At 43.0% G+C, this 144179-nt stretch overlaps 4 protein-coding genes and 1 pseudogene across 7 annotated transcripts; 3 read left to right on the top strand and 2 right to left on the bottom strand.

Moving 5' to 3' along the window:
* Positions 1 to 24246: 24246 nt before the first annotated feature.
* Positions 24247 to 25390, top strand: LOC121464514 (annotated as a pseudogene).
* An 11163-nt stretch (positions 25391 to 36553) lies between these two features.
* On the top strand, positions 36554 to 43349 carry Ccr9 (C-C motif chemokine receptor 9). Its single transcript, XM_041677545.1, has 2 exons — positions 36554 to 36565; positions 42237 to 43349. The coding sequence occupies exons 1-2, from the start codon at positions 36554 to 36556 to the stop codon at positions 43347 to 43349; spliced, it is 1125 nt and encodes a 374-aa protein (XP_041533479.1).
* Positions 43350 to 50380: 7031 nt separating this feature from the next.
* On the bottom strand, positions 50381 to 121164 carry Fyco1 (FYVE and coiled-coil domain autophagy adaptor 1). Of its 4 annotated transcripts, none has more exons than XM_041676973.1 (19): positions 121038 to 121131; positions 111957 to 112097; positions 107048 to 107163; positions 104403 to 104509; positions 102597 to 102722; positions 94526 to 94632; positions 93137 to 93280; positions 90858 to 90948; positions 87459 to 89822; positions 86369 to 86461; positions 85902 to 86020; positions 82500 to 82667; positions 80005 to 80154; positions 79159 to 79370; positions 75562 to 75706; positions 59758 to 59853; positions 57172 to 57382; positions 54402 to 54511; positions 50381 to 52607 (listed from the first exon to the last, which is right to left on the bottom strand). In XM_041676973.1, the coding sequence occupies exons 3-19, from the start codon at positions 107100 to 107102 to the stop codon at positions 52532 to 52534; spliced, it is 4374 nt and encodes a 1457-aa protein (XP_041532907.1). In that variant the 5' UTR covers positions 107103 to 107163; positions 111957 to 112097; positions 121038 to 121131; the 3' UTR covers positions 50381 to 52531. The 4 variants fall into 4 exon arrangements, with proteins under 4 accessions (XP_041532907.1, XP_041532908.1, XP_041532909.1 ...); XM_041676974.1 differs by lacking the exon at positions 121038 to 121131 and adding an exon at positions 120601 to 120674; XM_041676975.1 differs by lacking the exon at positions 111957 to 112097 and having other exon boundaries at positions 121038 to 121164.
* Cxcr6 (C-X-C motif chemokine receptor 6) lies at positions 64631 to 68820 on the top strand. The gene is made up of 2 exons (XM_041676978.1): positions 64631 to 64785; positions 67781 to 68820. The coding sequence occupies exon 2, from the start codon at positions 67801 to 67803 to the stop codon at positions 68818 to 68820; it is 1020 nt and encodes a 339-aa protein (XP_041532912.1). The 5' UTR covers positions 64631 to 64785; positions 67781 to 67800.
* A 4351-nt stretch (positions 121165 to 125515) lies between the features above and the next one.
* Xcr1 (X-C motif chemokine receptor 1) lies at positions 125516 to 126553 on the bottom strand. Its single transcript, XM_041676785.1, has one exon. It carries the CDS (start codon positions 126551 to 126553, stop codon positions 125516 to 125518), a length of 1038 nt encoding a protein of 345 aa, XP_041532719.1.
* Positions 126554 to 144179: the final 17626 nt, after the last annotated feature.

The following is a 144179-nucleotide window of genomic DNA, read 5'->3' as shown; positions in this document are numbered from 1 at the left end:
GATATGATACTTTGGAAAAGAGATTCTTCTTTTGTTTTCACAGAGGATGAGACGCTGTTCATTTCTTCTATTCCGATTTGGTATGATGGACCACGCCCTCCTGAAGGGTTGGTGTGAACGCCTTCAAAAAATTGCTTCGCTCAACTGCCAACTGAGATGAAGCTAACACACAGGTTATACCATGAAAGACCTAATTAACGACGCCCCCATTCAGCAGGAAGCAGTTTGGAGAGAAAAAACTGCGCCCATGTTCCCAAATATGGTTTATAAATGTTCCTTTACATTTAAAGGGGGATATGATATAGGTATGAATAATTTGCATTAGTATAGATTTTGCTTTATTGTTAGAGATTTAAGGTCAGTTTTGTTATATGTATAAGTGTTTCTGATTTTGATTAAGGTATTGTGATTGTGTAGTTCATTTAAATATGTACTATATAATTAAGAAATATAGGTTGTTAATGGATAATCATCGATAATAGTAAAACTTGTAGTCATGTTAGTTAGATTTTCTAGATATATAGAGATATATTTTAGATAGACATTCTTCATGTCTTTCAAAGATTACAGAATAGGACATTTAATGTTTTAATAACTTAGGACTTTTCATGACAATGAGACACTCTGCTCCTGGAGGCACCAATCTACTTCAAGAGGAAGATGGGCATCGAAGAGGCTCGTTATGGAGTTTGATAGCCATTTGGGCAAGAAACTGCTCTTGCCTGGACTATTGCATAAACTGGACACAGAGAACCCGCAGAGAGAGGACTACTGAACTTGCCTAAGGTGAGATGATCTTTCGGGGTTCCTGATTCATGAAAGAGTCTGCGAGACATTCTGCAGGACACAACAGATAGTGACTGAACTGACTTTGAATTTTCCTGCTTTATGGAAATGTCTGCTGGATACCATGGGCCTGAAGGCTGAAGATGGATGCCCCAACGGTACAGAGGAACTTTGGGTGACTGTCCAGGCAGCAAGATGTCTCTGTCATTTCTAGAGTTTTAAAAGTTGCTTTTTTTCTTGTTTGCTTAGGTAGTATTGTATCTTTCTGGAGTCTTTGATGGAGTTAAGAATAGTTAGTTATAGTTATAGTTTTCCTTAGTTATGATAAAGATTATTGTAACTTTTACTTGATAACTGTTTTGTTATATGTAATTTTGCTATGTTAAAGTTAAAGCCTTTTTTTTGTTTAAACCGAAAAAGGGGAAATGATGGAGGAAGGTCATTGGCTAATAAAGGAACTGCCCTGGCCCATTTTATTGGTTAGAGGATAGGTGGGAGGAGTAAACAGAACAAAATGCTGGGAGGAAGAGGAAGTGAGCTCAGAGACTTCACAGCTCTCCTCTAGGGAGCAGATGCCTGAGAGAGACGCCATGCCCCGCTCCCGGCATGAAGCTCCGACCCAGGATGGACTAGGCTAGAATCTTTCCGGTAAGACCGGTTCTCACAGATTATTAGAGATGGGTTGATCGGGATGTGAAAATTAGCCTGTAAGTGCTAGAGCTAAAGGGCCAAGCAGTGCTTAAAAGAATACAGTGTCTGTGTAATTATTTTTGGGCATAAGCTAGCCGGGCGGGCGGCCTGGGGTGCTGAGAACGCAGCCCTGCCGCCCTTATTACTACAGTGATTCATGTTAACAATGTTTAATTTCCATGTGTTTGTGGGTTTTCTGGAATTAGTATTGCTGTTGAATTCTAGTTTTAAGCCATAGTGATCTGATAAGATACATAGGGTTATTCCAATACTTTTTGTATTTGTTGAGGTGTGTTTTGTTACCGAGTATGTGATCAGTTTTTTAGAAGGTTCCATGAGGTGCTGAGAAGAAGGTATATTCTTTTACGTTTAGATGGAATATTCCATAGATGTCTGTTAAGTCCATTTGAGTAATAACATCTGTTAGTTCCCTTATTTCTCTGTTAATTTTTAGGCTGACAGACATGTCCAGTGGTGAGAGTGGAGTGTTGAAGTCTCTCACTATTAGTGTGTGGGGTTTAATGTATGATTTAAGCTTTAGAAGTGTTTCTTTTACATATGAGGGTGCTCTTTTATTTGGAGCATAGATGTTCAGTATTGAGATTTCCTCTTGATGGATTTTACTGTCACTAATATGAAATGCCCTTCTTTGTCTCTTTTGTTTGGTTTTAGTTTGAAGTCTATTTTGTTAAATATTAGGATAGCTACACCAGTTTGTTTCTTAGGTCCATTTGATTGGAATTTTTTCCCCAACCCTTTACTCTGAGGTGATGTCTGTCTTTGAGGTTGAGGTGTGTTTCTTGTATGCAGAAGAAGGATGGATTCTGTTTTCGTATTTAATCTACTAGCCTGTGTTTTTTTTTTGTTTGTTTGCTTTTTGGTTTTTTTTTTTGTTTTTTTTTTTAGATTTATTTATTGTGTATACAGTGTTCTGCCTACTTGCATGCCTGCAGGCCAGAAGAGGGCACCAGATCTCATTACAGATGGTTGTAAGCCACCATGTGGTTGCTGGGAATTGAACTCAGGACCTTTAGACAAGCAGGCAGTGCTCTTAACTACTGAGCCATCTCTCCAGCCCAAGCCTGTGTTTTTTTTATAGGTGAGTTGAGTCCGTTCATATTAAGGGATATTAATGACCAGTGATTGCTATCTCCTGTTAATTTAGTTTTCATTGTTGGTGATGTTAATTTGTGCATTTCCCCCTTCTTTGGGATTTGCTGCTAGGAGACCATCAATTGTCTGTGTTTTTGTTGATGTAGCCAGCTTCCTTGGGACTTTAAAGCTAAGCTGCAGGTTCTTGATTCCTCTGGATATAACGCTACAGTGATATACGTGAGCTGTTGTAGAAACCAATCCCTTCCCACTTGGCTGTTGATGCTCTGCAGAGATTATGTATTGTGTCCTAGTCAGCATAAAAATCTAGTAAAATAAATTCTAATCTATTCATGCCGACCAAAAGTGGCATCCTGCTTTCCCTAGGCCTCTCATTTATGGCAATAGTATTGTTTCAGATCTGGCTGAAGGTATCCCGGGAGGGTGAGCAGAACAGAGACAGCTAACTACTTCCATGAGGACACTGGTTCACTGTCTCTCAAGCCCCATCCAGTGAGACGGCAGGTTATTATGAGACTGATTCTACCTTGTTACTACAACTTTGGTCAGTCAGAACTCTTGGCTCCCCCTAAAACACTGCAAGAGCCATGGACTTTCTTTGAAAACACGGTAAGTCACTTTTCTTTTTCCTTAATAAACTCAAATCTTACCTTTGTTCCTTGGGTATAACAGGAGACACTTAGCCTGTAGTACGCCCCAGCTTTAATCCTTTTGTTGTTGTTTTTGCCAAATCAGTCCTCTTTGCCTTGGGTGTTGCCTCTGAATTTTTGTTTACTTTGATAAAATCAATGGACTAGTTTTCTCATCGACAACTGATGAAAAACAGTGAATGAATATGGATCTTACACAGGGAACATTACACAGAGTACATAAAATCTTGTAAAGAGCTGAACTAAGACTCGGTCTTGAAAAAGAATTTCAGAAATTGGAAATAGAATGACACTTATTATAAAATAACCATAAAATATGACTCTGGTATGCTCTAATAATCACGATATCATGAAGAATTTTATTTTTGCTGGGTAAGGTTAGAAACTAAATTCAGGGCTTTGTGTATGCTAAGCACACGCTCCACTTCTGAATTACACTGTTATTCTAACAGAGAGAAAATAAAGATGTATTGTAGAGTCTAAAATTTGTAATTGATAGTAAAAATTTTTATGAGAAATTATGGCAAGGGTATGACTAAAGAATATATATCTGTATATATAGTGTGTTTACATACACACCTATGTATGTATATATGTATGTAATGGAAAATACATATATAGCTCTCCTAATGTATGGACTACCCACTCTCAAATCAAGCATATTTGAAAAATTTTGTCTATAATGAACTGATACAGACTTTTCTCCCTATTATTATCCCTTAAGCAATGCTGTTTCCATAGCATTTATGTTGCCTTAGGTACTGCATAAATGCTATGGAAAAAGTTATGTATTGTGGGTATTATAAGTAACCTGGAGATGATTTAAAATGTTCAAGGGACAATGTGATTGCTACTGCTACATCATTTTATATAAGGGATTTGAGAACCTGCTGATCAGACTGGAGGGATGGCTTAGTGGTTAAGAGCACTGGTTACACTTCCAGAGGACCTGGGTTCAATTCTCAGCACCCATATGATGGCTCATAACTGTTGTTAATCCCAAAGATGGGAAGGGAAAGACGGCTGACCTACATCATCATGGCCAAACTAGTTAAAGCAAACAATAATAAAAAAAACATAAACACAAAATGAGAACCTGCTGATCTGGATATCCAAGAGAGAGATTCTGGAACCAGTTCCCAAAGATGTAAAAGGAAAACAATATATGTATGTGTGTAAGTATCTGTGGGTATGAATGTGAGCATGTGAGAGTGTGTGAGGACATGAGTGCCTGTGTGTAAGAGCATGTGTTAGTAGCAAGAGCTTAGTGAAGAACCTTGGACCCGTGTGATAATTCAGTCCACCTCAGTGTTTTCTGTGTGTAAGAGCATGTGTTAGTAGCAAGAGCTAAGTGAAGAACCTTGGACCCGTGTGATAATTCAGTCCACCTCAGTGTTTTTTTTTTTTTTGTTGTTGTTGTTTTTGCTTTTGAGACAGGGTTTCTCTGTGTATCCCTGGCTTCCCTGTACATATCTTTGTAGACCAATTTGGCCTCAGAGATTCACCTGCCTCTGCTTCCCACATGCTGGGATTAAAGGTGTGCAGTACCACTGCCCGGCTGTTTTTGTTTATTTGCTTGTTTGTTTTGTTTTTTGATTGTATATTGGTCACATAAAATGAAGGGTTTCATAGTGACATGCAGTACGCTTATTTGATCATATATACCCATTATTGTCTTGTGGCCCCCCTTTCTCTTTTCCTATTGTCTTTCTCTTCCTTTAACACTTTCTACTTCAATGTCCATTTTAAAGTCTGTTCTGTTTATGAGAGAAAATGCAATGTAGGTTTCTGTAAGTCTGCCGCATTTTGATGCTCTCCAGTTCCACCCATTTTCCTACAAACGACATACATGATTTTGTTCTTTTTTCTTTGGGGTAGAGGTTGACACAAACTCTTGTTATGAGGTCTACATTGCTGTGTGGATGAAGTAGATGCAGTAAAGAAACCCAAATAGCACTCCTTGGCTAAATGGGAAAAGTTTATTCCAAACCACCAAAGCTTTTGTTCAGGAAAGCAGAGAGTCAGCAAAACAGAGAGAAGCCAGGGTGTGGGGTGTGGGTGTGGGGTGTGGGTGTTGGGGTGTGGGGCATGGGTGTGGGCTGTGGGCGTGGGGGTTTCAGGGCTTACTGGGAACAGGTACCTTGGAGGAGAGGAATCTGTAAGGTAGGAGGGAGGATTTTGAAGTGTGTATCTTGGATAGAGACTGAAGGAGCCTAGAAGCTAGCATAGAGCTTGAAATGCTCATAGGCACCACAGGCTTTTAAGTAAAGAGCCAGAGGTCCTTTTTGCCAGAGATGAGGAGAATTCTTTCTTTTAGCAGACAGGGACTATTTTTCCCATGCTGCTGAGTTGGGTACTGGCTTTTGTCTGAATGCCAGACTTTGGGAAAAGAGATTTCTTGGGACCAGACACCGTGGAGTTCACTATGTAGCATGCTGCCCTTGAATTTTCAGAAATTCTTCTGCCTCAGCCTTTCTAGTGCCAAGATCACAAAGTTGTGCCTCCAAACCTGACTTTGTTGTTTATGGATGAGTATAACACCACTGTGGGTGCACATTCTGTTTATCCAATTATCTTTGATGGAATAAATGCTCTTTCGTAGGTAATGGAAATAATGCCATCAAGAAGTGTGAAAAACCTACTTTTCTCTGAAGAGGGTTGTGATATTTTCTTCAGAAGGCATTTTCTCTCTCTCTTTTATTGCCTTATATTTTGTCCTAACAATTAGGCCAAAATCAGACATTTTGGTGAAAAACCCCAATATTATTTTCAGAGCATATGAAATACAGTCTTTTGAGATTGGGTCACATGTCCTGCTGGGTTGTGTTTGGCTTGTAGGGAATGCTGCCCTTATCAGGTCTCCTGCAATGGCATAGCAAGGAGACTCAGTTCTCAGGGTCTTCACAATAAACACACGATAGCTGAATTTCTCACTTCATAGGAACCAGTGACACTTTTCTCTCCTTAGTCTTGAAAAATTACTTTTCTTTATTCCTATTGTTGGAGAGATTTTCAGGTTACACGTCTCCCGCCAGCATGTTTCCACTCGACTCTCTCTAAACATGTTTGTTTTTTTTTTCTGTGCTTTTACTGGAGATTATTTTTAGAGACAAGATATGAAAGAAAGTGACAAATCTGAGCAGAGTCCAGCACATAGCAGGGTGTGAAGTGTTCTCAGTGTGGAGGCAGGGGCAGCTTCCAGGAAATTAGAGCAGACCTGGGGAGTGGGGCTTACCCCTGCTCTAATGTCAGCACCGAGACTGCTTGCGGGTACTGTAGTTATTGTGAAAGAAACAAAATGAAAGGACAAAGCCTATCAGAGACAAACCTTCAGAGGGCAAAAGTTTAAAAAGGGGTTTATTTTTAATGTTAAGCGAGAGGGTGGATGATGAGTAAAACTGAGAACCATGGTTCCGATATAAACCTCCAGGAAGCCCCAAAGTACTCTTTGTTTTGCTTGCACCTTTGTATTTTCTGGGTCAGAAGCCAAGGGAACCTGGCTGATTCCTAAAAGGTGTTCTCGTAGCCCGAGGGGAAGATCAATTAATGTGTGCAGAGAAAAGGTGAAGGGTAGATTAAAACAGTTAAGTCTGATGAGCAACCTGGCTTTGACGGAGTTTATACGAGTGTACTGTACATACAGGGATATGTTTATGCATGTGTTTCTACAGTGATGCCAGGAGCAAAATCACAGTTCAGTAGACACGTTGCTGATAACAAGACGCTCACCTTGGTTTTTAATACAGACAACTAGTTCGAGGTTCATGATTTTCTAAGGCGTTGCGAATTTCATCTTTCTGTATAACCTGAAAGAATGTATTCCTCCTGGATCTTGGAAGTAGACAAGATCGCTGGGCAAAAGTTGGGAGCATGGGGGAGGGTATTGGGTGGGGGGAAGGGGAGACGGGGAGAGAGAAGGGAGAAGGGGAGGATTGGGGAGAGCTTGGGGGAATGGGATGGTTGAGATGAAGGAAGGGTGGATATGGGAGCAGAGAAGAAGATATTTTAATTAAGGGAGCCATTTTAGGGTTGGCTAAAGTCTTGGCTCTAGAAGGGTTCCCAGGTGTTCACGGAGATGTCCCCAGCTAGGTCCTTGGGCAGCAGAGGAGAGGGTGCCTGAACTGGCCTTATCCCGTAGCCACACTGATGAATATCTTGCATATCGCCATAGAACCTTCATCCGGCGATGGATGGAGATAGAGATTGAGACCCACATTGGAGCACTGAACTAAGATCCCAAGGTGCAAATGAAGAGCAGAAGGAGGGAGAACATGAGCAAGAAAGTCAGGACCCGAGGGGTGCGTCCACCCACGGGAGACAGTGGGACTGATCTAATGGGAGCTCACCAAGGCCAGCTGGACTGGGACTGAACGAGCATGTGATGTGATCAGACTGGACTTTCTGAATGTGGCTGACAATGGGGCTGACTGAGAATCCAATGATAATGGCACTGTGTTTTGATTCTACTGCATGTACTGGCCTTTTGGGAGCCTAGTCTGTTTGGATGCTCACCTTTCTAGACATGGATGAAGGGAAAAGGACCTTGGACTTCCCACAGGGCAGGGCACCCTGACTTCTCTTAGGACTGGAAAGGGAGGGGGAGGGGGAGTGGAGGAAATGGGAGGGAAATGGGAGGAGGGGAGGAGGTGGAAATTTTTAATAAATAAATAAATTTAAAAAAAAGAATGTACTCATCTCTTACCCAAAAGGAAACCTACTCACAGAAGATGAAAGCTGTGCGGTGCCATTGTCAAATACCTTAATTTATTTTTATTGTATGCACATGAGTGTTTGCCTACATGTATGTATTTGTATTACATGACTGCCTGGTACCCTCAGAGGCCAGAAGAGAACATGGATACCCTGGAATTGGGGTGACATATGGTGCATATTGCTATTTGAGTTCTGTTAACCAAATCTGGGTCCTCTGCAAGAGCAGAAAATGTTCTTAACTGCTGATTCATCTTGCCAGCCCCTGCCAAAATATTTTATTTCCCACCTGGTGGTTATTACCTTTATTACAGAGCTCACTTTTTGACTGGAGGAAAAAAAAAAAACCAGAGGGCTGGTTAAGGAGTTTAGGTGAACAACTTTGTTAGTTTGTGCAAATGCACGCTGTGTACCTGATATACATGCCAAGCACCACCTGAGGATTGGTGTCACAGTGGTGAGACAGATGGGTGCTGAGTTATAAATCTAAGCACACTGATTCTACACTTTGCTTTTCCTTTGAAGAAACTCGAAAATTTGTTTTGGCCTCCAAATCCCCAGCTCTAATACCAGAAACATGGAACCATGCGCCAGAGAATGCTTCGCCCTTGTTTCAGGATGATAGAAGAACAGACCTTAGTTACGTACGAGGCTAGGTGCTGTGGTGCTGTGGCCTGTCTTTGGCAACCTCCTTAGGGAAGGGAGCAGAGGTGACTGACACAAGGCAGTCAAACTGAAACCCATTAGGGCATGCAGGGTGTGCAAGAGACAGGATTCTGGTGTTTTAACGACAATGTTGGGTCTCTGCAGTGTTTTTCCCTCAAGCCACAGTGAGGAAATGATGTCTTACTAGAGGAACCATCTAGAAGGGATGCTGTTTCTCTGGTGCTACTGTTTGTTATGTGGGAAAGAAGAAGGGCAAGACAGGGTCAAACTGCAACTTTGAAAAAATTGGTTTCTGTGGCTTGGAAACTTCTTATAGTATGGGCCAGCCAAGTGGCTTTGAACTTGGGCTTGAGTTTCCCTACTCTCTGTCTGAACAGTCATGGTGGTTAGGGAAGATCCAGCCTTGTTTGCAGCCTTCCTTAAGATGGGGAAGTCCTTTGTAGCTTGATGCAGGCAGAAAGTTATGATATTCCTCAGGGATGTTCAACTTTTGACTTTTCTGGTCCACATTGGAGTAGGAAGAATTTTATTAAGGCACACATGAAATACACAAACACTATGGAAATGTTGATAAATATATACACATATATAAAGTGTTTATGATTTCTGTGACCAGAGATGATAAAACTTTCTCACAAAATAAGGGTTGGATACTCTGCTAGATGATTTGACTATAGGCCTCTGAGAAAGGCATGCTTCCTCTTTCTAGAATGCCTCCTGTTATACTTGGGACATTTCTTGTTGTGAAACTTGGTTTTACATTAACTTAATGTTGTCTGCACTGGCTTTTGGTGAGGAAAGTATCATCTTGAGATCCAAGAAGAACTCAGTAAGTTCATTGAGAGTGTAATTCAAAGTCTGCGATGATACGTAAAAGAAAAAAAAACTCATTTGAGGCAGCTCATATCAACTCTGACCGCATGTAATGTACATGAAAAGTGTATTTGATGCCTTTTGAGTGGAAACTACATTTCAAGGTAATCTAAAGCCCTGGTGGGACAAGATCAAGCTCTGTTCTTCCAGAACGCCACCTAAAAAAGGAGAGCTGACTTCGTGCCTCAGGACGTTGTACTGGCCAATAGGAAGGCAGACCCAGGCAAGGACTAACAAATTGCTGGGACCTGGACATATAGTGCCAAAGTAACACAACATGATATGAAACAGAATCATACAACAGGTGGACCAGGCTGCACTCTCCCTAATGCAATCATGGAGCAGTACAATCTGTGCTGAGTATCACCTGTGATTCCGTTTCATTAAAGATGCGTGACTAGGGGATAATTTACCTGTAGGTGAAACACCTAGGAAATATAGGAAGAGAGAAACATACTAAAGTACACCACCCGTCAGCAAAGCAGGGCCTCCGTAGCTACTGGCCTAGTGACTGCAGTAACGGTATAGATACTGGAGTCTGGACTAAAGAATGAGAAGGAGGGCCTGGGAACATTTCAGTAGTAGAGAGTTTGCTCAGTATTTACAAAGCCCTGGGCTCAATCTCCACTGCTGAAGAAAAGAAAATGGAGTGGGTGAAGGAAGAAAGGAAAGAGAAGATAAAGAACAGACAAAACAGCCAGATGCAATGGTTTGGGGAATGGTTCCTAGTTTGGATAAAGAAGCTAGAAAGGACATTTGGAAGATATCTGGAGATTTAAATGATATGTTGACTATCAGATGATGATTAAATATAATTATTAATTTACATGTGAAAGTTGTTTTGCTAAATAATAAAGAGACACACACAATGTCTCTAGGGTAATTTTTGCATACATCACATGGCTAGACATTACATGTGAAATGAACTGTGGCATCCAAGCCACCTTGGGAATGAGCTGTGTACAGATGTTGTCAGGTATTAGCTGACAATATGAGTTTAAGTACTGAGCACAAAGTCTGTATGTGTTCTGAAGGTTGAAGTCTGAGGGTGAGTGCAAAACGAAAATGGCATAAAGTATTGAGTTCAAAATATCAACAAAGATGTTATTGCAGGAAGATAAGCTAAAGGGGGTCACAGTGTGTGACTGCATTGTAATGCTGCCATCAGAACCCTATTTCCACCTATTACCAGTGTGGGTGTATGGAAATGATTTTTCCGCTAGTGTTACTCCAAATCTTAATTGACTAGTATAAATGTGTCACCAAGAGGAAATGGTAAAACAAATCATATATCTATGTGAAGTACTGTAAGCCATTGGCAGTTAAAATTGGGGTTGAAGTTGTCTTTCGAGTTGCTATTCCATAATGCAAAACCAAGTTCATGATAAAATGTTTAATGCGGGGCATACAACTCTGTCGTATCAAAGTCCCGATTTTATGTAAGGCAGGTATTTAACCTTGGGACTTGTTGAGGGTTGTTTACTGTAGCCCTAGGAGCATTGTTAGTTTTTAAAAATTAGAAAATACGAGTGTGGGGAGACAGAAAACAAGGTGTTGGGCTGACGAGTGGGGTGACATTGTTGTCAGTTTAACACGAAGCAGTAGGTTCTCTCACCACATTGGCACATGTGGTGAATTTTCTGACTCAATGGTAAGGACTTTTAAGTTTACTCATCTTCAAAGCTGAGAGTTGAAGAGTTGAAGCCCTTTTGCCCTTTTCAGAATGACTAATCCCCTGAGAGCCTCCTTTTCTTTCTTTCTTTTTTTTTTTTTTACCAAGTAAAGGACTTACAGTTAGCTTGAAAAGGTGACTTTATTCTCACTGGTGGGACTTGCAGAATGAAAGCCAGTCCTCAGGCAGAGTGTCTGACTGTTTTCTGTGGCTTACCCAGCAGAGGCTTCTGTTTACATGCATACACACACACACACACACACACACTCACACACTCACACAATCACACATACAATCTTCTCACACAATCTCTCTCACACACAATCTCACACACATACAATCTCTCATATATATAAATACACAGTCACACAACACTCACGCACAATCACACACAATCTCACACACACAATCTCACACACATACAATTTCTCATACATATTCATACAGTCATGAAGTAATAAGAGTGGCGGGGCTGCGTTCCCAGCACCCCGGCCGCCTGCTTGGCTAGCTTATGCCCCGAAATAACAACACACAAACTGTATTCATTTAATCACTGCTTGGCCCTTTAGCCCTAGCCCTTACTGGCTAATTCTCACATCCCGATCAACCCATCTCTAATAATCTGTGAGAACCGGTCTTACCGGGAAGATTCTAGCATAGTCCATCCTGGGTCGGAGCTTCATGCCGGGAGCAGGGCATGGCGTCTCTCTCAGGTGTCTGCTCCTGAGAGGAAAGCTGTCGAGACTGAGCTCACTTCCTCTTCCTCCCAGCGTCCTGTTCTGCCTACTCCTCCCACCTATCCTCTAACCAATAAAATGGGCCAGGGCAGTGCCTTTATTAGCCAATGACCTTCCTCCATCATATCCCCTTTTTCGGTTTAAACAAAAAAAAAAAAGGCTTTAACTTTAACATAGCAAAATTACATATAACAAAACAGTTATCAAGTAAAAGTTACAATAATCTTTATCATAACTAAGGAAAACTATAACTATAACTAACTATTCTTAACTCCATCAAAGACTCCAGAAAGATATAATATTACCTAAGTAAACAAGAACTAAGAAACTTCAAACTCTAGAAATGACAAAGACATCTCGCTGCCTGGACAGTCACCCAAAGTTCTTTTGTACCGTTGGGGCATCCATCTTCAGCCTTCAGGCCCATGGTATCCAGCAGACATTTCCATAAAGCAGGAAAATTCAAAGTCAGTTCAGTCACTATCTGTTGTGTCCTGCAGAATGTCTCGCAGACTCTTTCAAAATGAATCAGGAACCCCGAAAGATCATCTCACCTTAGGCAAGTTCAGTAGTCCTCTCTCTGCGGGTTCTCTGTGTCCAGTTTATGCTATAGTCCAGGCAAGAGCAGTTTCTTGCCCAAATGGCTATCAAAACTCCATAATGAGCCTCTTCGATGCCCATCTTCCTCTTGAAGTAGATTGGTGCTGCCAGGAGCAGAGTGTCTCATTGTCATGAAAAGTCCTCAGTTATTAAAACATTAAATGTCCTATTCTGTAATCTTTGAAAGACATGAAGAATGTCTATCTAAAATATATCTCTATATATCTAGAAAACCTAATTAACATGACTACAAGCTTTACTATTATCAATGATTATCCATTAACAACCTATATTTCTTAATTATACAGTACATATTTAAATGAACTACACAATCACAATACCTTAATCAAAATCAGAAACACTTATACATATAACAAAATAGACCTTAAATCTCTATCAATAAAGCAAAATCTATACTAATGCAAATTATTCATATCTATATCATATCCCCCTTTAAATGTAAAAGAACGTTTATAAACCATATTTGGGAACATGGGCGCAGTTTTTTCTCTCCAAACTGCTTCCTGCTGAATGGGGGCGTCGTTAATTAGGTCTTTCATGGTATAACCTGTGTGCTAGTTTCATCTCAGTTGGCAGTTGAGCGAAGCAATTTTCTGAAGGTGTTCACACCAACCCTTCAGGAGGGCGTGGTCCATCATACCAAATCGGAGTAAAAGAAATGAACAGCGTCTCATCCTCTGTGAAAACAAAATAAGAAACTCCTTTCCAAAGTATCATGTCCTTAGATCCAAATTTCAAATTTAAGGCATTTTCAAAGTATCTATGTTGGATTAGTTCAGCAGCATTTATAAACAAATATCTTTTAGCAGTTGTTTGTCCTTCCTCAGCATTCAAACAATTCAAAGAGAGCATAATAGCATACAGTATCAAAATTCTCTGTGTATTTTCCATCTTTGTGCAGCTGTGTTTTAACCTCTATTTTGTTTATTTTTACTTTTAACTCTTTGCTTTTTGAGGCAGGTTCTCTGTATCTTTGACCTGAAGTAACTCTGTAGACCAGGCTGTCTTTGAACTCTCAGAGATCTGCCTGTCTCTGCCTCCCAGGCATTTGGGATTAAAGGTGTATACTACTACACCTTGAACTCACAGAGATCTCTTTGTCTCTGCCTTCTAGGCACTGGGATTAAAGGCGTGTGCTACCACACACAACAACTCTCTTCCTTTTTTTATGTTTTTTACTTTAAGAACTTCAACTTTTAGTCTGCATATATTTTTAACACACAGTAAACCATTTAGAAATTTTCTTTGTCTTTGAATCTCTCTTTACTGTATATCTCTCTTTTTCTGACCACACGAGTCTTTAATTTACCAAGCAATATGGGTAGGATTAAAGGCGTGGCTTTGCCGGCTGGATCCAGCCCATTCCTTAGCTTTCCAGCCTCCTGGCTGAGGTACTGGCTGTAGCCATGTTTACTGTGACAACTCTATGGCATTTCAAGGTTCCTGCCAGCAAGCGAGCTTTAGCAGCCTTTGCTTGCAAACCGCACGAACCGCCTGCGTAAAAGAGTCAAAGTTTGCCCTGGCAGGACAGCCCAGAAAGCTGGCATTTTTAAATGGCGCAGCTTTTTTCCTGCTATGGCTGAAAACCAAAAAGCATGCGTTCAGCTTTTCGTCAACACCATTTAAGTGTTTCGTGGCAGGACCTCTTAATGAGCTGCAGGCTTTGCAGCTAAAGCTGAGTCAGGAAGCTTCTCTTAGATGAGGCGCTTGCTTGCCTCGAGCAAGCAGAGTAGAACCGAAAAATTGCTGCTACTAAGAAACCAGGCACAATGCTTTCATTTTATGAATAATTTGCATTACAGTCACATACACATTCACTCACAAACACACAATCACACACAACACTCACACACACTCACAATCACACTTACACACACAATCACACACAGTCATATACAATCACAGACACAATCTATCTCACACACACAACTTCACAAACATACAATCTCTCATACACACACACACACACACACACACACACAGTGACCATTGCTTATAAAGAAAAGACACACACACACCAAACTAGAGAATATGAGAAACTAGAAGGGAGATGGGATAAAAGGGACTTTTCTTACTCTGTATATTCTTGTATTCGGGGATTCTTTTTACAATAATATGTATTCATTTAGTCCCTATGTAAAAAAAAAAGAAAAGCAGAAAGAAATCCATCCACTACTGGTAGAAATATAAAAATGATCGTTATCTGAAAACAGCAGTTTTTCAAAAAGTTAAAAAAGGTCATTGTAGGTCCCAGTTTCTCCACTGCTTTTTTACCAAGAAAGAAACACATGTCCACACAAAGACCTGAACAGAATGCCAAATATATAGTGAGACCTGTCTCAAAAACAAAACATAAATGGTAAAAAATGAATACATAAAAAGAAGTCAGACAACAAAAGAATAAACACTATATATATCAATTAATAGAAACTGAGCTATGATAGAAAGAAATCAATGATTGAACAGACACAGAAGTCCAGAGAGGTTGGAGCACAGCGAGAATGATACATATTTAATATAGAAAAATTTGAATAATATGAGGACGGATGAAAATAAAAGACTACTTACTTCCTTGAAAAGGCAGTTGCTAACAGTCCCTGTAAATCTCCCTATTCAGAATTTCCCCTGGGAACCTGTTGTGTTAGTCTGTCTATCTGCTGTTCCTGAAGAATCACCCCGAGGGACAGGAATTAAATGAGATTTGAAGGTTAGTATTGCTCGAATGGCTTTAGGAGACGTTGCTGAAGAAAGTGCCAACCCTTAAGAGTGGCGCTATCCACGTGCCCTGGAGATCTGTGGCGATGAGGCTCAGGAGGAGCAGTTTTTTCTCAAGTGGATTTTCCCCAGCTTTCTGTTGAAGTTCAGGGCTGCACAAGTGAAACTTGCTGGAAACCACTATCTTCACAGCGTGGTGGTGGCAAACCATAAATCATTCTGGCTCTCGAGAAGGTGGGACAGTCTTAGAAGCATCTGAATTAGCAGCCAAGTTCCGACTCTCACACTTACCAGAAATGTTTTATCACACACACACACACACACACAGAGAGAGAGAGAGAGAGAGAGAGAGAGAGAGAGAGAGAGAGAGAGAGAAAGAGAGAGAGAGAGAGAGAGAGAGAGAGAGAGATGGAGGCAGAGACAAAGACAGAGACAGAGGGACAGAGGTGGGGAGAATGTTTGTTCATTAATAAGGAGAAAGATGAATAAGAATATATAACTATATCCATAGATTCAGAAAAGTTCCAAATACAGCTTTACTTAAATGGTAGCATTCCCTTTTATAGCTAAACAAAGGAGCAACTTGCCCAAACCCCTAACCCCTCTCTGTTTAGGAGGGCTACCTTTAGGGAGACCTCATTCCCACACGTCCGGCTGTCTTGCTGATCAGCATGGTTGTGGTCCAGCATCATGGGCATTGTCTGGAAGCTTATGGGAAGGGAGACTCAGATTCCACCCAACACTGGTCAACTCAGAACACGGTGTTTTGTTTTGTTTGTTTGTTTTTTCAAGACAGGGTTTTGTTGTGTAGCCCTGGTAGTTTTGGAACTCACTCTGTAGACCAGGCTGACCTCGAACTTAGAGAGATCCACCTACCTCTGCCTCTCAACTGCTGGGCTTAAGGGCATGTGCTACCTACCATGCCTGGCTAGAATTTGTATTTTAATAAGATCCTCCTATTAAAGTCTGATCAGGAGACCAGAGCAAAGAGACACAGCCACTGAGAAAAGACAAAGGGCTCAGGCTAGCAGGTCATGTGTCAGAGAGCTAAATAAAGTGTAGGAAGAGGGATAAGCAGGAAGTGGGGACTGGACACAGAGGCCACTGTTGGTGGGCAATGCTGACACTCCTTAGAATGGAGGATATTGGCCAAACCGTCCTGCGGTTCACCAGGCCTCCAGGTGTCTCTTACAGCACATTTGCCCTGGGAAGCTCTCGCTCAATAATGTGACATGCATATTGTCATTATCTGTCTTGTTGGGGATTCTTCACCTGTCTTAAGAATAGGCTATGGAGGAAGCAGTGTCTGCCATACTAGAGCCAAAGGGTCCTTGGTCCTTGTTTTTAACTCTTTTGTTCCTCTTAGAAAATGCCGCCAGTGTCTCAGTGAAGTAAGTAGTTGTATGCTATCTTGGGCTTCCAAGTTTTGCCTGGGCTATGACCCAGCTCCCACTGGACATTTAATAGAAATGTCGCTTGTGTTGAGTTGGAAATTGCCTAATCTTTGATAAACACTTCTTTTGGGGGAAGGTACCAGGAATCAGTGTGAGTAAAGTCTGGGGAAAGCATGGCAGAGAATATAAAGTTTCTCTCACTTGGGATCCTCAAAGTTTCCATCTTACTGAAATAAAAGTCTATTCCTGAGGTCAGGGAGAACTCGAGGTGACATTTATGTCATCACATAACCAGTGGTTGAGGCCATTTGGTTCTTCTCAACTCATTGAGCGTATGGCTATCTATGGTTATGCCAACAATTCTCCAGTCCTCCCGTCTTTGTGCTTTCCTCCAAATCTTCCTGTCTTTGTGTCAAGCAGCAGTGAGGTGCATGAATTAGGAAGCTAGAAAAACATATACTCACAAGGCCACATGGAAGGTGTGTGGTTTGGGGTCAGGAAGCCAAGTTCCTGGCTGTCAGGTGATACCCACAGTCCAGGCCCCACCATCAAGTCAGGTGTCTCTGCGTTTCATCAGCTCTAAAATTATGAGTTGACAGTCAGGTGGCACGGAAGTTTGGAAAGTAAGCTATCAGCAAATCATCCAGGCCTGCTTGGATGTGGTTTAGACATCCTGAAAGGCAGCATGTGGAAATCACAAGACCAGGATGAGTTATGGTCTCTGTCATGTGCATGTTTGTGTGTGTGTGTGTGTGTGTGGCTATGGTTGGGTGCAGAGAACTGATCTTTGTTCTTAAGTATCAGGACAGATTAACATAAAAACAGATTAACAAATGGGATGGTTTTTTATAACAACTTTCTAAAGAACAACGTCTACTTAGTATTTAAAACAAATTTCAGATTTTGTGATGCTGCCGAACAGATAGAAAACTTATTGGAATCTTAAAATGCTCAGTGTCATTGTGTTGAACATCCCATACTGCACACACAGTTTTGCCACTTATTTCTCACAGTAAAATATCAATGATTGCAAAGTCAAACTCTTCCTTACTGCCTCTCACCACCACCCTGACTTCTTCCTAGAGGTAAGCATTGTAGTCATTTGGTTTGAAGCCTTCTCAAAGCATTTTGTGTACCATTATAAACAAATAAATTACTGTGGTTTGTATTAATGTGACCTTGACAAAGTCTAGAATCACCTGGGAGATGGCTCTCCAAACACACCTGTATGTTGCTAATTGATGTGGGAAGACCTGTCTGAATGGCGGGTGGGATCGTTCCCTGGACTGTATAAATGGGAAAAGTGACCTGCTCATTAGCACAACATGTTCATTCATTCATTGCTGTCTCCTGGTCATAGTGAATTTGATGTGACCAGGTGTTTCAAGTTTTTGCCACCTTTATATTCCCATCATGATGGACTTCATCTTTAACTGTGAGCCAGAAAAAGTACTTTCTCTTTAAGTGGACTTTGTCAGGGTATTTGATTATAGCAAGAAGAAAAGAAACCCCAACAAATATATTCCCGGACAGGTTGATTTTGCTATTGAGAATGCCAGTATATTGAGCATATGATAGACAAGTTGTTTTGATCATTCAAAACCATAGGGATCTTTCCATGCTTGTATAAGTTGAAAAACATCATCCTGATCCTGCTGCATGGCATTTCATGGAACTAATGTACTATGATTTATGTAATCCTCTCCTGGTGATTATCCATTATCAGCAACATGTAGGTTGCTGTCATACATGTGACGTTGTTGGAATTCTGTGAGCCAAGGAGAGACAACTGTACATTTTAGCAGATGTTGTCATAGTCCTTTCTAATATGGCAGGGCTAATTTTCACATTCTTAGGGGTTGGTGAGCATACTTGATTTCTTACCACCAATATTTACTGTTAAACTCAAAACAAGTTACCTACGTGAAAGATGAAAATACTATCCTTGTTGAACACATATTTCTGCCTTCATGATTACTACTTCTGTGTGTGTGGGGGATGAACATGGATGTGTGTGTGTGTGTGTGTGTGTGTGTGCGCGCGCGTGCACATGCGTGCATGCACACAGTTGAGCACATATATGTGTTTGTGTGGATATGGAAGCCAGAAATTGACCTTAATCACCCTTCACTTTATATATTGTGGCAGGGTCCCTCATTTGAACACAGAACTTACTGATTCAGCTAGCCAGCTAGCCAGCTTGCCCTGGGATCCCCTGTCTCTGACTCCTGAGTGCTGAGTTTATAGGAGAGCCACCACACCTCTGTCATTTATATGGGTGCTAAGGGTTTGCTCTCAGGTTCACATGCATATAAAGTGGTTTACTCACTAATCCATCCCCCAGACCCACAATTACTACTTTTCAGATATTTTTCTTTTCTTGTTCAAAAACTTTTCATATTTTTTTCACATTTTAAAATTTAGATATTCTTCTGTTTTTGGTTGGTGGGAACTGAGTTTCTTTTCTCATAGACATTGCAAAAAGCAGGCAGGGGCCTACAGAACTAGAAAGTCACAAAAACGTCGCTCACATAGAAGGATAAAAAGAAGCTGTGGTGTGTGTTTGTGCATAATTTATTCCCACAGCGTGACTTTAACACCCACACACCTTTTAGCAAGTGGAATGAAGCCCCCAAGACTGTAAGGGCAAAGATGAAAGAGGGAAGTCAGTAAGTCTACCACATGCTTGTACCAGGGCCAGGCTCCTGACTCTGATAGCCACCCTCCTGTCCTTCTCACAGCTTCATTTCTGTCTAACAGCCACACTCCCATAGGAATCTTTCCGTATCTAGAGCTTGGAAATTAGGCTAGTGTTTGTTTGTTTCCCATCTAAGGAAATGATGTAAGCCCATGACCCCCGTCTGGAGTTATCTGAGGGGTTCATCACGCTCCGGTACAGAGCAGAAAAGCAGCCAGGTGGTAGCGGGGGGCCCAGGGCCAGGATGAACCATGCTAAACCACAGCACAACTTATCTGAGCATCACATCTCTCAGGGAGAAGATGAAGGCTGGGGGCTTGAGAGAACTGTGGCATGGTGCTGAGGGGCCAAGGAGGAAGGATAACTCTGACAGATGAGTCACTATTTTGGTGGTAGTTCTGATATTTCAGCAGGGCCCTGGAGCTGAGAGGGATATAAGATGGATAAAAACAGATCTATGTGTGACATAGCCAATAAAATTCTGTTTTATATGGTTTCCGGGACTGGCTGAAGCAGGCTCCAGCTAGTCTAGGAAAGAGCTCTTGCTTAGGTGATAGCTGCACCTTCATGGAAGCAGCTAGCAGGCACAGCCTATCCCTGAGGAGAGCCAGGGATGGGATGTGTACCATACCCACTTGGTGATACCACAGGACAGATATGCAGGCATCACTTTTCTGCAGGGTTTGCAAAAGCCTCAGCCACCAGTGTCTGACTGGGGTGGTCTGAGGCATCACAGTTCTGGCGAGTTTCTGGGTGATGTTTCTTTGGTCGCTGCTTTCCCAGGGAACAGGCTTTGAGGACTGTTGGGTGGGTGATAACTTGCCTGAGAAACGTTTAATTTGGGAGGAAAAAAAAAGATGGTGGGATCTTGTGAAGGCAACTGTGGCCATGGTCTCTTCTCTTCTGCTGTTGAGAGAGGGGAAACAGATTCAGAACAAACCCTTTGGCATCTACATTTGCAGATGAGATGGGGAGCTGAGTCTGTACTGCTCTAAAAGCAAGGAAGGCTGACATAAAGCTGGGATGCCCTTGAAAGTCCACCCTCACCGGAAAAGCAGGCAGTGTGAAGCGTCTCTGGGCCATGCTTTATATTCTTTACATCAGAAAGCTTTGGGTCATTCTTAGATAATTTTGAGATGGAATCACATTCTATTTCCCAGGCTTACCCTGAACTCCAGGACTTGGGTGATCCTTCCTTTCTCCCCCCTTGGTTTGTTTGTTTGTTTGTTTGTTTGTTTGTTTGAGACAGGATTTCTTTGTGTAACAGTCCTGGCTGTCCTGGAACTCACTTTGTAGACCAGGCTGGCCTCGAACTCACAGAGATCCACCTGCCTTTGCCTCCTGAGTGCTGGGATTAAAGGCGTGCGCCACCACCATCTGCCGTAATCCTTGTACTTCAGCCTCCCAAGGACATGGCTCAGTTTTAGACAGTTTCCAGTTACTTAACAAAAGAGGAGCTCATTCCTATTCCAGCCCCACTTCTCATCTTTACAATGCAGCTTTATTTTTATCAATACTAATAGACAGTTTACAGTGACTGTAAAGTCCTTTAATGCACAGCCATGTAGTAGGTAATTACAACAATTCATTACTTTACAGCCTTTTGTTTTTCCTGGTGTTTCTAATTGTTTTTTTTTTCTTCTGTAATGTCTTATTTACTAAAGTATCATTTCTGGGGCTCAGAAAGACGAGTCAGCCCTTAAGAACGCTGGTTGCTCTTCCAGAGCTCCAGGGTTCAATTCCCATCACCCAAATGGCAGCTCACAATCATCTGTAACTCTAGTTCTAGGGAATAGATGTCTCTCTGGTCTCTGTGGGCAGCAGGCACTCAGGTGGTGTGTGGATACACATGTACACAAAACACTCATGCACATGAAATAAAACCAGATAATTCTTTCTTCATTTATTTTTAAAATCTTCTTCTAAAAATACTATTTCTCAGGCAGGAGAGATGGCTCAGCAATTAAGAGCACTGACAGCTCTTCCAGAGGTCCTGAGTTCAATTCCAGCAACCACATGGTGGCTCACAAGCACCTATAATGGGATCTAATGGCCTGTTCTGTAATGCAAGCATGCATACAGACAGAGCACTCATACATAAAAAAATCATTTCTAAAAAAATAATAAAACTACCATTTCTCCCTATCCCTCTAAAGCTCACTGTAACAGGCATCTATGAGATCCTCTTTCCTTTGGAAGGATTTCCGCCTGAATTTCATTTACATTGTCCCCTAAATTTGCCAATCAATCAAAACATATAAGCAAACAAAAAGTCCTTACATCTATATCTCTCTTTTTAAAAATTTATTTTCATTTTTTAAATTATTTTTGCTGCATGCGTGTATACGTACCACATGTGTGCTTGTTGGATTTCCTGTAACTGGGGTCATGGATGGTTGTGAGCCAACATAGTGCTGGGAATCAAACTTCAGTCCTCTGCAAGAGCTCTTAACCACAGAGCCATCTCTCCAGTCATTCCTTATCCCCTACATTCCTGTTTTAGAAGTCATACTTTTTGAAGGATTTAAAACCCTTTGGAGTTATCGGGGGTGAAAGACTGAACAGTTTAAAAGCTTACACTGTTATCCTGTGTGACTTCCAACCAGTCCTTTCCTGGATATATGCTGATCCTACAGTTGGGTGTGCAGGAGCTTTTTATTACGAAAATGTGTCTTTTATAACAACTTAATCCTAGGAGATGCCCTTTCCTGGCCTTTCTTGTCATGGTGCTTCCTTCTCATACTTCAATTCTGAGAATAAGTGTCACCTCCTGAGAGAGGCTGTCCCCGTTCTTCATCTGAAGCACCTCTATTCCATTTCCTTCCCACCACTCCTCCACCTAATATTCTACACTAACGTCATTAACGACTCCAACTGGCAGCCTCCTTATTGTTAGAATATAACTTGAACAAACTCTGCCAGACCTTGACTAGGGCCCTATATTGAAATTCCAGCCCCTTACCCATCTCTGCCAAACATAGTCACCCAAAGTGACCCATGTTCTGATAGCTGGGACAAAGCCGTTTCTAAAGACAAAATAGCCTTTTCTGGACAAAACAACTCCAGGAGGGAGAAACTGCAGACTTGCATGTATCCCCAGCAGGTGCATTCCTCAAACCACCTCTATAAACCCTGAGTATCCTCTTCCTCTCCAGCAGACACCCCTACCTCTGCTGTGTCTGCTTCTCCCTGTTTGAAATAAACAGACCCTTCTGCTGAAGTCATTCCCTTCTGCTTTCTGTCTCTGTAAGCAGACTCAGACAGCTAACATCATGTTGCCACACAGATCTAACGCTTATATTCAAACTCTTTACAGTTTTCCTCTTGAGATGTTGTCATTTCCATACCCTTGAGTCTGGACTAATCTTGTGACTTGAAGTTTGTATTTCTACCCCCTCCAGAACCTACGTATCACTATGTGTACAAGCCAGGCTAGCAAGCTGGCGGATAAGAGACAGGCTAACCCAGAGTGAAGGCTGTCTTGAACAGCTGCCATTAGTCAGCTTTGTAGCTGACCATAAACACCTGGGATAGCAAGACAAACGAGCCACCCTGCTTAGGTTTCAGTCATGTATAGGATTGTGAATGAAATAAGTATCATTTTAAATGAGTTGTTTTGTTTTTGGAGTAGTTTGTTATGCAGCAAGAACTGACTGATATACCCTGCTTCCTTCTTTTCAAGCCCCTATCACCAGGCTATATTGCTTATTATCCCCTTTTTCCATCACCCCTTTGAATGTGAGCTGTATTAGGATACGCTCTTGTCTCTTTAGCTCCTATATGCTCAGAATTTACAATATAGACTAGGCATAACAATTTCTCAACGAGTTTTGGGTAAATTAACTTACCTCTTCTGGTGTGTGTGTGTGTGTGTGTGTGTGTGTGTGTGTGGTGAGAGCAGTTAAAATACTCTCAGTAATTCTGAGGCATTGTCATCAGCTATGGCCACCAGGCAGTGTGAGGAGTGAAAGATTGGGGTCTGAGATTCTGCATGTTGTCACCTGCCAGGAAGAAGCTTTTGGTACTGTGGGCTTAGCAGCCGTGGGACCGAGAGAGCATGTCCCAGCAGAAGCCGCCGGGCCTGCAGTCCCCCACCAAGAAGCTCCACTTTGGTTTTCTTTGCAGGCCCGGAGGTCTTTATGTGGCTACTTTGATGTGGCCATTTTGAAACTGAGGACATTTTGACAAAGCTGTTTTGATGCTATGGAAACTTTCTGACTTAAAAAACACTAACCATTGAACTTTTACCTTTTGAACAAACGATCACGCATCACACAGCACAAGGTTGGGCAGAGCTACAGATGCTGGTTCAGAGGGCATGAGGTCCTTGTGCTCACGGACAACACTCGGGAAACCAAACAAAGAGGCTTGTCTGTTCATAGGAAGGAGATGTTTACCTGTTCTCCACCAGGAAAGATGGGAATGGATATAGTTTTTAACCTCTTGATCTTTGTGATCTGCAGGGCCAGGTCCCACCCCAATTCCCCTGACTATTATGGTTGTTTATCCCAGACTCTTCCTCCATAGATTTTGAGCTTTGATTCTCAGGCAATAAAATGCAACCTTGTGGGAGATGTCACTTGTACTTTATAAAAGCCTAGGTAATTTCTGTGTTATCTGTAGGGCCTGTCTCCCACAGGCTGTTGTGCTTACTCAGTCTTTCTCCCTAGACTCTGACTTTGAGCATTGTTTCTGAGTCAACAGAACCCTTATGGAAGAGGCCATATGTACTTTGTAAAGAGTTTCAATGCAAACATGTTCTGTATACATGGGATTAAATCAATTACATGAGGAAACTCCCCCCACCTAATTGTACTGTGCTTATATATGGCTAAAATTAACTGCTCAGGGTCAGAGTCTAGAAGTTTGAATCAACACCAGCAAATTAAGTCACATTGAACTGTATTTCCTTCATGCCTCAATGCAGCCTGATGTCAAAGCTTCCTACAGGTTGGTATTCTAATGGTGTTATTTTCATTTCAAAAAGCTCATGAATTTTAAAAACTTGGATTTTTTTTTTTTTTTTTGGTTTTTCGAGACAGGGTTTCTCTGTGGCTTTGGAGCCTGTCCTGGAACTAGCTCTGTAGACCAGGCTGGTCTCGAACTCACAGAGATCCGCCTGCCTCTGCCTCCCAAGTGCTGGGATTAAAGGCGTGTGCCACCATCGCCCGGCTTGGAAAATATTTTTTAAAGTAAATTTTAAGTAATCAGGGCAGTATGATGTTGGGAAAGGGACAGAAATGTAGATCAAGGGAATAGAAACAGAACCCAGTTAGACCAACAGAGATAGAGCCCACTGGTCTCTGACAAGGACCAAAGGTGATACAGAGAAAATATGGTCTTTCAGTATTTTGTGCTTATTAAGTGGATATCCACACTTATACTGAGTTCAGACATGGAACTCGGACTCTTCTCAAAAGTTAAAATGGACCGTAAATATACGTGTAAAATGGAAACCTACACAACTCCTTTGACACACAGGAGAAATCCTCATGGCCTTATGATCAAAACAACTTTTGTAGACAGAACACCAAAGGTGCTGTGTATGATAGAAATCACTGAGAAATTGGATCTAATTAAAATAAAAACAAGCAAGCAAACAAACAAACAAACAAAAAACCTGGGCATCACTGGGAAACTCAGCAGTTGTGTGAACCTCCCAAAGTTTGACAGTGGCCAAGAACAAATTAAAATGTCAGAAGTCCAGGAATGTATTTCACATAACTAGCCACAAAAACTCCAAGGCTAAAAACAAGGCAAAACCAGGTATTACTCATCTTAAGATGATAAATGTTATGAAGGATGAAAAAGTTAACAGAATGAACAGGACTTTTGTAAATATACAGAAGGAACTTGTAAACTTCTCAAAAAGTCTTTCTCTTAAGTCTAAGCAGAAGGAGCCACGGCCTCATGAAAGAGAACCAGCTAATGTTGGTAAAGCAGCAAAACGATTGTAACAAATACACTTTTTGCATTGCAGGGCAGCGTTTCGTGGGAGGACGATGCCTACCACGGGGAAAGACATACCAGGGCGTTCTGAGTCTTTGACAAACTTAGGCTACTAACTGAAAGTTTCTCTATAAATAAGACTATCACCATCCCCAGATTTCACCGCACAATTAGCTTCCTTATTGTGAATGAATGTTCCCAGCTTCCCTTGCACAGGGATTCAAGCCCCTGAATCTATTGTGCCTCCCTACAGGTTCAGTGAAGAGACAGCTTGGGCTGCCCTGGCCTTCTGAGGTGGTCTTGCCCTTAGGTAGCCACAAAGAGCTAGAATTCGCCTTCTTTCTTCTAGTGTCTGCAGTGAAACCTGGGGGGTTGCTTTTTTTTTTTTTTCTGTTGCTCCAGATGCAGCTGCCTGTGATCTACTGAAAATGGAACTCAGTGCTGGGTGTGGTGGCCCACACCAGTAATCCCTGGGGAGAAGAAAGGAGAACAGTGAGTTTAAGACCATTTGGACTGTATTGTAAGAGCCTGTCTCAAAAACTGAAAAAAAAGGAAGGAAAGAAGGAAGGAAAGGAAGAAAGGAAAGAAAGTAGAAGAAAGGAAGGAAGAAAAAAGAAAGGAAGAAAGAAAAGAAGAAAGAAGAGGGAAGAAAAGAAATATGATGATATTCGTTACATAAATCCTTCATTGCCTTTCCATGTAACTGGCTTTGAACAAAATCATATGCCAAGGTAGCTAACCTTATATCCCAAAGTAGTCATCCCCTCCTGTTTCTCTGGCTGCTCTTTCCCCTCTCTGCAGCCCACAGTGATCTTTCTTATCCTCCTGTTTTCTGGGTGCTCTTTCCCCTCTCTGCAGCCCACACTGGTCTTTCTTATCCAGCACTTGCCAAGTTTGTCCTTCCTTTGGCAGTGGTTGTCTCACTTTTCACACTCATGTAATAGAGGCACTAAATGTCGCCGCTTTAGTACTGGGTTTACCATCCTCAGAGGCGGCACTAGTCTCAAGATTCACCTACTTCAAGCACACCCCCGCAGTAGGCTAGGCTGTCAGCCTAGATCTTTCCCCTTATCAATAGTTGGTGCTCTGCAGTGGCGGCAGCATCCTCTCAGTTGAACTCTTCACCTCTCTCTGTCTGATGATGACTTATTAAACACTTCCAACACCCCCGGAGCCTCCAACACCTCAGCCAGGCCACATCCAATGCAGAACAAACACACCACTGTCTGCTAACCAACTTCCCCTCATGCTCATGTGTGTGTATGCTCACACTCATGCACCTCTACTAAAGGTACCTACACCTCTCTGCAGCCTCCCAGAAATACGACTGTCTCTGTGGAGCGCTTGCCATCTCCTGGGTCTCTTAACCATGTGTTTCCAGTCCCTTCAGGTCCCACAGGTCCCACTGTTGATGTCCACGTGGTTACTGCCTTTATCTCTGCTTCCACTCTGGCTTCCTAACCAGAGGCTAGGCAGAGTTTTTTGCTTTTGTTTTCTTTTCCTGTTAACCACAAAACACGAGGAATTTGGAGAGTCCAGGTATTCTAGGAATGTTAACTGGTAGTGAGAGCCAGCTCTGAGGAAAGGGGTACTCCCTTTAATGTCTCCGTTCCCAGAGAGAGGAGTCCTGGCTGGCTGACACCCTAACCCTTTTGAGGCTGTTGCTAAGGTGATCACATTAGTGTCTGCAAACAGGTCAGTTAGACCTAGATGATCTACCTGAGTGATCACGAGCCACATTTAAATTTAAACCAACTGCAACTAAATACTTTTTAAGTTAATCAATTAATTAATTTATATTTTTTTCAAGACAGTGTAGCCTTGGTTGTCTGGGCTATTCCCTCTGTAGATAGGTTGACCTTGAACTCAGAGATCTGTTTGTCTCAGACTCTGGAGTGCTGGGATTAAAGGCGTGCACCACCAGGCCTGGCTTAAAAACAGTTTTTAAAAGATCAGTTTCTCAGTCCCTCTAGTTTCAGAGTTGTTTCTTACAACTCTCTGTGGCCGCATGCTGGACAGTGTGGCTTTCAGGCATCTCCACTACTGTGAAGCATTGGTATCTCTCCTCAGTTCTTAGGACTTGCACCTGGCTCCTTCTGTTTCCCCTGATTTATACAGAAAATACTTAATAATCTCCTGCCATGTATTTCTGGGCCACAACTACGGCCAAAGGTCCTCCTGATCCCTGTCCACTTGGATCAGTAGAGACAGAAGGGTCCCTTCACACTCCTAAAAACTTGAACTTGGGACTCATTGTCACACAAAGCACAACTTTACCACCAAACTGCTCTTTGCTGACGTTACCTTGTCTTTTTCAGGTCAGGTAAAAGCCTTAATCAGTGAAAAGGAGACAGACAACATTGTCCTTCCAAAGACCCCTCTGTGCTTCTGTACTGTGACTTTCCTAATATGTATAAATATTGAAGGAGAGAGTCAGACTCCTGAGGCGCCTGGAGAGCAAAGAACTGAGACAGAGTTTTCTTTTCTGCCAGAGACAATTCTAGAACACGGTTCATGAGAAGGAGAAAAGGGGGATAAGATGGGTTCATTCACTTCAGCAGCAAGGCCAACTTGAATTTCTGTTAGAGAGACTAGAACTTGAAGACTGCAATTCAGGATTCCCTAGAGACCATCAGTTACCGGTACAACAGCTGGACTTGGGTGTCTGAGGGCACAGTGTCCTACCCTAGATTCCACCTTAAGCAGAGTGAAAAATACAGAGACCCTTTGAAAAGGGGATCACCAACCTCTTACTGTTATCCAGTTCTGAATTCTGACAGCCAATACAGAAGTCCAGCAAAGATGACAAAAGGATGGGGCTTTCCTTGCAAGGCATGACCCAAACTAGACAACTAAAAAGGGACTTCAATTTCCCCGGGCTCCTTTGAGAATCCAGAAGCTTTCTCTGGGACGTTGTAGCCTTTGCCTGACTCCCTAGCCTCCTCCACATGCCCCAGGAGAGGATACTGTGAGAGCAGTACCTCTTCCAGACTTGATTCCTCCTGCACCGTGAGGTCCGTGTGGAGGAGGGAATCTGATTGCAGGGATGTTGTTTAGGGTTCACTGCTTCCACCACTCTTCTTTGAATTAGCTCTTCTGACTTTCTGATGCACAAACACTGACCCCTTGGGATCCTCTTACCTGGTGAAGAGACAGGTGCCAGAGAAGGAAGTCCAATAGTTCTAGTCTTCTTCCTCCAGGAGGCTTTCCAGGCACAAGACAAATACAGCAAGTTTATTGCTATTTTTGCTTAGAGATGGCCGGAGCATCAGGGCCTGAAGCATCCTCTTCCTGCTGCTTCCTCCTTTCCTGTCAGTGTTGGGCACTGTCAGAGCCTGGTAGCACCATTGTAAACACTATTTATGCTCATGAATGTGGGACAAAGGAAGGGAATTTCTTAGCTCATTCACGCTCTGGTTCCCTGAAGGCTGATGAATCAGCTGCATCTTTCATTCTTACTGCTCATGTTTCTCTCCCTTTCACATGTTTACTGGCCTTTTCCCGCTGAGATATAAATTAGGACAAATAATGAAACCCTTTGTTCTGTACAAGATGGTTGAGATTGCTGGGCTGTGTGGCTGTAACACTGCGCTCAGTCCACAGGATGCTAAACATACCAAGAGGGAATTAGTCTTCTCGAATGAGCTGTGATTTGTATATTTTAAATATTTTTAAAAATAATGACAACAGGAATCTTCACTATAACTGTGGCCCTTTGAGAAGATATTATCTGTGAACCTTAATTTAAAAAAAAAAGTAAGCTGGGCAGTGGTAGTGCATGCCTTTAATCCCAGCTCTCAGGAGGCAGAGACAGGCAGATCTCTGCGAGTTCGAGGCCAACCTGGTCTACAAGAGCTAGTTCTAGGACAAGCCCCCAAACTACAGAGAAACCCTGTCAAAAAAAAAAAAACTGGAAAAAAATGTAACATTTCATGCTGAGACTTTTCAAAACTTCCTCAAGACACCTGTGATTCATAAAGACACAACTGTCAATGTTAGTGTACAGAAAGTATAAAACCCTGCATTTAATCTGTCCCCGGGATGTCATATTCCATTCCCAGCTACCCATCACATACACAGATTTCTAAGGTAATGCCATCTGCAGGCTGTTCCGCCACGTCAGAAACATTAGGTATCCGCACTGTCCCCTGTGGCAGCTACTTATGTATGTGTGGAGTGTCATTGTAGTTTCCATTTCAGTGGGAACATTTGGCCGGTAGCTTTAGTATTGGGCAACACAGTTCCTCAAGACCTCAAAGGACACATCTTGATGGACAGCACTGAGGCAGCACCTCACATAAGCCTGTTCAGGCAGCTTCACCTAAAGAAATCTTATAAATGTGTGCCTCTGGCCAGGATTTCTCATGTCTCCTGCCCCTGTATCAGGAACCCAGAAAGACAATCTGCTTGGACTCTGTATACACATTGTACACACTGAAGATAGTTTTCCTTGATCCCAGTGATTCTCAGCTTTGCATTTCTGGCTACAAGTGATTGATGTGTGTTGCTGGAAGTTGCAGTAGGTAGCTCCCCACCCTTCTGGGTTACTCCACCAGTGACAACACAGGCAGAGTTGGCCTGGCTTCCTTTTTGGTGTTTTGTAGCGGATAGCTGCCTGCTCAGAACCCACAGAAGCCTTCTCCTCATCCCAGACAGCTGCAGCGGTCCTCTCTCCACAAACCCAGACCCAGGCTCTGCACTTCCCCTCTTGGTGAGTAGCACCCTTCCCCTCCTCGATTCCCTGGCTGTCATCTGTGTACTTGCTATGTGCTGCCCCATGTGCATTTATGTGTCCAGATGTCATATGCACCATGCCCTTTTCTATAACTTTCCCGTACGGTTCAGGCTTCTTGTAGGATGAGTGATAAGACTCCCTCCTGACACACAGTGAAGGTCAAGCTCAAGGCCATTGTTGGTGATTTGTACCTCAACGTGAGGAGAAACAGTGTTGGGACAGGTAGCAAGAGGGTTTCCAGGAGACAGAGAGGGTGACACCTTGGGTCTGAGAGATTGCCCATGGAAAGAATGTATATTGCAGAGAAAACCTGGGAACAAAAAACTTGACACCAAGAAGTGAGTAGAGCAGTGGACTACTGCTCATCGGACGATGAAGCTCAGTTGTTTAACCCCATGTCATAACTCTATGTTCAGGGCGTGAAGAGTGGTCCAGGAAAGACTGACTAAAAATATATGTGTAAAATTATGTGCAGGGTGTGTGTGGTGTTAAAGAGAAAGTGAGAAGATACGCCTCAGAAATTTAACATTAGCTAAAACTACAATGTATACTTGATTTTTAAATTTTTAATCATTTATATATAAGGCATGTGTGTGCGCGCTTGCGTGCACACATGTGTGTGTGTGTATTTGTGGTTTTGGATCTTTTTGTGTACTGTGAAAATATTCTTTTATGATCAGAAAGGAAGCCAAGTTATTTTAAATGATTATAGGTGTGTCCTTTCTTTTTCAGTATTTCCACCTTCTTCAGTTCTAAAAAAACTTAAAGATTTTTTTACTTCTAATTATGTGTGTGCACATGTGAGGAGGACAGGTGTTTGAAGCATTGGCGGTTGGTTGTGAGCCATCTGACGTGGCTGGAATCCATACTCAGATCTCTGCAAGAGCGCTATCTGCTCTTAACTACTGAGCAATCTCTCCATGACCCCCTACTCCCCTCTTCTTCAGTTCTTAATTAACCTGCTCTATAGTCAGCCAGCAGGTCAAGGAAGTTGTTGCTGAGCTATTCTGGACCTGGAGGTAACCACCGTAGAGGGAATCTGTCCCTTTATTCTCTTTGCCAAACAATCCAAAGTAATAGCCATTCCAGCACCTGGAACTTCAGAGTCCTCTTCTTCCAGTTTCTGTCTACTCTAACCTATATACGCTAGGCTTGATCTTACAGGTCCCAAGGAAGAGAGCTCCTGATGCGCATGCACACACACAATGTAAGAGATGATTCAACTCATGAGTAGCAAATAGGACAAAGGTCAAAGTATAGACTGGGGCCGTAACTCAGTTCACAGTAATTACTGGATGTGGGATGTGATGAGGCACCTCCATCTGATTTTTCTGTCAGTTCCTTAAGGCAAGCAGAATAGGAAAATAATGTCTGAGTAAGCATGATTTCAGTCTGGCCTACCTCATAGGCATTTCCCACATCTGTAGAACGATCAGCTTTCCTCCGAACATTATGCTTTCATGTTTTATGTCTTAGTTGATGTATTTTTTTTTCTGCCACAGAGCAGTGCTCCCTCACCTTATCCCTGACTCTACGCCCTTCAAACCTCCAGGGTCAGCAAGAGTCACCTCCTCAGTGAAGACCTCCTGGATATTCCCTGGTGCTGAAACCAGAATTCTCTTTTCCTCATTCCTACAACCTCTCAGGATATTACTATTGTGTCATTTTGAGTCTTGACTTACCCACTGATCTTGAGAGTGGGCTTCTTGAGGGTATGAATTATCACACTGCTTGTGCCCAGCTGGTGTCCATCGCACCTGGCCTTTGACTGTGAGATGAAAGTGATCTCAGCTCTCACAAACTTATGTTCCGACCAGAGTGTTTGCATATCCTTCTACTTGATTGTCCACCAAGCCCTGGAATCAGATAGGACTGTTATTGCTCCCGTTTCCCAGATGAGGAATCCAGGCTCTGTGAGAGTGTGTCCCTTGTCGCCAAGCCCTAACGGCAGAAAGGATAAATCAAAGGCAGAGTAACTATGATTTCTGGTCCAGTGCTCTCCCTGTTGTTCAGTTCTCCATGTAGACTCAGCTGCTAGGGTGTCCACAAGAAGGCCATAGGGAGACTGAAGGACAGGTCAATGGTGAGTTGAAGCCTTCTAACTCCCAGGAGACAGCCGAGTTCCTTACCTCTCTGTGTGTTTTTGTCATATGTGGGCTTTCCTCCTCCTCCTTCCTCTTCTTTCGCCTCCTCTTTTTCTCCCTCCTTCTCAGCACAAGAAGAAAACGAAAGCAAGCTCTACGACTGGCTGTATAGTAATGCACTTGACAAGTATCTGGACAAAGATTAAAGAGAAATCAATTTAAAACTCCAAGACTGCCTGTGGTATTCGCTCACTACTTTAGGGAGCTCTGTGTTTGTTTTCTCCTTTGGTTCCCTCCAAATTTCTCCTGTGCCAGAAGCAGATTTATAATGGAAAAAAGATCAACTTTCGTAAGAAGCTGGTGCAGGATTTCAGTCCCAAATAGTGCCACCTGGGTGTGGACTGGCAGGCCCGGCTCCTGCAGAGCCACTGAAGCGGCGGCTCGGCTCGTAAGCAGGTGTGCTGACTGCTACTTCTGTTCCTTTCTTTCTCTCTCTCCTTTAAAAAAAAAAAAAAGCTGATAAAAACAGGTGGTGGCGGCGGCTCATGCCTTTAATCCCAGCACTTGGGAGGTAAAGGCAGGCAGATCTTTGTGAGTTTGAGGCTAGCTTGGTCTACAGAGCAAGTTCCAGGACAGGTTCCAAAGCTACACAGAGAAATCCTGTCTCAAAAAGAAAAAAAATCTGACAAGCAATAGTCCTTACAACTTCACACACTTGGTAAATATTCTAATACATTGCTGCATTGCAAAACTTAAAAGAAAAAAAATCAAGTATCCTTTTTCACCAGTGAGCATGGGTTGGGCTTATGCAGGAGAGCTTCTGTTCCAACCAGCAGCAAAGGGTATGAGCTCTTGTATATATATTTTACATTTTAATCTAATAATTTCAGTGGCCTCTTTTTTATTAGCTTGAAGCACCTGTTTTTCTCTTTAATTGCCTATGTGTGGTTTTGGAGTAGGAGTATCACAACGTGACCAACTGCTGTATATGTTTGCTTCCCGACTTTTGTTCTGCAAGAAAATACTCCAGCATTGAGAGAACAGGGCAGGATCATAGGAGAACATTTGCTGAGCAGAGATGTCCCTCCCTATAAACTTTGATACTGTGTACCCTCCTAAAGGCCAATACAAACCCATTCCCATAGCTATGCCCCCTGTACTATGAAGATCTCTTCATACTTGTGCCGGGATCATCACCCTAAAACTTGCTGTAACCAAAGACACATTCCTTTTCCAGCTTCTTTCTTTTGAACCTTTTCTCAGATGTCATGTGATCACCATTCAAACTCTTCTTACTAAGGAAAGTCAGGTGACATAAGCTACTAGTATATATGGGATGATTTCTGACTCATGTCTCCAGGTCTGTCTCTGCTTCCCAGAGTCATTTGCTTAGTTGGGGGTGCTTTTCATTTAGTGGAAAAGTAATTTTCATCCCCCAGAGTCTGCTTTTTTGTCTTTGTAGCTTAAAATTTTCCATCTTAACATGGACTTAGTGATGTCCCAATGACACCCGGAATGTGACTGAACTGAAACCCATTGACCCTGAAGAGCCACTGATCCCGGAAAAGCAATCTAGGGAGAATTTGTGATCCTCAAATTTAGGAAGAAAAGAGAAGAGTATAATTTTTCTGAAGAAAAAAATGCATGTCCCATTTCTATTCATCCAGAAGTATGTCAAGGCAATCATAAACAAAAATGTCTACAGACTCCCAGAGTGAGTGTTTAAGTAATATATGGGCCACCCCCTGTTCGGAGGCTGGAGAAGAATACTTAGTGATTGATAAAATGCCATAATTGGTTTGATGGAAAGAAAAAGAGAAAAAATAGAAGTACATACATGCACAGAGGCAAGGCTGGGAAGGAAAATAAGTTGATATCAGTTATTTGGAGATGTAAATGTTTGGGTATTTTGATTTTTCTCTCAACTTTTTTATATTTGTCAAATATTTAAAAATTTTAAAAGATTTATTTTTTGGTATGGTTGTGTCTGTGTGGGAGCGTGTGCATGTGCAGGTTCCTATGGAAGCCAGAGGTATTGGCTCCTGCTGGAGCTGCAGTTATTAATGGTGATGGGGTTATTAGTGTGAGCTCCCTGATGTGGGTGCTGGGAACTGACTTGGGTCCTCTGTAAGAGCATTATACACTATTAACCACTGAAATATTTCTCTAACTCTGTAAAAAGGTTTTTTATTTTTATTTATTTATTTTTTAATATTTATTTATTTATTTATTTATTTATTATGTATACAATATTCTGTCTGTGTGTATGCCTGATGGCCAGAAGAGGGCACCAGACCCCATTACGGATGGTTGTGGGCCACCATGTGGTTGCTGGGAATTGAACTCAGGACCTTGGGAAGAGCGGGCAATGCTCTTAACCTCTGAGCCATCTCTCCAGCCCCCTAAAAAGGTTTTTTAAAGTTAAAAAAAAAACCAGTATGTCTAAAGACAATATAAGGATTTCCCCAGCTACTACCAGGTACAGCGAAATTCAGTGAGGCGGTGGCCAAGGCCACACTGTCTCAGATTTAGCCCCACTCCAGGCTCCCTTCTTTCTGTCTTGGGGGCCGATGTCTAAGTTATTCTTTTTTCTACATTTTTGGGTAACTTTTCCAGAGCTAATTTCAAACATGTGGAAGACACAGAGGTCGTGCGTATTTATTTGTTCATCTTCAGTATATCTATTCATTTACCTATGTAATAGAATTTTACTTTTTAGACAAGGTTTTGCTAGTAGGCAGAATTCTGTTTTTTTTCCCCCAAGTGCTGGGATTACAGTCTCGCATCACCACCTCTACCCTATGCTCTAATACTTTAAAACTCTGAGTCTGTGTGGCTCCCTCATTTCCAAAGCACAGCACAAGACACTAAGGTGCTTGGAAGAGCTGCTGTGGGAAGGGCAAGAAAGGGAACTTTCTGATAATGAGGGCTTGCTGATAACGGAGATGACTGATTACTGAAAGAAAAAACTCACTTTATTTTCTTCTTTATCTTGAAACTTCGCTGAGTCTTAGTAACAATAGCCACAAACATTTGAAGTAAGAACGAGTCCTTGTGTCCCCGTGAAACTATCACAATCATAGGTCTTCCTCCTCTCAAACTTCCTCACTCAGCTTTGCATCCTGTCTGCCCCTTGCTCTCCTCCACCTCCTCTTCCAGGAAATCTCTGATCTGCATTTGCCACCGAAGGCTAGGACACGTTATCTGGAGTTTCATATAAGTGAAAACAAACAGTATATACAATTGAATTCACCTTCATTACTCAGCATAAAATTATTTTGAGACAGTTTGAGCTCCTGTGTGGGAGGCAGACCATTCCTTGCCCTGCTGTGTGGACATTTCAGCAGCTTTCCCATTCACCACTACATCAACAGTTTGGTGGTCCCTTTAGCTGCCACCAACAAAACTCGTTTGGGGGTTCATGTGCAAGCTTCTGTGGGGACACAGCTTGGGTTGTTTTCTTAGGAAATTATTTAGGCGTAGCATGGTTAGATGTAAGGCAAGCATTTGTTTGGCTTTTTACGAAGCTGCCAAACTGTTCTCCAGTGGCTGGGAGAGGGCTCTTGTTAAAGTCCTCGCTGTGCAAGCACGAGGACACATTTGGATCTTCAGCACCCACAGAAGCCAAGTGTGGTGGTGATGTCTAGAACCCCAGCTCTGAGGAGGCATCCCGTAAAGCTGAAGCAGTGAGCTCCAGGTTCAGTGAGAGATCCTACCATAACAAACAAAACAAAAAACCAAAAACCAATCAACCGGTAAACAAGCAAAGAGTAAAGAAAAAGATAAGCGCTGGAGAGATGGTTCAGCAGTTAAGAGAATTGGTGGCTGCTCTTCCAGAGGATCTGGGCTTGATCTCCAGAACTCACAGGATGGCTTACAAACGTTCTTAACTCCAGTTCCAGGGGATCTGATGCCCTCTTCTGGCCTCATCTGGTATTAGGCCCGCATCAGGTGCGCAGTCATACAAGCAGGCAAAACACCCATATGCATTTAAAAAATAAATAAAAAAGAAAGGTAGAGAGTGAAGGCCCTTGATGACCTTTGGCCTTCTCAGGCACAGGTATCCACACACTTATGTGTATACCCATATACAACACACACACACACACACACACACACACACACACACACACACAGTCTTTCAGAATGGTTGCACCTCATTTTATGTAGTGAAATCCATAGGCAGAGTGGAAAGGAAAGCCACAGGAAAGGAGGCAGCAGAACACACTGGATCCAGCACCAAGATGTGTGGTACTGACAGAGGGTTGGGTGCAGGTTCTGTCCAGGCACAGACCCCTCCACAAAGGAGTCCATCTCTGGTTGCACAGCCCTGGGTTTCTCTCTCCAGCTGAGTGCCGAAACACCCTTCTTTACGGATCCGTGACCAAGCCTAGGCAGCATAACAAGGCAGGAGTGGGGGGAGCCTTTCCCAGACCTTACACAAGTTGAGACAAGAGGAAATGAACTACCAGGTAAGGATGCGCTGGAGACTACCTAAGAGCCCCTGTGGTTCCTCATCCACAGATGCAAGTTTTGCTGGTTATCTAAGTTAAAAGAAGTTAAACATTAAACCCTGGGTCTATTAAAGAAGTAAGCTGTAACTCCAAAACTGTTACTTTCATTCTGTACTTTCAATAATATTCTGATAAGCAACTGTAGTCTGAAAAGGGACATAGATTCTAATGTTTTGTTTTGTTTTTTTTTTTTTTGTGTGTGACTTTTTCACAAATACGAACAAGTGTAATGTTGAATTTCCACCTTTGGTGTTTGGTTCTAGAGTGCATCTATAAGTCTGTTTTCTTTCTGATGTTTGCCCCTTCTTTCTAGAAGCTGGCTGGCATCTGACTCACCATGATGTCCACAGAACTCACGGTGAGTATAGTCGTGCCTCAGGAATACTCTTACTCTCTGGTCTTCCCTGCATGGGGATGTGGGATGAAATCTCCTACGGGGACTGATTTCCTGTGTGATCCTCTAGGGAAAGATCTCTGTCAGCAGTGCCCATCACTATGTGGGGATGTGGGGTATTTCTGGTGACATCTATTCTCTCTGTGAACACAGAGTTGGCATAGGGAGGGGCATGTTGTGAAGATAATACATTTAAATTTTAGATTTTATTAATAGCTGAGGGGTTTTGTGCTCTTATACTAGGATGGGCTTTGTCACATGTGTGTTTTGAAGCTCACAGAGAAGAAAGCAAGGGAGAATCCATTTAATTTTTTAAAAAAGACTTATTATGTATACAGTGCTCTGCCTGCATCCATGCCTGAACACCAGAAGAGGGCGCCAGATCTCCACAGAGAAAATCAAGGTTGCCTCCTCACCTTCCTGGGATCAAATTTAGCAGTGTGTGCAACCATACCTGCAAATATTCCCAGACAATGCTAAGGACGTATTGGTGTGTTATGAATAAATGTGTTGACGACCTAATTGAGCCTCCCCATTCTGTAAGTCCTGGAAACCTACAAGGTATTTTGAAGGAAAATTTGTTAGCCCCACCGGGGAGGCTTGGTTTCAATTATGTACATGTAAAGCTTTTATCTTCCCTTTTACAAAAGAAAAATGAAAGCTTACACTGTTGTAAGGTGTGAGCTTCACAATTCGACATCAGACTCCTATTATCTACTGCTTTTTATCAGCTGATTTAGTGTGTCCTGGAAGCTAATAAGAACCTCACATACATGTATGCATATGCATGCATGCACACATACACAGGGATATTACTCCATATTCAAATAAGTCAACGAAGCATTGCTAAGGAAAAATTTAAAGGACATCTCAAAAGCCTGTTATTGTGCCAATATGCAATTAAAATGCAGAAAAGCTCTGTAGGACTTTTTCAGAGATTAATCCACTTGGGGTAATTGTGACTTTCAAAGGCAAAAATGCAATATGGAGATTGTCCAATATTTAACAACTGCATAGCTTAGGAAAGGCTGGTTGACCATCAGAAGCATATGTGATTTATGCAGACAAAGAAAGCATAGCCAACAGAAAGTAGAGGAATTTTATTATTCAATATGAATATTTAAGTACATAAACTAACTAATTGTAGTTACACATTTACTAATATTAACTACCCCCATAGAGTTTATGTCTAGTTCAATACCGACAGATGACTTGAAAAATTATTGTATTTTCTCAAGGAAAAGAAAGGCTGTGAGATTGTTTTCTCATAAAGGAAATGCAGAGAATGTCCCTCAGGGCAAGTCACTGGTGACTAAGAGTCTCTGGGAAATTACAGGCCTTCTGGGAGCTCCAAAGCAGGGCTAGAAGGAGGTGAGATCATGTGGGTATGAGGTGGAGGCTTCAGCAATGCAACAGTTACCATGCTTTGGACCGGGTACTCTCCTAAGCCCTCTATCTGCCCACCAGATTCTATTCATCCCTTTCCCCTCTAGCAGGGTACCCACAGGATGAACAGTGACACATGTGAGCATGTGTGTCTAGATACGTTTATGCAAGTGTACTTGTGTGTATGAGTGTGTAGATGTGCATGTGAGCGGGAGTGTGAGCCTATTTATGCCTATGAATGTGAGCAAGTGCATGTGTGCCCTGTGTGTGCCTGTCAGAACCAGAGACTTGGGTATATGACCCTTGTGGTCACACAGGGGTCACGTGTTTAAGAATATTCATATTTGGGGTTGTAGAGATGGCTCAGAGGTTAAGAGAACTGACTGCTTGCTCTTCCAGAGGTTCTGAGTTCAATTCCCAGCAACGATATGGTGGGTCTTTATAATGAAATCTGGTGCCCTCTTAAGGCATGCAGGTGGAACACTGTATACATAATAAATAAATAAATATAAACAAAAGTATTTTCATACTTAATGCTCACTATCTTGAAATTTTTAATAATTTTCTAGCAAGGGTTCTTGGAAATATTACAGCACTCATATTTTTGTGTGTAGTTGAGAGTGTCATGATGTGCATGTGCAAATGTGTGTGCAGATAAGTGTTGTGCATGTGCAGATGTGTGTGTGCAGGTAAGTGATGTGCATGTGCAAATGTGTGTGTGCAGGTAAGTGATGTGCATGTGCAAATGTGTGTGCAGATAAGTGTGCATGTGCAAATGTGTGTGTGCAGGTAAGTGTTGTGCATGTGCAAATGTGTGTGTGCAGGTAAGTGTTGTGCATGTGCAAATGTGTGTGTGCAGGTAAGTGTTGTGCATGTGCAAATGTGTGTGTGCAGGTAAGTGTTGTGCATGTGCAAATGTGTGTGTGCAGGTAAGTGTTGTGCATGTGCAAATGTGTGTGTGCAGGTAAGTGTTGTGCATGTGCAAATGTGTGTGTGCAGGTAAGTGTTGTGCTGCATGTTTACTTTTGGGGCTCTCAGGAAACTCAGAGGTGCCATGACTCCAGTAGGTTTAAGAGCTTCTGGTGACTTTTAATATTTGCAGATGTTGAACAGTTGGGGAAAAGAACTGTCATGTGTCTCAGGCACTCACACAATTCAAGTAAAGTGCCCTATTGTAGTATCTTTTTGCTCTTTTAGGGGGCCTGCAACCCAGCTCCCAAATAAATCACAAGGAACTTATTATAAACATTTGGCCTTAGCAAGGCTTGTTTCTTTTCTTTTCTTTTTTTTTTTTTTTTGATTTTTTGAGACAGGGTTTCTCTGTAGTTTTTTGGTTCCTGTCCTGGAACTAGCTCTTCTAGACCAGGCTGGCCTCAGACTCACAGAGATCCACCCGCCTCTGCCTCCCGAGTGCTGGGATTAAAGGCGTGCGCCACCACCGCCCGGCGCGTGGTTTGTTTCTTACCAGTTTTCCTTAACTTACATTATCCCATCTACCTTTTGCCTCTGGACTCTCCCCCATTCTCTCTTCTTACTCCATGGATTGCTGTGTAGCTGTATGGCTGGCCCTTGATGTCCTGCTCCTTCTCTGGCCACCTCCCTCTCCCAGATTTCCCCTTCTAATTATCCTCTCTGCCTGCCAGCCCCGCCTATTCCTCTCTCCTGTCTTGCTACTGGGCACTCAACGCTTTATAAGACCATCAGGTGTTTTAGACAGGCACAGTAAGACAGCTTTACAGAATTAAACAAACGCAACATAAACAAAAGTAACACACCTTAACATAATATTCCCAACAGTGCCCATTTGTGATCCCAAAGTTCTCTTTCCCGTCAAACCAGAACACTTGTCATCCACACAACAAGTGTTCATTTGCTTCTCTGTATGCTTCATGAATAAATTAAGTTCTATGAAAGTAGAAATCAGACTAGTTTACCTTTAACAGCATAGTAACCACCTTACAGAGGGGTAGTAGACATTTATTAAATAAACATTTCTTTCATGGGTCAATTTCTATTGATTTATCTATTGTTTTACTATTATTACTATTATCATTTTGGTTTTTCCTTTATTTCTCTCTCTCTCTCTCTTCTTTCTTTCTTTCTTTCTTTCTTGTTTTTTTCTAGACAGGGTTTCCCTGTAGCTTTGGAGCCTGTCCTGAAACTAGCTCTTGTAGACCAGGCTGGACTCAAACTCATAGAGATCTGCCTGCCTCTGCCTCCTGAGTGCTGGGATTAAGGGCGTGCGTCACCACTGCCCAGCCATTTTGTTTTTTTGAGACAGGGTTTCTCTGTGTAACAACCCTAGCTGTCCTGGAACTAGATCTGTAGACCAGACTGGCCTCAAACTCACAGAGATCTGCCTGCCTCTGTCTCCCAAATGTTGGGATTAAGGGTGTGAGCCACCACCACCCTTCCTGTGCCATCACTGCCTGGCTAATTTCTATCGTTTTAACAAAACACCTTACATTGGGTTATGTATAAAGAAACTTTTCTACAGTTTACAGTTTGGGAGGCTGAAGGTTTCCCCAGATTGCATAGCCTCGTCTGGTCAACCTCTGGTGCAGGTCTCCTGGTTATATCACAACATGGTAGAAAAGCAACATAAAAGAAGAAATACACAGTCCTATGTCAAGACAGGAAATCAGAGAGATTGAAGGGCAAGGATCCACCTCTTTCATGACAACCTGCTGTTGCAGGAACTTGGGTCCAAAGAGAACTCATTAATGTCTGATGTGGGATTCTCATCTGTATGCTGCGAATATGTTTTATTACAATTGGTTAATAAAAAAAGCTGCCTTGGCCTATGGCAGGGCAGAATATAGCAAGTCAAGAAATCTAAGCAGAAATAGAGGAGGAAAGAAGGAGAAATCAGGCAGATGCCATGTAGTCGCCCAAGAAGCAAGAGGTAACAAACCACGAGCCTCATGGTAAAACACAAAAATAATAGAAATGGGTTAAGATGTTAGAGTTAGCTAATAAGAATCTTGAGCTAATAGGCCAAAGAGGATGTAATTAATATTAAGACAGAATGGTTATTTCATAAGTGGCTGCAGGAGCTAGTGAGTGGGACCTGGTGGGTGGAGAAAAACCGGTCCAGGGGAACCAGCGCAATGGGGAATATTTGTAGCTACAAATGTCTTCCATGGTAGTGCCCCATTACATAACCAACAAACAGTAGGCTCCACCTCAAACCAAGACAGTTAGTGACCAGTATTCCATAACCCTTACACACTCAAACCAAGACAGTTAGTGACCAGTATTCCATAACCCTTACACACTCAAACCAAGACCGTTAGTGACCAGTATTCCATAACCCTTACACACTCAAACCAAGACAGTTAGTGACCAGTATTCCATAACCCTTACACACTCAAACCAAGACAGTTAGTGACCAATATTCCATAACCCTTACACACTCAAACCAAGACAGTTAGTGACCAGTATTCCATAACCCTACACACTCAAACCAAGACAGTTAGTGACCAGTATTCCATAACCCTTACACACTCAAACCAAGACAGTTAGTGACCAGTATTCCATAACCCTTACACACTCAAACCAAGACAGTTAGTGACCAGTATTCCATAACCCTACACACTCAAACCAAGACAGTTAGTGACCAGTATTCCATAACCCTACACACTCAAACCAAGACAGTTAGTGACCAGTATTCCATAACCCTACACACTCAAACCAAATGAAATCATAACACAGTCTTTCTTCTAACACATAGGCTCATTTTGCTTTACGACAGAGCTTGGGTAATTGGCATTGGATCTTGTTACTCTATCATCAGACTAGACCACTCAAAAGTTATCCTTGATTGAATGCATTCTATATTCTTTACAGAACCCTATTTCTGGCATATTCGGTGACTACAGCTATGACTCCACTACTTCCATAGAAGACTCCACTACTTCCATAGACGACTTAATGAATTTCACTGCTGCCGGTGACCTCTTCTGTAAGAAAAACAATGTCAGGAAGTTTGCAAGCCATTTCCTTCCACCTCTGTACTGGCTTGTGTTCATTGTGGGCACCCTGGGCAATAGCCTGGTCATCCTTGTCTACTGGTATTGCACAAGGGTGAAGACCATGACCGACATGTTCCTTTTGAACTTGGCAATTGCTGATCTCCTCTTTCTTGCCACTCTTCCCTTTTGGGCAATTGCTGCTACTGGCCAGTGGACATTCCAGACCTTCCTGTGCAAGGTTGTAAACAGCATGTACAAGATGAACTTCTATAGCTGTGTGCTACTCATCATGTGTATCAGTGTGGACAGATACATTGCCATTGTACAGGCCATGAAGGCTCAGATCTGGAGGCAGAAAAGGCTTCTGTACAGCAAGATAGTCTGCATTACCATCTGGGTAATGGCAGCTGTGCTCTGTATCCCAGAAATTCTGTACAGCCAAATCAGTAGGGAATCTGGCATTGACATATGTACCATGGTCTACCCTAAGGATAAGAATGCCAAGCTGAAATCAGTTGTTTTGATCCTGAAGGTCACCTTGGGGTTTCTCCTCCCCTTCATGGTCATGGCCTTCTGCTACACTATCATCATCCACACCCTGGTACAGGCCAAAAAGTCATCCAAGCACAAAGCCCTAAAGGTGACCATCACTGTCCTCACTGTGTTCATTATGTCTCAGTTCCCCTACAACTGCATTCTCGTAGTGCAGGCTGTTGATGCCTATGCCATGTTCATCTCCAGCTGTGATACTTCCACCAACATTGATATCCTCTTCCAAGTCACTCAGACCATCGCTTTCCTCCACAGTTGCCTAAACCCAGTTCTGTATGTTTTTGTGGGTGAGAGATTCCGCAGGGATCTCATGAAGACCCTAAAAAACTTGGGATGCATTAGCCAGGCCCAGTGGGTTTCATTCACAAGGAGAGAGGGTAGCTTGAAGCTTTCTTCCATGCTATTGGAGACAACCTCAGGGGCTCTCTCCCTCTGAAAGAAGTTCTCAATGAGATAGATGGTCCTTTTGGGAATGATGAGATATAGAGACACAAACAACATAGTCGCCCGACTGATGAGACTACAGAGAAAACAAATCATAAGAAAATGAGAAAAAGCAAAGCAAAGTAAAGCAAACTAGGATGAGCCTAAACAGCTTTATCATGCTCAGTCAGGGTACGCCAAAGTCTTCAAACCTGACCACACCAGCAGGGCACCAGCTGTGTTTTGGTTGTAACTGCAGTTCTGAGGAGGATGCTTGATCGGCAGTGAAGACACCTCAGCTGTGCACATGCCATCAGTGCAGCTCTGTTCTGGAGGTGTTGCGTTTCTTCAATGCTCCCCATTTCTGTTACTCCAGATTTGATGCTACTACTCTCCAGAGGTGACAGAGCACTGGCTGCTGCTGTAGTCCACAAAAGCAAGGCTCAGTGACGTTTTCCACCTTGGGATCTTTTCTCGTTAGTGGGAAGACTGTGTTTGTACATCTCATTCATTACTTACAGATTTTTAGATCTAGAATACACCCAAACGATCTGAGGTTGAATGCCTTTCTGATCTCCTTAGTCTCTTGTGAGTCAAGGAGAACCATTTTTTTTTCCTATTTTGGAGCTACTTGTAAGACAAATGGTTGGTCAGTCCAGGTACAGATGACCACATCATAACATCAATTAGTCTGTTGCTCTTACTCTACTTCTGTGTCTGGCTGGAGGTGCCATGTCCAAACCTACCTGTAGGCTCTGTCTAGGAAGGGATCTAGCCTGTTCCCTGAGGTGGCAAAACGGCTCTCACAAACCACGCCTGAGAATACACTTGGGTGGTGGAGACCTATCATTGGTTCTGTTGGAACTTTTTCAGGGTAGAAGCATTTGCTGCAGGTTCTCCCATATCCTGTCAGTGACATAGCCTTTCCTTCTGAGGCTTCCAGAAGGGTGTCTGCCTCCCTACTGCCTCCCCTTTCCATACTCTGTAGTGCCAACAGTTTACGAAAAATTTAACTTTAGAGAGATTAAGAAAAAACATGTATTATATTTCACTTTCCACCTATGTTTTTAACTACTTACCAAATTTCTCACATTGGAAAAAAAATCATTGCATATCCTGGAAAAGTGCTTTTTAATGTATATTTAAAAATGTTCATCACTTGCTATTTGTTTTATGCTTTCTCATTATTATAATTGTGAGCAATTAAATATCAAATAGAAATACAATAATTGTAAAGTGTGAGATGGTGGTAAACCTTTATTTGTTTTGGATTGCCCATGTAACCAACTTTTACAACATAATGCAGAGCTATAATCTCAAGTTATGTATTCTATGCCCCTCACCCGAGGAATGCATGTATGTTTGCATGTTTGTAATAATAATCATTTGCTGAAAACAACAAAAATAGAGGTTGAAAGCAATCTTATAAAATGAATATCCACCATAAATTCTGAACACAATATATGAACTGTTAACAATGATGTTTGCTGTATACTGTTTGTTATCTGGGTCAGTTGAAGTCTATAACTTAATCCCTCATAAAACTCTGTTAAAAATTTCTGTAAAGTATTACTTTAAAGTATTACTTCTCCAGATGATGCTTTCTGTTCAATAAATGCAAAGCAAAATCCTTTATTGGGGACAGAGAGAGACACAACACTCACCTACCCACACACAAGAGAGAGGGGGAGAGAGAGAGAGAGAGAGAGAGAGAGAGAGAGAGAGAGAGAGAGAGATTTTCAAAAGATAGTCTTCAGGCAGGCACAGATTCAGACTCATATAGCAGAGACAGGAGACAAAGGGAGAACAAAGTAGAGAATTGAAATTTGAGCCTGCTCTTGGTTAAATGACACCAAGGGGAAGTGCTTTGATTTCTTTCCTTAATGCACCCAAACATTGATGACTTGGAATGTATTATTAATACAATCAAAACAACTGCACTGATGCATAATCAAAGAAGATTGTGGTTGGTTGAGGTGCATATAAACAAGACATGAGGCTGTGGAAAGAACATGCAGAAAAATCTATGCCAGAAGTCTCAATTATTGTTGCATTAAATTTAGTAGCATAAACAACAGCCTTTCCATTTGCTTAGTAAAGTTTTGTAGGTAAGGAATTTGGAAAGGATGCACTTGCATGGATCTAGCTTGGGGTCTCTCATGCAGCTATAGTCAAAGGCTGGAGGTCTGGTCACCTGAGGCTTGAATGGGAGGGTCAGCCTAAAGTCAAAGGGAAGAACCTCTTAAGGAAAGTGTGTCAAGCAATGTTATGGCCATGTTTCTTAATTTTTTTTAAATTAATTATTTGGGAATTTCATATAACATACTTTGAGCACACCATATCCACTCCTCCACCTCCTCCCAGATCCACTGCAACCTCTAAACCCACCCCAGTTTCATATTGTCTTTTTTTTTTTAAAAATAAACCACTGAGTCCAATTTGTGCTGCCCATTTATTCCTAGGCATGCAGTCACCCACTTGACATTACCGACAAACTAGGAGCCACATCCTTAAAGAAAGATTCTCCCTCCCCCAGAAGTCACCAATTGCCCAGCTTCTTAGATGGGGTGGGGTCCTAAGTCATGAATCCTTTCCCACCCTATGCTAGAGTGTTGCTCGGTTGATCTGTGCAGTCTTGTACAGGCAATCACGGTTGCCAAGAGTTCATGAACACAGGGGTTCTGTCATGTCCTGAAGACACTGTTTTGTTTTGGTCCTCTGCCATCTCTGACTCTTACAGTCTTTCCTCTACCTCTTCGGAGATGATCCCTGAGCCTTGGGGGAAGGGGATGATATAGATACCCGTTTATGGCAGAGCACTCCACTGATACTCTGTATTTTGACCAGTTGTTTATGCATTAACCACTATCCACTCCATAAAGAAAATTTTTCTGATAGGTCTGAGAGCTGTACCAGTCCGTGGGTAGAGAGATAGGAATTTAGAGGCCAGTTTGAAACTGTCAGCTTAGCAGAATAATAGTAATAGGCTCACCTCTGAGGCCAAAATATGGGTCCTTGGCTAGACTTATAGGACCAGACATATGCCTCTTTTGTGGAGTGGGCCTTCAATCTAATCAGAAAGTAGTTGGTTATCCCCATAGTGTTTGTGCCACTACTGCATTTATAGAAACATCTTGTCATTATTGCAGTTCACTAGGTTCACAGGTGGATAAGACTTGGCAACTCCCTGCCTCTGGTCCCCCCCGCCCCCGCTCCCCATAACCTCCAAAGAACCTCCCAATACTATGAGAACTAATGGACATATTTTAAAATTACCACATGCTAACTTACTAACTTCAATACTTGTGTTCCCCAACTGTTCATCTGCTAATGCCAAGAAAGAGGCAGAAGCAAGGAATGAGGGCTGGTAGGTGCTGTTTTTTTTTTTTTTTTTTAAAAAAAAACTAAAGTAATAATAGCTCTCACATTTCATGACATTATGGCTAGATCACTTATCCCAAGACACAGTGAATACCAGAAGTTCAATTTATGCCTTTGTGATACTTGACCTTGTAGAAGTGCTATTGCACTTTCTCCACCCTGGGAATTCAAGTTTAGCTCTTGTGGTCATTTACAGTTTACCATCAATGGGGTGAAGCTCTCTTATCATACAAACCTGAGTCAGAAGAACAGGATGGCCCCATGTGAACCATTCCAGAAGCAAAAGAGCAGGAACCCTAGCTAGACTATGGCTTCTTCCAAAGCTCTCCCTGGGTTGCTTCATGCTGTCAAACTTACTGAGTAGGTGACCCCCCCTTGGGAATGCATGGAGACATTAATAGCTGGGTCTTTAATTAAAGTCCTTATTTCATCTCAAACTGATTTTGTGTATGGTGAGAGATGTTTCTTGCCAGTGGTCATGTGAGAGGAGTAGCAGGTGGCAACTGAGGTTTGAGGTGTCAGCCTATCAGGAAATACCTGATGAGTGACCCTTTGATAGGCAAGGCCCCAAGATCACTCCAGAATGCCTTTTGCTTCTGCTGTGCCTTGACATCTTTCTCTGGCATCTGGCATGGTATAAATGGATGTGGGGAGATTCCCTACTGTGTGTAATGTAGTGTGTTTATCTAATAGAAATATCCCGTTCTACTGGGTATTTTTACCTGTGGATTATTATGAAAATGATTTCCTCCTAAGATGTAATGTTTAACTGAAACAAAGATTTTATACAATAATAATGTTAGTTTAAATAGGATTTTGATGGTTGAGGGTTTTTAATGAATATACTGGGGATTATGATAGAGGTTAGTTTAGTGGAAAAGTTAACAAAGGTAAAGGTAGGGTAAAATGTCCCATCTCTGATAAAGCAGAGGCTGCAGAGGATAAAATATAGAACAATGAAGTGTCACACAGCAAGAACACGTGAGTTTCTATTGAGAAGCTGTATAGACTGTGACTTAGGTTAATGATGAAGGAAACCAACTGAGTTCCAGTAGCCCAGCTAACTTAGATTGTTTAAATCTTAATGCTGGGAGGTATACTCACAGGTTTTGGAATGTTCCATAGCTGAAACAGAGTTTTGAAAATAAAGTTAGACTAAGATGCTTTTGTGAAACAGTTGTAAGGTGAAAAACCCAAGAAGATAATCTAAATTTTTAGGAAGGCACATAGTTGAATGAGGAACTCGTCAGGGAACAAGAACAATCTAGTCCAATTATCATTAGCGGACATACCTTTCTTGCTAGGATTGGCTGATGACCAAAGATGATGATTAATTTATACCATTTCTATCCTCACTCTCCTGATATAAAAAAAAACTATTGATGAGTGGGTATGCACCCTTAAGATTTAAAGTAGAGCTGACTGATCATTTTTCATGTATAAAAATTTAGGTTTATGATTCCTTTATGTAAGAAGGAAAACATCAAAAGATAGATGTGGACATAAGTTTCTGTTCCACCTGGTCCCGCAGTCATTTAGTCCCAAGGAAACACACAGAGGCTTATATTTATTACAAACTCTTATTCTTTAAAAAAATATCCCTTGGGGTCCCCCTGCCCCGCAGCAAACTCCGGCGGGTGCGCAAGCGACTACAGTCGGCGGCGGTGGCGGAGGGTCAGACATATAAACACAGGAAATAGCCATAAATGTTTATTAAAAAGGGGAAGGGAGAGAGAGAGAGAAAGAGAGAGAGAAGGAGAGAGGGAGAGAGAGAGAGAGAGGAGAAGAGAGAGAGAAAAGAAGGGAGAGAGAGGAGAGAGAGAGGCAAAAGCCCCGTGTGAGAGGAAAAGCAGGAAGAGAGCGGGCAAGGCGGAGGTCAGGAGTTAAAAGGAGTGGGCGTGGCTAGGGCAGGGACCAAAAGAACAACACAAACTATTTGGCATATTAGCTCAGGATTATTAACTAGCTCTTCCAACTTAAATTAACCCATAATTCTTGTTTGTTTAGCCACATGGCTTGGCACTCAGTGAGGCATTCTCATCTTGCTCAGTGTCTAGCTGGTGACTGTGTTTCTCCATTTCCTCTTCCCAGAATTTTATTAGTCTGGTTGCCCTACCTATACTTCTTGCCTGGCTACTGGCCAGTCAGTGTTTTATTAAACTAATATGAGTGACAAATCTTTACAGTATGTAAAAGCATCATTCCACAGCAGATAAAGTTAGAAGAAAAAAAAATCTAGAACAAGAGAAGGAAATCACCAGGAAAGCAATAGAGAATGCAAAAGAAGAATAAAGAAAAGGTCTGGGGGAAACGAGAGAGAGAGAGAGAGAGAGAGAGAGAGAGAGAGAGAGAACACGTCTTTTCCCCTTACTCCTCAGATTAAAGAGTTGTAGTACGCCAACTCCGTGATTCCCTTTGAGCCGTGCATTCCTGGAGGATGGTCTGCTAGGCAGTGGACATTTCCCTTCTTCTACAGGTCACTATCCAGGTTTTCTGGAACTTTTTATTGAAGACATTGTCCTTTCCTCAATTTGAATACACAGTTTACAGTTCAGAACAAATTTTGTTGAGAACCATTTGGGTTTATTTCTAGGTCCTCTACTCTGTGCCATTGTATCTATCTATGCTTTTTACGTTAGTATCATGCTGTTTGGTTACTCTTTGTAGGTACTTTTGTTTGTGTTTTGGTTATACAGTGAGACCCTATCCTCTCTCTCTCTCTCTCTCTCTCTCTCTCTCTCTCTCTCTCTCACACACACACACACACACACACACACACACACTAAGTGACAGTGCTCATTTTCCCCACAACTCTGTCCACAGCCCCACAGCCTGTCTTCAAGAGTTGTCTTTAGCAAAGCTGGTTGGCCAGTGTGATCGTTAAAAACCATTTTGCTAACCTAAGGCATTGGGACTGACTAGGATCTTCATTGGTGCAGGACTTTTTTTAGTCTCCTTTTTTGGGAGCTTATTGCTTCATATGATGGGGGATGATAAAAATGAATGTGACAGAGTTCTTTGCCCTCAAGGGAAAAACCAGAGTTATAGAAAATGTGAATGATTCAAGTAGCAACCATGAGGAAATCTAGGGTAGGGGAAGACTGGAGGGATGGGCTGGGACAGGTGCCTGGGGTGTTCTTTGAGGCATGGGACACTCAAGAGACAGGGGCTCTGGTCATCTCAAGAATCCAGGTACTGAGCACCAGTTCAGGACAGTGCAGGTTGGCCTGTTGACAGCCCCCTAGCGGCTGAGCAAAGTCGGCGCACACGCTGGTGGAGTGCTGTTCTTGCCCTGCAAGACATCAGCGCTGCGCCACACGGTTACTGATAATGAGCTGAAAGCGATCAGTGGCCTTTTTTACTTCATTATTTTGGCAGGTTAAAAAGTTTGTTCCTTGAGCACTCTGAAACCATTAGAGAGGAGGGGGAGCCGTGTGAATGGCAGAGGAGGGTAGGTGGAAGGTGATGCAGGCTTAGGCAAATCTCAATACCACCCCCCGCCCCCGCCCCGGAGAGGACCAGGGAGTATGGAATGCCAGAACAGGTCCGCTACTTACACTCTCTTCCGCAGGGCTCCTGAAAGATGTTCTGCTTCCTGCAGGGTAGTTCTGTCACTCATCTAATGACTTATTCTTGTCAGAGGAATGAAAGACAATGTTTCTCCAAATGCCACAGTGTTTGCTTTATTTGAAACCTGAGGTTAAAAAACATTTCCAAATGGCACAGCAGACACTGTTAAAGGAGACTATTCAGTGATACCAAAGTTTCATCCCCTGTGGAGATCAAGTGCTGGTGTTTGATGTGCTTCTGAGTAACTCTTTGGCAGATAAGAATGAAATGGGTTCCCTGACCCATTATCTCATAAGGCCACACAAAATGAGGATTAATGAATTAAAGTGCATTCCAATCGTCACGCCTTCCCACAGAGACTCAGTGGCACCGCAGCCACCAAAAGCAGGGCATCTAGATTAAACATACGTCAAAAGGGTCTAAAAATACCCCTTGATCAGAGAGATCTCCTGAAATTTAAAAGGTGTTTGAGAGGGAAAAGGAAATTTTGAATTAACTTTCTTGTTTCGTTGGAAGAAATTAGGTGAGATGAGGAAATTGTGCTAAGTTTCTACCAAGTAGTGTTCGTTTCTGTGAATGTGAGCAGCACTCAATGGTCTTCATATTGCATTCCCTGGTTCTGAGCACCAAAGATGGCTCCTCTCTGCCTCCTTTTCCAAAACCTCTGAGCCAAGAATGTTCTCTGAGTATAAAGGATTCTCACAGGTAGAACCACGGAGTCTGAGTTTAAAAACAAAACTCCATGAATATCAAACTAGGGCAAGATTTCTTTTTTGGCCAGGAGTGGCTTGATACTTGGCGGACAACTGAACCTGTTCAGAAATAACATCTTTATTTATATATGGCTCTTCGTTTCCACTTCCCAAACCGTATGGAGATTTTCAGTTCCAGATTTCTGCTTGAGAATTCCTTTGCCTTCTTTGCCAGGGCTAGCTGGAATCTAAGGTATGTAGTCAGCAATGCTCTCCGAGTCTACTGAGACACGGAGGGCCCCATCTCTGCCTCAGACATACTTCCCTGTGTCTCGGTAGCTGGTTTATTTCTTGGGTGAAGTCAAGTAGTGGCTTCAGTGTCACTGGTAAACAGGCAGCTGGCAACACTACTAACATGGCTGTTATGATTCCTCATAACATAGCTGAGTCATTACAGGAGGAGCTGTCCTTAGAAAAAGAATGACCCAGGATCTCAAGGATGTTTCTCTAAGCTATCTGTCCTAGAAAAGGAAACAGTAGGCTGTCTGCAGTATCAGATATGAGCTGATGAGCAAGAGGGGTGGCGGGCAGATGGAGGCCCAAAGGAAGTTATGCCCTGCTCTTCTGCTACATTGCTTCTTCGTCACCAAAGACATTTTAGAAAGGTTCCAGGTATTGAAAGTGGTTCTCAACTGACTCTACTCATGAGTAAACAACCGTCTGCAAATGAGACAGAAGCTCTGGTGTTTACAAAGACGGGCTATGGGCTGACACATGAGCTCTGAGGCCAACCTGAGTCCACTGTATTTCTACTCCTGCCATCCATATGCAGAGCTGAAGCCTTCAGGTAGTGGCTGCTCTTTCCTAGACCTCTGGTTGGTTCTTGTGTGTGTGTGTGTGTGTGTGTGTGTGTGTGAGTGTGCATGTGCGTGTGCATGTGATATGTGTGATTTAGAGTTGCTGAGTGGCCAGGCTGAGCAAAGGCCCTGAATAGACAAGGGCTCTGAAGGACAGCACAGTTCAGCACCCGCCCCCAAATTGCTGAGAATGAGAAAGCAGCCCCTTCTTATGGATAAATTAAGAGATAGGTTCATCTCCCACGTGATGGCCCTGTGGTCTCCTTCTCCTGGGACTACACAAGGATTCACAAAGGGAATCCTTTGCCTGAAAAATACCACAGCAGACTGTTACCAACTATGATCCCAGGTGAGGCCAATGGTGTTTCTAGAGTACAAACATTTGGCAAAGTGTCCCTTTGGGTGAGAAGATAACTGAGTCTCACATCTGGTCCTTAGGAGCCCTGGGAACTGACAGTTACAGCCTCACGTAACCAAGCACATTGTGAATCTTGGCAGAGTAGTTTCTAAGGTGCAGTTCAAGGCTCTGCCCGAGCTGCAGAGCTGGTGAGCTGGGGTACAGCTGATTGCATTTCCTTTGTTTCTAATTTTTAAAATTTTGTGAGTGAGTGTGGGTATATATGTTTAAAGAGATGGGTGAGGAGGAGTAGTGTTTCCTATGGATGATAAAGAGCTTTAAAGTTCAGGTACTGATGCTATGGGAAATCGCTTCCATCGTAGATCACAGGCCGGTCAACAGTCAGATGGTAAAATACTTTTTTGGAGATAAATCTGAAGAAATAAAAAAAATGGAAAATGTAGGTGTTACTTTTAGTGAAGACTGAGGCCTCATGTCACTGACTGGGCTTTGCTAGGTGTAGAACTAAAGTCTCCAGAGAAACAGCTTCTGGGAATTGGGCAACTCACGGACCATTTTAGTGTTCCTTGGCTCCCTATCCCCATCTTCTGCCTGTCTAGTCTAGTAAAGTTCTCTCCCCTCAGAAGGTCCAAGGACTGTCCATCATGGGCTTCCTAGGGCCTCAGTGAAGGGTGGGGCTGTAAATCTCTGTCCTCACTAGCTACTCTGAGGTGCCAGTGGTCAGGACTGCATGGGAGGACGGACTAGGTGCCATAGGAGGTCATGGCAGAAGCCAGAATATATGTTACACACACTGGACATTTGTGTCAGTTCTGATCTCCATGTACCATAGACAGAGATCATTTTCCAGAGCACTGCACCACCCTAGGTTTTCCAGGAGCCTGAGGCTGCATGCGGCCCTTGTCACACTCTTTCTGGACCCACAGCCAGGCTCAGGGAGGCACGGATACTTCTAGGATCATTACAGAAAAAGAAATGGTTAACTAGAGTTGCAGCAGGAAGAACAGAGCTTGGCTACATAGACACTGATCCTCTCCTAACCCTGCTCCCTACTGTTATTGCTGCTCACCTAGATGGGGACCACAGTCAGCTCCCTGGGAAGGCTGAGCACACTCCAAAGTCCTACAGATTTAGGCAGAGTTCTATTATTCAGGGCAACACAGGACAAGTGGGAAGGTCTCTTGCATGGTAAACAACCCTGTCCACAGGCCTGAGAACTCAGGACCTGAGGACCTGGGGTAGGGTATGGGAACACCTTTGCCTAGAGTATCCTAACAAGTTACTCTACTAAAAGCCAAACACTTGTGATGAAGGGAGACAGCCACAGCCAAGACAGGTCTATTTTAAGAAAGAACCCCAGTGAAGAGGCTCCTTGGAAACCAGAAGCCTTCTCTAGGGACAGAGGTCTCAATTTGTGCATGTGATAGATGCTGTCTGTCTGTTCTGCCTGTTCCCTTTTCTAGCCACCTGCTTACCATCCTTTTTATATTCTCATGATGATTACTCCTGAGATCAGACCCCCTAGAGCCTTTAGCTGACCCTCAGTACTGCCAGAAGTAAATGGAGAAGTCAAGATGGCAAAGACTGCTCCTGTGACATACAATATGGCTGTTGTGGAATATTAGTTTAATACTTGAGTGGTTAGTATACGGTAAGACACGGTAAGTGTTGGTCCACCGCTGCAGCTTGAATAACCCATGTGCCCCATAGGCTCACTTATGTGATCACTTGGTCTCTGGTTGGTGATGCTGCGTAGGGAGGATGTAGCATTTTCAGGAGGAAAAACTTTGCTGACAGAAGTATGCCACTGGGGGTGAGCTGTGAGGATTTGTAGCCTCCCCTACTTCCTGTTTGCCCTCGTTGCTTCCTGCATGTGAATAAAGATGTGACCTGTCAACTCCTGTCCTGGCTGCCTGCTGCCATTATGGACTCTCTGAAACTAAAAGTCAATTAAACTCCTTCTTCCTTTAGTTGCCTTTAATCATGGTGTTTTATCCCAGCAACAAAAAGCAACTGACAGACCTGCTTTATAAAACCTACCATGAGCAGTGAAGGCAGCGGAGGAGTCTCAATTATAGAATCACTAGCAAAAAACTTTGACAACGAAGTCTTGATTTTGAGTGTCTGCCTCAGTGCTAGAGAACAGGAGCAATGATGCATAGAGACAGGTGGACCCATGAGATGCCATGACCAACTTAGGTACCTACCTGGAAAAGGTGTTGTCAAAGATAAGCAAGTAGATACCAGGGGTTCGGACCTTCAGCTGGCCCCGGATACTCTCCTTGTGGGAATTGCATCGGGTGGTGGGAATGAGGACCTGGCAGGGAGAGCAATAAGGTGTCACAGAAGCTGACGGCTGTGAGTCCTCTAGGCAAGCTGAATGAGGTCACAGCAGTAAAGGCTGGGACGAAAACTCAGCCCCAGCAAGGGTGGGGTGTCACTGTAGGCAGATGGTGCGCATGCATCTCTTCCACACTAGAGCCAATCTGTCCCATCCCTTGGCGAAGCTGTACTTCTAGGCTTTTAGGAACATTCTAAGTGCCCATTTGACCAGCGGCCTCACGTAGGTCCTAGTGCTGTCCTTAGGACACAGTCCTCTTTCCGGATGATGACATTCAGGCTCTCTATAAAGCTCCTGGCCCCGCCTCCTCCAGGAAAGACAGCCCTAGCTCCACCCATGGCCTCTCACAAGGCATCACCACAGGCCCTTCTCTTGGATAGGTGCTGGCCAGTCCATGTGATTTTAATCTTTCCAAGCCTAAACCTTAGCCTCCTGTTTATTCTTTCAGAATCACAAATTTATCCCCTAAGTGCAAATCTGGGCATATAGTGTATGGATCAGAGCTAGTCCTTGGATGGTCAACCTCATCCCCATGGGGGCAAGGTCTACCTGAATATCAGCTAAAGCACAGGCCTAAACTTAAAACTGAAGTTATATGAGCTAGCAAAATGGCTTCGTAGGTAAAAGAGCTTGCCTTGCAAGTCGGACAACTTGAATACCATGTAAGGAGGTGAAAGGAGGGAAGAGACTCTATAAAAGTATCCTCTGGTCTCCATGTAATGCCATGAATTAATTCATCCCCTCCCCAATGATAAAGTGAACAAAACTGAAGGTGTGACAGGGAGAGATGACCAGTATTCTGTTTCCTTCCTGCTTTCCTCCATCTTAGAGAGTCTTGTCCCCCATCCCCCAGTGCCTTACACTGTCTACTTAGCAAAACCTATGCATAAAGGGTTATATAGACCACCAGCTCTACAGAGCACTCTGAGCTCCTAATATAGCAAATGACATCAGAAGTGACCGTTTTTATCTACCCCTCTTACCCTGCAATGAGACAGTCTCAGCGTGGCCTTCTCTGTAGACACAGGAGTCCTTTTCCAGTTGTGCCTATAATGCCTACCTACTCATATTGTGATTTCTAGTTGGAGTCATAGGGCTTTATTTCTCAGAACTCTCTCTCATTCAGAATCAAGAATAGATCTGGGTGTCATCCTATATCTCTTTGTCCCCAGTAGACTCTACAGAATGTGGGATACAGTAAGAGCTCAGCTTTTAACTGTTCAAGGATCCAGCAAGGTTCTCATGTGTTGTTATGAGATACGGCCATCTGTTTTCTGAAAGGCCTAGGCTGGTCAAAAGCATATGAGAAGTCCCCTGGACAGGTACTAAAGATGGGGACCTAGAAATACGCTGTCTAGGCTCATGACTTTTCAGGGGACCATAGATAGAGAAAACAGCATTCTTCATCGCTGACTGGTGACCTGGGCCTGGAAGGGCAGAGGAACACCTAAATATTCTAGACATGGGCTTTTTCTGCCCCACTGTGTTCACTGTGGGAAAAGACAGTGGAGATCATTAAAAACAGGAAGGGCTCCTTGTAAGTCTGAGTGAGACAAGGATAGCTGAACCAGGCACCTAAGCTCCATCTGTCATGAAGATTGATGGGTAGATCAAGAAGCAAGGGCGAAGTCCACAGCTCAGAGACGCTTATGGAGCTAAGGGCCTAGCACCTGAGGCTTGCAGGACTCTGACAGCAGAGGATTTCAATTGCTGGTGCCAAACAGAGAAATTTGCTGAAAATAAACATCAAAGAACCATTTGCCTACTCATAATCGATTTCTAGCAAGGTAAAGCAAAAAAGGCCTCTGCTAGTTAACTACCTAGGACAATTAACTGCCTAAAATTCACTTTTTGTTGTAACCTCCTGTGTCTGAGAGTTCTTTTTTCTCCATTCTTTTCTCTCATGATTCAAATACAATCTGCATTTCTACCCTTCATTCCTCCTCTCTGCCTTACAAACATGGGAACTCAGCTGCTGGGTGTGGGGATCCCTCTTTCTCACCCCACAGTGAATCAGCATCCTGCGAGCTTCTACCCAGCCCTTTTGTGGCTCTGAACTACTCAATTTGGGCTGCTCAGTGGAGTTGCTGAGGGTTGCCTGCACTGTATTCCTGATACCCTGCTTTAGTGGTCTGGGATTTGGCCTAAGGATTTGGGTTTAAAGTCTCTCCCTGGGTTTCTAGTGTATAGCCACATGGTTGAGAACTGCAGTTTTTCATTGCCAACATTTTACACCTAGAATAGCCTGGATGTTATAAAGCTCAACTGACCATGCCATACTGGGGCTGTCTTTGCTGTTGTCTTTGTAGGTGACATTTGGGACATCCAAAATGAATAACTGGAGACGGAGTCCATAACTCCCAAGGTATCCCACCCTGCTCTGCAGAGTTCTGTGAGAGTAGAGTCCTATCTCTTGCTCGTCTCTGAGATTTACCTACAGATCTATCCCAAGGTCAAATGGAATACGTGAGGCACAGAAATAACCTTCAGCCAAATGAAGATGGTTCTCCTGAACTTGACTTCTGGGTCTTGTTTCCCCAAAGAAATCAAGTCTTGGATGCTTTGCCCACTCTGGGGAAGGTTTGCTCAGGCACCTGGAGCGTGTGATAAGGACGCTGGTAGGGAACCTGGCCTACCTTGCACTGGTCAAGTGGTGTGTCTTCTGTCTCTTGGAAGACCACACTGAAGGAGATGCTCTTGGGGTCAGAAGAGAAGACCCAGCAGATAGTGAGGCCAGGCTCAGCTACGGTGATAGGGATCAGGCTGTAGGTACTGGACCTCACAAACAGCTCCCTGTTACCCTCCCCAAAGCTGATGATCTCCTCCACTGTGAGGGGTAATTTGATCCTAAAATAAAAATGCAAAGAGAAACCTGGTTCAGTGGATTGTCTGAGGCTTTGAGGTAACTGGATATTTGAGACTCTTTGTAGGTTAAGCATGGGTACCCCTGACTGACATGTTTATAAGACGCTCAGCTCAGACAAAAGCTTTGGTTTGAGTGCTCACCACACAGCTGGCATAGTTCTTGCCCGCGAGTCAGAGCTGTGAAAGATACAGCGAGTCCTTGCCCACATGGACCTGAAAGCCCGTGGAAACTATGGGGACAACTGACCTGCTCTGAGTCTCTTACGGATAGGATTTGAGTGCACATCTGTGAGGCTGGTCCAGCCTTTATGTTCTGCCGCCTCCTCTCACCCTATCAGACACACCTCCCACAGCCTCTCCGCAGATTTGTGTGAGAAGGGGTGGAGGGGTTGAAAAGTCAAACCTGAGAGAACCTGTGTCAGATTTCACAACTGTCTTGCTTTATTTTCCAAATCTGTAGAATTGAAATGACCATGTTTTCTTCACATGACCATTGTGGTAACACTGAAGATTGTGGAGCTGAGGGGAGGCCTCTGACCTCTTCCTACAGCCAATCATCCTTGGATCCACTTTGCAGGGGGACAGTGCTGTGACAGTCTGCGGTTGAGGCACAAATACTGCATGAGATGACATCAGAGGATGAGGCTGACTGTGCGGGATCCACTAATCCCAGGCGCCAACCAGCTGAGTAGATTTCTTCTTTCCTCAGTCACTCAAAGGCAGCAAGCTTAACCTGGGATTATGGTAACAGGACCTTCAAATGGAGCTGAATACCTTGGCTTAGTTTCTTACCATGAAGCAAGGCCTTTCCTCAGCTTCTTTTTTTTTTTGGTTTTCAAGACAGGGTTTCTCTGTCTAGCCATGGCTATCCTAGAACTTGCTCTGTAGACCAGGCTGGCCTCAAACTCACAGCGATTTGCCTGCCTCTGCCTCCCAAATACTAGAATTAAAGGTGTGTACTACCACTGCCCAGCTAAACAACAAGTTTTAAAGGATATAAATTATGCTTTAAAGATAGAAAGTACAAACTGAAGTCCCTAATGCAGTTAAAATAGACATCAGGGTTCAAATAGAGAGGCCTGAAACACATGGGAGGGGTAGAGCCAACCCGATCACATAAGGGGAAGGACAGGGCTCTGGGGAAAAGAGTCAGTGTCTGTATGCTCTGGCTGGTTCCCACTTACACAAGGGCCTGCTGGAGGATATACTCAAGGCACTAGTTGGTTCCTACTCCACACAGCCCTACTGGGGGACATATTTAAGTCTCTGGCTGGTTCCCACTTCTACAAGGGCCCTACTGAGAGACATAACACAAGGCACTGTTGGCCTTTCACATATAATTGCTTCTAATCCAGCTAACTGCAAAAGACTAAATTGTGGGTAAGAGTAATTCCTAACATGATTCTTCTACTTAGTTCAGAAAGGAGATCATCCCAGGCCACCCTGTAAATCAGGAGTGGGATATGAGGCAACACAGAAAAACTACAGCCAGATGTTAGTAGGTGTGACAGGAGTTAATATTACCTCTCCACAAACAAGTACACCACAAGCAGGTGGGGTTGGGATGTAGCCCAGTGGTAATGTAGCTATTACGCATGAGATTCTGAGTTCAATTCTAAGCACTGCCTAAAACAACAAAATAAAACAATCCCTACAAATTGAACAAAGAGAAGAGTTTAACGAACTACCAATAGAACTCCACCAAGTTCTGAGGCCAGCAACACCTGTAAAATCAACAACTAATGGACTAGCAGCCAAAAGACAGCCAAGACCAACAGCTAACAAAGCTCTTCAGAGACGAACAGGAAACTTTGTGATTACTCCCCTGTGAGCAGCACGTGAATGAAGAGCCCACGATCATCTCTCAGCTGGGTGAGGAGACTATGGGATTCTTCAATTGGCTTGGCCTGTGATGTGCTCAGGGAATTAGCCCATGCCAATTGTCTAGTTCCCTGCTACAAGTCCTGCCCCCAGATAACAGCTCGATGTTTTTTCCTTTCTTAGAACTCTTCCCCCTTTCTTTTACATTTTCTTACTTTTTGTTAACTTCTCTTAATAAAGCCTGCTTTTGCTTTACTTACTCCTATATGTGTCTGTGTCTTTAATCATTACCCATTTGGCTGGATGTCTGTCCTTTGGTTATGACCGACTGGTATCTGAGTCTTTGAATCACATACATCTAGGCTGAGAAAGGCCCTGTTGCCCTCAAAGATCTGCATTATTCCACTGGTGGTAAAACAGAGCACTGGGTGAGCCAGCTCCTGTTGTGATAGGACCAGTGTCCCTCCTCCAGACTCCATTCTCCTGGGACTCTTCTCCACTGGCACAAGAGGCCCACTCATTAGCTTGGCACTTACATCAGCTCTCCAGACTTCAGCAAGCAGATTTCAGCATCCTGCCCCACTGGCATGTCTTCAGTGTCTTCAGGGGTTAGTGAGTTTGATGTAGTGTCCCTGAAACATCATAAAGGTGAACAGGCCATTAGCTATCAGCACACAAAGTTATATAGCCTGAGGCCTATAATGGAGTCATGTGAGGACTTCTGAGGATAGCAGAGGAAAGACAACAGGGCTGCAGGAATGCCTGGAAGGAGTGTGAGTATAAACACCAATGAGTCACTCTCCCCTCCCACATCAGTAAATCCTTCTCTATGCTTAGGGGAGGCAGGCATGATACCAGCACCATGCCTCTTTCCTCCTTAGCACTGGTCCTGTTGGTTCTGCAAAGCTGGTTCCAGCATCAGATACCCTGACGCGGCTCAGTCGGTACAAGAATAGGTCTAGGCAGAGATGGGACAGAGGGAATACTTACCTTTTCTTTCCTTCCTAATGTACCACTAGGAGTACAGAAGGAGCTGCTTTGGAACTGGGGCTGTCCCAGTCTCCAAAGTGTGCTCTGTGGATAACCGATACACAGGGAGCAAGGGTTACATACATCTCTCTCTTAGAAAGTCATTTAGGCAGTTGTCTAGGTGTTTCTTCCTCATTAAAACATTCCCTTTCAGATGGAGGAGAGCGCTCTTAAGACTCAGTAAGCTAAAGACAGAAGTGCATAAAAGTTATAGAACTCAGTTTGCCTGGCATGGTGGTGCAGCCTTCAGCACTTGGCCTCAAGGCAAGTGGATCTCTAGGAGCTTCAGGCCAGTCTAGTCTACAGAGTACTCCAGGGCATCCAGGGCTAGCTACATTGATAAACCGCATCTCAGAGGAAGAAAAAAAGGAAGGAGGGGAGAAAGGTACAAGATTCACAAGCCCCATCCCCCTACTCCTCCACCCCCACTTTTAAAAACAGTAATTAATTGCTGGAGCGAGGAGACTCTCTTCAGGAAGCTAACTGAAGGCTGTACAGAAAACTCCAGTAATGCAGCTATTATGAGTTCTCACCTATTCTAGGGTGTGCTTTTTGGTGAGGCAGTTCCCCATTTTACCCACACACCTGTAAGTAACACTAATTAAATTCACGGATTCATCAAGCTAGATTTGGATGGAAGTTTCTTTGGTTGTTAGTGTCTTATTTGGCGTGTTCTTGTATTTATCTGACCATGGAACATTATGAACACCTGCAAAATTACTGACCCTCAAAACACATGGGCAGATAAAAGTCCCTGGATGGGGACTTGAGTCCCAGCTGTTTCTCCAAAGCAGGATTCGTGCCAGAATTAAGATAATTTGACTGCAGCTCAGTGTGCTCCCATTCAGGACTCTATGCCCAGCCTGGCTCGTAGCTCTTAGGGGTCCCATAATCCAACCAACTTCAGCTGACAATTATGCCCAAGAAGACACATAGGCCCAAGAAAGAAAATAGTTGGCTCCCACGCGACGGCCTTAGAAAGGTCTCCTGCCCAGGATGACCTCTTCCCTGGATGTTGTAATTAGTCTCAAGAGTTCTAGAGGACTCTTGAAATATTCCATGGGTATGGTCAGTATGTCTCAAACTTTCCTCTTACCAAAGGCTCCTTTCTGCCTAGACATAAGGTGCATTTACTACAGTTTCACAAGGTTTCAAAAGTCTTGCATCATTTTTGGGAAATTTGGTCTCTCCTAGGTAGTCATGTAAATGCATCAAGGGATAAAGCAAATTTGAGAAAGGCAGGAAACATAAGCAGGACCACTAGAGGGCACCCTATCTCCTTCTATAGCCAAGTCCTTTCTTTCCTATTGAAGCAGTTTTCTCAGAAGAGAAGTCCATGAAGTCAGTGTTCTCAAGTGACCTTGCTCCAGCAGTAGGGTCTTCCATTAGCTTCTCTGACTTCTTAGAGTGACATTCCCACCGGTCCATTGATATGCTCTTCCCTCTAAGGCAGTGGCTCTCATGTTCCTAATGATGCAACCCTTTAATACAGTTCCTCAGGTTGTGGTGACCCCAACTGTAAGATTATTTCATTGCTACTTCATAAGTGTAATTTGCTACTGTTACAAACTTCAGTGTAAGTATCCGATGTGCAGGATATCTGACATGTGACCCCCAAAGGGGTTGCAAACCACGGGTTGAGAAACATGGCTCTAAGGTGATGATCCCAGTGTTCCTAGGAATCTCATTGCACAGTTGAAGCTTAACAAATGTCTGCATTATGAGCCTCAGTGTAAGGGACTTTCCCATCCCAAATGCTATCAAAGGTGCATGTAATCAATACTCCAATTTACTAAAGAATAAAAATGGCTCAACGATTAGGAGTGTTTCCTATTTTTCCAAAGGACCCATGTTCAGTTTTCAGCACTCACGTTGGGTTAGCTGTAACTCCAGCTCCAGGAGGTCCAACACCCTGCCTTCTTTTGGCCTCTTTCGGCACGCGCACTCACATGCACATGCACACACAGATGTACCTAAATAATAAATAAATCTTTGAAGTTGGAGAGATGGTTCAGCTGTTAAGAGCACTTGCTGCTCTTCCAGAGGATTCAGGTTTGGATCCCAGTAGCCACATGGTGGTTTACAACTATATAACTTCATGGGATCTGACACTCTTTTCTGGCCTCCACAGGTACATGCACATGGTACACATACATGCATGCAGGCAAAATATCTACACACATACAAAAAATCTTATGAAAAAGGAATAAAGAGGTGCAGAAACAAGGCAGAGGTTAAGGGCCCTACCCCCAAAGTGATCAGAAGTTCATACCTCTCTGGGCAAGGAGCCACCTGGGTACTTCCGGTGGGGCCTCTAGCATTTCTTTGTCACAAGTCTAAATATTGTAACTCGCTTTTCATTTTATCATAGCTCTCTAGGCTACCGAGAACAGAAGCTCCACTTGAGGAATGCCTAGCAGCCGGCGATGTCCTGCTTATGGTCTTCCTTGGAGGTCTCTCCATTTTGTCACTTACTGCAGTGAGTCCCAGGCTCCAGCAGGGGACTGGGAGTCTTCAGTTCAGATTGCTCTGTCCAAACTTAGACTAATCAAAATCAAATAAACTAGGATTTCAGATCCAAATTTGCACTAGTTATCCTTCAAGGGTTCAGTCATCACACAGACTGCTGACAGACCACGTGGCATAGGACACATCTACCATAGAAACTGACTTCCTTTCTGTAACAACGAAACTAAAAACACTTCTAAGATGCTGGTTCTAAAGACTTAGTTCTATGGTCTAATCACAACACACAAACCTTCAGGACCACCCTCGTGACCAGCAACAAGTGCCAACAAACCAGCCATTCCTGGCTTACTTGTAAATGGTGGTTGCTATTCCCTCAGGGATATTCAACCATGAATTTGTCCTCCACAGCTCTGCCACTCACAAGTGCCCTGTGCTAACCTCTTCTCCCACAAACAGTAGGAAATGTGAAAAGTCTTGGGTCCTAAAAGTGATATCCCAATAGTTCTGGCTTGAGAATGCCAGGTTTCTAGAGAAGGTTAGCACAAAGTGACTTCTGAAGTAAGACTTCCCTTACGTTCTTTTCTCAATTCTATTTTAGATATTCAAGTATTCCAGAGGAATGCAAGGCAAAGGCAATTGGGCACTCATTCTTGAGAAGTTTAGATCTTTGATTCAAAGGAATTTAAGGACCTTGGGACAATTATACTACAGATATAAATAGTAAAAGTTTTTTTTTTTGTAAAGTGCTCCCAAATGAACTAGTTCCTTGAATTCAGTTGAAAATCTTTTGTTTTACACAGAACTTTTCTTTGCAGTGCTATGACTAAAGAACCACACATCCCAAATACACGCATCCAATCTCCCTACATTCACCCATGCATGTTCCTATAGATGTTCATGCACAATCACAGAGGGTTCTCACTGGGGAAAATAAATGACTTCTGAGAAGAATATAGCAAAGCTGGACAAATCTCAGGTCATTCTAACAATGCCCGGTAAGTGCAAATCTCGGTCTTTTGCAAGAACAAGAAGTGCTCTTTAACTGCTGAGGCATCTTTCCAGCCCCCAAAGAGTTCTTTCAGGAGAGGTGCTTCAACTATCTCCCTCTGGGTATTTGGAGAAGCCTATGCATCTATTCACTGTTCACTGCATTAATGAGGAAGTGAGGAAAACCCATTAGTTGTACATGGAAGCCTCTGGCATACCTGTCTTAGAGCAAAATTGATGATTAGCTTCTAGATTCTGGTCCTACTCCCAGGGTAATTTCCCAGAGAAGTTAGCAATACTAGCACATGGGAACTAATAGCCAGACCACATTAAGATCATGTCTACTACATGGGGAAGGTCCAGGAGGGCAAGTCCAGGCAGGTTCTAGACAAGACAAGTCAGATAGATGGGCACTACCTGCAAGGGGCCTGTGGGGGCTGAGTGCAGGGCTGTATCTGGCCCTCCAGCACAGCCAGACAGCTAAAATTGGCCTGGACCACACTGGTCAGGGGATGACCAGAAACCCGAGATTCTAGCTCTGAATTCACCAGCTATTTTGGCTCTGGTTTCTATGTTCTCATTTATAAACTGAGTCCCTAGGGCTGCTGTGAGACATCTGTGGTACATGTTGGACATTTGCACAGAGCCTAGTCCATAGCGTGGACTTTGTGTTGGCCTAGACCCAAAATGTTTCAAAGATATGAGTGACCAGTAAACAAGGTAATTTTAATGCACAAAGTCCACCATCGTCAGTGGACAAAAATCAAATCTACTTACTGCCCCTCTTTAGGAAATGGACACCTATCAGCTTTAACAGCAGGATACGTGCCAAGCCAAGAAAAAAGGAGCACGAAGCATCTGAATTGTGCTTCATCTTTGACTCTCAAATTAAGTGGGCGGGCTTGTCAAAACTGTCATGAGGATTCTGCCTGTAGGATAGAGAGGGGGGCAGGTCACTCACTAGCTGAAGGCTTTTAAGTATTTGACGGAAACACAGATCACACATCACAGAGAAGCAGAGGAAGACCTTGAACGAGCACACTTTACTCTGGAACAAAGCTACTGGGGTTTCCCTATTGGTGAGTCATTTGCTTTTGTTGGTTGTCTCAGATTCCTACCTTCAGCATGACTTGTATAGAGGGTGCAAGCTACTGAATTCGGCTACACACGAAGCCCTAGAATTACAGACTTTCACTTATTTCTCAGTGAAGGTCTACAGCTTTAATAAGATTCTCAAAGAGGTTTGTGATTACAAAGGTTTGGAAGCCAGGTGTGGCAGCAATCCCAGCACTTGGGAGGTAGAAGCAGGAAGTTCAAGGCTGCCATCTATTTGTTGTAACCATAAGAGTTCATACTTTTTTTTTTTTTGCATGTTTTTCTCGTATTGTCCTGTTTTCAGTGATATACTGAAATTTCAAAAATAATTAAAAGTGCTTCTTAAATATTTGAGTTAATATATAATGGTTTATTATAAGGCTTTTACATTATGTCCAAAGTTTTATTACTTTTTCATTTTCATAAATCAACATTTGATTATAGATGAAATATTCTTAACTTTTTATATAAGGGGCAGTGATTTTGTGTGTGCGCATGCATACTTGTGCATTTATGGGTCCATGTGCATGTGTATGCAAATGTCTTTCCTCAGGACCCGTTCACCTTTTTGTTGGGACAAAGTCTCTCACTGGCCTGGAACTCACCTCATAGGCTAGTAAGATTGTTGTGGCCAGTGGAATTAATTCAGGTTCTCATGGTTGCAAAGCAAGCACTCTACTGACAGCTGTCTATCTCCCCAGTCCAGTGATCTTCATTCAATACTCAATTTGTATGGTCAAGTCCCTATCTGCCAGCATAACACTGAATATGGGTCTGTACATTTCCTGAAGAGTCATGCGAGGGTTGGATCCAGAAAAAATAGGACAACAAAATGGCAAATATAAGTCAGAGAGCAACAGAGAACTAGATGACACTCTTAGGAAAGCAAAGCTGTTAATTTTTCATATTTTAAATGATGAAAAACAAATTGTCCCCATGTGAACCAATAACATAGGCAACAGTATCGGACCTTATGTTAGCACCTCAGAAAGCTGTGGGACAGGAGGCCCAACTTCAGCCCATCAAGACTGGATATCTTGGATATCTAGCCTCAAGGTCTAGGCATGGGGCTGAGTGGCTTTACTGAGGTGAGAAAAGGCATCATGCCTCTAGGGAACGTAGGGGCTGCAGAACCATCAGAGTGGACATTGTTTCCTCCTAGGACTCAACTTCAGGGCAAGAAATGTTCACGTGGATTAAAAAGGGAGGATGTTGTCAACTTTCACATACCCTCTTCTGGACTAGGGAATAGTCTACCCAAACACTTGCTCATCTTAAGGCATCTTCTAGAACCTACACTAGTGGGATATGCATCCAGGACACTGGCAAGGTTAGCCTGGCTCCTGCAGTCAGGCTACGGGTTGCATTACCCTGTATCCTACCTGTCCTTGGTAAAGTGAGAGAACAGGGCAGAACAGGGTCAGAGACATGGCAGTCAAGGAGGAGGAAGTCTGTGGTCATTGCTGCAAACCTATTCAGCAGCCACCTACTTCATGTACCACTCCAGTTCTCCAGGATCTGAGGCTCCAGCACAGATGCTATAGACTGACAGAGATGATAAATGGGAAAGTTTGGTCTGGAGAGTCAGGACCACACCTCAATTCCCCGGTCAGTCAAAGTTCTGGGCACCTACGGGTTTTCTCTCCCTTGTTTCCTCATCAATTGCCCTTCACACTATACAGCTCAAGATGAGTAAACAGGAAGAACTCCCCAGTCAGACATAGTTCTTGCCATTCTCCAAACTCCTGAGGATATCAGTAAGGAAGCCTCCTAGAAGGATTTGATTTGGCTTTCATGATTTTTAACACCAAGTGGGCCTATATTAGTTAGGGTTTCTGTTGCCGTGATAAAACATCATGACCAAAAGCAACTTGGGGAGAACACGTCCTGATAGCAGTACATCAGGGCAGGAACTGAGAGCAGGAACCTAGAGGCAGAAACTGAAGCAGAGACCATGGAGGAGTGCTGCTTACTGGCTTGTTCCTTCCTAGCTTGCCTGTCCTGTTTTCTTATAGCACAGAGAACCACCAGCCTAGAGGTGTCCCCACTCGCAATGGGCTGGACCCTCACACCTCAATCACTCATTAAGAAAATCCATTACAGCCAGGCAGTGGTGGTGCATGCCTTTAATCCCAGCACTTGGGAGGCAGAGGCAGGTGGATCTCAGTGAGTTCAAGACCAGCCTGGTCTGCAAAGCAAGTTTCAGGACAGACAAGACGGTTATACAAAGAAACCCTGTCTTAAAAAGACAAAAAAAAAAAAAAAAAAAAGGTTTAAAACAATGAAAATGTACTACAGACCTTCCCACAGGCCAATCTTCTCATTTTCTCAAGTGAGAGTCCTTCGCAGATCTATCTTGTGTCAAACTGACATAAAACTGATCAGCACAGGGCAGAGAGTGGTAGGCACCTGCTATGAGACCGAAGCAGACGGAGGCAGGCCTCCCTGATAGAGAGCAGTCCAGAGAGATAGCTCAGCAGCTAAGAGCACCAGACAGTCTCCAGAGGATCTGCGCTTGGTGCTCTGCTCACAACCGTTTGTGACTCCAGTCCCAGGCACTCTAATGTCTTCTGGCCTTGGCGAGCACTACACACACAGAGCTTACAGGCAGACTTGTAGGCAAAACATTGATGCACATGAAATACATAAACACAGAAAACAAAACAAAATAAAACAAAAAACCAAAGGGCTACTATGTCCACTTGATTGTATGGTATCTTTTTTTTTTCTCTTAAACAATTGAGCCTAGTGTTTTATGGGACATGCATGGGAGGAGTCTGAGATTTTTAGGGTTAATGAAGATTCCCTCATACTGGGCGAGCAGTTTCCCCTGGGAAATGCTGTTACCGAGCATAACGAGTGGGTTAAAGATGACAATCTGTTTCCTAAATGCAGTCAGTAATTAATAAGGACAGTGGGAAGAAAGAGTGTGATTCACCTGGACAGAACCAAACATAACTCTTGGGTTTTGACTCACAGATTCTGCCACAACAGACACCATGGATGACGATATAGATCCCTGGCTCTTGAACATTTCCAGTGATGACAGCGAGGAGCATGAGCGTTTCCTAAAGTTCAAGGGAGTCTTTCTGCCCTGCATGTACCTGACGGTGTTTGTCTTTGGACTGGTAGGGAACTCCCTGGTTCTGGTTATATACATTTTCTATCAGAAGCTGAGGAGTCTGACAGATGTGTTCCTGGTGAACTTGCCCGTGGCTGACCTGGTATTTGTCTGTACTCTGCCCTTTTGGGCCTATGCAGGCACCTATGAGTGGGTCTTTGGCACGGTCATGTGCAAAACTCTTCATGGCATGTACACAGTGAACTTCTACGTGTCCATGCTCACTCTCACCTGCATCACGGTGGATCGTTTCATTGTAGTGGTCCAGGCTACCAAAGTCTTTAACCAGCAGGCTAAGTGGAAGATCTGGGGCCAGATCACTTGCTTGCTCACTTGGGTGGTCTCCCTGTTGGTCTCTCTGCCACAGATCATCTATGCCAGAGTTGAACGTTTGGACATACACGTCTGTCAGTATCACAGTGAGGCCATTTCCACTGTGGTTCTTACCACGCAGATGACCCTGGGGTTTCTCTTGCCATTGCTCACTATGATTGTGTGCTACTCAAGCATCATCAAGACCTTGCTTCATGCTCGAGGTTTCCAGAAGCACAAATCTCTAAAGATCATCTTTGTTGTAGTGGCTGTGTTCCTGCTGACTCAGACCCCCTTCAACCTTGCCATTTTAATCAGGAGCACAAGCAGGGAGTACTATAACATGATTAGCTTTCAGTATGCCATCATAGTGACAGAGGCTATAGCATACCTTCGGGCCTGCCTTAACCCTGTGCTCTATGCCTTTGTTGGTTTAAAGTTCCGGAAGAACCTCTGGAAACTTGCGAAGGACATTGGCTGCTTTCCTTCCTTGGGAGTCTCAAGTCAGTGGAAGTCTTCTGAGGACAGTTCCAAGACTTGTTCTGCCTCCCACAATGCAGAGACCACCAGCATGTTTCAGTTGTAGTAGGCCTGGACAGACTTGGAGAAGCTAGCATCAGAATTCTTAGGAGCATGGCTATGTCCATTGGATGCAACAAGAAAGGATTTGCTTACAGAATGTGGACTCTCGTGGAAATGTCACTGAAAACTGTGGTGGTATACAAAGCTTCTTAGATATAAACATACCCTGTTCTTAATATCTATACCTCAATGCTCAGAGGAGAATGTCTTGAGATTTGTAAGCACTTTCTCTTTTCCATCCCCAAGAATGCTAACTCTAGAGATCTCAGGTTCCCTTTTACCCAGTCTTGGGCTAAAAGTTGAAGAGGAACTGCATCAACAAAGCTGTTGATGGCAGGTAACATGCAGGGCTCCTGAGTTCACAAGATTCTTCTATGGCAAGTGGTGGAGAGCTGAGAATCCTCCCACACAAGTGCTGGTCTATGTGGCTCGGACCCGTCACCAGGCACCTGATAGGGATGAACCAAGCTGATTCACCCAGGGGTCTGATTTTTGTATTTACTGGTGGATGCTCATATTTTCTCAGATTAGTCTTTGAAAGTGCAGCATGAGAGACTGAAAATGGGCCAGAATAAACAGCTGGATTTCAGTGGTCCACATAATACTAGAAAAATGTGTAAAAAGGAGCCTACAACTATAACAACTCTAAGCAAATTACAGGGACTCTGGTGGCTTTGCTTATCTTAAAAAAAAAAACAAAAACAAAAACAAAAAATGGAACTTTCCAATGCCTGCCACACAAATATATCAAATATTATGAGTTTCATAGCTAAGAAATAAAACCTTTTACAAGTTTTCAAACTGCTTTCATCTTCTACATTATACTTTAATTTGGTATACCTGGAACACAAAACAAACTCTCACAAATTGCACAAAAACAACCCAGTTAACTTCTAGGCTTAGAATAAAGGAAATAAGTTAAAATTATTTGGGGGCAGTGGTATATGAAGGAAATAGACTATACCAATGGGAACAATCTTGCTTTCACAGTGGCTTCCTGCTCCTGCCCAAGATGTGGGGTGTATTTGTTCAACTCTGTAATACTGCTCCAGGATGAGGTAATTTTACATGCCAGGCTGGACTGACAGTCAGGTGAACAGCCCTGTAGGTGCTTGCTGGGTGTTTGTACCACTAAATCATTACCTAAATATGGACATCTACTTAAAAAGGCTGACCAGAATGATGGGAGGTTAGCTAACCCTGGGCTCAGGGGCTGGAGAGAGCAGGCTGCCTTTCTGCCCTTTTACCAGGTGAGACCGGGAGCAAATCAATCTCAGCCTCTATTAACATGCTTGCGCTCGCACTATAGGTTCCCTCCCTTTTCTCCTTCCCTCCTTCGTTACTATATTGCTGTGTAGACCAGCCTGGCCCTGAACTCACAGAAATATGCCTGCCTCTGACTCTCAAGTGCTGGGTTAAAGACACAGTCCAGCATACCTGACCTGAATAAATCTCTTAACCTCTGGCCATTTCTTTTTAATGAGACAGCACAAGTCTCTCCGTTGATATGAAGAGGACTTGAGATAACACATTTGAAACAGCTGGCACAATAGACTGGGGAGGAATCTCAGTTGGTAGATGCTGGCCCAGTGTGCATGGAGTCCTGGGTTTGGACCTAGCACCACATTCAAATCGGGCATGGTGAAACACACCTACAAACCCAGTGCTTGGGAGGTCAAGGAAGGAGTATCTAAAGTTTAAGGTTATTCTCATCTAGAGAAAGTTTGAAGTCAACTTAGGCTACATGAGACCCAGTCAAAACCAAATCAAATTAAATCACTCCACAGCGCAATCTATTTGTAGGTGAAAGGTCCCCAAATTAGCAGCAGTCATTTCTTAGAAGATCTAGTAGCGGCTCCTTATGCCATCCATACGGGTGGGTGTAGTCACATAGGCTGTTGTGTACTTTCTCCTGGACATGCAGGGCATGCCACATAAATCCTGGCTCATCAAAATGTGACCACACCTTGGAGTACCCATATGGTCTTTTGAAACGTTTTATCAAACACACACATAAGGACTATAGTACACTTCCTTGCTATGTAAAGTGACATGCAAGATCAAGTGCTTAAACAACTAGCCTGTTCTATGCAGGGTGATAAGGCTAACCTTAAGTGATTCTTCTTTATTTGCAACACTGCTGATGGACGGGGCCCGAGTCCCTGATTTCCCTAATATTCCAGCTCAGGAGATATAGGCTCTAAATGGGAAGCAAGTTGACTCAGGTGAAAAGGCCCTGTAGCTACCTACACAGGTATTCTGGAGAGAGGCAGGATTGGGTACTTAGCACTCAGAGATAGTGCCACCCTAGGTTAATCCCAGAAAGCATCTTCAAGGCACGGCTCATCATCTCACAGTGCCAGGTGACAAAGCTCCCTGGGCCTTCCCTGACCAACTGTCTGCCCAAATGAGATGGAAGAACCTGACGGATCATGCCCTCTTCTAGGTTCCCCACAGAAAAGTTTATACTTGGACCTTTCTTCTCATGCCCCCCAAGCCACTATTTGCCCCATTTTCTGGGCATCTACCTATTCCACTTGGGGCATGATTCTATCTCTTTCTGTATCTATACCATCATTAGCAATAAATACACACACACACGACCCCAGCATGTGTTAGTTAAAGAGAGCTTGTGTCTGACCTGCACTATGACCCAGGAGGGCTGTTGCTGCAGGCTCCCTTAGAGGTGTTAGAAGTCTCAAGTTCTCAGTGATCTCTTTTTCTCACCTCTGGCTCCCATTCTTGCTCAATAGCAGCAGATCCTATCAAAGGCCAGGGGGCTACAGTGGAGTTGGGGGAAGAGCTGGATGAACATGGACCCGGTTTGAATCCAGACTGTCCTAGATATGCTTCAGAGCCTCAGAGCTAAGACTGTGTGCTCCCCTCCCACTGCGTTCCTCATTTCTGAGGATCATGGACGAGCTTACGGGCTCTGGCTTCAGTTAGACATATGAAGGCCATGGCTATGTCTCCAGAGAGGTGAATGCGTGTGACTCTCTTCTAGAGGCCATCTGGTCACCCGGGAATTCTTGGTGTCTTGGATGAGGAGATGGTGCCACAAGAAAGCAGAAGTGGGAACCGAGAACCCAGCTCTCGGTTACTCCGGCTTCCATAGAGCCTTCAAAGTAGCACCTAGGCCAGGTGTTCAGTTAGTGCTGTCTTACAGGCAGCTTGGTATTGCCGTCTCCCTTTCTCAGAGGAGAAGTGAGTGAGGACTGGTCCTTGTTAGCAGCTTCTCTTCCCCCAAACACTGGCCACAGAGCTTTCAGGCAGGTGTGATACCACAGAGAACCTGCCTGCCCTGGAATCCTCTGCAGTCAGACGTCCTTGGTTAATACAGGCATAAGGTGGCTTTTGAACTTTAACCATGATCACCATATCCTGTCCTTGTTTCGTTTCTGTGACAGCAGGCATCAGATCTCTTGGTTGGTGACCACACTTCCGCCACTAAACACTCTGACCACAAAGCCCTGGTTCTGAAGCGATTGCTGGCAAGCAGACTCTGAGGGTAGGTTTCAGATCATTTCGTGTAATCTGGGTACCTGAAGGAGGCTTTTTTGTTTTTTTTTTAAATAAAAAAAAAAGATGAGGCTACAAGTTGAAGATACCGAGAAACATGTGAACACAGAAGATACGTACATCCCAGGCTGACATCAAAACTCAGCATCAAACTATCTCCTCAGGAGGTTTCTGGCCCAGGCACTATCTCCAATTGCTTTTCTTGAGGAGGGGTAGATTCTAGGCTCTCCCAAACAGCTAAAGGAGCTCATTTAGAGGCTGCACTGCATGGCCACAGGGCATGGAGCTGAAGCTCTTCACCCTGAACAGCCTGTATATCTCGTACCGAGAGAGGAGGCCAGACTGTGGAGACTTTGGCTGTATGTGAGCTGGGCAGAGGCCACGGGAGCCAACTACCTATCACCTCAGTTCTGAGAACAACTGGAAATCTGGGTAGTGGTGTATAGGACACAGAGGGAGAAAGGTTGTGAAGGGCATCTATCTCCTACAGGTGAGGGCTGTGTTCCTGCTAATTATCACCAATCAAGATAAGATAGGAATGGGGGAAAGGCAGCTGACAACAGGTTTCCCTGTGAGAGTGAAGCTGGATCTGGAGACTTTTCCTTGTTCTGAAATTTCCAGGAAGGGTCAAAGCTTAATTCCTCTTTCATTACTTTGTTCCTCAGATTGAGTACCTTTCCCTCTAACTTTCCCGTGAGGGGTCCTGGTGCAAGTGTAGGGCTTTCTTTCCCATACTTTATCAGACTCTTGGTATCTTGGAATGCTAAGGAAAAGCTACCATACATGCTAACACACACTCTATAGTGTAGATAGGTGACTCTTCATTCACACGGGCGAGATACAAGAACCACTGGTTTCCATCAGTCAATCCCAGATCTGTGTTGGTGGCTGCAGGCCAACATACTGGCAGTTTTCTTTCTCTGGAACAGTTCCTGATTTCCCAAGACCAAAAACTACACATACTGGTCAGCAGTCTAGAAGCTTTTTGTTTCTGTTCCTACCAGGAAAGAGGAAGGTGAAAGATGAGGGAGGAAGCTTTATGCAGGTTACAGGTGTTTGTGCCAAGACGCTTTCAAATCCATGGCATCCTTCTGGGTTCCTAGCTCCTGGTCTACTCACCCTTCTGGGTTCCTAGCTCCTGGTCTACTCACCCTTCTGGGTTCCTAACTCCTGGTCTACTCACCCTTCTGGCCATGCAGCTTTCCAAGTACCAAGGACAGAATATAGTTTATTGCTAAAGGAAGAAAAGACATTTTGGGGACCACTGGGTCATGGGGGTCAGGGTGAACATTGATGATTACTGACCAGTATGTCAGAGAAATGTTTAAGGAAGGAGAGAATTGGTCCAGAGTCACAGGAGCAATCTTAGGTCTGACAATGAGAGGGGTTTGTCCATGAGCTGAATTCAGTGACTTTAGTAAGAGAACACACCAGTGTAGAGATACACTTAAGCCTAAAATCTAGGCTAACAGCCTCATGAAGATTTGAGTTCACCCCTCCCATGAGGCAGAAATTAACACAATAAAGATAACAGTTAATTCCTGGTTCTGTTTTAGATTCTGAGCAGGAGACAGAGATCTCACTGTGAGTCAGCATAAGCTCACAGAAATCCTTCACCAGAAGAAAAGGTGACCAAGCAATTTTGAGACTGTATTTGCTACTTTTCTCATTGCTATTACAAAATATCTGACAGGAACAACTTAAGAAAGGATTTATTTTGACTCAGAGAGTATTAGTCCATCATAGCAGGGAAGGCATGGCAGAGCAGCTCCATTTAGACTTATTTATATGACATTGGGCTTGGAAGCAGAGAACTCATGCTGGAACCAGGGGTAGGTAAAACTTTCACAGGCTGGTCCTCAGTAATTTCTCTGACTTATACTTCCATCAGTCAGGCTATACCTTCTAAATGATCCATAGCCTTCAAAATAGTGCCACAAGTCTAGGATCAAACATTCCAAACAAACTTGCCAGGGACATAGGATTCAAAACATAACATTTAGTCCTTGACCCCTTTGGGTCAAGATGTCTCATTGCCATCTCACAATACAAAATCTACTTAGTTCAGCTTCAAAGTTCAAAGTCCCTTTTGAGAACTAAAGGTATGCTCAATTGTGAGACCCTGTAAAATCAAAATTTAAATTATATACTTCATATAAACATTCTCATTCTAAAAAGGCAGTATCAGGGTAGAACAAAGAAAGACATGACAACAGTGAAAACGTTAAAATCCGAGTTTCATGTCCGGCATGAGGAACACAGTCGATATTAGCCCTACCTGTATGGGCCTTCTTGCCAGTTACACATACAGGGTCTCTTTTGGACTGGTTCTACTAGATGCCTGTAGCTTTCCTTGGTAAATGTTCTACATTCCTGGTATCTCCAATATATTGGGCTCTCCACTGTACTTTAGGCTTTACCCTCAAATTTTTATGCATATCCCACTAATGGACTACCAGAGAATCTGACCCTACTACATATTGCTTGGCCTCCCAGGCTGTTCTCTAGAATCTTGGTACAAACCTCCATGACCTGCAACTCTCACATCTGCAATGCCTACAAAGACTGTAGATAATGTCAAATTCTGCTGCCAGCTTGATAAGTACCAAGTATTATCTTATCCAAGGTAAGTATTCTTGGATCACAGCTGAAGTAATGGAGTGTCTGTGTAGCTAAACCTGGAAAAATACTTTCTAGGTGATTATTTCAGAGAAGACCATTCCTGTGGCTCTATCTTTTCAGACACTCTCTTTTTAAAGGAAAGTAAAATGCATTTAGATTTTCATATCCTGAAGCCTTTAATGAGAGGGCTCTTTTCCCTAGAGTCCCTTTCCCCCTACTGTACCAACACAAAGCAGCTATAAATGGTATTAATCTTGAACAGTTTTAACTACTTTGTCCACAGTTACTGTGGTCTCTTGCTATGGCAGCCTGAGCTGACTGATACAGTTGCCTAAGCCAAAGATTGGCTTTAGTGAAGATGTTGAATCAGGGCACCTCACACACACTTCCCAGGAACTTTCTGATACAGTACCTTCCTGAATGTTTCCTAAGCATTGTCACTTTTTAAGAGCCACCTGACTCTGAACACCATTCTGAGGCATCTTCCCTTGGTAGAGACAGTTGATCCTGACTCTAGCATCTTATTTTCCTGGTCTTTTGATGAGGAAGTACAAAGGACAGGCACTTGATGAGTAGTTAGGAAATGGAGGCAACATCTACTCACTGTTCAGCCATATTTGGGTCCAATGAATCAGTTTCAGTGGGTGTTTCAGGCAAGGAGGAGCCAGATTCTTGAATCTGGCACAATTCCTCATCAGTGATGATGTCAAACACAGCATCGTCTGGTGGTCTGCAGACTGAGTTTGCTCCTGGGTGTGGAGGCAAAGCAGGAGAGAAAAAGACAAACATACCATTAGGCATAAGACTAGGGATAACATAGGGAGGTGAAGGGTGCTGCTATGGGGAACAAGATGAATACATTTTAAATGGTCTCTTAACTGATGCTATTCTATCTAGATATGAGAGAAAGACTACTGGAACATTCCAGGAAAACAGAGGGACTATAGAAGATTTTGAATATATAGCCTCAAGACCTCTTTCAAAGGCAGAGTAGAAGTTTCAAGGACTACCACATTCTCTAGAATCCTTATTTAGAAGGAAAAAAAATCTACCAAAACTATATCAGATAAGAAACTAACAAAGAAAATATACTGATCCAGTGAGGCCTTGTTCCATTAAACACAGTCAGAAATAATCCAAAACAGGAGATTACTTGACTCATACCCCCTCTTCTGGTCCACTGTTGGGCAGAACAGAACCTCTCTTTGTTCAGAAAACTGCAGGAGGCATTGAGTCTTGTGTTTGATCTTGACCACTCAACTGGCAGGTAACTGTGCCAGTCACCTACCCATAAACATGTTTCATATTTAATATAAGGGTAGGTCTGAGACAGAAAAAAAAAGAGCAGACAGAAAATGAGAGAAATCAAAACAAGCAACCTCAGCACAAAACACTGTTATCACTTTGTGTGCTGAACACCTACGACTGAGATAGAGCAAGGGAATCTGGCTACTTAGTAAGAACAGTTTAGCTGTCCTCGGCTTTAGAGGTAATGTTTTTCCTCTCAAGTTTCTGCAACATAGAACTAGAAGAACAAACTGATAAAAAGGACCCAGTTACACTCCTAAATCTGTTTTCTGAGGCTGATAAAGAGATGGTAAGAGATACACAAAAGAATGTTTACCAGAGTAAATGGAAGCCATATCATGTTCATGGATTAAAATGGACAACACTTTATTAAGATGCCAAATCTCAGACAGAGCCGGGTGGTGGTGGCGCACGCCTTTAATCCCAGCACTCGGGAGGCAGAGGCAGGCGGATCTCTGTGAGTTCGAGACCAGCCTGGTCTACAAGAGCTAGTGCCAGGACAGGCTCCAAAGCCACAGAGAAACCCTGTCTCAAAAAAAAACCAAAAAAAAAAAATCTCAGACAGGTAGTGGTGGTGCACACCTTTAATCGCAGCACTTGGGAAGCAGAGGCAGGTGGATCTCTGTGAATTTGAGGCCAGCTTGGTCTACAGAGCGAGTGCCAGGATAGGCTCCAAAGCTAAACAGAGAAACCCAGTCTCGAAAAACAAAAAAACAAAAACCAACCAACCAACCAAAAGAAAAATAGATATTAAATCTCTCCAAACTGCTCTCCAAGTCCAATGAAATCCCAATGAAAACCTCATCATGGTTTATTTTTAGAAACTGAGAAACTCATTATAGAATTTATATGTTTGATGAAGAACAAAATTGGAGGGCTTTCTTTGCCTGTCAGCCAGATGCATTAAGAATCTATTGTAAACAGCTAGACATGATAGCATACACCTTTCATCCCAGTACTCAGGAGGCAGAGGCAAACTCATCTCTGTGAGGTCAAAGCCAGCTTGGTCTACAAAGTGAGTTCCAAGATAGCCAGAACTGTTTCATAGAGAACCCTGTCTCAAAAAACCAAAACCAAACAAACAACCTACCCCCACCCCACAACCCAACAACAACAAAAGATTCTACAGTAAGCAGCTGTACATGGTGGTACATGTCTTTAATTCCAGTACTTCGGAGGCAGAGGCAGGTGGATTTCTGTGAGTTTGAAGCCACTTGGTCTACATAACGGGTTCCAGGACAACCAGGGCTACATAGAGAAGTCAAATCTGTCTCAAACAACCAAAAATACCAAAAAACAAACACCACCACCAAAAAACATAGAATCTATGGTAATCACACAGTAAGAATTGGTGAAAAGAAAAGGCACACAGATAAACAGAATGGAGCAAAGATACAGACTCAAATATATGAGGTCAGTTTTTCTTTTTTTAGTTTGCTTGCTATTTTCAATTGGCTTTTTACATATATACAAAAGCAGTGTGTGTGTGTGTGTGTGTGTGTGTGTGTGCACCCAAATGTGCCACTGGGAATTCAATCTAGTGCCTTTCACATGCAAAGCAATCACTCTATCATTGAGCCACACCTCCACCCCACACAGAAAGGCAATTCTGATGAAAACAAAATAGACTTCAACTAATGATGTTGCAACTCTAAACAAGAAGTAAAAACTAAACTATCCAATACTCTATATTATCACTTTACCCCCCAAACTAACTCAAAACAGGTTACACAGGCACACACACTATCCTAAAAAAAAATAATAAAAACTAGAAGAAGTCAGATGTGGTGGCACACACCTTTAACATGTCTTATAAATGTTTCCTCCCGATTTACAGCTTTTCTTTTTGAAGAGCAGAAGTTGTAGTTTTGATAAAGTAATATTTATATCACATTCTATGTGTCAGTTTTTTTATGTATCTAACTTTGCTAACACCTGTACTCAAAAGGTTTTTTTTCTTCTAAAAGTTTTGGGTTGGGTTTTTTGGGGGTTGGTTGTGTGAGTGGTTTGTTTGTGACAGTAACTCACTTTGTAGACAAGCTGTCCTGTTACTCTGCGTAGACTGGGACTCAAACTCAGAAATCTGCCTGCCTCCAATACCTGAGTGTGTTGATGGAGGAAGGTCATTGGTTAAAAAAATAAAGAATACATATCCAGACTATGTAGGACTTGCAAACTTCAGTACTGAAGAGACTGAGAAAGATTTGAAGACCCCAATGCTATGTGTAAAAAAGCACAAATCCCATTCCTGAGTGGTAGGGCCCATTGATCTATTTAAAGAAGGAAGAACAGGATTCTGAAGGTTTCTTAGCCTGCATCCAGGCTGAGATCAAAGGAGAGTTCACAAGGTCTAACTGTAGCCAGCAGTGATGCCTGAACAGAGAAAAGTCCCATCTCTGCCATCTCTGCTCTAATCCTTGGCTCTACACCTACAGTGTAGTAGTGTCCAGTAGAGAGCCTGGGTCACCTATTAGGGTGGATGCAGAAGTAGAAGTAATTAAACCCTCCGCCTGTTTCCTGGCTGAGTTGGAGGATGAGAAAGTGAGAAAGATGCTGAGTACTGAAGGTACAACTGCTGGTTTTATGTTACCACTGGGCAGATAATGGATATCAGAAAGGAGGTCCTGGAGGACTGACTCTTTGAGGTACGGGGTATATTCCACTGGTAGTATGTGGATATACACATTCATATTAAATCACAATCACGACAGGAGAAAGTTACTTGCTTATCAACCCCAAAAATATAAGAAAGTTTTAGGCTGGCGGTAGTATATATTTAGCAACTCTTAGACACCTAAGTTTGGGAAGCATTGAATGAATGAGTCTTGCTCAAGCTAATTGGCCATAGTGAGAAAGCAGTGACAACTACGAATCCGAAAGGCAGGGGCCTGACCTTGGTTTCCTATGGCCTGGGGGCCTGCTTTAGCTGGTGAAACCATGGGGCTCGGCTCTCCCTGGCTAGTGCTAGAGCCTCTGCTATCAGGGGATCCAGGGCTTTCACTGAACTTCTGGAAGCAGGCTCGGCAGCAGCGTTCCTTCTTGCCACTGGGCTTAGTCATAACATAGTTGTTACAGCAGTAGTAACAAAAGACATGGCCACATATCCTGGGAATGAAACAAGAACAGGCTTTGAGAATGGTGTACAATAGATTGTGCATCATTGAGATCTGCTAAGCACCAGAACAGGTCTCTGTGTTGGGTTCCTGATAGCCCATGACTCTCCAGACCTAGCTCTGTCCTTAATGTAGAGTGTGCTGTGAGCCCATTTCATAAGAGTTCAACAAAACCATCATGGTGAGCTTAGCAGAGAATGATTTACTTCTGTAGGTCCTCGAGGCAGGGAGAAAATGTCTGACTAACATCAGGCTACAGGTGTGCATTCCACATTTACTGTCAGGATTTTAGGTAAGCCTCTAAGAGAGCACTCACCTGCACCCAACTCCCAATCTGCCTTTCTCTTCACCCATCTTTCCTAGGTGCTGGAAGGATCTGTGTTCTCTGTTACGATCTACATCCCCCATAGGCTCAAGAAAAGCTAAAGGGTTGGTGTTCTGAGTGTACCACATGCCCGTGAGTCCCCTTAACCCCACCCACATTTCCTTTCAGGGGGCCTTCAGTGTCCAGCTAGGACCCCAAATAATACACTCTTCTTCCGCTTCCCTTGGTAGATAGCTAGGTACCCACCCTTGTCTCGGATCCCTCGCCCAGCTTCCACTCTGGTGAGCCGCCTGCTGCTAACCTGCAGTGATGCCGCCGCACTATCCAGCTGAACTCCCGCTTGCAGTCATGGCAGGTGCTGGCTTCCGTGTCCCCAAGACATTTCTCTTCAGCACTGAGCTTTTGCTGGAATTCCAGTGCATCAGACTTTTGCCAGAGAGCATCTTTGTCCCTGCAATAATACCACATTTTAAGAATCCAAGAGGAGCAGAGGATGACCCTGCTTCATTTCAGAAAGCTGATATCAAACGTTCCAAACCATTGAAGCTAAATAACTTTCCTTATAAATGCTCTCTTCTCAGCTCAAGGTTTGTGCTGACATCTCCAAAGGAACCCCAAACATTGATTCTTTGACCCCATGTACGTGAGAGCATGTACGAGGCACATATACCAAAGGCTGCGTCATCCACAAGGGATTGCCAGCACTGATACATCACTGAGAGATCTTACACTAAAAACAAATTACTAATGAAGTAGTGTGCCACCAGGTTGATAGTGGACATGCTATGAACGTGGATGCAATCTGCAGTTTGCTGAATGCATGACTGTGTACCATGTGTGTGCAGTGACCTTGAAGTGTGAAGAGGGCATCTGATCCCCTAGGATTGTAATTAAAGATGGTGCTGAAAATTGAACCCAGGTCCTCTGGAAGTGGGTAAGGGTTAGGAATATAAAGATGACTGACTTTTTTCAAGGATGCCTAAATTGTAAGGAGACAGGTTGACTCATCTTCTGGTCCAGCCTGTTTTTCAAGCTAGTCCACAGCATCTGACCAATATGTCCCTAGGAAGCCAGATACTCACACCCTGGACTGTGAGAATGCTACTTGGTTTCTCTACCACATTCCTCAAGAAGATACCTGGAATTCTAACAAGTGAGTAGATATAGGCATATTCCACAAGTGAAGTGAGTAGATCTCATCTGCCTTGGGTTTTAATACCTGGAATTCTAACAAGTGGGTAGATACAGGCATATTACACTCATGGAAGTGAGTAGATCTCATCTGCCTTGGGTTTTAATACCTGGAATTCTAACAAGTGAGTAGACAGGCATATTCCACAAATGGAAGTGAGTAGATCTCATCTGCCTTGGGTTTTAATACCTGGAATTCTAACAAGTGGGTAGATACAGGCATATTCCACTCATGGAAGTGAGTAGATCTCATCTGCCTTGGGTTTCAATACCTGGAATTCTAACAAGTGGGTAGATACAGGCATATTCCACTCATGGAAGTGAGTAGATCTCATCTGCCTTGGGTTTTATCCAGTGTCTCCCGACACGTCCATTTTTCAAGGCGTAGTTGTGTAAGAGCACTTGTCTTGGAAGCTGGTGTGATAGCACACATTTTTTAATCCCAGAACTCAGGAGGCAGATAGGCAGGGAGATTTCTGCGAGTTTGAGGCCTGACTTATCTACATAGGGAGTCTCAGGTCAGCCAGGCTACATAGTAAGACCCTGTCTCAAAATAAAATACAACCAAATAAAGCAAAAAGATTTATTGTCTTAAAAAGTTTGCTATGGAATATTCATAGATAAAGTACTACTTTGTCTGGGTTTGCTTCAAAGCAATCTAGAGATGGGAAGATGTAAGTGGCCATGGATTGATTCCTGTTGAGGTTGAATGAAGTATAATTATTATGACTTGAGTTTGAAATAGCCCCTTATGTGTTTGATCTCTTGGCCCCCCAAAGATAGTGATGCCATTTAAGGAGGCCATGGAACTTTTGGCGTGAAAGGCATAGCTGGTGGAGGTGGGTCATTGGGAGTCTCTACTTTCTTGTCTGCTAAGACATGGAGTATTACTACTGCCTTAAGCTCCTACTGCTATAGACTGAACCAATCCCACTGCCATGCCTTGTCTGCCAAGACTGACTGAAACTGGACCCCAAGTTCAAAAAAAAAAATCTTTCTTCCCTTAAGTTGCCTTTGTCAAGTGTTTTGTCACAGAAAGGAAGGAAAAAAGGAAGGAAGAGAGGGAGGAAGGAAAACAGTTATAATATTTTATCTTCTATATTTGATTCCTTTAAGAAAAAGTTAAAGTTGTGAGTGACTTGCATGCATTTACCACCAGGACATTTCACATTCCCATGTCTGTCTTGGAAAGTAAAGGCTGGTTTTGAGTGGCAAGAGTGGAACATACTGGGACCCTCAGAGTCCCCTCCAGTTTGGTTCCCACATGGACGCTGCTGCTGGGTCCCGACAGTACAAGAGAAGGTTCACTGGAGATAGGCAAGGGATGGGGAAATGACCAATTACTAAATGTCATTTTACTGTCATTCTTTGCCAGGCACTCAGAGTTTGAACATAAACCCGCATCCACACAAAAACCCAAACCACCGGTGTGATCAGGGAAATCCAGCCTTCAAGAATGCCAAAGCCTAGTGGGATCCTGCAAGCATATGGCTCCCTGACAGCACACCATTGGACAGACCTTGAGGAGGAGGGTCCATTTCCAGAAATGGTTTTTTCCTAAGAAAAGCCAATCATAGACAGGGTCTTCCACTGCCTCACACTCACCTGAGCAGCTCTATCAGCCGTTCCTCAAGGTATTTCTTGGTTCTGTTCAGGTCGTCCAGGTCTGCATGCATCTTCTGGTCATTCCTTTCCCTGTTTGTCACCTCCTGGCAGAGTTTGTTATAATATTCTTGGATTTTTGATGTGGCCTTTTCAAGTTCCTTCTGAGTTCTGGGAGAGGAGAAATGCATTTTCCTGGTTAGCTCTGACATTCAGCTTCCTGGAATATGTGGGTTCTTCTGGCCTTCAATAACAGGTCCTGCTGACCTCTTGGCCTTTCCCTCTCATGGTGAGACATGACCTGTTCACAGGTTATGCATTATCCCAGAATCTGAGATTCCCCCCTAGCTCCCTGTCAAACATGAAGGGGTATTCTGGGATGGCAGAGACATTCCAGGATGTTAACATACTCAGTGAGTGAGACATGGCACTCCTGTAAGGATTTCTAGATAGGACTTGAGGCTGGGAGGAGCCAGATGGGAAAAGCCTTATGGAGTGATGATGGAGGATGAGCAGGGGTGATGAGTCAGGACATGAAGTAAAGGCATGATCTCTCAAAGGTGGTTATGAAGAGGGTCCTTGCTCTCAGGTGTCTTTGGGACTCTGCTTTGAGGAGGGGGCTGGGTCTTTAGCAGGCCTTTTACCGGGTAAGTCCTCCAATCCCCTGAAATTCTGTTCTAGGCCCTGTGGAATCTTAGCATACAACAGAGGGGGCTTGTGGAGCTGGCTGTCTGCCCAATCCCATGCATTCCACATGCAGTTTAACTATCCCCTTAGACGGCAGTTTCTAAGAATGTTACAAACCCCAAGATCCAGCAAAGTGTTTGTAAGAACTCCATTAAACAGAAATTCTATGCAAAGAGTGCATTGTTTGCATGCTTTCCAGCCAAGTATTACACATAGCTATCAGAGCTTATTAAATAGTCAATGTCCAAAAAATGATTTCAGAGTACACAACACAAAACATCAAGGGAGTCTAATCCTAGGAAGATGACCTATGCAATTCTGAGCAGCTAAAACAAATCCTCTGAGATTTTCCATATACCATTCTTATAGCATTTGGCTTTGTTTTTTGAAATAGGGTCTCACTATGTAGCTCTGGCTGGCTTGGAACTTGCTATTTAGACTAGGATGACCTCAAACTCAAAGAAGTTCACCTGTCTTTTGCCTCCCCTCCCCCCCCCCCAATGCTGGGATTAAAAACATTTGCCACAGTAGAGTTGACCCTGTTGATAGGCCTGCAGGTGATTCTCCTCACCACCCCTGAAAGTGTGTGGGTGATCTGGCCCCAACCCTCCCCTGCCATATGGTGAAGTGAGTGAGGAAGAGAAGAATTCCCCTCCCCTGCCATATGGTGGAGTGGGTGAGGAAGAGAAGAACTTCCCCTCTCCTCCCCTTGCCACCTGTGGTGGTGAAGAGTTGGCCCTGGGGTCATGAGAGCAGGAGAACCGGCCCTGCTCCTCGTTCCCTGCTGCACTGGGTGACTAGCTGGGGCAGTGCTGAAGAGCTCACCCTAGTGGTGACAATGAGGGAAACCTGGCAGGCTGACCAACCTTGCTAGCACCTAGTCTCAGAGACAGGGCTATGACTTGGTCCATCCAAACACCCACGTCATTTATGAACTGCTGGAGGGGCTGGATCTACAGTTCCACAAGACAGCAACAGAATATCCAGGAGGAGTTCCACTGTATCTACAGAGTAGTAGAAGCCAGAGGCCTTGACCAGACCAATGATCCATTGCAAAGAACACTTGTAAGTAAAGATGTTTGGACTAAGGGGTGTACTCTATGACTCACTGGTACATACTATAGCTTCTAAGTCAAAATTTTCTTTTCTTTCTTATTTTTTTGAGGCTACACTTTTACATTTTTGGGGGGATGGGGAGTCACAAGGACAGAGAACAGAGAAGAGGAGATGGAGAGATGAGTGGGGCTGAGATGTATGATTTGAAGTCCATAAAGAATCAATAAAAAGTTTAAAAAATGTGGCAGCATACCCAGCTTTCATTCTTATAGCATTTAAAAATACCAGTCCAAGTGTGTCCTCTGTTTAAACCACATGACCAAGATCTGACTAGGAGCTGTAAGAAATGGGCCAATCACTAGGCTTCACTGAATCCAGAGTCAAGCAGGAAGGCAGGTGACAGGAGAAAAGGGATAGGTACAGGCTAAGGACAATCTGATATCCTTGCTTTACTGGTGGCACCCCAGGGGTCCTCTCCTTGATGAACTTTTCTCAGCAGGTCCTAGCTACACTAGTTTGGCCCCATCTGCAGAAGTGGGCTCAGTTTCACAACTCCACATGGTCTTAAGCTGAGAGTGATAAAATGGGGAGAAACTAACCCCTCTCACAGGACTGTTAGGAAGACTCAATAGGTAATTACAGGTTAAGCATTCCTAATTTTGAAAATCTGAAATCCAAACTGCTCTGAAATATGAAGATAATGCCCTTCTGCTCTCAAGCTCCAGCTTAAGATGCTCAGCCTGCACAAGTTGCATTTAGAACATGCCACACTGCAAGTGGGACTCAATGCTTGTTCTTATTCCCGTTATTTTCATGCTCTAACTGTGCCTGCTTTCAGTTTTTTGGAAGTATGCAGTTAGTGTGTACCTTGCTGGAGATATAAAGCTGCACCAGATGGAAGGCACCTTGCCTCCTGTGAACTATGGCAGGAAGATAGTTGCTTTTTCTGTGCAAGCTTCTGGCTCTGTGCTTTCTGATGGCATGACTTTTTCCCAACTTCCTCATTTAGTACAAGTGGCTGACTTTCTAAAATGAGTGCACCTACCCACTCCCTGAGGACCACCATTGGCTGTGTGGGTGATCCAGTGGCTGACTTTCTAAAATGAGTGCACCTACCCACTCCCTGAGGACCACCAGCGGCTGTGTGGGTGATCCAGTGACTGACTTTCTAAAATGAGTGCACCTACCCACTCCCTGAGGACCACCAGCGGCTGTGTGGGTGATCCAGTGACTGACTTTCTAAAATGAGTGCACCTACCCACTCCCTGAGGACCACCAGCGGCTGTGTGGGTGATCCAGTGGCTGACTTTCTAAAATGAGTGCACCTACCCACTCCCTGAAGATCACCATTGGCTGTGTGGGTGATCCAGTGACTGACTTTCTAAAATGAGTGCACCTACCCACTCCCTGAGGACCACCAGCGGCTGTGTGGGTGATCCAGTGACTGACTTTCTAAAATGAGTGCACCTACCCACTCCCTGAAGATCACCATTGGCTGTGTGGGTGATCCAGTGACTGACTTTCTAAAATGAGTGCACCTACCCACTCCCTGAGGACCACCATTGGCTGTGTGGGTGATCCAGTGGCTGACTTTCTAAAATGAGTGCACCTACCCACTCCCTGAGGACCACCAGCGGCTGTGTGGGTGATCCAGTGACTGACCTTTCTAGGCTTTTTCGAAGAGTCGTGCTTTCTTTGTCTTTGTGCTGCAGAGTGGCCTGGCACTCTGCGAGACGGCTGCTGGTACAGTTCAGTTTCTCCTCCATGGCTGCCTTGGTGACCTGGTATAAGATATCCGGGAGAAGACACAAAGCGTACAAAGCTTACCCTCCATGGAAGAAGAGACTGCTATGCTACTCACACTTCCTGACAGGGCCACTTCTGAGGGGAAGGTTTTGTGCTGAAGTTGGAGTGCAATGGCACCGAGTGAGGCTACTAGTGGGTCCAGTGGCACTAGAGAATGCCAACAGAGGTGACTAAGAACCATTTCCTTTTAGTTCAAAGTCTAAGGAGGGGAAGGGAGTCAACTGTCTCAGTTTGAGAACTGGCAGCATTTTGAAGAGCATCGGCATCGATTCAGTAAAAGCAGATCAGACCCCCTTTCCTTGATAGCACACCTCCAGGCCCACCTTCAGTTCGTGCACAGCCTCCTTAGTCACTTGCAGCTCCCGGCTCCGCTCTTCGAGCTGGGCCCTGAGGCTCTCACACTCTTCATTGGCTGTCTGGAAAGGATGAGGAAGCATCGTAAGAGAGAGGTTCTTGCTCTGAGACTCCTTCATCTTTATCACCCAAAATGGTTTCTAAAAACATAACTGCACTGTTTCCTGAAGTGGCTCCTCAACAAGCTTCTTCTCTACTGCTAACAAAATACTTGCAAATTTACAAGGGAAAGTCTCAGCTTATTCCTCAAACAGAATTAATTTCTGCAAGTGAAAAAGGCTCACAGGGCTTCATGGGCTGGAGAGGGCACTTTTAGGAAGGGCAGAAGAGGGTGCAGAGTAGGCTGAGAGCAGAGGCAGCTTCAGACCCACTAGGGCACACACTGGGAATCACAGTACTGTGTCTACTTGTCACTGTCCTTATCTACCACTCTTTAGCCTCTTTTCTTCATGAGTATCAAAGGCTCATGGTCTACCGGAGGGGGAGGGGTCCTCAGACTTGTCTCCGTTAAGGGCCTTGCTTTTCTAAACTGAGCCAGTTCCCGGAGAAGCTGACTATTTATTAAGGACTAGTTAGGACTCAGGATGTCACAGACTGGTGACCATATGGAGGATGGGGCTCCAAAAGAAAGGGCAAGGGTAGAGGCTGAAACTTATGTGTGGAAGGGGCTGTACACAGACACACAAAAGGGGAAGCAGTAGAAGGGTGTGACACTCTTTGAGCTGCAGCCGCGTGCAGTCTGATGGGGACATGGAACTGAGCTACTAGACCTGCTGAGAATTCAAATGAAGTCACAAACCTGAATTTGAGTTCATTCTGCTCTGTCAATGTTGACTATTAATTGATAGAAAGTTCTGTGTGGGCCAGCATCTGCCACGGTCAAAGTGGAGGTTTCTAGGTAAAGGCATTATGCCCCATGTTCTACCTGATGTGCTTGTGTTTCTGCAAAGAAATGTGAGCTTCCAAAGTTGAATGGGATCAGGACATTTCTTGCTGCAGGGCCACCTAACTGTGGAGCCACCCAGGAACACCTGGAGAAATGGCTAAAGCTGGGCTTACCTTCAGTCTGTTCTGGTGGCCCATGATCTCAGCACTTAGCTGGAACTTGAGGGTATCTCGTTCCTGGTGTGCAGCCTCTTGGAGGCTCTGGGTCAGCTGCTCAGCCTGGGCCAGTTGTGACTGTAGACCAGAGCATGAACTAGCTGCCTCCTCAGCTGCCTTTAGTTTTTCCTGCAACTCCTCCTTCTCTTGCTGTAGTCCCATCACTCGGAGCTCCAAGCCCTTTCGTTCCCGCAGTGCTGCCTCTTTGGAGTCCTGGAGCTCCTGGGCCAACCTGGCCAGGGCCCCCTCCATCCGATCCTTCTCGGCAGTCAGGGCACAGACCTGGATGCCAAGCTCAGCTGTGTCTGTGTTGGCTCGGTGTAGCTGGTCCTGCAGCTCTGCCTGCTCCAGGTGGGCTCCCTCAGAGCTGCACCTCACCAGTGACAGCTCTGCCTGCAGGGCTTGCAGCTCTTGTTCCTGCTTCTGGGCCTTATAGAGGCTCTCCTCCTGCAGTACCCCTTCTCGCTCTGAGCACAGCAGCAGCTCCTGGACATGGGCCCTGTTAAGGGCTTCATTCTGCTCCTTCAGTTGTTGCACCAGGGTCTTGTGCTCCCTCAGGACTGTCTCAGCCACTGCCAGCTGGCTCTGTAACTTGTCCCGGTCACCTAGGGCCACCTGGAGCTTGGCCTGGAGGTCCACCACCTCATTCTGTAACCGCTGGGCTTCCCCCTGGTGAATTTCTAGCTGTGCTTGAGACAGGGCCAGTTGGGTTGTGTTGATTTGGGGTAGGCTGAGTCCCTGGTGGCCTTTTTCTGCAGAGAGGGCCTCAATCAGCTGAATCTGCTGCTGGCACTGGTTCTCAAGAGCCCTGAGTTCCTGATCCTGGGCCTCTGTCCGAAGCCGGCACTGATCTGCCTCTTCCTGCAGCCGCCGGCACTCACCCTCCTTACTCTGCAGGGCAGCTTCCTTCTCTGCCACCTGGGCCCTCATGGTCTCTTTGGCTTTCCTCACAGCCAAGAGACTTGCTTCCATCTGGTCTCCTAGGTGCCGGATGCTGGCCTGCTCAGCCTCCAGAGAGGCTAAGGAGCCCTGGATGGCTGCCTCTCGCTGCTGAAGCGCTGTGTAATCAGTTTGCAAGGCTAGAAGTTTGCCCTCTAAGAGCTGGTTGCGCACGGCCATGTTCTGCAGCTCCTTCTGTAGCTCCTGGTTGACCTTTCGCAATTCCTTCTGGTCTTCCTCTGGCACTGTGGTATCGTTTACCTCTTCTTTCTGGAGGTGTTGCTGCCCGTCTTCTGGCATCTCCCCAGTCTGTGATGAGACAGAGCTCATGGAGGCCAGAGCCTCCCTATTCTTGCTGGCCCCATGCACTTCACCTTGCTGCTTTAGTGTGCTCACTTTCTGGCTGAGATGATCTCTGTCCTGTATAAGCTGCTTCTTCTGTTCCTCCAGGTCGCTCACAAGCTGGCTCACCTGTGCTAACTGGGTCTCTAGGAGCTGCAGCTGCCATGTCAGAGACTTGGCCTCCTGCTCCAGCAGCTGCTTTTCTTCTCGATGCTGCTTTTCCTGCTGCCTGGCTTCTGCTAGCTCTTCCTCCACAGAGCTCAAGTGGGCCAGGGATTCCTGTAGCTGCTGTTGGAGCTGAGCTGACTCTTGCTTCTTCCCAGATAGCTCTTTCTGAAGTGGGGTCACATCCTTCACTAAGTGCTCTAGGTCAGCCCGGGCCTTCTCCTTTAGCTGAAGTTCCTTGGCCAGCTGCTCTAGTTTGATACTCTGCTGCTTGTTTAGTTCCTGGGCCTTGGTGTTCTCTCCTTCTAGGGCTTCAAGTTTCCCCTTCAGTTCCTGGAACTTCAGGGCCATGTCTGCAGGAACTGGCTCTTGAAACTTTGTGTCCAGAGCTGAATTTGCCTTCTTCTCTGCCCTGGCCAGGCAATCTGAGAGGCTGGCTAGAAGCTGATTTTTCCTACCCAGGGAGTCTCTCACAGCCTCAAGTTCCTGTGCCATGGTCTCAAGCTGCAGGGTTGAGTGACTATTTTCTTTCTTGTCTACATTCAGCTCCAAGGCCTGCAGACATGTCTGAAGCTTCTTCACTGTGGCTTGGGTGATCTCCCCCTGCTTCTGGAGCTCTGCCACTAGGCCCTTGAGGCCAGTGTTATCCTCCACTGTAGGGTATCCCCTCTCCTTCTCTGCCTGAAGCTGCTCCCCTTGCCTACTGATCATCACTCGAAGTGCTTGGTTCTCCCTGTCTAGTTGCTGTACATGTTCTTGTAGCTGTTTCTCCCGAACCTCCAACTGGTCGAGCTCCAGTCGCATCTCATCAAAACCTTCTAGTGCTTCATTGTTTAGAGGGCTGTTTAGGTCAAAACTGGAGGCCATCTCCTGAGTCTAAGGGGAAGTAAAAGACAGGAGGCTTTGGAATTAGGCTGCCCAGCTATTTGGATAACTTTCTGCATTCTATGAAAGTAGAAGTAAAAACAAAGGGATCACCTGACCTAAGTAAGGTAAGCTTTTAGAGCTATTCCAAGATTAGAACCTTATGTTCAAAGCACCTACCATAAAGTCCAAACACATTCAGGGCCCTGCAAGTCCCACTAATAAGCAGACTCACATCTCTAGCCAGCCTCCATCAGCTTTATGAGTTTAAAGGTTACTGGTTCTTAGAAAATCTAAACTCAGTTACACTGAAATTATGGTAAACCCACTGTATTATATACACCATGACAAAATCACAAAATGAGGTCAAAGAGTAGATCTATCTATCTATCTATCTATCTATCTATTCATCCATCCATCCATCCATCCATCTATCTATCGGTGTTTTGAGACAGCCTTGGTTGGAACTTGCTATGTAGGCTGGCCCCACAGAGATCTGCCTGCCTCTGCCTCCTGGTGCTGTGACTAAAGGCATGTGCCACCATGCCCAGCTCATTTTTTTTCTGTTTTGAATGCTCTTTATAAATAAAGAGCATTTTTTGTACTGCAAATAAATTCCTATTATACAGTTACAATAGGTTCACATTTTTAGTACTTCCTGACCCACTGTTCTTAAGCAGTTTTCCACTTGCTCCTCCACTGAGGACCGGGATGATTTTATTAACCCCTCTTACAGAAAAAAAGAGTTGAAGTTTCTAAATCAATTTCCCCTTCATCGGATGCTGGTAGGTAGCAGGGTCAATTCTATATAATCTCAGTGCTAACCTACATCTTGTAAGACACTTTAAAACTACTTTAAGATTTCAGATCTAAATTTTATCAGACTGTAAAAATCTAAATTCCAGGACATAGAGGATATAGCTTGAAGGGTTATATTACTCTGATTAGAACAACAAGTATTTGAAAGGACTACCCTTGAGTTGCTAGGGAAAAAGACATACCTTGGCCACCCTAACATTCTGCTAACCCCAGCCTTCCCGACATTACCTGCAAATAGTTGCTCACTAAACTGCTCATGCTGGAACTTCGGCTGGGAGGTTTCCACAGGTAAGCAGAAGAGCTGGTGGCCAGCGTCCTCCTGCGGGGGCACAGAGCAGACACCCTTGTATTCAGATGAGAAAACACACACACACACACACACACACACACACACACACACACACACGAGGCAATGGTGCTGACAGTTACTAGGCAACCATGTGGCGGTAGGATATGGTCTGGATATCACTTGAGTATGTCTAATAAAGGGTTCTATGCTGGCCCTTAGAATGGTGGTACTGAGAGAGAGTGGAACCTTTAAAACGTGTGGCTAACATAAAGCCTTAGATCAATGCTATTTGAAGGCACTATGGGACTCTAACCTCCTACTATTTGGGACATATGATCTCTTACTTCTGCATAAAATACACCCCACCTCCTCTTCACAGGCCACCTACTCTGAAATGTTAGTCAAGGGGATCCCTTGCCAGAGCCTGGACCATGTTGTTCAGGCCTTCCGCCTCTAAAACCGTGAACTAAACCAGTCTGCCCCCTTGCACCCAAAAGGAAGACTTTCAGACTCTTTTTTTTTTCTAATTTAAAGATTTATTTTTATGTGTGATGGGGAGGCAGAAGAGGATATGATATTCTCTGAAGAGTGGTTCTGGGATCTGAACGTGGGTCCTCTGGAAAAGCAGAAAGAATTCCTAACTGCTGAGTCATGCCCCCAGACTAAAAATGTCTTTTCTTTATAAAGTTAGTCTGCCTCGGGTTTTTCATTACAGTACTCAATGGATGAATCCTAGACGGAGCATCTAAAGAGCAGATCTCCATGGGCTGGTGGCAGGTACTCCATTGGCATGGGAACGAGAGATGGTCTAGCAGTTAGAAATGCTTGTTATGCAATCATGGAGGCTGGAATTTGAACCCCAGCACCTATGTGACAAACTATGGATCCCAGACATGCCTGAAATCCCATCTCTAAGAGAGGTGAAGACAGAGAGATCACTGGGGTTTTCTGGTTTCTAGCTTAGAGGAGAAAACTTGAGTCTTAGTTTCAGGGAGAATGGGTGTAAGGTAATAGAGCGTAACTGGTGCCCTCCTCTGACGTCTCTTTACATGCACTCACATGCACACAAACAAATGGATCCAAATACTATAGTTTCCTTTCACTGTCAAAAAAAAAAATCCCCAGTAAATACAATTTCCAATTTTTAGTTCAGTTCATAGGAACACTGCAACCTAATCTCACTTTTACCCTCCAGAATTAACCTATAGTTACTGAACTGTCAAGCCTATCAGTCCCCTCAACCTAGCAAGGACCTCAGTCAAGAGTGCCACACAATCACACGTGTGTGTGAGGTATGAGGGAGGATGGGGGAAGGAAACTCTTGGTAGATTAACACCGCGGAAAGGTGGGACAAGCCTACTCCATCAGAGGGTGTCACACCTGGTTATGGTTATTCATGCAGTAGAATATTCTACACCGTGGGTCTGCTAGGCTGTAAATATTTTCGGCTTGTGAAATAAATAGTCTGTATCACAACTACTCCTGCATGAAATCTGTCACAGAATATGTAAAGAGAGGGGCAAAGTTGCTTCACATAGTGCTATGGTTTGCTTCTACCCCACAGCCACAGAATCGCAAGCGTAAACACAAGTAAAACTAAACAATGTGAAATGAAAAAAGGAAGTATGAAATAATAGCTTTCTCATGATTTACTGTGTATAACATTTTGAAAAAATATATATAACATACTATCATAAAATATTTATGAATATATATACATATAGTAAAAATAAAGCCTTGCTATTGACATGCCTCAAACATGGTGCTGTGTTTACTTTTGGAAAGGACGAAGGAAAAAGATAACATCAGAAAGATGGGGTCTTAGTTAGAGCTACAGTATTTTGTTTAGATCTACAGTATTTTGTTTCTTTAAAAAAAATAAAATATCATACAGAAGAAAGAAACCCTACACAATTCAGCCTGAAAGTTTTCCCTTTGGAAAATATGGTTAAGTTAAACTCAAGAAATAATGACAGAATGTAACCCATTGGACAACAACAAAATCAAACCAAAACCAAAACCCTACCACCAACAAAAAAAACCTCATGAGTCAATTCTGAGATAAATGAATAAATAAATAGGGACAGCAGAAAAAACAGTCATGAAGCTATATGTAATTTACTGAGTAAGAACAATTTCTGGGCAGATGGGTGACTATCTTCAAAACATTGAACATCTCTTTCCTTTTCTTTTCAAAGAAAGCAGTTCCCCAAAATACCTAGCAAATGTCGGCCAGGCGGCATCCAGGTCGTAGCCCCTTGATGCTAGATCAAACTGAACCTCAGTCAGCTCATACAGTTGGCCCACAATGTCAGAGCTCATCTTTGGCTTCAGAAAGGGGCTTCTTGCATAATACCAGTCACTGTAGAAAACATACACTGTGTAAATTGAGGAGAAACAAGGATAAGCAAAGAATAAATCTACTCAAGACCATCCTGTGTGGCTCTGCCTTATCAAACCCAGTAACTTGTACTAAAGCAAAAAACAAGCAAACCATTTTTTTTTCTTTCACTGCTGGACCACCGGTTCTTAAATAAGCTTTCTTTGCTTAAAAGAAACTGCTGCAATGATCTAGATTATTATTATTCATATGTCTTTCCTCCAAAGAATTTGAGATACTTAAATCTTTGCGACTTGCCAAGAAAGGGCGACTGTAGGAGACAGGAAAATTTCTCTGGGAAAGATAACCTCAGTTTTTATTCCTTTCACAGAATCCAACAAGACACACTGGGCTCATTTCTAACTTCTGTTCAGACATTAAAAGCAAAGGAGTACATGTCTATCCAGAAATGTTATATGTACATTGTTATTGTGGTTTATCCATCTCATATGAAGCAATAAGAAGTTAAAAAGATAGTACTGATGAGTTTAAAGAATTACTTGTTTCATATTTGTGGTCTGTGATGCTGACTTGTTTAAGGTAGTCTTTACAAAATACCTACAACAACATACTCTTCAAATCAACTGTACAAATGTTTTTTAACTCACAAGTCTGACACACTGGTAAGAATGTAGATCAGTCTTAAAGGTGTCAAAATAAAGCTAAACATTTGACTTATTTTTTAATTCTTTCATTAACTTAAATCTCTAAGGAGAGGCAGAGCAGAAATAGAAAGAAATGCTGGGCAACTCAACGAGGTTCGGCTGGTGAGGCCCCGTTCTGCAGCAACGACCCTGATGCTCCCTCACCTTCCCGCACTCAGGACCACCTCTCTCCTTTTCTGACTGTTTCCTGGTGAGGCTGCAGACTTATGAGGTGCAAACGCTGACAGAGGGGCAACCTGGATTCACAGCAGTCACCCTTCAGTCCCCAGGGAGCCTGGCTCTGTGGTAGGTGGGAGCCCAGACTGAGTAAAGGAGAACCACACCGGCAATTCTTGTGGGAAACACAGGAACACTGGCTCCAAGCTCCAGGATCCCAGTTGAGCATATGAGAGAGCTAGAGAGATATTCCCCCTTTTCACTCCTTTTACCCCACATGCTCAAAGACTGGTAGGAAATACAAAGAATAATGACTATCCAAGAAACTGGAGGCACCGGCCAATGACTGACATAATTTCTGTTCATTGGTGCTATGGGGTTAAGTGCAGCACAGTCTTGCAATTACCTGGTCACTTTAGCGTTCATGAAGCACTGCTGCAAAGTGTCTGCCAACCTCTGGTGCACCAAAGAGTAGCGAATGAAAGCTCTGCCTTTTCCCAGAGATGTTCGGAGCTGAAAACATAGATCACAGCGAGATGAACACTTGCACACAGAGGAATAGCAAAAGCCGCCCGACGCTACTCCGACACTGGTAGCCCTCATACCCATCAAAGGCCACAAAACATGTGACTGTCAGTCTAGAGTAAAGCCTGAAGTGGGCGGGCTTCTCCCAGGCCTCTATCTGAGAATACTCTGCAGCAAACACGTGAAGAAAGACATACGAACGAGACTCAAACGCCTGTACGCTGAATGGAGTCACCCTTGTTCTTCTTCCTATCATTATCTCGGAGTCAGACAGGAAACTCCTTGATTTAATCTGGAGTAAGGTGTGGAATCTGGAGGTAACTGAATGGCTCCTCACCCAGAAGCTACACGAGGAAGGGATGGTAAATTTGGTTGGTACTGGGGGTGAGGCTCATGGAGAGAGGGGCCTCAGGGGCTTGGTTTGAACATGAGTAGAAAAGGGAAGAATAGAAAGGGTGGAGTTGTGTAAAGGCTATGGCAGATGTATAACAGTTCCCTTTGTAGCCAAAAAACAAAACAAAACAACAACAAACTAGTTTCCATGTATCTGTTTATGCTTTCCTAATTGGCTGGTTTCTTTTCAGATAACCCAACTCACTGCTTTAGTCAATGTGCTATGGATGAGAATAGGGCTTTCCAGGAAGTCCTGTCACCAGGAGTAGAAGTCATAGAAAAGCCCAGGTATCCACAACTCTGCAATGACTTTGATGACAAAACCATGTAAAAGCATGAAGGGATCCATCTGAGGTTTAGTCACTTACAACATGGCATGCTGGGCAGACTCTGCAATGAGGCTGCAATGCAGGGCCCCACTAGCTGTCGGCACATGGCATCCAGAGCAAGTGGATTAAAGAGAGCTGCCACAGAGGACACCTGAGACAGGTTTGAAAATTAAGATTCATAATCCTAATATATCAATCCCAGAAGTAGTCAGGCATTCAAAACACACTGAATCTGGCTCTGCGTAGAGAAAGCAGGGCCCACACTCAGAATGTGGTAGGAGAGGGATGACAGTAGTCTGGTCAAAAAGGTTCTTACTATTCTCTACTGGATTGAGACAGGAAGTATGTGGCACACCAATAAGGCACCAATAGTGCTGTAAACATCCCAGTAGCAGCTAACATCTTTAACTCAGAGGTATTTCTGACTTTGAATCGTTCTTACTGATGACTCAAGAGGAGCAGAAGGAGAGGGAGCACGAGCAAGGAACTCAGGACCGCGAGGGGTGCACCCACACACTGGGACAATGGGGATGTTCTATTGGGAACTCACCAAGGCCAGCTGGCCTGGGTCTGAAAAAACATGCGACAAATCCAGACTAGCTGAACATAGCGGACAATGAGGACTACTGAGAACTCAAGAACAATGGCAGTGGGTTTTTGATCCTACTGCACGTACTGGCTTTGTGGGAGCCTAGGCAGTTTGGATGCTCACCTTACTAGACCTGGATAGAGGTGGGCGGTCCTTGGACTTCCCACAGGTCAGGGAACCCTGATTGCTCTTCGAGCAGATGAGGGAGGGGGACTTGATCGGGGGGAGGGGGAGGGAAATGGGAGGCGGTGGCGGGGAGGAGGCAGAAATCCTTAATAAATAAACAAATTTAAAAAAAAATAAAAATAATAAAAAAAAGAAATAATATGAGGTGATTTTAAAAGACATGAAACCTCATGAACAATGGACGTCATAAGACATTTCTCCATGTATTGTCACATGGCTTAAACGGAGGCGGGCAAAAGACTGACCGGATATAAAACACTAAGGGATGCTTCCAAATAGTCACCCCAATCCGTGTTTAGAGGACAACCTCGATGTCAACACCATGTTCACTTTCTCCTCTAGTGAGTTAGATGACAACAAAGTGCTTAGTGGGGACAACTGGGCAGCCAAAAACAGCTAGGCAAGGTGGCCACCCACATACCCCAAAACTGGAGTAATGGTGGAATCTAATCAGACCTCTGCCCACAAAACTACTCTTGTCTGTCAGCTCTCTGAGCAGGAGTGAGTCCTTATTCCTCCTACATGACAGTAAAACTTCTTAAGTGAAGTGCCCACTTAAAGAAAACAGAGAAAGCTCACATTGGAGACTTAACAGCCCACCTGAAAGCTCTAGAAAAAAAAGAAGCAGACTCACCTAGGAGGAGTAGAAGACTGGAAATAATCAAACTGAGGGCTGAAATCAACAAAATAGAAACACAGAAAACAATACAAAGAATCAATGAAACAAAAAGCTGGTTCCTGGAGAAAATCAACAAGATTGATAAACCCCTATCCAAACTAATCAAACGGCAGAGAGAGAATTTGCAAATTAATAAGATCAGAAATGAAAAGGGGGACATAACCACAGACACAGAGGAAATTCAGAGAATCATTAGATCTTACTACAAAAGCCTGTATGCCATAAAACTGGAAAATGTAAAGGAAATGGACACTTTTTTAGATAAATACCATATACCAAAGTTAAACCAGGACCAGGTGAACAACCTAAATAGACCTGTTAGTCGCGAAGAATTAGAAGAGGTTATCAAAAACCTCCCTACCAAAAAAAGCCCAGGACCAGATGGCTTCAATGCGGAATTCTTCCAGAACTTCCAAGAAGAACTAATACCTATACTCCTTAATGTATTTCACAATATAGAATCAGAAGAGGCATTGCCAAATTCCTTTTATGAAGCTACAGTTACCCTGATACCAAAACCGCACAAAGACTCAACCAAGAAAGAAAATTATAGACCAATCTCACTCATGAACATCGATGCAAAAATCCTCAACAAAATACTGGCAAACCGTATCCAAGAACACATTAGAAAAATTATCCATTATGATCAAGTAGGCTTCATCCCAGGGATGCAGGGCTGGTTCAACATACGAAAATCTATCAATGTAATCCATCGTATAAATAAACTGAAAGAAAAAAACCATATGATCATTTCATTAGATGCTGAAAAGGCATTTGACAAAATTCAACATCCCTTTATGATAAAAGTATTGGAGAGATTAGGGATACAAGGGTCATACCTAAATATAATAAAAGCTATATACAGCAAGCCTACAGCTAACATCAAATTAAATGGAGAGAAACTTAAAGCCATCCCACTTAACTCAGGAACACGGCAGGGCTGTCCACTCTCGCCATACCTCTTCAATATAGTGCTTGAAGTTCTAGCAATAGCAATAAGACAACATAAGGGGATCAAGGGGATTCGAATTGGAAAGGAAGAAGTGAAACTTTCGTTATTTGCAGATGATATGATAGTGTACATAAGCGACCCCCAAAACTCCACCAAAGAACTTTTACAGCTGATAAACACCTTTAGTAATGTGGCAGGATACAAGATCAATTCCAAAAAATCAGTCGCCCTCTTATACACAAAGGATATGGAAGCAGAGAGGGAAATCAGAGAAGCTTCACCTTTCACGATAGCCACAAACAGCATAAAATATCTTGGGGTAACTCTAACCAAGGAAGTGAAAGATCTATTTGACAAGAACTTTAAGGCATTGAAGAAAGAAACTGAGGAGTATACCAGAAAATGGAAGGACCTCCCTTGCTCTTGGATTGGGAGGATCAACATAGTAAAAATGGCAATTCTACCAAAGGCAATTTATAGATTCAATGCAATCCCCATCAAGGTCCCTTCAAAGTTCTTCACAGATCTTGAGAGGACAATAATCAAATTTATATGGAAAAACAAAAAACCCAGGATAGCCAAAACAATCCTATACAATAAAGGATTGTCTGGAGGCATTACCATCCCTGACTTCAAACTCTATTACAGAGATACAGTGATGAAAACAGTGTGGTACTGGCATAAAAACAGAGAAGTCGACCAATGGAATCGTATAGAAGACCCGAATTTTGACCCACAAACCTATGAACACCTCATTTTTGATAAAGGAGCCAAAAGTATACAATGGAAGAAAGAAAGCATCTTCAACAAATGGTGCTGGCATAACTGGATGTCAACCTGTAGAAGAATGAAAATAGACCCATATCTATCACCATGCACAAAACTCAAGTCCAAATGGATTCAAGACCTCACTATCAGTCACAACACATTGAACCTGATAGAAGAGAAAGTGGGAAGTACCCTACAGGAGATGGGCACAGGAGATCGCTTCCTATGTGTAACCCCAACAGCACAGACATTAAGGGCAACATTGAATAAATGGGACCTACTAAAACTGAGAAGCTTCTGTAAAGCAAAGGACACTGTCACCAAGACAAAAAGGCAACCTACTGACTGGGAGAAGATCTTCACCAACCCCGCAACAGACAAAGGTCTGATCTCCAAAATATATAGAGAACTCAGGAAACTAGACTTTAAAATGCTAATTAACCCAATTAAAAAATGGGGCACTGAACTGAATAGAGAATTCTCAGCAGAGGAAGTTCAAATGGCCAAAAGACACTTAAGGTCATGCTCAACCTCCTTAGCGATCAGGGAAATGCAAATCAAAACAACTTTGAGATATCATCTTACACCTGTCAGAATGGCTAAAATAAAAAACTCCAATGATAGCCTTTGCTGGAGAGGCTGTGGAGGAAGGGGTACCCTCATCCATTGCTGGTGGGAATGCAATCTTGTGCAACCACTTTGGAAATCGGTGTTTCGGTTTCTCAGGAAATTCGGGATCAACCTACCCCCGGACCCAGCAATACCACTCCTGGGAATATACCCAAGAGATGCCCTATCATATGACAAGAGCATTTGTTCAACTATGTTCATAGCAGTATTATTTGTAATAGCCAGAACCTGGAAACAACCTAGATGCCCTTCAATGGAAGAATGGATGAAGAAAGTGTGGAATATCTACACATTAGAGTACTACGCTGCGGTAAAAAACAATGACTTCTCAAATTTTGCATGCAAATGGATGGAAATAGAAAACACTATCCTGAGTGAGGTAACCCAGACCCAAAAAGATGAATATGGGATGTACTCACTCATAATTGGTTTCTAGCCATAAACAAGGGTCATGGAGTCTACTATTGGTGATCCCAAAGAAGCTAAGTAAGAAGGTGAACCAAAGAAAAAACATATAGTTGTCCTCTTGGCTATGGGAAGTAGACAAAATTGCTGGGGAGAAAATTGAGATCTTGGGGGTGGGGTGGGATGGGGGTAAGGGGAGTTGGGGAGAGAAAAGGGAGAAGGGGAGAATGGGGGGAACTTGGGGAAAAAGGAGGATTGGGATAAAGGAAGGTTAGATAGGGGAGCACGGAAGCACAATTCTTAGAGTTGGCAAGAGACTTGAACCTAGAGTGGCTCCCAGATGCCCAAGCCGAGGTCCCCAGTTAGTTCCTTGGGCAGCTGAGGATAGGGAACCTGAAATGACCCTATCCTATAGCAATACTGACGAATATCTTGCATATCATCATAGAACCTTCATCTGGTGATGGATGGAGATAGAGACAGAGACCCACACTGGAGCACTGGACTGAGCTCCCAAGGTCCCAATGAGGAGCAGAAGGAGGGAGAACATGAGCAAAGAAGTCGGGACCACGAGGGGTGCACCCACCCACTGAGACAGTGGAGCTGATCTATTGGGAGCTCACCAAGGCCAGCTGGACTGTGACTGAAAAAGCATGGGATAAAACTGGACTCTCTGAGCATGGCGAACAATGAGGGCTGATGAGAAGCCAAGGACAATGGCATGGGGTTTTGAACCTACGTAATGTGCTGGCTTTGTGGGAGCCTAGCCAGTTTGGATGTTCACCTTCCTAGGAATGGACGGAGAGGGGAGGACCTAGGACTTACCACAGGGCAGGGAACCCTGACTGCTCTTTGGACTGGAGAGGGAGGGGGAGAGGACTGGGGGGAGGGGGAGAAGGGTGGGAGGAGAGGGAAGGAAATGGGAGGCTGGGAGGAGGTGGAAACTTGTTTTTTTTTTTTTGTCTCCTTTTCTCAATAAAAAAAAATGGAAAAAAAAACTTCTTAAGTGGTAACATTTGAGCTCATTAGCGGAACAGATGAATATAAAGGAGCTAGCTACTTACTTTAAAGGGACTTTATAAATGTTCTTCAGGAAAAGGAATATTTCCTTTGTACTAAAAATGAAAGCAACTATATACCCCCTTTAAAAAATGTTTTAGATCATAGGTCAGCTTTTATTACTCAATTCGTGGCATTCTTGGCATCCCATATATACCACGCTGAAAAATACACACACAATAGCAGCACAGGATGGGAGACTTGCAAGGAACATGGCTGCCTCTGCTTTAAACCAGACCACTGTGCCATGAGCCTGGAGCAGAGCTGGCCCACAACACCTCTAAAACCTGCATGAGCAATCCAGAAGTCAGCACACAGCTTTCTTAACTTCTTTAAATTCTATCTGCGTGGCCTCAAAAGGTCTGAATGCATTATGAAGAGAGGAAAAAAAAAAACAGCTAAAAAGTAGATTGTTTCAGAAAACACTTCATGGCCCTAGGAATGAAGACTATCTTGTTAGACTTCACTTGCCCAAAGTCATACAACTGAAGGCTTCAGCAATGATAAAATGGGAGAGAAATGGGAGAAGAGGGTGAAGTGGGAATCTTTCTAGATTTCTGATATATTACATACTGCTCTACATCATGAACTTGGGTTTCTCGCCAACCTCACAAGACCAAACCACACCATAGTGACATTAAAGATACAAGCAGGACAAACACTTCAGAACTGCCATCTTTCCTTACTTGCCTAGAGTCAGAAAGTGCAGCTGGCAGAAATCACTGAGCCTCTGACGTCAGTGTGTTTAATACTGTTTCCATCCATAAGAACAAACACCATAGCTGGGTGGTGGTGGCACACGCCTTTAATCCCAGCACTTGGGAGGCAGAGGTAGGTGGATCTCTGGGAGTTTGAGGCCAGCCAAAGGGCCTGTGGGCTGACTTTAAAGTGATTTCATACTCGGCAGAGATGCTGACAAGACAAAATGCACAAACTTTTCTAGCATTTCTCTAAATTTCGGGTCCATAAACCATGTATGTGTGTTTCACTTCTGGGTTGACTGGGTTGATGAGAAAGGAATCACTGGGATGGGGAAAGGAAAGAGGTATGAAGGAAACCATCTGAGGTTTAGGCACTCACGATACTCACCACACGGTGTGCTGAGAAAACTCTCTATGGACCTTAACACAGGACCTTCTGGGGCAAAGCACCCAAGACACATGGATTAAAGGGACTGCCACAGAGGTCTCCAGACAGGATTGCAAATTAGGATCCACAAAGGAAGAAGGGTATGTAGTGTGGTGTGGTGTGTTTGTATTTCTTTAGAAGTTTGTAGTAAGACAAACCCAGGGGATAAAGGAAGTTACTTAGCAGCTCTGTATGATAAGAAATATCCTTGAGACCCTACCTTACTCTCCTCACTTCAAATCTAAGTTTCCTGACCAAACTGCTGGAAAAATAGTAGCCCGGAAACTTTAAATTTTTTCGGGCTTTCATTCATTCATTCATTCATTCATTCATTCATTCATTTTGTGTGTGTGTGGTATGTGTGTGTGTGCAGGTCATGTATGTGTCATGGCACACGTGGGGAGGCCAATCTGCAGGAGTCTGTTCTCTCTTTCAACCATGTGAGTTCTAGGGATGACACTTTGGTGGCGAATGCCTTTACCTAAATAATTGTCATGTAAGTCCCCTGACCTAGTAACTCTAGAGAAAATGATTTTTTAAAAAAAGGGAAGTAGTGTTGCACAGGGTGCCATGAACAGACTTTCCAGTGTGGATAGCCCAGTTGGAAGGTAACATTTAGGACCCAGCCCATTTCTGCTTAGTCCACTCTCAAGTAGTTTCCATGAGTCTGAATCATATAACAGGCACCCAGTGTGCCTTGACGAGATTTCTTGTCTTCTTGGCCACCCATAGACTTCATGCTACATCTAGCTATTTCTAGAAGAGGTGTCCACAAAGAAGGGCTTAGGCAGGCCAGTGTTAGACAGGTATTCTTCTCTTCATGGCTTAGTTTACCTCAGAGATGGACTTGACAAATCGGATCCCATCATTTGCTCCCTTCACCTTGGCTAGGCAGGCACAGAAGTAATCCCAGTAGTCCTTCTTGCTACCCAGGAGGCTAGCCTTCTCCTTCTGATCAAACTGGGCAAAAAAGGAACAGAGAGGAAGTCTGAGCCCACAGCTATTCATGCTCTATTAACACAATAAATAAAACTAGTTTCCTGGGAACAGGCACTGAGGGAGGTCGCTTGATGGTCTTACTTTAATTTATTGGCAAATCAGAGTATGTTAATATCAAAACAAGAGTGTTTCAATTCACCAACTTTAGATGTGTAAACTGAGGCTAGTAAATACCAGCTCAAGGTCATATAACTAGCAAGATTCAGGAACAATAGTTATCCCAAAAGATTTATCTCTTGGTACTTGCCTAGCATATACAAAGCCTGAGTTGTGGTTCCAGTATAGCAAGATAGATTGATTAATAGAAAAAGAAAGGAAGGGAGGTAGGAAAGGAGGGAGAAAAAAAAAGCAAGAAGGAGAAAATGAAAGTAATGAAAGGCAAAAATTATCATAGTTTGGTAGAAAACCTCCAATATGATAAGGAAATTCAAGTGAAGAGTCTTATGTTAACATTCAGAGTATTAACTGTGCTGTAACTTAGGGAACTGAGGCAATGACATTTTACCTATTACTCAACTCTCAAGAGCCAATACAATCTTAAAATACATGGAAAATTCAAATGAATGTCAGTGTGAGTACTTTCAAATTCAAAATCAAAATGGGCTTACCTGGAAAAGAAATAAAACAAAATAAAGTGAACTCTCATAACCAGTTGGTGTCAAAGAAACAGGTGGAGGCATAAAGTGAGTTCTTCCATGCCTGTCTTTATTCCTAGTGGTTCTCTCACCCTATGTCCTTTGGTGGGATGTGATACCATAAAGTATGGTAGGTATCTTTCTATATCATTTATAGAATTTCTCCCTGGTTATGGAGTAAGATTTAAATCTAGCTAATAAAACAAAACCCAGAAAAAATAGTAATGCCTCATACAATTGTAAAAATAACTACAGGTCCATTTCTTTCCTGCCTATTTCAAAAGTATGCACTTCCTAAATCAGCAGAGCTGTTTGGGTCAAATTAAGCAGACACAAAAGTCACACCATGAAAATGTTGAAAGAATGTGGCCGGGCAGGTTGTTGGCAGAAGCCTTTAAACCCAGCACTTGGGAGGTGGAGGCAGGTGGATCTCTGTGAGTTCAAGGCCAGTCTGGTCTACAGAGCAAGATCCAGGACAGGCTCCAAAGCTACACAGAGAAAACCTGTCTTGAAAAACCAAGAGAGAGAAAAAAAAGAATGTTTGCCTGACTAATCCTGATTCGGCCAGCTCCACAGTAACCATGCTTGAGGAGCAAGGCTCTGAAATGGGCCTTAGATGATCTTCCAGAGTCTGCACTCTTGGAAATCGCCTTTATGCCTGGCTCGTGTACATACACTGTGTCTTCTATAAGGGTGACACTACAGGGTTCAACAGGTTCTCAAAGGGTGTAAGTAACCCTACCCTACAGTTAAGAGCTTTGTTGGACAGGCCTGTTACTTGTTTTAACATGGTTTAAATCTTAGGGGAATGTTTTCAGTTCCCAGAACGTGCTGACTTGCACAGGAAGACTAAGCTCTTACGACTGCTCTGACTCTTGGTCTTACCACAAGGGCTTAATTGCTCCACTGTGCTTTCTGAACCACATCCTGGAAACCAACAGAAGTCACTCACATAGGGAACAAAAGACTACTGTGACAAAACCAACACATGACAGATGCCACTTACTTGCAGAAGATACTCAAGTTTGTAGGAAAACTTGTGCAAGCTGGTGCTGTCATCTGTGATCGGTTCTCCTCCTTCTTTAAATTCATTGCTTAGTTCTGTCACTGCATCTTTAAGACAACAGACAGAAACATGTGACTAGAGACACATACATGTTTACTTTACATTTCAACAGTCCTAAAATTAGCATGCATCTGAGATGTACTGAAAAGTAAGTCTGAGAAAGCAGAAATAACACCAGGAAGCACTAGGATAAGTGGTCAATGGTGGTCACCTTAGAAACACACATCCCCGTGAATCCACTACCAAGCTAGCACTATACGTATACACAGCCAGTTACCAAATGGTTGCTATGTGGATTAATCAACTGCAGTGCCACAAAACAAGACAGACTTGGGACAAAAAAGAAAATGGCCAGGATAAAGTCTGCTTTGCTTTGTGGTAAAAAAAACAAAAAAAAAACCAAAAAACCAACAACAACAAAAAAAACAAAAACAAAAACAAAAACACCCAATACTGGGTATTCACAAAGTAAAAGTATTTATTTAACATTTTAGCAGCTCTGGATTGGGATTCATATTATATGTGTTGAAAAACAAGGCAATACTTTCTATGCAATGATGCATTAAATGAGAAACATACCTAAAAACAAGGCATCAGTTTTGGAAGTTCCAAATGGTGGCCTCTGGCATTTAATAGTTTGACATTCTGTTTCATAACTTGCCCCCACAGGAATTAAACCGTACCTAAAAGACAGCTCTTTGAAGACAGCATTGAGTTCTCAGGGTGGCCATGACTCAATCAACCTGTCACTAGACCCTAGAAAGGTTCCATTTCTCTTCAACAGTGGGAGCCAAATTTCTAGCACAAACCGTAGCATTCACTACAACCCTATCAGCACAGGTTAAATGCAGGTTTCAGAGCATCAGCAAGTACAAGTAACAGTAACAATGGGTGCCCAAGAGGGCTCAGACCTTTACATGTATTTTTCATTAGTAGAGTGTCTGTTTTATTTCAATAAGCCAGAGATGTTATGCAATATGCATTCTAATTTTAGCACTAAGAAAGATGAAAAAATTAAATACAACATAGAATCCAGGAAATCTCTTATTATCACCCCCATTTTAGGATCCGGCTGGCGAAGAGCAGAGCTCTAAGCAGACGCTGGTCCTTTTACCTCTCCAGTGTGCGCATTGCTTCCTTTGTTGACAGGATGTAGGTTTCAAGACTATTGAAACAACTGTGAAATTTCAGTGAAGCTAATACAGATTCATAAAGCTTTCTCTGAAAACTAGCCACCATGACATAGAAAAGACCATTTTGTGGTGAAACTTCTAAGGACCAATGGCAAACACAGATTTGCACAAACTGTCATTTATTTTCTCTGTATGTCTGTATAAATTAAACAAAAGAAAACAAAAATGAAAGTCTAATGTGGTCACGTGCTAAGACTGATGGTGTATAACCCCAAGCTTTGTTCCGTACTGGTTCTGTGAGAGTAAGAAATGGTAGCAGCAATGGCACCTACCTCATAGGACCAAACAAGAAGATTCCGTAAGTTACTCCCAGTATCATGTATCTGTATACACAACGGTGTCTTATGTACATGAAACACCATTCAAAATATGACTCAAAAAATATTGGATTTTACTGCATTTCATTTATCAGAGTTTTAAATTAGGGATGTTCACCAACATAGTGCTCCAAAATTGCAAAGTATCCAAGAAAACTACAAAATATAAAAATCAAAATCCGGAACACCTTTCAGATAATGGACACTCAACATGCATCAGCCATGAGAGGTCCCAAAGCACTGTAAAGAGCAACTCTGAGAAAATGGGTTGGACCTTGTTGGGTTTTGATCTCCGATGCAGACTATGGACTGCACTGAGGCTATCCCAGACCAATAGCCGTTACTACAAGATTTCTACTTGTTTGTCAAGTTCAAGCAATCAGGAACTGTGACCTCTGCAGGCACAGCTTACGGTAAATGTGCTGGAACTCCAGAGGCTTACAAAAATCAACCCTGGCAGAGTGGGGGATAAGAAACCTACTAAAATGTGGTCCTTGGGAGACCATCTAAAAGGGTAAAACTTGGGTTTCTGCAATCCACAAAAATGCTGTTATTCTGCCAAGGTCTATCTAGCTTCAGGTTTGTCCGCTCCCCTCTCTTGCCTTTCTCCAATGGGGAGAGCCACAAACCCAAGTGACTCCCTTAGGAGTCCCGGAGGTAGGAGGCCTGGTACTAAAACACATGGGACAAGGTGTGGGGAGATACAACATGAAACCTTCAATTACCTCATCTGCCTTCCTGCTTAAAGAGAGGAGAATGTTCCTTTCCCTAAAAGCCTAGCTCACCAAAGCCCAGCAAAGGCAACTAAGCAACTTAAAGCACCAGTAACTGAAACCAGCCCCAGTCCTCCTAGTGTTATCTGATTTTGTTCACAAACCAGAGGTGCTGCTCTGAGAGGAATGTGAGGTGAGCCCTCCCAGCTGCACAGAGGCTGGATTTCTGAGAACCAAATATTTCAATACGATGTATACTGTGTGTGTAAAAGAGGAAAGGGCTGAATTCTGACCATCAACAGTCAGGGCACAGGTCCAAGTTCCTTAAAACAAAGCCCAGTTCACTAGCCACTCAACCAGACCTTGAAGATCACGGATGATCCTCTGGAGCTGGGTCTCAGCACTGCTAGAAGCCATAGTGTCCCCCTTTCTTGGATGTGTCACTTCAGTCAGCAGTGGTCAGACTCCATGCTGGCACCTGTACAGGGAAGAGGCCACAGTTTAAAAAATGCAGAGAACCTTTTTGTGTGAATCTTGTTAGAAGGTACTCTCGGGTCTGCTTCTGACATACTTACATTCTGACACCATGACATGCTCTAGGTTGTTCTGCTTGGCTTTTTTGTCAACTTGACACAGGTAGAGTTATCAAAGAGGGAACCACAAGCATGAGAATGCCTCTAAGGACTGGCCTGTGGACAAGGCTCTGGGGCAGTTTCTTATTTAGTGACTGATGTGGGAAGGCCTAGCCCATCCTGGCCCTGGATGCTGTAAGACAGCAGGAGGAACAAGTCACGAGGAACAAGTCAATCAGCAGCACTCTTCCATGGTTTCTGCTCCAATTCCTGCCTTGACTCAATGTCTGGAGAGTTTTAAGATAAAATAAACTCTTTCTTCCCCGAGTTGCTTTTGGTCACAGTCTTTATCATAGTAATAGAAATCCTAACCAAAACACAGACTTAACAAGAAGCAAGATCAACTTAATAGCAGAGCTGGTTCTCTCTGAACTGCCCACCATGTCTCTTGGGACAGAACTGCCTCATATTTGATTCTCAGAAAAGTCTCCAGTGAACCCCTTACCACTTCCCACAGAGTTCAGACCTGCTTATTTCAAGTTCTGACATCCCTAAACCCCGAGGAGCCAGCTCTGTTCAGAGCCCCGCCATTTTTTTTTTCTTACTTCTTTCTAAGGAACAGTCAGAAACTTCTAGTCAGGCAATGTTGAGGGGTTGGAGGGGGCAATAGGTAGGGGATACATACCCTAGGACTTCTGACAGGGACAGTCTGGCCTGCCTAGTAGAATGTGGCTCCTCCACTGTCAGCACTTTGAGCCTCTTCTGCTCTGTGTTCTGCTAAACCCGAGGGTGATACTCCCTGACCTGTCTGTCACCCAGGAGCCTACATAGCCCTCCCTCCAGTCCAGGGACAAGGTACTATTTTAAGCTCAGTTATAGTTTTCTTCAGCTGGAGAGTCCCCTACTTAGGCAGCTGTTAATGTCATTTAAGGACATGGTAGTGTTTGAAGATTAACAAAAAGGAATGTGAACACCTGAAAGGAAGTTATGACCACGCATTTGGACATTGAAGCCTTTCAGAAGCTTTAATCCACCCTTTAGGTATCCTGTGTGAAGGTGCAATGTCTGCTGTAAGGACACTAACAGCCACATTACTGACAGCCTGTCCAGGGCTCTGGTTCATATTGTACACAGAGCACTTTACTTGTGGAAATCATTATGGTAAGGTAAACACCTTTCCTGTTTACAAAGGAAAATCAGATGTTTTATAACATAAGGCCCAGGGCCACTGAGTAGAACTGACTTGATTAATGTTCTATGTGATTTCAAACCTGCTGAACCCTTAGGACAGCACAATCATCATTACAGTACAATGACTCAACACTCTACCGGCTCCTAGGAACCATCTTGAACTTCAGTGCTTCCCAGTAACATGGCACCCTGAGTGTCTAACATGTGCCGGCTCTCTCACTCATTCAGTGCTTTGGCTTCCTTCTGCTTCAGGAGGTGGGGCAAGGAAGCCCTGGAAAGGAAATGGCTCTAGACATTAACAACTCCAAATATTTATAAGCATTCTAGTGACTGGTCAGGCCAGCATAGGCTTGTCACTGAACAGATGCCTAGGGTCTATTTTTAACTCACAAGCCAACATAGTTGTGACTCAGTGGAAACACACAGAGCTTCTCAGGCCCAAGAAGAAAGAGCCAGGCACTCAGCTAGACCACAGTCTCATGAATGCACGAGGGTCAGGGTTCAGGAGTTCTAGAAACACTGTCTATAAAGGCCCCTAAAAGTATTGGTACCATTTATCAAGGATAATAGACTGGGGACAGGAGTGGTTTATGAGAAGCCTGCTTTCCATCCCAATGTTTCCCCCAGGTCCCATGCTGAACACAGAGACCAGGTAGGGACCAGTCATAGCACCAGAGAAGGCCAGAGCCTATGCTCAGTCAGCCTCTTCACACAAGGCCCAGGCAGACAGTCTCTGTCTTAGTTTGCTTTCTATTACTGTGATAAAACAGGAAGACCAACCTGGGTTGTAGTGGCTCACACCTTTAATCCCAGTATTGAGAAGGTAGAGGCAGGTGGTTCTCTGAGTTCAAGGCTAGCCTGGTCTGTAGAACGAGTTCCAGGACAGCTTGAGCTACACAGAGCAACCCTATCTTGAAAAATCAAAAACCAAACCAGACCAGACCAGACCAAACCAAACCAAACCAAAGCAAACCAAACCAAAAACCCCTATCAAGACCAAAAACAACTTATGGAGGCAATGGTTATTTCGGCTTACAGCTGCAGTCTATCATGAAAGGAAATCTGAACAGGAACTTGAGATGGAAATCCAGAGGCAGGAACTGAAGGAGAGGTCATAGAAGCAACACTGCTTACTAGCTTGCTCCTCGGGGCTTGCTTAGCAACTGCTTTCTTATTCAACCCAAGACCATTTGCCCAAGGGTGGCAACTGCCTGCAGTAGGCTGGGTCTTTCTGGCACCATTCATTAAGAAAATGCTCCTATAACTTGCCTCTGGGACAATCTGATGGTGACATTTTCTTTATTGAAGTTCCCTCTCCCCATGTAACCCTGGCTTGTGTCAAGCTGACAAAACAAACAAAGAAACAGAAAATGAACTCTAACTAGGACAGTCCCCATTGGTGGGGTAAGGATGACTCTGTATCCTCCCCATTTACTGGTGGTCCTATCATCACCCTTTATGAACTCTAACTAGGACAGTCCCCATTGGTGGGGTAAGGATGACTCTGTATCCTCCCCATTTACTGGTGGCCCTATCATCACCCTTTATGAACTCTAACTAGGACAGTCCCCATTGGTGGGGTAAGGATGACTCTGTATCCTCCCCATTTACTGGTGGTCCTATCATCACCCTTTATGAACTCTAACTAGGACAGTCCCCATTGGTGGGGTAAGGGTGACTCTGTATCCTCCCCATTTACTGGTGGCCCTATCATCACCCTCTATTAGATGCTTTGTGAAGGCAGAGAGCCTCACAAGGTACAGTCTAGTTTTGTTGAAGCTGAGCTATTGTGCTGGCTAGTTTTACGTCAATTTGACACAACTTAAGAGTCATCTGAGAGGAGGGAGTCTCAAATGAGAAAATGCTTTCATAAGATCAGGCTGTAGGCAAGCCTGTAGGACATATTCTTAATTAATGACTGATGTGAGATGGCCCAGCTATCTGTGAATTACTGGTGCTGGATTCTGGAAGAAAACAGATGAGCAAGTCAAGAGAAGGCAGGAAGCAAAACTTCTCCATTGCTTCTGCACAATTTCCTGCTTCCAGCTTCTTGCTTTGCCCGAGTTCCAGTCCTGCTTTCCTTCAACGATGAACAGTGATGTGGAAAAATAAGTTCCCAAGTTTCTTTTGGTCATGGTATTTCATTAGAGCAATATTAATCATAAGACAGAAACTGATACCAGGAGTGGGGTTATTGTTTTGACCATGCTGTTTTGGGGAGGTCTGTGGAAGGACTTTGGAACTTTGGGCTAGAAAAGCCATTGAGTGTTGAGACTTCAGTGGGCTGCTCTGTAGGCACTTGGAAGACAATGCTGATGATGGAGGCTGAGGAGAGTCTGTTAAAGACTCTATTAATGCCATTTGCTATTTTGAACCAAGAACCTGTGGTTCTAGTCAGCTGGGGCTGTGATTAACAAGGGATCATCTGAGAGACTCAATTTAGAATCTCAATTTAGAAAATGCCTCTATAAGATCAGGATGACGACAGATTTGTAGGGTACTTTTTAAATTAGTGATTGACGTGGGAGGGCTGCAGGCATTGTGGATGGGGACACTTATGGGCTGGGGTTCTGGGTTCTGTAAGAAAACAGGATAAGCAAGCCAGGAGGAACAAGCCAATAATCAGTACCTCTCTGTGGCTTCTGCATCAGCTCCCACTTCTAGTTTCCTGCCCTGCTTGAGGTCCTGCCATGACTTCCTTTAGTAGAGGACTATAATGCAGAAGTATAAGCCAAATAAACGTTTTCCTCTTCAAGTGGCTTTTGATCATGGTGAAATATCACAGCAATAGTAACCTTATCTAAGAAGCTATTTACCAAGGAGAACAAGAGAAAAACATCTGGTACCCTGACAAAATACAAGTGGCCCATGCAGGGCTATAGATAACAACTCCTGGCTGGGTACTTGGCAATAAAGAGAAATGAATCACAGAAATTACAACCAGGCATTGAGCCTTCAAGGTGTTCTGAGTTTAAAGAAACCCCTAGAAAGGCTAAATATTTTATGCTTATGTTAATACAATGTTTTTGCAAAGAGAAATCAGAATACTTATTGCAGAAAATGGAGAACAAATGGGTATAACTGCAAAAGGGCAGGTGATGGTAGAGGAAATGGAACAATAGTGCTCCATGTCTTGTTTATAGTGGCAAGTGCCAAAATTCACATAATGAGCTGGACTTGGTAGTATAAACCCATAACCCCAACAGCTGGGAGGCTGAGACAAGAGGACTGCTGTGAGTTCAAATCTAACCTGTTCTATATAAACAACTGAGCTATACAGCAAGACTCTATCTCAAAACAAAAACCAGAGGGCTGGAGATATAGTCCTACTGATAGTGCTTGCCTAGGATGCTCAAAGCCATGGGTTCAAAGCCCAGAACTGAAAAACAACCAACCAACCAACAAACAAACCCAAAACCAACCAAACAAAAACAAAACTCCCCAAACATCAACAATAAAAAAACAGGAAAAAACCCACAAACCCCAATAGTAATAAATAAAAACTCACCTAACTGTGAATTATATCTCCCCTTAAAGTAGTAGTGTGATAATTTTTTAAAACATGATGGAACTCACATAGGGACAATTTGCTTCTTTATGCTGAAAGGAGTGAGTGACAGACTCTCTGTGATGACCACCGAGTTGCTACCTGAAAAGAAGCAGGTAGAAGTGAGGCCAGATGGAGGTATAGTGATGATAAAGGTTACAGCTTTCCTGCACCACTTACTTCATTGTTGCCAACCCAGGGGATGTGGCTTCCACATGCACCCTGATTTCATGAAGCCCATGGCTGTGTGCACAGGCAAAATAAGGGCTAAATGAGGCTGAGGTGTGTAGTAATAAGGGCAGCGGGGCTGCATCCCCAGCACCCCGGCCGCTTGGCTAGCTTATGCCCGAAATAACAACACACAAACTGTATTCATTTAATCACTGCTTGGCCCATTAGCTCTAGCCCTTACTGGCTAATTCTGATATCCGGATCAACCCATCTCTAATAATCTGTGTAGCGCCCCTAGGTGCGCTTACCGGGAAGATTTTAGCCTATGTCTATCCTGGGTCGGAGATTCATCGCGTGCATCTGCCTGGGAGCTGGGAGCATGGCGTCTCTCTGAGGTGTCTGCTCCAGAGAGGAGAGCATGGAGTCTGAGCTCACTTCCTCTTCCTCCCAGCGTTCTGTTCTGTTTTCTCCTCCCACCTATCTCCTAACCAATGAGGGCCAAGCAGTTTCTTTTTATTTAACCAATGACCTTCCTCCATCAGAGGTGCATGCTTCTGGGGGAGGGGTAAAGGGGAAGGAGGTAAGAACAACCGACTGTGGCTAACATCCAGGCTGAGGATGGGACCATGTGTGTATCACACAGCCCACTGAATTTCCTGGATCCTAGCTATTTGGAATCTGGCCTTAAGGAAAAGATGTATGTAAACTAAACCAAGATCTTGGCACACGGAGGCTGTATCAACACAAAAATGGGTTCCTGTGTGATTTTGCAGCTGAGCTGGGTGCGGTGGTTGGTGCACACCTTTACTCCTAGCATTCAGGAGGCAGAAACAAGTATATTTCTGTGAGTTAGAATCCAACCTAGTATATCTAGCAAATTCCAGGTCAGCCAGGACTACATAGTGAGACCCTGTTCCAAACAGACAGACAGACAGACACAACAACTAAACTTTGTGGTGCTTGACAGCTGCTGCCCATTGTTCATGGCACAACAACTTGTCCATGGCATTCTCTATGAAACCCGATTTTGGTTGTACTTGGTTGGTATCAAGTTCCCAGATCACAGGATGAGCTGGTCCCCACCACTGGTTTCACATGCTGATGTTCCAGAGTTTATGACAACCTCCCTTTTTTTTTTTTGGTGGGTGTTTTTTTTTTTAATTTATTTATTTTTTAAAGATTTCTGTCTCTTCCCCGCCACCGCCTCCCATTTCCCTCCCCCTTCCCCAATCAAGTCCCTCTCCCTCGTCAGCCCAAAGAGCAATCAGGGTTCCCTGCCCTGTGGGAAGTCCAAGGACCACCCACCTCTATCCAGGTCTAGTAAGGTGAGCATCCAAACTGCCTAGGCTCCCCCAAAGCCAGTACGTGCAGTAGGATCAAAAACCCATTGCCATTGTTCTTGAGTTCTCAGTAGTCCTCATTGTCCGCTATGTTCAGCGAGTCCGGTTTTATCCCAGGCTTTTTCAGATCCAGGCCAGCTGGCCTTGGTGAGTCCCTGATAGAACATCCCCACTGTCTCAGTGTGTGGGTGCACCCCTCGTGGTCCTGAGTTCCTTGCTCGTGCTCTCTCTCCTTCTGCTCCTGATTTGGACCTTGAGATTTCTGTCCGGTGCTCCAATGTAGGTCTCTGTCTCTGTATGACAACCTTCCTAATGCTATGACCCTTTAATGAAGTTCATATTGTGGTGACCTTCAAATGCTTTAAGCTATTCAACTTTCTGGCAAAGATGAGACTAAATACATATAAAAATTATTATTTTTTCCTAGGACCAAGTACTGAGTTTCTGGACATGACCAAGGTATTCTTTAGAGATAAGGATGATCTCTGATTTCCAAATGAACGCTACACCTGCCCAGATGCCCTACATGCTATACACATCACATACAATATATTAATTCCAAACTAAGAAACAAAGACACTCCCTCAGCCTAAAGCTTTCTTATACTATGGTTCAAATGACTAGTAGTCACAGAGTTGCCTGCCAACCAGCTAAGGTGTGACTAACACAGTATCTGAGGAGCCACACCAAGAGGAATCATAAGGGGAGGTTCTAGGATGTGGGGAGTCAACTTTGCCATGCTTTCCTAAGACAACAACTAAGAAATGACCCAGACAGAACAGGGTATAGCTGGATTCCTCCCCAGTCCCAAACAAAATGAAACAATTGTAAATTCCACTTTGATCAAAAGAAATAAATGATGTCAAAAGGCAGCTGGTCTTTATGGAAGAATAAACAGCCTTGACCTGGTTCAGCACACCCAGCAGTGTGTATCTGGTCACAAACCACAGAGATAGGTGCCTTTGATTGGTACCTGTACCTTTCAAGACCAGGAGGTCCCACTGGCTTGAATTGGAAACTGTCTGTGAGCAGGCAGGCCACCCTCATCAGAACTCCACTAAGAGACTATGGTACTCTGTGGGGTTTCCTGGGTCCAGCACAGGGGCAGGCATTACAGCACATGTGAGCAAAGGTTCATTGGGTGACCCAACTCCTTAGACCCATAATTAAAGCCTTTCCTAGCTACATGCCTGAAACACCTTTTCTGAACCCTCCCTCTAGCAATCATTTTTTTTAAAAGAGGGAATGAGGATTTATGACATTGCCAATCTTCTCTTGGCCCCATCCCTCTCAACAATTATAAGGAGTTCCTTAGTCATTTCCCTAAAGCACAAACAAACCAGCCACAATTTGGCCCATGGATTCAGAGCAGGGTCAGAAAGATCTGAGCCCAGGACAGTTGTCTTGGACTTGAGAGAATCCAGGTGTCTTATCTATTTTTATTGCATTGGTGTTTTGCCTGTATGTATATCTTTAGGAGGGTGTCAGATCCACTAGAATTGGAGTTACAGACAGCTGTGAGCTGCCATGTGGATGCTGGGGACTAAAACTGGGTACTTTGAAAGAGCAGCCAGTATTCTTAACTGCTGAGCCATCTTCTAGTCCCTCCAGGGGTTTTTTAAAGAAAACAGACAGTGTCTGTCCTTGGGGCCAGAGCCATAGTTCCACTGCTGGAAAGCCCAGAGAAAACAACTAGGAAGTAAGGATGAGACACGTTCCCAGAACTACTTCAACAATGAACAATGGATTGGCCCCTAACAAAGATACATGTCACCAAGGTGAGGGAACGGCAGATGGCAAAGGCACAACCTCCAGGGTCTTGGCTCGCCAAGAATGTCGAAGGGTCAGTGCAGATGACTGCAATCTAAGACACTGTCCCTCGTAGTTACTTTCCTCATTGCTAATAGAAGACACTGGACAAAATCAACTTAAGGGGGTTGATTATGGATTACAATTCAGGCAGATATATTCTATCATAGCAAGGAAGGCATGGCAGGATGACCTGAAGGCTGGCTGGTCAGCATTTGGAAAGCAGAGTGAACAGGAAATGAGCACCTCGAGTTTGCCTCAGGTGATCTACTTCCTCCAATGAGATTCCACCTCCCAAAGGATTCACAACCTTCCCAAACAGCTCTGTCAAGTAAGGGATGTGGGTCGAAACACCTGGCTATGGGGTACACGTCACATCCAAATGACAGCAGCCACTAAGCATGGCCTTGAGGAGGCTCAGGTAACCTCTGGTGCTAACAAGTAGTATTTTGGGGCCACAATTATTAAGGAAGAAGGTCTCATTCAGGAGTAGGAGTGTCACAACTGTGAACAATGGTGGTGGTGGGGAATCTTGGCTTTTAGGAATTTAGAACAATGGAAAAAAACACGTTTCCATGTCTTATAAATGAGAAAAATCATTTGAGGCCTGATAAATACTTTGACGAAAACAAACTATCCAGTGCTCCCTATTCTAAGCCTTTGTTGCAGAGTCTCATTCTTCTTCTATGGCTCTTTGTACTATTTATATTACGGTACTTTACCTGTTAATCATTATTCTTCCTACCTGTCCTATAACTCCATTGTTAATAGTTCCCCAGTCCCTACTATAGTTCGGGTATATGAAGAATTCTCAGTAAGTTACTTACCAAATAAATGAGACAATATAGATCTTCAGTACATAAAGCAAACAAAACCTTGAGGAATTAATATATGCCAAAAAATAAATAATAATATTTCAAATAGTAGAAACAATCTAGACATTTGTCCTTATACAACGGATAAGCATAGTCTTGATCCCTCATCAAGGAAATTTTTACAACAGATGGAGACCACTAGAGAAAACTACAACCAATTTAAATGCAAAGTTCTGGAGCCCAGTTCTAATGGCTACATCTACAAAACAACTCTTGAACATAAGGCTCAGGGTACATTGTAAGAGGCAGGGGATTTGGGACTGTGTCTCCTAGCAATGTAGAAGCTACACCAAGTTTCACCAACATGTCTGCTTAAATGTGAGCTGAAAAAGCACAACCACAAAGAACATGTCAAAGTGGACATGGGAAAGCCCACGAGGCCTCAATTGTACATACTACAGGCAATTAGAGAATGCTGAGAATGGGGGAAACAGTCTTTCCCAGGGAAGAGCATACCAATTGGTTATTCAATACCAAGTGGTCAGGCCTGAAAACATTCATATGAGTAATGTCATTCAGACTGAACGGGTTATATTTAGGAACATATGTCACGTAACAATAATCAATGAAAGAAGAGGTCATGAATTTGAAAGACAGCAAAGAGGGGTACAGTAGAGGGTTTGGAGGGAGGAAAGGGGAAGGAAAAATGTAATTATATTGTAATCTCAAAATAAAGTAAAAACCAGAAAAAAGTTCTACTTCTTCAATTTTAAAATGTTTTCTTGTTGAGCACAAATTATGTGCATAAAAAAACCCACCATGTAATTGTGGAGATTATATTGCCCTTATTGTGAGACTCTTACAGAACTACTATTCTAAGAATGAGTGGAGGAATAACATAATTCAGGGATGGACTAGGAGTATGTCCTCTACCCTAGCCTGCATAAAGACCCACAATGTTCTGAGTGCTTAGGGGATTTCTGTAGGACCTGTAGTTCATATCTCAGTCTGGGACATATGGTCCCATTTTCTGGGGTGACAGGACTGTACACTAATCTTAGCTGTGTTGGCCTGAACTACCCAGAGTCAAGGCTCTAGCACAAGTCTCAATGCTCTGTGCCCTTTATCAAGACTGAGCTCTGCCTAATGCTCCCTAAACCTTCCCCAACCAAATCCTCTAGTCTTTCTGGTCTTACTTTGGACAGAAAGAAGTGTGTATCACAGTTTGTTCTCTAAAAAGTCTTCCTCAGAAATCAGTACTTGATCCAGAACAATAATTAGTACACCCACTACTGGTCCCCAGTAACCTAACCTTCTTGTTTGGGGCGGTGTTGTGTCTACTACCTGGCTTTAGGATGAACATGATGGTATTTGAAGACAGGGTCTTTAGTAGAAAAATATCTGCAATTAAATGAAGTTTTGATGATAGGTCTTGATCCAATTTGATCTGTGTTTTTTGTAAGGGGAACTACGAATACATAAAACACTACAGACATGTGAGTATAGTGAGAAAGTGACCAGATGCAATGAAAAGAGGCCTCAGGACCAGTCAAGTCTTTACCTACGACCCAGAGTTGTAGCAAAATAGGTTCCTGTTATTTAAGCCTAATTTGTGGCATTTTGTTGTGGTGGCATAACAGGCAACACATTCCCCAGAGTCATTTTCCATTCCCAGATGTGTGGATCTAACAATATCCACTAGGCAGACTGGGGTGGGGTGGTATCTGGAGTCTAGGTTCTGGTGTGTCTCTGGGATATGACAGGAAAAGAATAAAACCAAGACCCAAGGTGGCTGAAGCTTGAACAAGGGGCAACTGACATAACCCTTTCCCTTATCAGGCATAGGTGAGTTCTATCCTTTTGTACCCTGTTCAGACTTTTAGACTGTTTATGTGAACTTTATTATTCAACAAATAATGTGATGAGGATCATGGCATGGTTAGATGAGACTCAATGTACATTTAGCTCACTTGAAGTTATCTGGCCACTTTGTATTCTGTTTTTCAGATGTAGTATTGGGGGGGTGAGGGGGGTAACCTTTATCTTCTTTCTCATGAAGATTAAGAATTGCTATGCTTGGAGAAGGTAGAAAGCGAGAGAATAAATGTTCACAATGGCTAACTTTGGCTAAGATTTAAAGCACCTTCTCTATGTTCCTGACCAAGTCTTCTGTTGTCCTGGAAAAAAAAAATCCAGGGCTAGTTGGTGGGGTAGCATATGCCTTTGATCCCAGTACTTGGGAGGCTGAAGCAGGAGGATCTCTGTGAGTTCAAGGCCAACCTGGTCTACAAAGCAAGTTCCAGGACAGCTAATGCTGTTACGTAGAAAAACCCTGTCTCAAAAAATCAAAACTAATACCCCATCCAGGGCTATAGCTTCAGCCTCAACAAATTCTTTACAGTTTCATTTCAACTGACCATCACTAGTTCCAGCTGTACAGACGTACAATGAATCTCTTTGGGAATTCTGCTCTTGGCCTAGCTTCATGCATATGAAAAGTTTGCTTGGACGGTTCTTTTGGGTCAAGGTTTTGGGATGCTAAGAAATCCCTGAATGTGATGTCCCACTCAGGCCAAAGGAGCAGTACCTCAGGCTACTGGTTGAGTAGGCCAGCCCATAGGTACTGAAACCAACCACTAGGCCACAGTATTAGTAATGAAACCACAGATTCTCTTATCCTTTTCCTCTGACCACAGTGTGCATATATTCTCATCCTTACCCCTATGACCTGAACCAAATGAAAATGGTCCCTTGGTGCTGTTCAAATGCCCGAGAGCCTCATGAACAAAAAGGACCATTGGTGGCCACTATAAGCTCCAGGTTAAGTGGCTCCCATGTTGGGGAATGGGAGTTGGATGAGCCATGTTCTTAGGATGATATAGACACTTCAGTTAATTCTAGTGACTCATCAAAAAGTAACTAGAAAGTAGGCAATATTTTTCCATGTGTAGACCCACAGAAACATCCTAACTTTTACCCTACAGGACTGTTCAAATTGAGGTTCAAATGCTACTTGAGAGAAGCAGGAACATAATAGCCACATAGGTGATCAGATGTCAACATGAACACAGACAACTGTCCTCTGGTTATCGGTACTTCTGATAGGTACCTATAAAAGTATAAATCCTAGATATGACCCTTTCTGCTGCCAGGGGATACTTGCAGTGAATGTGACTCTGAATTCTTGAAATCTACCAGTGGTTTCCACCATGAGATCATAGTTAGTCAACACACTTCCTCTAGCTCATGTTGATACATTCCAGTTGTTGAGTTATCAATATCTTACTTTTGGAATCTCCAGAAATCAGAGATGACATATCATCCAACCCTCCCCTGTAAAGCAAGGGAAGCCAGGACTAGGGGCTGACATTTCTTGAGTACTCTGTGTTCTGACGGCAGCAGGCCTCCAGTCTCAAGGACCAACATAGGTCAAGGCCACCAGATGTTATTGATGATCTTGCTATTACAAGTGGTGTCTTTTATCTCACCCTAAAGAACTGGGCTAAACATTTGGCTCTTAGCCATTCTGGTATCCTAGCCCCTACCATAAGGGGCAAAGGAGCCCGAGACCATTTCCAAATAAATTCTAAAGCAACTACAAAAATAAAGTAAAATATTAAGAACATATAGATACACACACACACATATGGATGACACACATATGGACTGTATACGTTACCTATTTTCTTATAAAATAAATAATTTTCTAAATAAATGAAGTGGTATATACAGAGATGAACACTAAACAATAGCAGATAAACCCTGCTTCCTGAAGCAATAGTTTTTTCAGATCCTTTTAGAAAAAGGAGGCCAAAAGTCAGCACTGTGCTGATTTAAGGATGCTAACAATCCCGACCCATAACTGCTATTCTGCATTTCAACACAGAACTGGTTGTCAAAGAGCCAGAGGGTCAGAGGGCAGCAATTCTACCCAGAAGGTTACAACACTAAAGACACAAACCTGTGGCTCAACATCCCTTCCCCTGCATCCAGCAGCAGCAAGCAGATGGCAGAGGAATTAACCTTGCTTCAGACCATTGGGCCCATTGCTGAGAGAGGCTTGTAAGTAGATTAAGCCCTGATCCTCTGCCTCTAAAAGCCCCTGACCCATTTCTCTGTCCAGAAAAAAAACTGCCACGGTAAATCAGACAAGCAGAGGGTCAGAAAGACTCTGATCAACATAGGCAATATCAACAAGTGCTGGTTTTCTGAGGAGAGACAGCAGTGGAAACACTCAACAGTGACACAAGGAATCGTTAAGCGCATTAATAGGAAGCTATGTGGCTTCAGTGCTACCACATGTTCTACGCTTTTATAAAAATAGATATCGCCCTGCCCCCACCCTCATCCCTAGCCTGGGTGCCAACAGGACAAGCTCTCACAGCCCGGTGCCACCACACTAGATACACTAAAGTTGTCCTACAGGTGTTTCCAGAAACTTCACCGCAGAGCTACCTTGTGATCCTGTACCTGAGCACAAGGGCAGTGAGTTAGTTCAGCGAGGACACCGAAAGGAACAAACTGTCCTTCCTGCAGCGAAGGGACATCAGCAGTCTTGCAAAGAGGAGGAGTTGGCTTCCTGAAGGCTAAGCCCCAATGCCCGCGAGAACTCTAGGCTTTTGCTCCTGTGCCAGGGGTTTTGGGGTACTGGCATGACAGGGTGGCCCCTCTGCTGGTTCAGGTCTTGGAACAGTGTTGAAGATCTTTTTTTAGCCGACCCCACAGACAGCCCGGGTACTAAAACCAGGTCCTCTAACCAGAGGGTTCTCCCGAGGCGACGGACGCCCTGGGTGGGAGGGGACAGCCTCGGCAACAGGTGACTACCCACGCCCCCGAGAAGCCTCCGAGCCGGGGTCCAGAGCAGCCCCAGTGTACCCGAAGTCTCTCCGGCCGCCTGCGGCACTTACACGCTCGTAGGTCCACCGCCGGGCAGAAACGAAACTTTCTAGGGCCGAGCGAAAGAGTAGGACAGCGTAGTGTCAGCGGCCATGAAGCGCACAGAACACCAAGAGCGCGCGCAGACTACGACTCCCGGCATGCTCCACGGATGGCCTACAACTTCCACCGGGTGTCACGGGCCGGTAGGAACTACGATTCCCGGCATGCTCCACGAGATGGCGTCCCTTTGGGGTAGCCTGAACAAGTTTTGCATACCCGGAACAGGGCCTGAAGTCGTCTGTCTGGTCTCCTGAGCTAGAGTTGTTGGCTACTGTTGTTAAGCACTTGTAATGTGGCTGATTGGCTTTGAACTGTGTATGAGCCATTCATATAAAATAATGTACCTGATTCAAAAATTCCCCGAACTAAAAATAGTGCATTAACATTTTTGTGCTATTAATTTTTACTTATTGAACTAAGAAACTGAACCCACTACATATCGCTGAACCTAAATTCTCAGATTTTGATTCTTCTAATTAACAGAGACATAAAATCAGTGTTTGAAATTATGTGCTATTGAACTACCTGCCATGCTTAGCTTCCTCAATGGTATCGAAACGCACCCTGAAGCCTGCATTCCAAGACCAGTATCAATGAACATGTACAGAGAGTACAGAAGATGTCAGCCTGAGGTTAGGTCCTGCTCCTTAGCTCTGGCTGGCCAGCCCTCCCTCTGCCTACTTCTTGCCATTTAGCTAGAAATTCCTGTCTGCCTCACAGAACTCAACTAACTAGTGGCATCTGCCAGACCTCAGTGGTTCAGGTTTTCAGGATAGATTCACACAGGCTTTTCAAGACAGGGTTTTTCTGTTTAACATTCCTGCCTGTCCTGGAACTTGATTTGTAGATCAGGCTGGTCTCAAACTCACTGAGATCGCCTGCCTCTGCTATCTCAGGTGCTGAAATTAAAGGCCTGTGCCACCACTGCCCAGTGGACAAAGATTTCTTAGTTATTTTCATGTTTTACATGAGATGTATTTGAGATAACATACTAACTTGATGGAGTAGGCAGGTTGTGGATGGGAATAAAAAGGAGCCTCCTGACAGAAATGATTCCCTTTGCTGTTAACAAAGAACAACAACAAAAAAAGGGGGGGGGAGTGGGAGGAGATGACAATGGAAACAAAGAATTATCAGGCTAGTGAACAAAGAAAAACTTGCTCCAACCACAGTCTGAACAGCTTTGGCATGTTAAGGATGAGAGAGATTTCATGCACCCTTGCTTAAAACTTAGAAACTGAATAAGTTTACAAAGAAGAGGAAGACAGGCCTTGAACAGTGGTATGTTTTATAATGGTAATGATTCATTTTGAGAATTTCATAGTTAAGGCAATTCTTCTGGAGTATAGTTACACAAATTAAGATGACTATGACATCACTAGACAATTTAGTCTTAAGGGATCACAATCACATATGGTCCAACATTGACCAAAATGTTGTGCAACAGATGGCTGTATATATTAAGAACCTAATATGTCATGCCCTCACCAAAAACTTATATAGCATTGTGTTTAAAACTCAACATAGCTCTGTGGTATAGGTAGGATTCATTTCTGTACTTCAAAGTGTAGAAGACTGAGGCTCAGAGAGGTAAAAGAGTAGCAAATTCACTTGGCTAACGAACAGAGCTCTAAACAAGGATGGAGTTGAAGGTTCCTGATTCATTTCTGTCCAAGACATTGTCAGATACACAAAATGCTCAGCTTTATCTACAAAGGAAAGGAGGCCAGAAGAAGGCAATGGATTCCCCTAGAGTATAACTTGTCTTTTTTTTGAACCATCAGCTCCCAAATAATGACACGGAAATTTTTTTATTAATTATGAAAGCTTGCCCTTGTTAATAATCTATTTTTTCCTAGTAACTTGCTGTAAATCCTGGTCTCTGGCCTCCATCTTTGGAGGCCCCGCCCCTGTGCCTGCCAAACTTTGACCCCTCCCCTGAGGAGGGGCAAGGAAACCTGCCAAACCTTGACCACTCCCCCAGCCTATTTAAACTATCCCAAGTCCCTGGGTGGTCTCCCCCCTCCAACCCCAGTGGTCGTCTTTGCTGGCAGAGCACAGGCATCTCATTAAGCCTGGATACCAATCTAAAGACGAGAAAAGCAAAGCGGCCAGTGGCTCGCTCTTACCTTGACCTTGGTCCAAAATGGCAATCCTGCCTCCAGGAATATCAGAATGAGACTGAGAGTTATCTCCTCCCATCATATAATTCTCTCTAGTTCTGAGATAAAAGGTGTGTACCACTTTCGCCTGGTTTCTAGGGCAAGCTAGTGGGATTAAAGTTGTGTGTTATTGCTGCCTGCTCTGTAAAGTTGGCCAGTGTGGCTGTTTTACTTTTCTGACCCTCAGGCAAGTTTTATTTATTGAAATACAAATGAAATGCCAGTATACTCCACCTCAATCCCCGTCCCCCACCTCTCTCTCCCCAGATCCTGCCTCATCTCAGAAAGCCCACAAAGCACGACTCCTCCTCTAGAGATGCTCATGACCACTCCCACAGGGTATTTAAACTATCCCCAGAAAACAGACACATGGGTTTTGGTCTCTCTTCCCCATCTCCTCTCTGGGGGAGCTGGAAATTCATCCAGACTCATTTTACTCATTAAACCTGGACTTTTTCCAATTTAGTTTGATTTGGTCTGATTTGGATTGCTGAGTCAGAGGCTTATCAGGGTGGAGAAACTTTTCAGGCCTTAGTTTAGGCTTGTTCCTAACTAGCTCTTAAAATGTAAATTAACCCATTTATATTAATCTAGGTTCTGTTATGTGGCTTCTTAAGCTCTCCTCAGTACCATATGCCCTACTTCCTCTGGGTCTGCTGGAGAATCCCCCTTATCAGACTCTTTCCCAGAGTTTCTTTCTCTCCCTGGAAGTCCCGCCTATCCTCTCCTGCCTAGTTTTTGGCCATTTAGTTCTTTTTATTAAACCAATCAGAAGGTGCAGCAGGAAGGACAGAACCGCATCTTCATGCAGCATACAAAAAAAATTATACAACACTCGAACTGGGGATTAAAAATGGTTGTGAGCCACCATGTGTGTTCTGGGGTCTGAACCTGGGTCCCCTGGAAGAGTAGCCAGTACTTTTAACTGCTGAGCCATCTCTCTATTCCCTTGAAGTTGCTTCTTCCTGATAGCTATTTATGGCTTTATTTTTATTTTTCATTAATTCTTTAAAATCTACTGTTGTATGATTTTATTTATTTATTTTTGGTTGAAAGAACAGGATCTGAGTTTTACCTCTGGCCACGGATGCAGACATAATAGTCCAAACTGCCCCAAGGGCATTGTGGTGGAGTCACCTTATATTACCAGGGAAATCTGGGTTCTCTCTTGGGGTTCTTAGTTTCATTAATAAAAGAGTTTAAGAAATAACTCAGAAGGAGTCTTGAGGTCAATTTTATTAAAGTTTCAAAGAAAAACCTGTAAACCAAAAGAAAATCGCAGGCAAGCAGTTTTCCGGAGGAGGAAGATGGAACAGAGGGGGGGGAAAAGCAACCAACAGGAAGACACTGTGGAGTAGAGGTCCTTGTAGAGATGAAGTCATGGGTATGTGATCATGAGAATAAGTTGGAGAGATACTGGAAAGGCAGAATCTAGAGGACGTGGCTCTGGCAGCTTAGGGAGAAGGGATTCAGTGCTTGAGGAAGATTCAGCTTTGGAGAATGATCAAAAGGGGAATGCTGGCACTATCATCCAGATGGTAGGAAGTCAGCTTTCTCTCAGTCTGGAAGAGATGAAATGGCAGTGGAATCTTCAACTTGCATGCCTTTGTTAAGTGATCTTTGCTTTTTCCAAACTTTCATGGATGTATTGGTGTCACCTGGAAGTTAGCAACAATATCTTATTCATCTTTGCATTGTCTAAATAATTACTTAGTGCAGATGGTAGCACATATTGCATTCAATTATGGGGTAAATATTTAAAAACTAGTTTGTGTGTTAACAGTTGTTGCCAGAATACAGAACTTTTTTCAATTTAATGGGATTTTATGGTCTAAACTTCTTTGTGACTGTACTTCTTTGAGGATGTAATTATTCTTGTCCTGAAGACATTTTCTCCAGAAGTTGTAAGAAGCACAGAACCAGACACCGCCAAAAAAAAAAAAATCAGTTGGGACAATCTTATGTGTCAGCAACCTCATTGCAGTTAACACACACTGAGAGTTTGAGCCTTCCTGCTGTCTGGAAGTCCTTATATTTAGGATCTTCTGATCAATCGCTGATAAGCAATCGATGTCTAAGTGAGAGAATGAATGATGAACCAAGTCCAGAAAGTATTGCTTTGGATTGCCCAGCTGGAAGCCACTTTCCCACAGCTGTCACGTCTTTCCTCCACACCCTGGCGTCTCCACTGTTGCGTCTTCTGCAGCGTTCCTTTCTGATCCACTTCTTGTTGCCTTCCTCCAACTTCCCTAGTCACCTCTGTGCTGTGTTCCCATCTTCTCCTCTCAGTAGAAGGAGGGGCCCTCATATGTAAATGCACCAGGGGAGTAGGAGGGTGGGGCTGGGCTGGATGTCTTCTGCCAGCACAGCCGGACCTGCTGGAGAAGACTTTTTAGGTGTCTGCGAAACTTGACCCCAACAAAGACATAAAGCACTGGGTTGAAGCAGCAGTGGGAGAAGGCCAAATTGCGGCTGATGAGATTAGCCATGTCTAGCTGCTGCCTGCTCTTACAGGTCTGCAGCATGACTTTAGTTTTATATAGTGTCTCTAGGAAGAGGATGAGGTTGTAAGGAGCCCAGCTGAGGAAGTATGCCACCACGATGGTGAAGATGAGCCTGACTGTCCGGTGCCTCTGTCTGGACTTTGAACGAAACAAGGTTCTGAGAATCTGTATGTAACAGAACAGGATGATCCCCATGGAGAGGAGAAAGAAGATGTTGTGCTGGTAGACTGAGGCCAACAACCCATGAAGTTCAGAATAAGAACATTGTGAATCAATCACCTTGTGGAAGATAGCTTCAGGGATGGAGGACAGGATACTGACTGCCCACACAGACGTGATCACCAACAAGCGGCAGCGGAGGGAATGGATGCCCAGAGTTGATATGGGGCTCACTACAGACAGGTAGCGATGGATGGTCATAATGGTGAGAAAGAAGATGCTGCTGTAGAGGCTGATGGAGAAGATCAGGTTGAGGAGCTTGCAGAGAAAGTCACCTAGCAACCATTTATGAAATTGTGCCGAGATCCACACAGGCAGCAGGCAGGAGAAAATAAGATCTGAGAGACACAGGTTGAGGATGAAGATATTGGTGAGTGACTCTAGATTCTCATACTTCACCAAGACCCAGAAAACCAGGCTGTTACCCATCAGGCTGAGGAATAATACCAGAGAATACAAGACAGCAGTGAATGATCTTGCAAAGTAGATCTTCCTCTCACATAGTTCACTCTGAATATCATACTCATACTCAGAGATTGTAGAGGACTCCATTTGGATCCAGGAGGCAGGGATGCTGACAGCATCTGAAATGATAGACATGTGGGGTTTAAATCCATATGGTTGGAATAGAGATCATTAGGACCCATGTTACAAAAAAAGTAAGGTCCATGGGCCAGATTCTATTGGTGAGCTATTTATAACAAGATTGAGAATTAGGCCTTTACATCGTCATTATGGAATGTTTCTCTTTCCCATAGAAAAATTTTCTTGACCAAGGACATACAACGCTGATTTATATTCTGCCAAAGCCCCCTTCTCCTGGTAGATTGGCAACTGTGAAGTCCTAAGATAGCTCAAGCTCACAGTAGAGGGAGGTGAAAAGAGAAGTTGAACTGGACTGAAAGACTTGAAACCAAAGCGGGTCCCACTATTGTGCCTTTGTGCCAATGTTTAAAACCTTTCCAAGCCTTAGTTTCTTATATACAAAAGGGCTCCTGTTCCCATATTCATTCATTCCATTGCTCAGTAGAGGACGAGAGAGCATTTACTCAATGTCATTTTTCAATAAACGACGAGTGTTGTGTATGTCTTCCCTCTCTTTCTCTCTTCCCTCTCTGTTTTCTTCTACTTTTTCCAATCTCTCTCATTTTTCTGTTCATAAGGTGCATAGATCTTGATAAAAGGCTTGCATTGAAAATTTTTTCTTTCTTGGGACAGCCTGAAAAGGTGAGAGTAGAAGCAAATAAAGCAAAACAATACTGAGGTTACATTCTGGAAGGCAAAAATTCTGGAAAGTCAAATCCTTGCTAACACAGAGGATTAACTCTCAGGGAAGAAAGCTTCTTCAGTTGAGAGTTTAGTTTACAGGTCTTATTGAGGTGAACAAGTGTCTGGAACAGGCAAGGCGGAAAGCGGCTCAGAAAACTGTATTGAGCCAAATGTATTCAGCTTTCTGTGGCAACTGGTTACTAGAAACAGTGAGATGAGAAGGCTGGAGAAATGACTGGAAGGGCTGGAACTTTCATTTTGATATGTTGTGGAAGCTGCTGGGTCATATAGAAGAAGAGTGGAAAGTTTGAAGCAGCAGCTATCTGAGTCAGGTAAGTATGTTCTCACCACTTGCTGTGTGGGGGGTACTGTGCCTATACACCATAGCAATTCCCCGTGATCCTGCAACTTAGGAAAGGAAAGTGGGCCAGACTGGTGAAAACACCTTCTCAGCATAATAAAAACCATGTAGCTGGAGTAGCTCAGACTGCAACTCAGACTCCCATGTTCTTGTATTTTGAGGAAAATAACTGGAGAAATAGTCTGAACTTCTCAAATATTAAAGTTGAAATAGGCTGGGCATGGTAGTACATGCCTATAGATTGACTATTCGGGGACTAAGGTGTGTTGTGTCAGAATAAAAGAGCATGGTTGGGGCAAAAAAAGAGACATGTAGATCAATGGAATAGAGAATCCACACAGCTATAACTACATACCAGATTTTTGTCAAAAATATGAAAATCATATATTGGAGAAAAGTCAGTCTTTTTCAACAAATTGTGCTGGGAAAACTGGTTATCTACATTTAGAAAAATAAGCTAGGTGGTAGAGGTGCACACTTTTAATCCCAGCACTCGGGAGGCAGAGGCAGGCAGAGCTCTCTGAGTTCAAGGTCAGCTGGTCTATAAGAGCTAGTTCCAGGACAGGCTCCAAAACTACAGAGAAACCCTGTCTCAAAACAAACAAACAAACAAAAAACAAAAAATAAGACAAAGCAAAAAAAAAAAAAAAACCCAGAGCCTCCCAAAACAACAACAAAAAATAAACTAGATCCCAATAAAAAATGCTTCAAAGTGGATTAAATACTTTAATGTAAGACCTGAACTTCTGAAACCATTAGAAGAAAACAGAGAAAATACTTCAAGATTTGTTGTAGGAGAGCTTTTAGAAAAAAGACTCCAGCAGCTCAGAAAATAATATAATCGACAAATGTGGTTGCATGAAATTAAAGCTTCTACATAGCAAAGAAAATAATCAGAGGAAGAGATGGTCTATAGAATGGGATATATTTGACAGAAGATTAATGTGTATATATATACATATATATATATATGGAACTTTTAAGAACTAAATACTAAAAACCCAAACAACTCAATCAATAAATTGGCTAATGAAACAAGCAGACAGTTCTCAAAAGATGAAGTATGAATGGCCCAAAACATATAGAGAACATTTAACATCATTAGGGATCAGAGAATGTAAATTAAAACCATATTGATGTTTCATGCCCCTGTCTGAATACCTATCTTTGTGAAAACAACAGACAGTGGTGAGGGTGTGGGGAAAAAGGTGCCCTTATTCTCTGCTGGTGGAGATGTAAAGTGTCATAGCACTATGGAAATCATTACAGAGGTTCCTCAAAAATTAAAAGCAGGACTACCACATGATCCTTTCCTGAGTTTATGTTCAAAGAACTGTAAGTCCATACAACACAGAGATGCCCGCGCATCTATGTTTCTTGTAACACTATTTAGAATCAGCTAATTGCTATCTATTAATTGATGAACTAGTAAAGAAATATATGGCTTGTATAGTATTGTGGTTTGAAAGAGAATGGCCCTACAGGCTCATATATTCGAATGCTTAGACACCAGTTAGTGGAAGAGTTTGGGAAGAATTAGGAGGCGTGGCCTTATTGGAGTTGATGTGTCAATGGGAGTAGTACTTGAGTTTTCAGAAGCACAGTGCAGGCCCAGTCTCTCTCTGTCTGCTACCTGAGAACCAGAGTGTAAAACTCTTAGCTATTACTACAATGCCACCCCTTTCTGCTTCCCACACTGATGATCATGGCCTTGCTCTCTAAAACTATTAAGCAAGTCCAAATCAAACGCTTTCTTTTACAAAAGTTGTCCCCATCATGGTTTCTTTACACAGCAATGGAACAGTAACTAAGGTATATAACACAGTGGAGTCTTATTCACCCATAAAGAAAAAGTGATATTAAGTCATTTGCTGGAAAATGGTTGCCATTGGAGATCATTGTACAAGCAATATTGTATAAATATTGCTTATATTTTCCCTCCTGTCTTGAAGAACCAGATAGCTAGGGTTGGGACAACTAAAAAAAAATACTGGAAAGTGAGGAGTATAAATCACAAAAGAAACAAAAAGATATAAAGTCTCATATTTTGTCTATATTTTTGCTCAAATGGTATTTTTTAACCATAAATGTACTAACGGTATCTGAAAGAACTGAATTGATATCTGAAGTGCTGCCCCCTGCAGGGGAGGCAGAACTAGTGTTAGGATTTTTTTCAAATATTTGAGGAAGAAATAACACGAACCTTCCACGAATATCGAAAATTTATGAGGCAAGTATAAACATGATACCAAAATAAGACAAAAAGTTTACAACAAAAACTACAGATTTATAGTCTTCATAAACATAGACACAAAAATTCTTTTACTTTTTTGAAAGAGACTGATCTTAAACTCATTATATAGCTAAGGCTCCTGAACTTCTGATCCTCCTGGCTCTTCTTTGAGATTGGTAGAATTCAAGGCCTGTGGCCCTATGCCAGGTTTATGCAGTGCTGAAGACTTAGTCCAGAGCTTTGTCCAGGCTAGACACAAATTCTACCAGCTGAGCTACATCTTTATCTCAACACAAACATTATTTCCAAAATGTAAGTTAAGTTCAATAATACATTTAAATATTTTTTTTTGTGTTTATGAGTGTATGCATCACATGTTTGTCATGGTATGCATTTGGAGGTCAGGGGACAGCATGTGGAAGTTGGTTTTCTCCTTCTACCAGGTGGATCCCTGGAACAGAACTCAGGCCCTGAGCCGTGGTGCAAGCTCCTTTGTCTACTGGGCCATCTCTATGGCCCCAGGAATGTATTTTAAAAGGTGATATAACATAACGAAGTGTGTTTGTCCTAGAAATGTGAGGTTTCATAAATATTTGAATGTTAAACAGCTTAGGTCATCATATTTATCAAAACAGAAATGAAACCTGCAACATCTTTCTGGTTAAATGCACAAAAGTATTTGATGAAGTTTAACATCCATTCTCAAGTTCTCAACAAGTTGGAAACAAAAAAACAAACAAACAAGACCACTCAATTTTCTTGGAAGATTTGGAAGAAGTCCTGTTCTGTACTAGAAACTTGGAATTCCAAGGAAAAGGGTTGCCAATTCTAAGCTTCCCTGAGTGGTGTCTGTGAACTGAAGTTCTCTAAAACAGTTGCTGTGTATTGGAGACTGTAACTCTTTGTCCTTAGTTTACTAGCATTTTTAATTGTGGAGAAATGGAATGTTGCAAATAAAGAGCCAAAGTTATCTGTACTCTTGTAATAGACATTTTCTATCAGCTTCTGTATTTGGTGTTATATCCCAACTCCGACCAGCACTAAAGTTAAGAAGGACACACTATCTCAGTCAGATCTGTATAGGAAATCCCCATGTCATGATGTAGTTGCCTACCTGAGGACATAGCCATATAATAGTCAAGGCCATAATTTATGACTTTCTTTTGTTCTGTGACTATAAAAGCTCATGTAAAAATTTGATGTGTTGGTTTATGCCTGTAATCCCAGAAACCGTAAGGTAGAGGCAGGAGAATTAAGATCTTAAGGCCATCCTCAGAAACACAACAGGTCAGTCTGGGTTATCTGAGACTCTGTCTCAAAACCCAAAATATCATGTAACCTTGTCCCCAGTACACCTGGTGTCTCAAGATAACTTGACTCCATGTTCTGGGTCATGGGTACTCATATTTGCAATAAACTGCTATATTCTTTAAAATGAGCTGTTATTTTATATTAACAGATTCTATGAATTAAATTCCGTGTTTCTGTTGTGCCTCCTCCTCACCATCCCCATGACTTTTCTCAACTCTAAGGGAATGAATTTAGTTTTTGTTCCATGGGATAATTTAGATTGAGAAACAGTTCTAAGTTATCCAGTCATAAAAAGTAATAAGAATTTACATAGCAACTTAGAGTCACTTCTTCCAGCAAGGAAAATATCATATCTTTGTTCTATTCAAGGAAAGAATCACAGATTGCTGATTCTTGGGGAAGCCCAGATGAAAGGAATCTGCATCCCAGATGCAAGCCTCAGAATTCTCAAGCCTCATTAGACTGACAAGTGGTTCTGATGATCACCAAACTTCAGAGCCTCTGGTTCAGGCTATTAAAAGAAGAAAACGTAAGTTTAAAATGTATGAAAAGGAACTCACCTGAGTATGCACCACTGTCCATGTTACTCTTCCAAGCCTGTGTGCTTTGTGGGTCCCTTGAGTTCCTCTTCCAGTGCTAGAGCCTCACGTATGCTCGGCAACAACCCTGTGATGGATACAGGTTCCAAAAAATTGTCTAACCTGACTCCCAACTTCCTCTTTACTAGGTAGGATCAAGTTTTGGAATTAAATTTTTATTATGTGCTTGGTTTCAGTATGAACAAGATACAGTTTCTCTAGTCTTAAATATAAAGCTCTAAAACAATGTTTAGACATGGACTTGGGATCTTTTTGTCTTTTCCAGTCAGGCAACACCAACAAGATCCATGGCTCTGTCTGTGCTGCAATTCCATGCAAAATGAGATCAGATGTAGACATAGTGTCACAAAGCAGTGTGGTTTTCTAGGTGTGCTGGTACGTTCCCAGTAATCCCAGAATTTAAGAGATAGAGGTAGGAAGACCAAAATTAGGGTAAACCTAGTTATATATTAAGTTGAAGGCCAGCACGGGCTATAATAAGACCCTGTTTGAACATCCAAAGATGCTGCACTGAGAGCTCTGGAAATGGCATCTTGGCCTGACTTTTTTGCTGCATTCACAGGGGTCTCTGGTTTCCAGATGAGTCCACATGATACGCAGGAATTTACCGAAATGTGTTAGGTCAGTGCTACAACTTCTTTTTTGGAGAGTGGTGAAGAGAACTGGTTCTAGTGTGAAGAACATGAAACATTGCACCTGGTTTTTCATTATTTGTGAATGAATGAATGAATGAATGAATGAAAATAAATAAATAGAAAGAACACCCAGACTCTCAGTTGGTTTGTTTAAGAGTTCAAACCTCCAGATTTCAATCAATTGAATTTGCTGTTTGATTTACGAAAGTCTTAGCTCTCAATTTCAGTATCAGGGATAGTTAGGTGAAGAACTTTTACAGTCACTTCTGTATAGCACAGTATGCAGCACAAACACACCCTTTCCCTTTTATGAGAAGAAGAGGAAAGGGTCCCTGAAGTCTTTTCACTTCTCTCTGAGCATTCTCGCTCTTGCTTTCTGAAGAGTTCCCCTACCTAGCCTGCATCTGCTTTCCAATTTCTGTTACTGCGGTTGCCTGTTTTCCTGATCTCTAACACAGATACCAGGACCTCTAGTCTTCCTTTAAGGCATCTTCTCGGAAGCTACCAAAATCTACAGATTACCTGCCATGTTGTTTTTCCTCTCAAACCCAAAAATTGTTTTCAAGTTTCCTTAAGTTCTTTTATCTACAAGACTAAGAATCACAAAAGAGTACTTGTATTCTCTGCTAACACTGCCTCTATCTCCTACATGCTGGTATTACAGATAATGACACTGTCTTAGGGTTATCTTGCTGTGATGAAACACCATGACCAAAAGCAAGTTGGGAGGGAAAGGCTTACACTTTGACGTTGCTATTCATCACCGAAGAAAGTTAAGACAAGAATTAAAACAAGGTAGGGACTTGGAGGCAGAAACTGATGCAGAGGCCTTGAGGGGTGCTGTTCACTGGCTTGATTCCTCTGACTTGCTCAGCCTGCTTTCTTACAGAACCCAGGATTCCAGCCCAGGGACGGCACCAGCCACAAAGGGCTAAGTCTTTTCCTATCAATCAGTAATTAAGAGAATGTCCTACAGGGCTGCCTACCTCCAGATTTTATGGAGGCATTTTCTCAACTGAGGTTCCTTCTTCTTAGATAACTTAGCTTGTATAAAGATGAAATAAAACTAGACAGCAAAGCTACCTGTTGGGCTTATGGCAAAGTTTGTATAAAAATTATAGCCAACATTTTATTTTTCAGTTCTCATCATATGCCAGGCACACTGTAGCTATTCTTTTTTAAAATTTATTTATTTTTATTTTATGTGCACTGGTGTTTTGCCTGCATGTATATCTGTGTGAGGGTGTCAGATCTTGGAGTTACAGACAGTTGTTAGCTGCCATGTGGGTCTGGAAATTGAATCCAGGTCCTCTTAACTGCTGAGCAATCTCTCCACCCCTTAGAGTAAACTATTCTTTTAGCCTATTCTAGTCTATACTTTCCATGACCTTTTCAAACAGCTACACTATTCTTGAAGTTGTCTTACTCCCCTCCCCCCTCCCTCCCTCCCTCCCTCCCTCCCTCCCTCCTTCTCTCCCTCCTTTCCCTCCCTCCTTCCCTCCTTCCCTCTCTGTGTGCATCTTTATTGCATAGGACCATGGGTGACTCATATCCTCAAAACTCAACACAAATGTGGAGAGTAAAAAATCCCACAGCAAAACTGACATAACCTTCCTAGCTCTACTGCCCATATTCCCAAATATTGTTTATAAATGTTCTTTTACATTTAAAGGGAAATATAATATAGATATAAATAATTTACATTGGTATGGATTTTGCTTTAGTGATATAAATTTAAGGTCAATTTTGTTATATATATGTATATTTCTGCTATTGATTAAGGTATTATGATTGTGTAGTTCATTTAAAATGTTATGTATAATTAAAAATATAGGTTGTTAATAAATAATCATCAATAATAGTCAAGCTTGTAGTCATGCTAGTTAGATTTTTCTAAATATATAAAGATACATTTCAGTTAAATAAGCATTCTTCGTATCTTTCAAAGACTACAAAATATGACATTTAAAATGTTTTAATAACTTAGGGCTTTTCATGACAATGAGACATGTTTGCTCTTGGCAGCACCCAGCTACTTCACGAGAAAGATGGGCATTAAAGAGACTCCTTATGGAGTTTGGTAGCCATTTGGGCAAGAAACTGCTCTTGCCTGGACTGATACATAAACTGGACATGCAGGACCCACAAAAAGATGATTGCTAAACTTGCCTAAAGGTGAGATGATCCTTCTGGGTCCCTGCTTCATAAAAGAGTCTATGAGACATTCTACAGGACACACAAAAAAGTGACTAAACTGTTTTTAAACTTTCCTGCTTCATAAAAATGTCTGCTAAATACTATGGGCCTGTAGGCTAAAGATGGATGCCCCAACGAACAGTACAAAAAAACTTTGGGTGACTGTACAGGCAGTGAGATGTCTCTGCCAATTCTAGAGTTTTGGAAGTTGCTTACTTCTTGTTTACTTAGGTAATATTATATCCTTCTAGAGTCTTTGATGGAGTTAAACTATAACTAATAGATAGTTATAGTTTTCCTTTGTTATAATAAAAGATAAAATAGATCTAAATATTGTAACTGTAGTTCTTACTTGATACCTGTTATAGGTAATTTACTATGTTAAAGCCTTACTTTTCGTTTAAATAGAAAAGGGGAAATGGTGTAGGAGGCCCTTCTGTATTCTGTTGCTTTCATTGGTTATTAAAGAAACTGCCTTGGCCTAGTTGATAGGGTGGAACTCAGGTAGGCGGGAAAGACAAATCAAAATTCTGGGAGAAAGAAAGCAGAGACAGACAAGTCACCATGGTTCTCCTGCCCAAGACAGACGTTGGTTAGACTCATGCTGGTAAGCCACAATCAAGTGGCAATACAGATTATTAAAAATGGTTTAAATCAAGATGCGAGAGTTAGCCAATAAGAGGCTAAAGATAATGGGCTAGGAAGTGTTTAAATGAATACAGTTTTTGTGTTATTATTTTGGATGTAAGCTAGCTGAGTGGGACAAAACACAGGGCCCTGTACTCCCTATAACAAATGTCATATCTCTAGAGTTAATTCTTAAGGTTTGAACTCAGACTCCAGGACTCTGTGCTTATATAATTTTGACAATCCAGTTTCTCTGAACTGCAGATAATGACAGCACCAACCTCACTGAGTTGTGAGGATTGAATAAATTAATATGTCAAAGGAAGTTGATGATATTGGGATATAGACATGCCAATCCTTTGGACAGAAATTGCCATTGGGCTCTGGCATACTTTCTTCCTTGGAAGTTCTCTCTTTCTTAATGAATGGTCTTTCTTTCTACCACTATCCATGTGTCCTTGGTTAATTCCTTGTTCTGACACAGAAAAGCCTGCAAATCCTAGTAAGTGCCACTGGACCCTGATATCTACCTATAGCAAATTCGTGTATATTTGTTGAATGAAGTCCAAGAGTCTTGCCGTTGGATGGTATACCATAAAACTCATCTTTACAACTGAGCCTGGCATTACTCTATGCCATTGTGGTTCACAAGGGATAAAGTGTGGACCCTTATGGTGCTCACAGACTCAAAGGTGTGGAAGTGGAAGGTTCAGAGTCCGTGTACCAAGTGCTCTAAGAGGCCTTGACGAAGCAGAGTAGGCTTCTTGGGGGAGGTTATATCAAAGGACAATCAGAAGATGAGTAAGAGTTATTCAGGAAGAGTAGGCTGAATGTTAGGGAAGGGGGTAACTTTTGCATGCAGGTTTACTCTAGACCACAAAGTGTGTGGGTTAAGTGTGGGGTATAAAGGGCACGGGGACAAGGGTTGTGGCTGAAAAGAAAAGCAGCCTCTGCCAACTTAGGAGAGTTGGGCTGGTTCAGTCTTGGCCAGCTTGACTTAACATTGCAATGGTTCAGAACAACATTCCTTCCTAGACTAGTTAATCATGGACTACTTTGATTCCAGAACTATGAAATGTCACCGAGGCCCACATTCTTAATCAAAGAGTAAATGACTACTCTTAATGTTTTCCATCTGGGGTATTGCCACATGGACACTCAGAGAAAACTTACTGGACTGTATTGAAAGGCAGGTAGTAGGAATAGGAGGGAGGAGGATGAAGAATATGACATAGATGGAATCAACAAATGAAAAAAAAATCAAGGATATTCCAAAGGACTATAAGGTTCAAGAGGTTTTCTGAATGGTGGTAGGTAATAAAGCATGGTGTGCTGATCTGGAAAACTGACAAAAGAAAATTACCAAAGTGTCCTCATCCTTGAGGTTGAGGCACCCGGGCCTAAACTGATCTAGTGTTTTTAGCTTAAACGGGGGAATTGAAGTTGGAGCCCAAATATCTAGTATCACATTTCAGCTGCTGCTAATGGACATAAGACACAATCAGATATGTAAATGTTTTGCAAAGCTATGGCTCTGTGATATTTCTTGATTGTCAACTTGACTGGTTTTGGAGTCACTTTGGAGACACACCTTTATGTGTGTCTGTGAAGCTGTTTCAGAGAGGTGAACTGAGGAGAGAAGATCAAATCTGAATGTGGATGGTGATATTTCACTGGTTGGGGTCTTCGGCTGAATAAAAACAAGAAAGCAAGATGAGTTGAAGCACTCATCCCTGTACCTCCTTGACTGTGAATGAAATGTTTCCAGTTGTATAATGCTCCTGCTGGCACGCCTTTCCTGCCATGGTGGACTACATCTCTTCTTAAGCCATGAGTCAAAACAAACCCTATATTCCTTAAATAACCAATACATAGCTAGACAAAACCAGAAAACATTAGTAATTAACAGTTTGAAAAAGAAAGAGTTTATATGTTTTCGTATGCTGCATGTACCATCTTAGAAGAGCAATGCTATTATCAGCCACTGAATTACTATGCAGGGTCCAGTTTTGTTTTTTTTTTTTTCAGTTTTTCCTCTCCTCTGCTGCTTTGTTTTCTTCTTAATACAGCATTTGTTTCTGGACTTTTCACCTTGTTGTTGTACTAAATGTGGGGTCTTTTTTCCTTTTCAGACTTTAAAAGTAGAATCAGTTTAATTAACTGTTAAGATGAGGTGGTGATGATAGGAAGTGGTTTCTGGATTGGCTTAGAAGGTAAATGCTGTCAACTTAAATGCAGTGTTTCTGCTAACCCAGACTCTGACACACTGTCTCTGACATTTCCGCTGCAAGTTTTGGTTTGGCCTAGTTCTTTTAAAGATGTGAAGCTGACTTGGTGCTTTCCCTCCCAAACAGCTTCCTTTTCCTGTTTCTCGTTTACCGTACTGTTTGCTATCAGCTTTGTGTTTGAAATTTGAGCTCTGCTGATTAGGTGTGAGTATAAGCATACTATGGGCATATGTGTGTGTGCATGTGGGCATGTATGGCATATTATGTGCTTGTGTGTGTGTAAATTAGTACACAGTTCATAATATTTTCATGAAAACACAAGTTAACTAGTAAAGTTATAGCCTCCTTAAGTAGTAAAGGTGTGTGTTGTGGAATATTCCTTTACACTGTGTGGAGATATATCACTGTGCTTGGTTTAATAAAAACTGATTGGCCAATAGCTAGGCAGGATTTTCAGGCACAGAGGACACTGTGAAGAAGAAGGGCAGAGAAATCAGACAGACATGGAATAAGTTGGGTGCACAAAATGGAATAGTCATAAAAGTTACTTGGTAGAAAACAGATAAATAGAAATGGGTTAATTTAAGTATAAGAGCTAGCTAAAAATAAGCCTAAGCTATTGGTAAAGCTTTCATAATTAGAAAGAAGTCTCCATGTCATGATTTGGGAGCTGGATGGTGGGACAGAAAAATCTGAATACAAATGGCACACAACATCCAGTCCTGTATATCCACCTAAGACATGATAATGCTTTAAGAAAGGTTCTAAACACACAAAAACGGAGCCAAACACAGCTTATTAGTCTCATGTCTCTCATATGAAAGGTGGTACAGGGAACATTTTCTGGCAGCTGCCTGTATGCTTGAGCTGCCAGTAAGACATGAGCTAAGACATGTGGCAACTTTAAGGTTTTGCTCATGCAGACAGAACAGGTTATAAATATGCAGTAAAGTAGGTTCAGATGGTTGTAGCGTATTTATCAATGTGTGTAGGTTTAAGAAAAAAATGGGTATAGACAGCCATAGAAAAATAGCTTAAAACTAAAAAGACTTTAAAGAAAGGGCAAAGTAATAAAAAAGAATAAGTCATAAAAAGATGGGAAATACACAAAAAGTTTGGATCCTATATGCTTTATGATGTCTTTGAATTTTTTGATTGCTGATGAAGAAACAATATCTGCTGAGAGACATTGGATTATGGAAAATACTAAATTAAACCAACCTATATATTTTAAATATGTCTTAACTTCAAAATGGAAGTAAAAATATGCTGCATTGGAGAAGAGGTTTTGCTTTTTTTTCCCCACAGAAAATGAAAGGCTGTGGATTTATTCAAAGTTAAAGAAGATCAAATTTGATTGGGGAAGACCCCCTGAAAATTTGGCTGGAGAAGTAAAGAAATAAACCTAGAAAAACTACAAGGCAGGTGACATATATTTTACCTGCTCAAACATCAAACAGAAAGTCATCTTTGGCTAGCTTGTGTACAATGCATAGTCGATAGTTGCGTTAATGTAGACATATATGTTATCCTTGAGATTTTATGTGTTTTCACAGCAAAGGGACCAGACACCAATGAGAATGGGTAGCTCAGGTGATCTAGCCTCTTAGAATGCCCCTGTTGCATCCTAAGTTTCCTCAGAGTTCTACAAACAGAATAGTTTCAAGGTAGCTGGTTGAGATGGTCCAGCCTCCCTGACTATTCTAGCCAGGATTTGACCATTATCATAATTTTCTCAGGTTCTTCCAAAAATGTCAGTGGCCCAGACAACAGGAAGCAGTCTAGAGAACACAACTCTCACATTTCCAAGAGATGGGGTGGGTGACTTTTAGTTATTCAATGGGTTATGGATATTTGTTATTGTTTAGAGGGGTTGGTTACAAATTGTTATTGGTCATGGTTAAAAAAAAAGACTAAACAAAAAAAGATTATATTCAGGTATCTCTTTCTGAAGAGAAAAAGGGGGAATATAATAAATAAATGATGAGATAAAAAGGTGCATTGTTGAGTCTATTTTTGAACCACCATTAGTCTCAAATATTTTACATTGGTATGGATTTTGATATATTGATACAAGTTTAAAGTTATTTTTGTTATACTTAATGCATATTTCTATTCTTGTTTGAGGTATTGTGCTTATGTAGCTCTTTAAAAAATGTAATGTGCAATTAAATACAAATTAATAGTCATTTATCATAATCAAACTCATCACATTAGGTATGTTTTCAAGGTTAAACAGATATATTTTAAATAATTAGGTGATCTTCAAATACTTCAAAAGCCTACAGAATATGACATTTAAGATGTTTAATAACCTGAGGCTTTTCATGACAGCAAGACACATCTGCCCCTGGCAGCATGAATCTACTCATAAAAGGATCATGAACATCAAAGAGCCTCCATATAGAGTTTGTTTTCAATGTGGCAAACTAGCCATTTGAGCAAGAAACTGCTCTTGCCTCGACTGCTGACAGTATACTGTCCAGACTGGATAAGTAGAACACAAAAGAAATATAAATGGACTAGATGTTGTAAATGTAATTCTTACCTGATAATTGTTCTTATTGTATATTGTTTTATTATTAGAGTTAACAGCCTTTCCTTTCTATTTAGACAAAAGGGAGAAATGCTGTGGAAGATTCCTTTACACTGTGTGAAAATATGTCACTGTGATTGGTTTAATAAAAAGCTGAATAGCCAATAACGAGGGAGGATTTCCAGGCACAGAGAACACTGGGAAGAAGGGTGGAGAAGCCAGACAGACCCAGAACAAGTCAGACACACAAAATGGGATAGAGGTAAAAGTCATGTGGTAGAATGTAGATGAATAGAAATGGATCCATTTAAGTTATAAGAGCTAGCTAAAAACAAGCTTAAATTATTGGCCAAGTATCCATAATTGATAAGAGATCTCCATGTCATGATTTGGGAGCTGGCTGGTGGGACAGAAAATCCACCTACAGGTGTGGTTCTCCTTCTAACACTATGAAATTATCAGAAGAAAAGAATGATGTGTGTGTGTGTGTGTGTGTGTGTGTGTGTGTGTGTTTGTGTGTATTGTTAAGTTTATGAGAGTCTTAGTGGGGATGAAAGGATAAGTAATGGAATAAAAATGCAAGTCTGGGTATCAAGTTCTGTGGGAAATAGTTATGTCATGTTGATAGGGAAATCCACAGCGCTAAAGGCTTACATTAGAAAAGAGAACATGTTTTACTTGTAATCTAAAGTCTTATCTGAAAGATTTAGAAAAAAAGAAGAGCAAAATAAAGTAGGTTAAGTAGAAGAAAGGAAAACGTAATGGGTAGGATTAACATAAAAGCAAAGGAAACAAGTAGTTGTTCCTTAAACATGAAAGAACGAGATAAACCTGTAGAAAGACCGACAAAAATGGAGATAGAAAAATGCTCAGTAAAATGCATGAAATGGGTTATTACTCTGGATCCCTTAGAAATCAAAGGATATTTGTAGTGATACTTCATTTGTATTTTAGTGAATAAAGCTTGCCTGAAGATAAGAGAGTAAAGCTGCTGCCCTGGTCAGCCTTACAGGCTGGGCAGTGTGACACACAGCTTTAATCCCAGAAGTCACACTGGTTTGTCACTGGAACCAGGCTGTAGCAGTGCACACCTTTAATCCCAGCATGAGAGAGGAATATAAAATGGGAGGAGACAGTCTCATTCTGAGATTCCTGGAGGCAGGATCACCGTTACGGACTGAGGTAGAGGTACAAGCCAGTGGCTGGTGGTTTTTCTTTTCTACCTTCAGGTTGAACCCCAATATCTGTCTCTGGGTTTTTATTAATCATGCTACAGATATTTATCAAATATCGTGATATAGACATGGTATATAATTATGGAAGATATAACCATCAAAGGAAACTGGCTAAAGTTTATTATTATTATTTTCATATTGTTATTTTTGAGATTATTGTCATATTTTATTTATTATTTATATGCTAACAATTTTATTTATTTTTAAATTTTGTAGAACTATGTGTAAATTGTTAATATTTGTGTATCTTAGACTGGTTTTAAACTGACCATGTAGCTAAGAATGACCTTGTACTTCTGATCCTCTTGCCTTTCACTCCCAAATGCTGGAATAACAGGCAGTGCTGGGCATAGAATCTAGTGTTTCATGGATGTTGGGCAAGCATTCTACTAACTGAGTTACAACCTCAGCCAGAAACCAGGTAAAGTTTAGATGGAATTTCTCTATATTTGTAGCTTCCTGTTAATGAATAATTGTTTTGTAGTTAACTAGAAGGGCTTGATCCTGTAATTAATTAACTAAAAAAGCTTCAGCAGGAGCTGGAGAGATGGCTCAGTTAAAAACACTGGCTTGGGATCAGCACCCATGTGGTGGCTCACAACTGTCTTTAGTTCCAGGGGATCCAACACTCTCTTCTGAACTCGGTAGACACAGGCACTAGAACAAACCAATGTTTAAACACTGGTGACAGGACCAACAACTGTAGTGTAACTGTACGATGAAATATTCAGTGACTGAAATGGACAAGCCACTAATACAAGTCATAGTGCAGGTGACTCTCACATATGGGGAACATGTGGAAGAATGCATACTTTGAATAAAACTTGGGAAAATCTGGGAAAGATGAATCTAATATATAGCAAGAGAAATTCTAAAAAAGGCCACTATCATATATACTAACAACAGACATCAGTGATTGCTTGAATAGGTCATTGTCTGGGAAAGTGAACAATTATAAGCGGACTTTGGGGATGATGGATATATTTTGAATCTAGATTGTGATATTTACACTGATCTATACTCATGTAAATCTGCTTAAAGCAAATGTGTATTACTGTCAATTACACTCTAATAAAGAGTATACATACAAAATATGTAGAACAATAATATTTATATACATATATTATAATACACCTGTAGAACAATACATAAAAATATGTAGAACAATGGGAAATTTGAAAGACACTTGGATCTCATCATCCTCAATTGCGGGACAGAGATGGTGTTCATCTCTCATTGGGGAGAGACTGGGGTGATGCCAGGTACTGATTGCAGCTTGTAAGAGTGCCAAAAATGGCAACCATTGTCTTATGAAAAAACTAGTAGCCGGGCCGTGGTGGCGCACGCCTTTAATCCCAGCACTCGGGAGGCAGAGGCAGGTGGATCTTTTTGAGTTCGAGACCAGCCTGGTCTAAAAGAACTAGTTCCAGGACAGGCTCCAAAACCACAGAGAAACCCTGTCTCGAAAAACAACAACAACAACAACAAAAAAAAAAAAAAGGAAAAAACTAGTAGATCATGGAATGATGGGCAACAAAGTTACAAGATAGAACTGAGTCCTGAACAGATGAATGACCCATTTCCACGGCAGACAGGAAAACAAAGAATAAGACTTCCTCAGTCCTAAACTGTCTCCAAGGCCAACCAGATAGTTCTGATTAGAAGATTCTAGAGAAATGTGGTTTTGGGTACTAACCTCTATTAAAATCATGTTGCCACACTTTCTGTGAAACAGTTCTGGCTGTCCTGGAACCAGGTTGGTCTTGAACTCACAGATATTCACCTGCTTCTGCCTCCAGAGTGCTGGAATTAAGGCATGTGCTACCACCTGGCTTTCATGTTGCCACTTTTGTGGAGAGAATAACAACTCAGATTGCTCTTGAACTTGAACTCTGGGTAAAAGCTGACCTCTGGTGAGCACTCACAGAAATGCTGCTTTCTTCAGGGATTCCTGTGGTGGTAGATAAGAGCTAAGAACTGGACTTCTCACTGTCTGCTCTCAGCGTTTGACATTTTATGTTTAAAGTACAACTAACTTTCACCACAAATAATTCATCACACTGCCAATGCAAGAAATGGTCACTGTTAAGATCTTTGCTCTTGGTAAGGAGACTGAAGCACAGGAAGGCTAGACTCTTGTCGAAATCCCACAATCAGGAAGTGACAAAGCTAGTTGCAGGCTCAGTGCTCCTAATCAGCCCAGGACACATCTCAGTATTCTCCCTTGTGATCATGAGAAACATTCTACAGCCTGAATTATTGTCCAAGTACTTTATTTTCTCCATTGGAATAATCTCAACAATACCAAAGAGACTGAGGCAAGAGGATTTTGGAGTTCACAGGCTTCCTGGGTTACACAGCAACAGACTATTTTCAAAATGACCACACACACACACACACACACACACACACACACACACTTCCCAGACTCTGACCTGTGGGTCTGTCCTTCACAGTGAAGGAGATCCTCAAGGGTAGTACCCACTCACTCTTCTCATAACAGGGAGTCAACCAGTTTTTGCTGCTGTCCTGATCCTCTCATGTGCCTGTGTGCTTCCCTGGTATCCACACTCATTTCCGTGCTTCCTAAACACATATTGTCTTGCTGGCCAGGAGAAGTCCAATGTGGTAACAGAGGTGGCAGCAGTGGTTGGGAGTGAGGTAGTAAAAGTTTCCACCATCCCAGAGTTGACATAAAAGTTTTAATTGAGTATAAACACTGTGGACAGGAACATAGTAGGTGAGTGCTCAGATAGAATTCTATCCCCAAGGAGAAATGGGGTTCTTTGATCACCAGTTAAGGGAGGTTAAGGAAAGTTACCCAGGCTATATGTGTGGGGTTGTATTTGAATAGGTAGGAGGTGGGCAGTTGGCTATCTTGTCAGGTGGTAAACTTTATAACATAATTGTCTCTTCCTGGGACTGGTCATTTGGGGTGAGGCACTGGCACATTAAACGTTGGACTATATGCGACTATCTGTGAATAGGAAGGTCAT

The sequence above is a fragment of the Microtus oregoni genome, unplaced genomic scaffold, assembly GCF_018167655.1.
Source record: "Microtus oregoni isolate MIOR12 unplaced genomic scaffold, Mior012 000028F_ref0000031, whole genome shotgun sequence".
NCBI classification, from domain to species: Eukaryota; Metazoa; Chordata; class Mammalia; order Rodentia; family Cricetidae; genus Microtus; species Microtus oregoni.
This window is presented reverse-complemented; position numbering and strand designations above follow the sequence as displayed.

What these genes read in the sequence shown, in the direction of transcription:
- Xcr1 (XM_041676785.1), bottom strand. Translation starts at nt 126,553, where the DNA reads ATGTCTATCATTTCAGATGCTGTCAGCATCCCTGCCTCCTGGATCCAA.
- Cxcr6 (XM_041676978.1), top strand. Translation starts at nt 67,801, where the DNA reads ATGGATGACGATATAGATCCCTGGCTCTTGAACATTTCCAGTGATGAC.
- Fyco1 (XM_041676975.1), bottom strand. Translation starts at nt 107,102, where the DNA reads ATGGCTTCTAGCAGTGCTGAGACCCAGCTCCAGAGGATCATCCGTGAT. An exon ending in AACTTGAGTATCTTCTGCAA is followed by an intron (nt 102,723 to 104,402) that starts GTAAGTGGCATC and finishes TTTTTTGCCCAG; the next exon opens with TTTGATCAGAAGGAGAAGGC. An exon ending in CACCACTTGACCAGTGCAAG is followed by an intron (nt 54,512 to 57,171) that starts GTAGGCCAGGTT and finishes TCTCCCTGCCAG; the next exon opens with GTCCTCATTCCCACCACCCG.